At 39.2% G+C, this 144,179-nt stretch overlaps 1 pseudogene; it reads left to right on the forward strand.

Annotated features, from left to right (window-relative positions):
• The first annotated feature begins 34,173 nt into the window (after positions 1 to 34,173).
• Positions 34,174 to 97,989, forward strand: LOC149280956 (teashirt homolog 2 pseudogene; annotated as a pseudogene).
• The last annotated feature ends 46,190 nt before the right edge of the window (positions 97,990 to 144,179 follow it).

Genomic DNA, 144,179 nt, shown 5'->3' on the forward strand with positions numbered 1-144,179 from the left:
TTAATAGTCAATGCCAGGTTTGTAGAAATTCAAGCCCGGGGGCTTTTCGGTTACTTTCCAGACAGCAAAATATAAATAAATATATAAATACAAAGGAACCTTTCAACGATTATTTATGATTTAATTCTGAAGCTCCCTCTTCTCCCCCTGAGCAGGTTTAAAGGGGAGATATTGCCAAATAAATAAAAAGTTCTTTGAGAAAAGAATATAATTACTGGTAGAATGTTGTTGCTTTAAGAAGCTACCTTTAGAAGGACCAGAGATGTAGTCTAATGCCAGGGTCACAGCAACCTATGGGTCACCTAATGGTCCTTCCCAACCTTTACATCTCTCAATGGATAGACCAAGTTTTCTGGCCAATTGGTCCCACTGTCCCACAGGTGGGACCAGTGGGGATCACCAGGCGCAGACTTGCCATCTTGCATGCAGGGCAATTTCCCGGTATGCCGTTGGCCATCGGCACCCTATATTTACCTGACCTTCTGCTCCAGGCTGGATATGCCCAGCCCATGCTACATGAGCATAAAAACATAGCGTGGGGCCACATATACCCAGCTGTCGGCCGCCCTTACGTCATTGCGCTCGCCAGTCCAGCCCTGGGAACCATGGACCAGTTGGGGAGCTCCTCTGAACGGCCCAAGGAGCTCTAAAATTCATGGATCACAGCCCTATAGGGTCAACACATGACTTTCTGAAGCTAAGCGCTGCATGGTGGCTCTTTGGGTAAGGTAGGTGGGCAGAGAAACATTCAAGGTGTTATTTTGGTGGATATTTCAAACAGAAATGTTAAAAAAAGAGGATGCAAATTCTTGGGGTTAAGTCAACCAAATTGTAGGCAATGGAGTCACCAAAAGCGGGGGAGGGTAAAATGTCATCATATTGACAAACAGGAAGAAAAAAATGTGCTAAAGAACTGCAGAGAGGAGACCTATTGACCGGCAAAGAAAGTTTTTAGATTAAAAGAATCCAAAAACCCAAAACGAAATACTTACACATCCCAAAGATGCTCATTTGACATCTACATATTCTAGGGGTAAATAGAGAGCAGGTGTAATGTTCCTTTAAGTCAGAGGTGCAGCCATCGCAAATGCCAAACTGCCCCTAACCCTCTAAGGGATTTGAGCTAAGTCTGTGACGGAAAGCGAGATGCTAAATAAAACCACAGAAAAAGATGTTTTAATAAGATGAAAATCCAAATGTTAAAATAATGAGCCATCTGCATGGGTGGCCCTCTCATGAGATGTGCCAAGAGCTTCACCATCTGTGAAACATTTACCAGCTGTTCCTTCCCTTTTTCTGAGATTCTAAGAAATCATCACAGTCAGTAATTTTTACTGAAGCATTTTATCAAAGAAACAGTTCGTCTTAAAGGCCTTGACGAAATCTCATCGGGGATAATGGGTCGGGAAAATTAACCTGATCACTTCCTGTGTCACGGTGGCAAGTATTAATTTGAAGGCCCTTTATCGCAGATCTGCTAAGCAGATAGAATAACATGGCTAAATTAGATAATGAACACGCAACGTGCAAACAGATTAAGAATCATTAGCCGGTGGAATAGAGCGTCTAGGCTACCTGGTGAGAGGTGAACATTCCGCAGGGTTGAGTGGTCCTGAGTATCTAAGGGGCAGTCAACTAACTATTAGGATTGGGGAAAAAGTGGAAAAATGGTCCCGCAGAAATGACCAAGAAAAACATGACACCGGCCTCTAACAATTAAATTTGCTACAGCGTCCCTACCTCTCTGCGTAGGATCAGATGAAGATACCCCTTGGGGTCACCAGTGGTCTGAGGGACCTCATTATAAGATGAGAGGAAGGCATCTTTTTGCACCGAATCTCCGGGTCAACACCTGAATCTTCCAGGTCGCAGGAGCAGGGTCTGGACACGCCCTGCTCCCCGCCCATTTGCCCTTTAAATAGGGGTGCTTCCCACTGACATCAGTGGGTAGTCCTGGCCGCGTCCTGTAAGGGTAGGCTCCGGGTAGCCGGAGTGACGAAGTTCCCAGGTATGTGCATGGGGCGGGGCTAGTCTGGCATAGGGTGGGGCTATCCCCTGACTTCTGTAAGTGGGCAGGGAGTAGGCAGGGAATGGGTGTGGTCAAACCCATAGAGCTCCCAGGCATGTCAATTAGTACATGTAAATGTACACGCTTATCACGTGCAGTTCTGTATTAAATATGATTAATTATACAAACGTGTATGTTATATATGGACCTAAAAATGGAGCTATTGGGTAAAAGATCTTTTTTTTTTTTAAAAAAAAGGAAATCCTTGATTTTATGCATTTCTTAAAATAAAATCAGATACATAAATCTGTAAATTTGAATCCTTTCCTGATTGTCAGAATAACTTTTCATATAACTGCTTAAAATGGAGAAAGCCATCAGTACCAGTCCAAATATTTCCAAGACTGTCTATCTTTTTTCCCCTCGTCTTAGATCCCTGTTTCACAAATCTGCCAGTCTGTCCCGTTCGCCCGCTGCGTTCTGCTGACAAGCAGCTGTATCCACAGCGTTTTAGCTACGGACAGGCTTAGAAACCGACCAAAGGTTGCGGAAAAAAATGAAAAAAACCTAATCCAACAGAACATTTAAAGAGCCGAACTAGCGGTAAAAAGCAGCATTGTGCCTTCTGCTCTCAGGAGGAAGAGATCTGCCCCAGAAATGGGGAATATATAAAGTAGAGAGATTTTTAATAATTTTTTTAAAAAATGTTTTACATTTTTTAAAAGAATTTTTAATTAATTGTGATTTTGTTTGTTTTATGGATATAAAATATTTTATTTACTATATTTATTTACTATATTTTATTTACTAAGTTCAGGTCCGACTTTGAACTAAAAAGAAACATGAATTCTGATACACACTTTAGATCACTGTAAAGTTAGAGGTCATTAATATGAATATAATAGAAGTTCTTCTAATAATAGAAGTTTTTCCGTCTTTGTGGTGAGTAAATAAACAATCCCGCTTTGTTTTATCGAATCTCCCCATGCAAAATCCTTTTTTTTTTTTTTTTTGAGATGTCATATTTATTTGGTTCAATGTGAGTTCAGCAATCCATATGTCTTTTTACTGAACAGAGAGGGACTGAGTCCAGATGGAGTCTTCACAAGATAACCGAGAAAAGAATGACAGGTATTGAGTTTAAGACGGCATGACGAGAAACGAGAATGTATAACATACTGATTTATTTTTTTACAAATAAAAAGTTTTGAAAAGTATACACTCAGACTTTTATATATATATATATATATATATATATATATATATATATATTTATTTATTTATTTATTCCCTTCCATCTTAAATTGTCTTTTTAATATAATGGATATAATGAATATATATATATATATATATATATATATATATATATCTGCATGCAGCACATAGACATATATACATACCGTAGATATACATACATATATAGATAAAAAAAATTATATAGAATATAAGAATATGGCATCTAACAAACAATTGCAGATAATTTGGAGACATTGTGATTGACATATTTTAATTCAAATTAAATATGAATAATAATTTGGATGGATAATATTAAATTGTAACGATATTATTGAATATTGGTTTATTTTATAAATATTTTTAAATATATAAATCTGTCTGAAATATTTGCATTAAATAATAAAATATATTTATTATCTAGAATAAATGATAAAGTTCTACAGATCGTGATTTGTTTTAGTTTAATAAGATCATTCATTGTGACAACGCATTTCACATGTCCTATGTTGCCTCTGTGGCTTTGGCACCCCCACCCATAGGGCGCATGCTTGTTTTATTTAGGTAGGGCTTTTCTCTACAGTATCCTGTTATAGTTATTCTTTGTCATCTCAAAAACACAGAGCACAGATGGTGTTTTAAAAATTGAATATTAATAATGCACTGGTAGGGCCCATGAATGCACAGTGCTCATCGGCGCCACCTACTGGTGACTTTATGCACCTGTACTTTCATACGTACGGCTTGGAGGAAAAAAAAGAGCCAGAGGGGATGCGATAAAAATATCTAAAAACATAAAAAATTATTTAAGAAAGGACAAAAGGGAAGTTTACTTTCAAGAAGGAGAAATGTTAGAACAAGAGGCCATAATCTAACACTAGAAGGTCAGAGGATTAGATGTAAACTGTGAGGCTGGTAGAGGGTAATACCAAGTTAAACATGCATGGGATAGACATATGGCTCCTGAATCTAAGATGAGGCCACCGACTGATTAAGGTCCAGACTAAGTGCTTGTGCCACGCTGGTTCTATGGGTTCAGAGAACCCCAAAGCATGAGTTGGCCCATTCAACAGAAAGCCAGGTATCAGATCGCCCATCCTGTCTTTGTAAGAGAAGGCTTCATCCATCCATTATCAATCTACTCTTGGCTTTGACGTAGAGGGACTTGGTAAACAGCCGTGCCATCTGCTCTGGGATGTGTGCTGCGGGCACCCTCCTGGCACCTCATTTAAAGCGAGGCTGTCAGCAGGTACTTAGGACAAGATGCACACTGTGGAATAGGCGTGTAATCGCAGGCATGTGCTAGCAGCCCCCCTAGAACACCGCGCTAATTAGCGAGAGGTTCCATCCTTCACCCACCGAGCCAAGAGACAGATAATAAACTTTCTATGCCGAGACTCTCGCTGCGATGAATTTGATGTATCTCCGGGAAACGGGGACGCAAACAACGTGGAAACCTGTAAACATGAGAGGAACATGGAACCCAACGGCGACCACGTTTTACCTGCCTTGGCTACACTGTAACATAACCAGGTTTTTAACGATTCTGTGACATTTTATTAAAAAAAAAAGTGATAGCCTGATCCCAGAAACAAAGCCAATATGAGATCCTTAAACAAGTAATCCTGATATAGCATTGTGAACTTGCCGACTGTCCCTGAGTTTAAGAGACAGTTCTTTGTTTTAAGAATCTGGCAGTATTCTGCCCTATAGATGGGCTGTGAACTGTCCCCAAAGAGAGACTGGCCTTCCTCAACAGGGACACTTGGCACATATGCCGCTCTTGGTGGCACAAGGGGGCTGATAGTTAAGTATACATTGACTATAACTATGGGATATGATTAAAAAAGACGCACATAAATACTTTACATGCCCAGGTTGGAGCCGCACGCCTGCCCTGGCGGTGAAGAGTTCACATGTCACGATAATAACACGTTATCTACCTGCGGATCATTAATAAACCGAAAACAAATCAGGACAAAATGATTAAAGTGGTTATTCCGTTTGGCTGAACGGACAGGCAGGGAAGTGTGAGTGACAGACTAAAGTTTAGAGCCGGCTGAATTGTCACTTTGATTTTGCGTGAGATTGACAGCCCCGGCGCTAACTAAGAAAGCGGATGGTTCTTTGGAATTCCTTTTTTTGCTGTCGGATGATTGACAGGTCACGGGGGGGAGCGCGCCCTACGTGCGGATACACGGCGGATCATCTGTGTTGCAATGGGGTCCAGGATATGAGAGGTTAACCCTTGCTTATCTGCGAACTAAGCTATGAGTGGCAGATTGGGAACTGCAGTGTGCGGCCACTGGCTGGATTTGCCCGGCCATGAGCATAAAAACATAGCGACGTAGCGGGTGGCCTGTTATCTTCAGCCATCAGCCGCGCCTACGTCGTAGGCAGAACCTGCACAAAAAAGAACCCAACGACTTGCCTTAAGGAGAAGCTGCAGCTCCAGGGTCTTTTGTGGGCCAATGTTTTCAGCCACTGAAAACCCCTCCAATTTAAATCAGTGGAGCGCTTTGTAAGCATGCGCATAATGGAGTCTCTTTAGATCTGCAAACGCATATGGGGGATTCAGACGCATTTCCAAGGGGGGCACCATGAAAATTTAAAGGGACCTCTAATCTATCATATGCATTAAAGGGGAACCATTTTTCACCCTATTAAAGGGTTAAGCTCCTCAACACTTTGGTTGTAATCCAGTCGGATCCTTCTGTGCTTTCTGCATAAATCCCTTCCCGTTAAAAATCCCTGAGCTTTGTTCATTGAAACGATCGCTGCATGTGTAAACCAGCCGTTCATTTATCTTTTCCTGACAGTTTAGCAGAAAACTGCACGGCTGGGCGGGTGACACGGATTTTGCTACAAGTGGCAAAGTACAAATTTCACATTCCTGAACCATTTAAATCATTCACCTTCAAATAACCAAAACCCCGGCTAAGGAAGCCTTCTGGAAGCGGTTTTATATGAACTCCTCGAGTCCAGCTCATAATACGATGTGCATCTATAGATATACTTGATTTTTGCATCAGATCAATGCTTTTATTTTTTACATTTCACTGATAAGCGTACATTTATCTAACACATACACACAGATGGAGCCATGCTTCCATACATTCACGCTCACACACACACACACTGACACACACACACTCCATATATATATATATATATATATATATATATAAATAATATATCATGCTCACATACAGTTCCGGGTATGTATATATTAATAAGATCTCGTTATATGTACGAGTATATAATATGAAATCTCTAGGGTTGACCCGGAGTCTCCCGGTGAAGCCATGCTGCTCCCGGTCAATTCCTTCTTTCTCCGAGCAGTGGAGCTGCATCAGGCCACGCCCATTCCCACACATAATCACTGCCCACATACCGCCCATGCCGCACCCATTAAAGTATGTCTGGGGCTGCCCCTTCCCCTATGTGTGGCTGGCTCCGCCCCTGCGCAAGGCTATTCCTAGTCGCTATGTGAAGCCACGCCCACAAAATAGAGGTGGCCTAAACTGGGAAGTTCTTAATTAAAATATATGCATGAATATATATATATATATATATATTTATATTTATATAACTGAAGATTTTTTTTATTTATTAAAGACAGATACCCCATACGGCAGAGTATATCCCTGAGGTTTGTACAGCCCCCTTTTCCACATGCTCCGCCCAGTTCTGGTGCATCTTTTCCCCACTTTTCATTTCTTTTTTTTTTTTTCTTTTAGACCATGAGAGGGCGCCAGTAAGCTTTGTGCCTGGGCATAAATTCAAGTGACTTTAATCCTTGTACTACCACTAACCCCAGCTGCAGCTCAGGTGCATAATATCCAACTCCCATCAGTCCGATTCCTGGAATGCATATAAATCTACCATGTAAAATATTCAGCATCCGTATGGGAAAACTACGCAGCCACCAAAAAGCGGAGCCACCATGATTATCTCCCATGTTAGCTCCAGGCCAGGTAAAAGTTTCACCCGTATCCTCATAACGGCAGAAAGAAATCATGGTTTTTCAACTTTTTTTTAAAGCAATGTTCATATAAAAATTACAAATTGGAATAAATAGATTCTTCTTCTGTTAAATCACACACATAGCTATCAACAGGCCACAAGCTCACATAAAAGTCCCTCCCCTGGCCACCCCTCTAATGACGCCCCATAAAGCAAAACATGTCAGATCTTTGCTTGGAATTTTTTTGGTTCCGTGTACCTATGACTTATCTTCACACATTGTGCATTCATTCGCGCTAATATGTTGCATTCATTCACATGGACGGTATAAATAATTGCAAATGTTTTTCCCAAAATATATACAAAAATAACAGTTTTATAACAGTTTGCACTGAACGTGAAAAAATCAATACATGAAAAAAGGGCCAAATAGCAAAAGAAAATTGTCATATTTTTTGCATCTTGTGTTGTTTTAGTGCCTCCGCTGGCCAATCAGAATACTTGTTTCCTCCTTTCAACGGCAGCCTAAAAAAATATATATATATTTAAATGAAATAATTAACATTTCAGGCTATATTGCAGCAGTAGCTATGTTAATTGCTATGATACTCAACCATATATATATATATATATATATATATATATATATATATATATATAGTTGAGTATTTATATATATATATATATATATATATACCGTATATACTGTATATACTCACACGTGGAGAGGGGGGGGTGAGGAAAATATGTAAATAAGGGACGGGAGTTTATTTCAAAGGAGGTGAAATGTTAAAACCAGAGACGAGAATCTAACACTAGAGGGTCAGAGGTTTAGATCTGATGTAAAGAAGTTTTAATTTGCGGAGAGGGTTGTAGATAAGTGGAACAGACTCCCAGCAGAAGAGGCAGAGGTTAATACAGTTTGGGGATTTACACATGCATGGGATAGGCGTACGGCTCCTGAATCTAAGACAAGACCAACGACTGATTAAGGTTTGAGTCTTTACAGCAAGAGAAACGGGCGACCAGACGGGGCCAAATGGGGCCAATCTGCGGGCAGATTCTGTGTTTCTATATATATATATATATATATATATATATACAATTCCAGTCTTTCTGAAGCTAAGGGTAAAGCCGGTGTTGGAGAATTATTAGTATTGATGTCTGTATGGTGCTCTGTCTGGCTGAGGATGATGGGAGCTTCAATACAAGCCCGCAGGGGTGGCAGAGTGTGTCTGTCCCAGCAGTGCTGACACTTCTCTTTGCACTAAACGGCTGGCTAAGAATGATGGGAGCTGTAGCCTTCAGCATCTGCAAGGACAAGAAAACAAGTTGCACAGGACTGTCACATGTCCACTGGGCATGATGAGAGTTGCAATCCACCCAATAGAGAGTCTACCTGCATTTACCAGATGTGTATGATGGGAATGGTAGTCTATGGCAGCTGGGGTGGTAGAGGATGGGGGGGGGGGGAAGTTCCCTGGGCGATGATTTTTTTTTTTTGCGAGAGGGGGGGTCTCCAGATCCCACCTCTGGCTGCCCTGGGCTGGGGAGTTATGTGGGTGCAGGGCGATGCAGTGGATGGGGGGGAGAGCAGCTCCCCTGTCCCGGCCCCAGCTGCTCCCCTCGCACTCCCTGACACTCAGAGGCTGCTATCTGCCTGGAGTCATTTCTCCTGCCATCAGGTCGGGGAGGAGGAGTTTGTTAATGTTCAGTTTGCTGGCATAGCCTCTCCCTGCCCGTGGATGCATGTGTGTGTGTGATTGAAGAGACTCCTCCACCATCCACAGCCTTCTCCTCTCCCTGGCCAGGCTCACTCCCATCAGGCTGCCATCTGACACAAGGAGCAGTCCTGCCACCCCCACCCTCCCCTTTGCACTGCACCCAAGGAGTGGGGGGATCACACTGAGCAGCACCCTCCTGCCCCTACCTCCTCTAATCTCTCTCCCCCCCTCATCTCTTTTCTCTCTCCATTTGATCTCTCTCTCTTTTTTTTTTCTTTCTCCTTCTTATTTTTACCTACCACCCCCTTTTTGATCTTGGATGGCAAATACAGGAAATTAGGAGAGCTTTGCAGATCCATTCAAGAAGAAAAAAAAAACAAAAACAGAACGAGAGAGAAATCAAAAGACAAGGAGGGAGCACAAGCCAAAAGGAGGGGAAAAGAGGAAGAGAGACACTGGAAGAATATAGCAAGACAATTCTTGTTTGCTGGTGATTGTGGGTTTTTTGTGTTTTGTTTTTTTTTTGGTGTGATCTGGGTTGAAGAGGAGAAACCCAGGAAGGAGAGGCAGAAGACATGCCTAGGAGGAAACAGCAGGCTCCAAAAAGGGCTGCAGGTAAGAGGTGTGACTCCCATGACCCCCAGGTCCCTTATCTCCTTTTTTCCTCCCCCCTCTTTCACTATCTTCCTCCTTGAACCATTATACCATCTCCTTTTCCAAATCTCATGTGTGGGCAAACTTTGTAACTTCTTGACTCTTCTAGGACTTTGTAACAGCCTTTTTTTTTTTTTTTTTTGCTTATTAAGCAAGGGGCAAGTAGGGGCAGAAGTGTGGGGAGGTGGCATAGTAACCCCTGCCCTTTCATGGTAGACCCCCTCTGGAGCAGAAAGGGTTAACTCACCCGCCTGTCTGAACTTTTTCCACCTTATGGTATATGTCTGGTTGATTCGCTCTTCCCCTTTAAACTGTTCTATTATGATTATTATTATTTTGTTACATTGATTTATAGGGAAACCTTGTTTTCCACCCTCATTATGTAATCTTGGGGAGGAAAAAAAAAAAAAATAGTAATAAAAAAGCGGATAGATGTGTGTTTCTTCAGGAAATCCCTTAAAATAACAGCTCCTAATACTTCCTAAGACTTTACGTGAATGTCAGTTACTAGGGGGTAAAACATCTAAACTGCGGAGAGGAGACCGTCTTGGAGTTTAAATCCTTTTACGAGTTGGCTTTTAAGCCACTTAATTACCGTACTAAGAATATAACGTGTTGTTTTTCCCGTAATCTGCTACAAGTTACATATATATATATATATATATATATTATATATATATATCTATATTATATGTTTGCACACACATTTATGCGCACACACACGTATTTATACACACACATACGTATATATATATTCTGCCAACCGTGCTTGAAAATAAGCTTTCCAGATGATTGCCAGCTTTGATTTGACATATGATTGATCACCTGTCACATGATGGCTTTTGATCTCTTCATCCCTGATTGGTATCAATAAGTCATTTGCCATGGTAACCCAAAGCCCGTGACGCAAGCGGTGCCCTCTGCGTTCTCTCACCCAGACTGACACAATTATTATGTTGTGTACTTACAATGTGGGTGTCTTCTTTCTTCTTTCTTTTTTTTTTTTTTTTTTTTTTTTTTTTGTTCTTTGTACACTTGAAATGCAGCCTTGTTTTCCGCCTTGGAAAACGTTTTGAACATTTCTAATTCCTTCTGTCCTATTGGCACGGATATATATATATATAAATATTTTTTTTGTTAACTTTTAACTGCTGGAACATTATGTGGTAATGCCTGGGCACTGAAGACCTTACTCGGCATCTATAGGGTTATTTCCGTAAAATAAAAGTGAAGTTTATATATCAGACGTTATAATGTTTTTAACCTATTAATGCCACTGTTTCTTACAATAACGCATTAATACCTCTTTTTAGTGCTATACGAGTTCTGAACAAGAGGCCTTTCCATTAGGTTGTATTTAAAGAGAATTGATCCCCTATATTAAACCTATATATATATATATATATATATACCTAAAAAAAATAATTTATTCTAAATAAATTAATTCTACTGATTTTCTGCAATAAACAAGCAACATAACCCCGAATATATATATATATATATATATATATATAGATATATAGATATATATATAAATAATTAATCATGCTGTAGACCAGCATAAAAGTTCTCTTGCAAATATTCTTGATTAACCCTGCGAAACCCAAAGCCCCTATCTTATGGATCTTTCATCAGATTTTTTTTTTACTGCACAATAATTCAGAAGCACTTTCCTATTTGTCTACGACAGACACGTAATGAAACCTCCCTTCTTAATTTATTACAAAACAAAAGACGGAATTCATGATTTGTCTTCTTTTTATTGTCCTTTATTTAATATAATAGTACGTTCCTGATGCCAGGTATCCGACCTCTAGATTGTAAGCTCTTTTGCGCAGGGTCTTCCTTACCTTTTTTTGTTTCTTGTAAGCCCCGGGTAGTTGTTGTGTCCGGTCTACCCCTTTGTACAGCGCTGCGGACTATGGCGGCGCTATATAAACACATCGCAATGAGATGTGTGCAACGTGAGCTCGTTTCTTGGCTCGGAACGCTCTTATTTAGTTCTTGATCTCCTTTTTTTTAAAATTTTTTATTTCCTCTTGTATGGTATTTAGAGTTTCAAAGACAATGTTGCAAACACAGAATTGATTGTTTACAAACAGAAGTGAAACATTCCGGTAAATAAAACAAACACAGCTTTAGCTGACAGCATTTTAGGTTAATAAGCAAAAAGTTGCAAGAAACGGGGTTTAAGAAAATGAACATCGTTAACTTGTAAGCTCCTTTGAGACGGGCCCTCCTTACTCTTTTGTTTCTCTAAGTCCAAATTGTTATGTGATGCACTGCTTGCCATGTCCTGTTTACCCATGATACAGCGCCACGGAATATGGCGCCGCTATGCAGATCAATAAATTATAATAATAACTTGGTTATGGATTAAATCCCAAGCTTTACTGCTTAGGAGTTAGTGTGTATCAAGAGGCAAGCCTGGCAATTAGCGAGTAATCTACAGGTCTGTAAAAGCAAGACGGGAAATGTGTATTTTGTTGTTAAAAACGTGTACGGTAGAAGTGAGATTTTTTTTTCTTTTGGCACTTACGTGGCGTTAGAAGAAACGCAAGGTTTTGCCCGATAATTAGGTCTTGTGGTTTTAATTATAATGGCGGCGTATTTTGCATACAAAGGAGAAGACATCTTAACTTGCTTTAGGTAGTGTGATGATCTTGTTTTCTATATGCAGCAGCTTGGCGGCCAGGCTGTGATAAATAAAAAAAAAAATAGAAGAAAAATCATCATTTTATTCAATAGGTTAATATTAAATGTCCCCCCCCCCACCCCAACCGCACAGCTGCTACCTTTCGAAGCACGAAGCGATTCCAGTTTGTAATGACGTAGGGAAAACCTGAAGCCTATAATTTCAGGATTAAACAAACACATGCAAATATATTCACGCGCTGGGCTAGTTTTTATTCCTCGGAAGTAAATTGATGCAAACACCACGCAGCTAAAATCATGGAGTACACGCTGTGAATATTTCATTGTGCACTTCCAAATAAAAAAAAAAATAAAACCCCAACTTTTTACGGTCCCTGGGAATGTTACCTTTTAACCCTTCCCTGTCCTTGGTGGCGGGGGTGGTGGGGAAATAATCTCCGGTCCTTCCTTCCAAAAAAAAAAATAAAAAAAATCTTAGCTCTAATAATACTTGTTTCCCTTCTCTTATTTCCCCAGCGGAGTTGACAGGCGCGCAACATAAGATAATTAAGCATCTGCATTACCTGTAATATATTCTTGATGGGGAGTATGCACAATTCCTTGTCTTCACAAGCAGAGGCACATCATAATTAACAAGCGTTCGTTAGAGCTTAGAATATGCCGGTATAGATTCATGCCCTGGGTGGTAACGAACTGGCAGGGAGATAGTAAAACTGGAACAATCATTGAACACATTGTATCTCCTAATCTAATTATATACCTAGCTATTCCTAATATATATATATGGATATACGGTATATATATATATATATATATATATATATATATATATATACACATGGATATACGGTATATATATATGGATATACGGTATATATATATATATATATAGTCTCACCTATCTGTATTCCTCAATATGTATACTGATAAACATAAGTTCATATATGTCTACAATATAATATCATATTTACGATGGTATAATATAGTTATAATAATATTATTATTATTATTATTATTATTATACCTTTTATTATTATTAAGGTCATACATGCTGAAGAGTTAAGTTTACATTTTTTTCAGGATTATTTCCATCTTAACTCTCTATAAGCATCACTGATGTTCTTTGCCTTCCGAATCCTCACGGGTAAAGAGAGCAAAATAATTTGGAATTTTTAAGAAAATAAAAAGGCTCAGGTTTATACCCAAGTTTGTATTTTTTTTTATGGTTTCATGTAGGAAGAGGAAAAATCTTGGATTTATTGATAATGGGACCATGGGATTTTTTTTTTCTGTTCCATGTAGTTTTCTAAAGCTCTTGGTGGAAGCACTTGATGGGGGGGGGGTCAGATATGTCATTAATAACCTCTTGGTTGTATCATATGTATTCATTAGCTGTATATAGAAATATGCTTTCTGTGTTTATTCCAACAGTTGTCATACCCCCCACTAACTTGGGTTCTCATGCCATGTCAGAGGTGTCTTCTGCAGGCTTTGGGGGGGGGGGCACAACTAGGTATGATACTTTGGTATCAGCAGGGGCATTAGAGAAGAGGGTCCAAGCCCAACATGATTCCAATCTTCTGCGTAAAATAGGTTTTTTAAATGTAATTTACAAAAATTCAAAAAGCTTTGGGTTTGAGGACACAATAGGCTATCTTATGAGTTAAAGTTTTTTTATCAGAAATGGGGAGTGCCAAAAGGTTTTTTGTGTCCGCCTTTATAATTAGTGTTCTTGCGTTTGCATTTCTTGCTTATTTTTGGAGCTAAATTAGATATAACCTACTGTGATCTCTAGGGACATTCCCGTTGGTTTCCATAGTGATTGCTCCGCATTTAGAACTCTGCCCACGAATTGGTCTTAACACATACCGCCTTATATATATTGAAAAAGTCAGGGAAATAGGTTTGTCTAAGATAATAAGAAAAAATGTGAGCAAGGCATCATATGTATAATTGGCCGCGCTGCCTTCATTAAAGGAGACGCAACAGAGGAATGGAGGCTTGACCAAAGTTACGAGGCCCTCGTAGACTCAATTCTATGTCTGTAGTTATGATGGGTCGACGTTTATAAAGGTCCCCATACAGTTAGGCCTTGTTGCCATAATTTAACAAAGCAGATCTTGGTGGGCTTTCCAACCTTTGTAATGGAATTCACACCTTAGGCCAAAGTAAATTGTCTGCTGTCCCTATCAGTGGTTGTTATTACATAGAAACATAGAATTTAACGGCAGATCGGACCCATTGGGCCCACCTAGTCTGCCAGTTTTTCCTACTGTAAGGAGACCTTAATAAGTCATTGGTCGCGTCTTAGATTCAGGAACAGTGAGAATAACACATAATGAAACCCATTAAAGGACTCTATACTAAGTCCTAAAGGAATTATGGAGGTCAATGATCAAGTAGGACCTCTGCGATCCAGAAAAATCCAGAAGCCAACACATTCTGTTGACTTTGGTTCATGGGATCTCCTTCTTGGCTTCTAAGACATCTCTTGAGGGTATAATGATGTGACCAGCGATGTGATGTTTTGAAGGCACCATCCAGAATACCTATAATGGTCCAGAACCTTTTTGAAGTACATTGCTTAAAGACTTCAGTAATGCTTGATCTGAATCTCCTTCCATAGAGTAACCGGGGGAACATTTCCAAATAAATATTCTGGATAGCCAGCTCGCATTTAAATTGTAATCAGAAGTCAAGTGGCTAAATCATTTCTCTGAGACCGGCGATTGAATGGGACAGCTCAAAAGCAAATTTGTTTTAAGTCAACTATTGATTTTTTTTTTTTTTATCTTTGAGTATCAAGAGCAGTGTATTAACCCTCTTAGTAAGATTATGAATTGTAAGACCGAACACTTTAGTGAAACAAGACCACTTACGATGGATTAAGAAATGATAGATCTCCCTAACTATTCTCCCGAGACACTACAATTCCTCAACGATCTTTAGACCAACGCACACGTGCATTCCCCCAACCATTATTTAAATTTCCGATCGTATCGCACCACTGTTGAAGAAAATAATTCTATAATTATAATGTAACAGCTTTAGAACAATGCCACAAAAAAAGATCTAGGATGGATATAATACTAATTTCTAAATTACTTTTTTTTAAATATTCTGTTGGAATTGTTTATGGAATCAACCAAATCCTATTTTATTTTATTTTTTATGTATTTTTTGGTATTTTGATTTTTTTTTTGGGACACCCTACTGTCTATATTTACTTTCGGTGTGTTCTTTTATTAGCTTCTTGTGCTGTTCTGTCCCGCAGTTATTCATTTTTGAAAGACCGTAAAAGAAAATGAGCAATTAGCAACTTTTACGAAGCAAACCCAACCAATATTTTAGGAACGCAAACGCACTCCTTTGAACAGGTGAAAATATATTGACGCACTGCTTTTACGTGTAGCGTTGCAAAGTCCCAGCTCACTCAATAGTATATTCTGTGATCAAGCTGATAATTCTCTAGTAGTTATAAAAGAACCTTGCAGAATACAGCAATTACATCAATTTCATAAAATATATTTTGTGTCGAAATCAATACGCCGATAGAGTTTTAAATCCGGGATCTTAGGTGCAATAAGTATGTGTTCCATGTTATCTATATGTTACATGTTAGGTGAAAAGTGACAACATAGTATATATATTATATATATATATTATATTTAGACTTATATTATATATATATACAGTATAAATATATAAATGTGTAAATGTGTGAGATATACGTATATATTATATTGTTTATTTTTATAAACAACAATTATTTAGCAAATTATTTAAAAAACATTTAGTATTTTGTAAGATCATGTACACATTAATGCACATTTCTAAAGAAATCTGTACCTACGGACACATATGGACCTATATACATGGCCGCACACATACATATAATTACACGTCGGAGTTATCTATCTATCTATCTATCTATCTATCTATCTATCTATCTATCTATCTGTCTATCTATCTATCCATCTATCTATTTATCTATTTATCTATCTGTCTATCTATCTATCTATCTATCTATCTATCTATCTATCTATCCATCTATCCGTCTATCTATCCATCTATCCATCTATCTATCTATCTATTTATCTATCTGTTTGTCTATCTATCTATCTATCTATCTATCTATCTATCTATCTATCTATTTATCTATCTATCTATCTATCTATCTATCTATCTATTTATCTATCTGTTTGTCTATCTATCTATCTATCTATCCATCTATCTATCTATTTATCTATCTGTCTATCTATCTATCTATCTATCTATCTATCTATCTATCTATCTATCTATCTATCTATCTATCCACCCATCTATCTATCTATCTATCTATCTATCTATCTATCTATCCACCCATCTATCTGTCTATCTATCTATCTATCTATCTATCCTCTACAAATCTATTGATCCATGTAGAACACAAGAAAGCACACAAATTAACCCCTTGTCTGCCGGACCTATATGATGCTCACTGCTGTCCGACCTTTTCCCGAATACCATTTAAAAAAAAAAAACCCATCCTTTGAAAGCGTTATTTATTTATTTAACTGCTCCAAAGTATATAGTGAAGGATTGTTTCCTCGCTTGGATCTCGGCCCAGCCTTACACTGGCATCGCACAGGAGCGAACCGCCGCAGAATGAGGGGAAAACTTAAATAAAGGACGCGAGAAGATATATTTCTTGAGTTCAAGAATAACTTCGGCTGTCGCTGCTAATAGCTTTTCCTCCGCGACTTGCGCGGCTTTATATTAATTTATGCTGAGTTTGTTTGCAGTCTAACCTTGGTGTTTAGAGTCGGTTTTAAATTTTCCACATGAAAGGACTGATGGGGCGTAGGAAATTTTGTGTGTTGGAAGATAACAGATTTATGACAGAATTTGTTTCAGAAAGTAACAATTTAGCCCATCAGCCAGCGGGATTATATGTTTATAATCGGAAAAGAAAATCACTCAGATATATATATATAGATATATATATATGTGTGCATTACTGCATAACAACCTATAACGTAACACAAAAATAATTACAATTTATTATTTTTATACACAAATAAAACCTTTTTTATACTGGAAGCTGAAATGAATATGGTTAGGAGAACTGTGTGAAGGTTTGGAGATATTCTGTAACCTGGAATGTTCAGATTTGTTGAAAATTAGGAGATCTTGGCACCGTTTCTTTATTTATTTTTATTTATGCATAATACCTTCTTTTAGAACTAAAATACGGCTTGGTTTAATTCCGAGAGCTGAGAGGGAGTAGTGTATTTTTTTTTTGATGCGGAGGGGAACGAGGGTCAGGCTTAGACTCTTGAAGGCCACATCTGGCATACCTTTCTCCAAATGGACAGGCCTTCTGTAAGTCAATGGCTTTTGGCTCTCTCTTGCTACTAATTTTGTAACAGTTTAATTGAACCATAGTTACACATTTAATTATTTGAGAGTTTTTTTACACTGGCATATTAGCCTAGGATGAACCCAGGCTACCGTCTAGAGCCCCCGAAATTGTGGAGGACTATGCAACAGGCCACAGAAAATCTTATGAGACTTGGAATAGTCAAAGTAGGTTACTGTTATTGAGTGTATACTTGTACAGCACTGTGGAATACAATACAATAAATCGATAAATAATATAAAAATCGATAAAAAAAACTAGAGGTCGTCTAATTTGTATACATGGAAGCTTAGCTGACCCGGAGTCTCCTGGTAAAGTTCTTCTTTGCACGAGTCATTTTTAGAGTCTCTGCCCAGTGGAGCGGCCGTTGGCTCCGCCCACTCCCTGCCCACTAAAGTCTAATTTGGGCTGGCTCCACCCTACACACAGTTAGCCCAACCCCCCAAATGAAGCCACACCACCAGAAGACGAGGAGCTCCTGGTGATCAACTCTGGGAAGCTCCCATGTATGCTGATCTCATACCATTCCATACCAGGGGCCCCACAGAGTCCTAATCTCAGGGTGGGCTTTCAGTTTTACCTACAGGGGCAGATTATTAGGATCGCTCGGTACACCGTTACATCATTTTTCATTCATCCCATTTAAAGTTTTTACAAGTTTCTTTTATGTATTTAAGCTTCTATTCATTATCACGTGATATCAAAGTTTCACAAGTATGAAACTATTCAAAAAAGTTTTAAAAATGTTTTAAAACTGCTAAATCAGGAAAAAAATCAGGTGCCTGATGGGAAATTCGTTAGTCCTCTCGAAACGTTGGTAAAAAAAAGTTGGTAAACTAGTACTTTTGGGGTTTTGCGGAAAATTGCGGAAATTGTACGTCATGTTTCTGCATCTAACTGATTATATCTGACTGTAAAGATACAGAATAAAGTGATTAAAAATGAGTAGTTAAATGACATATGATTAGCTTGTTTTTAGTGTTTTTTTATGTTCTTTAAGGAAAGCCGTGCCTAGCGTGAGTACCTTGCATGTTCAATAAAACAGAAGTGTGGAGATATTTGGGGAAGGTTACTTTTTTTTTTTTTTTAGGTTGACTAGAGTGTGAGCAACTGGCACAATATTCTTTATTTCTTTTGAGATGTTTAGTTAGTTTGTGTTTTTAAGAATCCGCTGTCAGAATATGGATTTTATATCTCTTTGGTGGCAAAGGGGTTAATGATCAGTGAATACCAGAGATTTATCCTAAGTAATGTTATGTGGATACAGGGGCTTATAGTGCATTTAGTTTGGTATACAGAGGATATAATTAAATACCCAGTGAGACTATATAGAGGACACCACCCTTTTATCAAACATGCAGACCTGATCCCAAAATGCAAATGTAAACAGATTTCTATCAGTGCTCGTGACGTCTGCTTTCATGTCAGAATAGGGAGTTTCAAGGGTCCCATGGAAAAAAAACTTTCTGCTTGATCACAAACCCTGCTGCTGTATACAGTAATAACCTCCGGCACTGTATACAGTAATAGCCCACAGCGCTGTATACAGTAATAACTAATAACCCCCAGTGCTGTATACAGTAATAACCCCAACGCTGTATACAGTAATAACCCCCCAGAGCTGTATACAGTAATAACCCCCCAGCACTGTATACAGTAATATAACCCCCAGTGCTGTATACAGTAATATAACCCCCAGCACTGTATACAGTAAAATAACCCCCAGCGCTGTATACAGTAATAACCCCCCCAGCACTGTATACAGTAACAACCCCCAGCGCTGGATACAGTAATATAACCCCCAGCACTGTATACAGTAATATAACCCCCAGCACTGTATACAGTAATATAACCCCCCAGCACTGTATAAAGTAATAACCCCCCAGCACTGTATACAGTAACAACCCCCAGCGCTGTATACAGTAATATAACCCCCAGCGCTGTATATAGTAATGTCAGTCAATATTGACATAAACCTGGTTTTATCTCATTTTATTCCAATAAACTCCCTTTATCTGCAGACCTGGAGCCGCTGTTGCTGTCAGTCGTGTGATATTTTGGATGACTTTCCCAGCTCAAACACCACACTGAGCTGACGCTTTATGGCGATGCTAATGAAGTCCCTTCCTCAATAGGCTTTCACTATCCAGCCATTCAGACTGAGTCATTCCGTTGTTTCCCAGAGGCAGTATAATAAGGAGTCAGGGTGTTTGTTTAGTGATCGAGCACAATATTCTTTTTTTTAGTATTTAGAGGATTTTCTAAATTTTTTAACTCTTCTGACTCTATGAAGCATAACATTTTAAAGGAAAATGCGAGATTTATTGTGTATTTAGGTCCATGTGTATTTATATATTTAGCTTATTTAGGAAAAGTCTGTTATATATTATTTAAAAAAAAATCCTACTTCCATCTATTTTTTGGCTATTTTTATCTTGGACCTTTAGCCTGCTTTCTTTTTTTTTTTTTTTTTTTTTACTTTCCATCTATCCTTTTTTTCCTTTCTATCTTCCCCTCTTCCTCCAAAATGTTTTATGTTGCCCTTTTTATTGTCTGTAAAATTGCCCGGCGCCTATGTTTCTATTTTTCGTGACTTTTATTTAACCAAAGACGATAAGCGTGGAATTTATAGTAAGACGCAAAAGTGGTATATTTACCTTACAATCCCCCAAATTGCTCAAACTTTCCATTTATTTTCTTCCGATATTCGTTCTTTTGTACGTAATCCTTTTATACTGTGAGATAATGGAAAATTAATTAGAACATACAATTGAAATATAGTTGCTCTGCTCTATACAGTTATATACTTTTTTTTTTTTTTGCAATAGCTGTTTTTTTTTTTGTGACTTTTGTATTTTTTTTTAGGTTACTTAGAAAACTTTGTGATTAAATATTACTCACGTGATTTATGGGTTTCTATGGCGAACTGTTATGTCCATTCATTGTATTCACTTCCTGCAAGTTCTATATGTATAGCCACCCCTGCCTCCAACCTCTTGGCAGATAAGGGGTTAATTACTCAACAGGAAGCATCAAATGTCACTTAATTACCTGCAATTTCTTACATGGAAATTGTGTGAAGCTAAATTTAATAGCGTACAGGGCAAAAAAAAGAAAGAGAGAAAAAAAATCTGTTTCTATTTTTCCAAATAGAGGTGGTTTTTAATGAAAAAGAATACTGTATTATGTTTTTTTTTTTCCTTTCCCTGAGTGCATGTTTCCTACTGGCAAATATTTTTACGGCGCTCGAGAGACATTGAAAATTACAAGGAGTATTTTGGCTCTGAAAACTGCTTTCCCTAAAGGCCCATTTAATAGGAAAGTGCATTTCTTTAAGATTTGGCTTGTGTGCGAGAAAAAAAAAGGTGTGATATTCTTATAAAACATTTTATTCTTAAATAATTAGGTATGTTAAAATACCATAGCACTGACATTGTTCTTTAAGACTCTATAGGGTACAAATATATATATATATATATATATACCGGTATATATATATATTTATATATATATATAATGTTCAATTGTTCATTTTGTTCCTTTAGTTTTCATTTTAAAACATACATATTGTATATATATATATATATATATTATTATTATTATTATCTTTTATTTCTATAGCGCCAACAGTTTACGCAGCGCTTAATACAATATATAAATTCAAGGGGTATGACAAGACAAGAATTGACAGACTAAGACAAACCAATACATTAGGTGGAGAGAGAGAGCTCATAAGATATACATATATAATATATAGTTATCTTATATATATATATATATATATATATGTTGTTTTTTTACTAATGTTTTTTATATACAAAATGCAATGTTGAAACAAAACAAAAGTCTGCTCCTAATTCAATATTTTTTAGAACACCATATGGTTATATTTACGTACATCGCTATATTATGTTATCTCACCTGTTATATAAGAAATACAAATGTTGGGGTTTTTTGGACAGTAAGAATTATTTATTCTAAATGACTACTATTTGTTACTATTGTTATTTTATTAAATTATGATGCTGGACCAAACTTGTCACAGTGACCCCTGCAGTTCGGAATCTCTATACCACCAAAAAGTATTAATTTACATTTTTTTATTAAATATTTTTTTATTATCACACATTTACTACTATTATTATTAATTTTTTTTTATATATATATATATATATATATACATATATTTGTAGTACCAACAATTTCCGCACCTGCTTCTTACAGGCCATAAATTCAAAGGGTCTGACAGATCTAGAACCGTCAGACTAAGACGACCCGATATATTAGGTAAAGAGAGCCCGGCTCGCAAGCTTACATTCTAGCGGATAATGGGAATTTGTCGATCCTTGCCGGTTGTATATGTAATACATATGTTTTATAAATAAGGCTTATTATTTACACTTCATGAAATGTATACTTTTAAGCCCATAATGCATTTCATAATGAACTGTGCTGCGAAATCAGAGGACTGTATAACTATTTCAATTTATAAAATTCGTATGGATTTCCCCTCGACATTTTGGGGATACCCGAAGCGTACTCCGCATCCTGCTAAGAGCCTACATATTTTTTCAGATTGAGCAGAAGGAATTACAATTGGGATCCCTCCCTGTTTGTGAACTTTGGCACAAGCCAGCGTGTATCATAAGCATCGCTCTGACTATAATTGCAATAGGATTAGGATACATTGCCAAGAATTTGAGTTAGAGACGTGATGTAACATTCTGTAACGCGTCTTCTTATCGGATCGGATACAGTTCGGTATCGCTTTATGTAAACAGAACTAGGGTTATTTTTCCACTTTTACCTAAAATTGGGTGTTTCAGATTTTTTTTTTATCTAAACACAGCCTAAACTATTTCTTCAATGGATGTTTTCTCTTTAATGTATCATAATGAGCAATCTTTCCATGCTACTGTGGACAGTACTTGCCTCTACACCCAGCGGATGCGTACCTAGGCCTGACCCATGGAAGTGCCCCCAGCTGCCCCCACCGCAGCCAACAATACGATGTGACATACAGGTACCCCATGTCTTAAAGGCATGTGGCACCTTGTAATCCATTCCATGAAGGGTGTGTGGACTTGGCATAGTCCTCCATAATGAGCCAAGTGGGGAGATCAGAGTACGTCCAACAATAATTTATAATCTCCAAACTCTCCTTTACATCGTTGCAAAACAATGGAGGGTATTTTTTTTGACGACCACCAACAAAATATTACTTATTTTGAGAACACCTTATTCTAGTAACCAATGTCAGAATTCTGAATCGATCCCTAATTAAAAAAACAAAAGAGAAACCCTCGACCCCGTTCTTTTATCTTCTAAATTGCTTTAGAAGCAAAGTACTTATTATTGTGAGGGACATAGAATTCGCAGAGACCTCCAACCTTACGTGGTCCCTTAGCCTCGTCGGACGTTCAGCATCACTTTATGACTGTCCCATGCGTATTTAAGCTCCATCACCGCAAAAAACGTAAGCTAAAGTATGTGTTCGGATAGACGTTAACTCTGCCTCTGATGTTTGGATATGTTTTAGAAGGTTTTACTGTTTCTTTAACAGAATTGATCAAAAATGGTATGTTGGGTGGCTAACACAATTCACAAAGACTCCAGATCAATTCTAATTAAAAAGGGGTGCGCCACCCATTATGCAATGTGAGGTTCATAAACATAGGTGTGAAAACACCTCACCTTTTAATTATTTTGATTTACCAAAACAATTTTAGTCCTAAAGAAGTAGGTGATAATGTTGAGCCGACCAACATTTGTTGAGAACCTAGAACCACATGAGCATCGAAGACTTCAGCGGTTCCTTCTTTCTAGAACATACGTTTCGACCATAGTTTTTTAATAATTCATTTAATAGCGTGCGGCCTTTCAACCGTATCGTGTTGCATTGAACAACAAAGATTTAAAATATTTCAGATCTCACAAATATTTACAGCAAACTTGAGAAAATTGAAAATTGTATCACGGGAATTCTTTTTCTTTGGTGTTTTTGGCCTCGGAGAATTTGGACGTTCATAGCTTAGCCATTAAAAAAACATACTGAATACTTATATTAATCTAAAGATGGAATAATTAGCCAAGTCTAAAGTAGACTTATGGGTTTAATTTGTATATTCTTAAAAACTAAAGGAAGCATTTGCAGGAGATTTGTGTTTCAGCTCTTTGACTTCATTATACACCATGAAGTTCCAACCCCAGTGAGCTTCTGCCGCACCCTGTGTAATGTATAGTTCAATGAGTGAGATTTCTCTAAAGTCTCCTCATCCATTGAACTATAAACTCAGACCTTGTTGCTGAAGAAATCTGCTAGTGTTGGCCCTTCATAATGAATAGTGAGAGCTGAAACCACTTTTATCCTCCCTTTAGTGAGTAGACCTCCTGTTGTCTTCTCAAAGCACATCCGTTGACCTGGTGTTCCCGATGAGCGCCATTATTACTATCCTCTTCCCGTAGGGCTTGCTCCACCATTCTAATTAATATAAAGCAAGAATAGTAAAAAAAGAAGGAAAAAGAACCACCGAGGCATGTTATTCATCCATTGCCTGACTTTCGACATAAATCACACAGTTGGAACTGTTTCTTTAAGGGAAAAAAATCCCTGGTTTATGGGTGTGACGGATTCATCTCTGAAGACAGAGAACTATTTGGCTTAGTGTCCATCTGGGATATATCAGGAGAAATATCCCCGTCTACCCCTTTGTCTCGTATACATTTGACACGTTGATAGTGATGAATCATAGGCAGCCTGCGTTTTTTTGAGTCAATAACATACAGTATAACTCTTTGCGTGCCCAAGGGTTTTCCAAGTTGTACTTTTATGTTGTGCTTCTTAAATATAATTCAACTCCTTTCTAAGATTTATTTTAATGGATGTTTCCCTTTTAGGATCTTTACCCAACTCAAAAGTACTTTTTGTAGAATTTTGTTCCCTAAAATCCTCATATTTTGAAACTTTTTTTTAATGTAATCTTCTTAAGGTCTAGAACGCTAATGAAGCATTTTTTATTTCAAATTAATATTTTCAATGGCGGACCGCTTAATTCTGTGTCTGAGTTTTGAACGCGAGTGATATTTTTACTTCATTCGATAAGTTACGCCTTAAATTACAAGACAGTATGAAAAATGTAGACATACAAAAATTCACAACATTTTCATAGAAAGAACCTAAGTGGGACCCTATAAAAAAAACCCCAAAAAACAAAACAAAAAACCTTTGTATTATTAGATTTCAATTTAACTTATTTGTTATTAATTGTATTCCCCTTCTAAATCCCCCAAATTGACAAGGATTACCCTTCTAATATTTAGGATGAAAAAACATTTTAAAATTTGAATTTAGGGTTGAATCTTTTTGAATTTTCAAATTGTAACAAGGGGTTAACTTAACAAGCTATGGTAAGCATTACATTAACAGACGTCATCCGTAACAGTCATCCTTATGGCATTACATATATATAATTAGCTGCAAATATCCATAATTTTTATATATTTTTTGCTCAATATATTCCCCAGAGTAACATAATATTCTAACCCATGTTCATAGTTTTATGGTCAGTTATTAAAATGTAACATAATCCAACATTTTCTTTTAAAGAATGAAAAAAGAAACAGGCTAAACTGTAGAAACACACACTCAATTCAACATTATAAATCCTGTGACATAAAAAAAAGTTATAAAAAAGTTGCAAACCTGTGTTTTATTAATTTCCAAAATTGCCTGATTTATTTTTCATAGGAACCTGCTATTGATCAGAGATCTTTGGGTCTGTTCAGTAGACACTGAGGTTCAGCTGGCCACAAAGGTCCAGCCATCTTGTGTAGGCCAAAGTTTTATTGGGTATTGGTGAGTTTTGAACTCGGCGGTAAATTTAAAAAGAAGAAAAAAAAATCCCATATCTCTCTGTTGTCCTCAAATTTATATTTTTATCTTGTGGACCACCTGAAGGTTCTCATGTCCGATTTAAAATGGTTTCAGGTGGCAAGAGAGTGGAAACAAGCTTTCTTTGACCAGTACACAGCGCATTTGGGTTGCATGTCACTCAAACAATAGAAACTTTGTAAAACTTCTTAAAGACATAAGAGAACATTGTGATTATACTCTGGTTTGAGATTTGTTTTTGGGTCTAACAGTCTAGTGACAGTTGCGTTATTTTGTGCTTTGAATTGACATGATGATACTTGATCGTTCAAGAGTTATCGTCAAGTATGGCCTAGTTTGAAATTACTGCTTGGACACAGGTGACTCAAGGGCTTCACGAAGCCTGCATAAGTTAGGTTAGGAACTAGTGAGGAAGCCATTTTGAAACAGTAGCAGCTGTATAAATTATATCTCACATGCCGGTAAATGCAGGGGCCTACTTACCTTCGGCGCTGCCCTGAGTTAGATGGCATCCTTCGCGCCACCATCCTTACTGGTGGGCATCAGAATATGACATCATATACCAGCGATCCCCTTTTTAAGGAAGTGCTGTGATTGGCAGACGGAAACAATGGAGGCTCTGCCAACTCAGCACGGCTCTCCACAGTGTTAATGGTCTGGTTAGAAAGATTAGTAATCTCATTTTTAACTGGCTTGTTGAGCAGTGGTACTATAAAGAGTCCATTATGAGGCAGAAGGGTTGCTACCCCTGTCACCCTAGTCAGCCTAGGCCAGAAAATGCCTCTAGTAAAGTGGCTTATAATATGATTGGATGTTTCTATAATCCATTCTTTTATCTTTATTTATTTCCCCAAAATGTGGGGTGTTATAATAAACCACTGATTCGCGTCTTGGAACATTTGCTACCCCTGGCAAGTCACTTTTGGCCGATGTCACTGAGAGCTCATCAAACACTCTGTTGAATTGACAGAGCTTTCTTATCTTTCATGGCTTCTTGATAAGTGTTAGCATCACCGTTTATTTTTTTTCCGGTTCTAAGAAAGTATCGTACTCTGTGGGACTTGACACCTTTTTACTGAATCATGTTATCAGCTCAGCATTAATGTTTTGCTGTTAAGAACTTTCATAGCCTCCCGTGTGTGGCATTAAACAGCAGTTGTATAGACACGTTAGAAGGATGATATTTCATCAGAGCCAACCTGTCTGTAATTTGGCAAAATATTAAAATTATTTTTTTTTAGCCTGTAAATTATTATACATGCAGCTGACACATAAAAAAAATAAATAGATACAAATTCAGATTTGGCACTTTAACATTTTATTTTAATTTTGATGTTGAAATAAAGCAAATTAGTAGATGTATAGAACTCCTTTACGTAACAAGAGTCAACCTATAAAATTCACCCATTATGGACTTGCGGGGAAGAGGTGCACAGGACCGGATTGGCCATTGGGCAAACTGGACAAATGCATGGTTGGCTGGTGTCGGATGGTACTTCCAACGTTCCATCTTTGAGTTTCTTCCAGCACATCCCACCGCAAACCTGTAATAGAGTAGCGTACGACTGCTACTGACCTTAAAGTGCCAAGGCCAATTTTAGTCCCGGTTTGGGCAACTGTGTGCAAGCCAGAGCTAAAGCCACCAAGCGGGGCTTACCTGTCAGAAACTTCATGTCCTTACAAGCCACCAAACAGATACACATGAGGACAGGAAAACTGAATAGAAGGAGGCGTTTGATTCAGCTAAGCTCCGACTTCCCCATTCACCATGAGCAAGCCCTAAGCCATTGGGTCCAAGCGTTTGTATATTTTTAATGTCCAAGACTTGACGTTTTCTAGCATTAAATAAAATACAGGAGATGTTATCTTTGATGTAATATTTTGACTGACAAAGCTTTATTTTTCCCCCGCCCCTAAATTTAAAAGCCCCTTAAATAAGCTTGTCACTAATTTCCAAAATAAAGAAAGCACGGAATTTGCAATTAGCACCGTTACATTTAATTAAGAATGAATGTTAAGCTGTCACGTTTAATACACGACCGTGGCTTTTGACGGGATTGTTAGAATAAACCAGGTGTGTTCCGGAGCAGTTACAAAGAAAACAACTTTTTATAGTAAAATTAAAAAAAGCTCTATACAATTTTAATATTAAGGTATTTGGATATTTTGGAAGTTGTATCTTTTTTTGATGAATTTAAGTTATAAAATAATTCTAAAAGAAATAAATACATGACTCCGTTGTAAGACGCCAGCTGATGGAGTTTCTCAGTCCAAGAACTACTGGGTGTTTTCGCCCGCGACAATACTCTGTAGGTGATCACGAGAGGTGTTATCTGAGCAGATATCTCCACTGGGATCTTCTACCTTGGGAGAGAGGACGGGATCGGTAGAAAACAAAAGAATATGTCTTCGCATTACAGCAGATCTCCCGAGAGAAGAAAGTCTATGGTGCAATCATTCAAGAATCTGTGATCACATCAGAAAAAACGTTTCGATTTAATGGAAGCTTTGACCATTTTTTTAAATTAATATTATAATAATTTATTTTCAAAAATAGTGTGCTGTTTTAATTTTTAAAACAGTTCTAGTTTTTGTATAAAATTAAGGAAATTAGGGAAATGGAAGCAATGGAAGGAAAGAAGGAAGAAAAAAAGGGCTAAAAGTCCAAGATAAAGGTACACGAGATATTGTTTCAGTAATAAGCTTGCGAAGGAGTAAACCATTAACGTCAACAATAGAAGCTCCACACTCAAAAATATTTATTTGGCCACATTACAACCTTTGACCCTATATAACGAGGGAGTCTTAAGGGGAACAAGACCCTTAATTCTAAATAGTCAATTTCACAGGTAACTGACACTTTCAGTTATCATCTTGTCTGTACCGGTATTATGTAGGAAGTAGGATTTAGTAGGAACCTAAATATATTAATATTAATTTATTAAAAATATAACAATGGAGCAAAAATACCTAATAAATCTTAATTTGTTTTTATAATTTTTTTTATTAATTTCTTTTATTATTACTAGCATCAGATTAAAATACTAGTCCTGAATTACATTTTAAATTAAATAATTATTTTTTTAAATAGTTGAATCTGTTTTGTTTTTTTTATTTTATTTTATTTTGGTGTGAGTGGAGGGACTATTTGGCAAAATAATTTTTTGGGATTTTGGATTGGTTGGTTTAACATACTTCTATCATATACCATTTCTTTGTGGAAAATAGACGGCTTATAATGATGATTACCATATGGTTTGATGAGACGTTACAGCTGCCACCTTATTAACTATGGTGTTTGCCTGAAATCATTACTCCGTGTTGCTACTCAGACAGATGGTTGAATGATCTTTGCTTGGCAATGGGAAGGTGACCAGGAGACTGGCTGATTAATGGAACAATGGGCAAAAAAGGTGTTCCCATACGCAGATCAAAAGGAGTTAGGTAGCCGCAATATGTCAGGTACTTGGCAAAAGAAAAAAAAAAAGCATGAGAATTGTAAAATAAATGAAATTTATATCCATTCTAAATTGATACAATTCATAAAAAGTTATGTATAGTTGTAACCGCTGATTGTGTTCCATCTGCCGCGGAATATTTGCAGTTTCTTCTGGTGTGTTGTGTTAGCGAGGGATAATTGTGTTGATTCAATAGGTTTAAAATACTGGGTGACGTGTAGTAAATGAAGATGTGACCTGGTATGATTATAAAACATGGCGGAACTATGTTTTAGAGGTCGTATTGTATGGATCCAATGTTAGAATCTAGTCCTTGCACAGTAGTTGCCTGCACAGTCTTGGGGAAGTGCGAGATGATGTATAAGCCTTATCTATATATAGGGTAATTACGTATTTTTATGTTAAAAGAACGTATGTTGCTACTAAGTGTCTGTAGTAAGTGCATTTTTCGTGTCCAATGTATTTGTCCCACATCGGCTCTGCATCGGAGATGATAATGTGGTCTACTCCTGTGTTGTGAAAGGGTTAAGAACGTTTGTAACATCAGGATTCAATGGATTTAATACCACAATCTGGATCATCATGATCTGCCGTGGGTAACTTAAAGGTTTTTTTTTTATTATTTTACTTTAAAATAAAACAGTGTTTGACTCATGCTAGGTTTGATGCATATCTTGTGGCTGACCTGCTGCGTTTCAGGTCAAACTCACAATGACATACTGCATCACATCAGAAAATTGGATTGGAAAAACCGAAGTCCCTCGATTTGAGGACAGCACCGGCTTTCTCAGACTAGCTGGAACGAGTGAGAAAACTCAGCCCAAAGTACAGCAGGGAGGTGGTTAAAAAAATAACTCCATAGTGTATACACGTCTCCTTGAGTTTATCTACTAAAGTGGAGTTTGTTGACTCCGGTAGAAGGGTTTAAAGCAGTGCTCATCTTAAAACTTTAATTGAATGATTTATTTTTGGATAGTTACCTTTTGAAATTAACCCCTTAATGACAAAGCCCATACATGTACGGGCTCTAAATGCATTGTTTTCAATGGGTTTAGGGACCGCCCATTGTCCTTAAGGGGTTAAAATTGCTTCTACTAAATGTACTGTTTTTCTACAAAAATGCTTGCTTGGGATAACCTGAAACATGAGGACACAAGAAGCGCCTGCATAAGATAAAACTAGTTAGCAATTAGACAGATCTGATTAGCCATGCATGGTCATGCTATGTCAGCTCTACGCGTAGGAAGCCACAGGGTCATCGAGGTCACCACCAGCTCAAGGGTTCATCTGAGTTTCCTTGGATCATCAAATGGAAGGAACCTTGGAGCATTAAAATTATTCTTTAACATTCTAACCATAAGTAATCTTCAACTCCAATGTTCCAAAGCCCCCAAAGAGTTGCAGTTTGTTGCAGATGGAGATACACTTATTGGGTCTGGTCTGGCAAAGAGTTTGTCGATCCTTCTTAACAGCCAAGAAGCTAAAACTCGACTGGCCAGCTTATACCAGGGTCATTAGTTCTGCGGGGAATGAGTATTAACAAATAAGATTTATTGGAAAAACACATGACAAAAAAAAAAAAAAAAACGAGGAATAAAGTGGGGTGACAGGCTAAAAAAAATGCCCAGGAGTGATGGTCGATAACCTCACCTCTGGAAATGACTCACGATGACGTTGAGTGTTTTCAATATGCTTAAAGTGTCTCACCACTATAAATCCCACCAAAATGAGAGCTTGCCAATAAACAGATCGACTGGTAATTTGGTTCCCGTCGTCAGTCTGCGTGTGTAATGCAGTCTCAGGGCTGCCTTCTGTGTCCATCTTTACTTTGTACAGAAACCGAAAATAAATCTCTTACTGAGGTCGTTGTGTCTGGGTCACAAGAAGAAGAGGAACAAAAAACAGACATTGGGTCTTGTGTATCGAGGCCGGTGGCTCTACGCATCTGTATGTATCTCGGGGTATTTTTATACAAGGTACTTCTGTCTGCAGTGGCCCATAAAGTGTTTTCTTTCAAAGCCCAGGGACGTATGTGTGTCGGCTTTATATAAAGCGATATCATCCATAAAGGGATATCCATAAAGCAGCCGAGGCTAGTAAAGTCTCAGGTGGGGCTAGTATTTTCTGTTCTTTTAAGCAAAGAAGAATGAAAGGGTTAAGTTATTTAGTATGTATGTATGTGTGTGTATATACATTCACACATATAAATATGCGTGCGTGTGTATACATCTTTATGTATACACACACGCACACACGCACACACACACTAACACACATTAAATTACATTTACCAGCTGCTTCTAGCTTCACTTAAAATGTGTTTGACTCAGCAGAATGCCAGCTGTAAGAGACAGTGTCAGGTAGATAAATGTATTATCTGATATAGCCTCCGCAAGCTAAACGGAGGAATAAAACATGCGCCAGACTTCCCCTAAGCTCTGTAACATTGTCACATTCTGCTCCAGCATTGTCTTGATAAAAAAGGCCGGCTGTTTCTTTTCCGAGCCAATGCGAGGAGCAGAGCACGCGTGAAGGAAAGATGACACGGAGGAGATTCACACGTCGGAAATTATTACCGTGGCTTCAGGAGAGTCAGACCAGGCTGAGTACAAAGATTAACCCTTGTACGGTCGGCGTGCAGGCAGCAGAAACAGTTTGCAGATGTATGCTGTGCCGCCAGATAACTCCAATGCCTATGGATGTTCAAGCTTAATGGGACGCTCCAGCCATCGTATGCCATTTAATGCATAGCTGAGTGTGATCTTTCTCTCCCAGTTCAAATGCATGAAATGCGGGAATCTATATAGGGTACACAATATATGCATATAGGGGGGGGTCATCAGCCTGCCAGTTCCGGTGCTGGCTTACGTGAGATTTCTCCAGGGAGTCTCATGAGACGCTGCCGGCAGATCGGCCCCATTTCGGCCCCCGTCTAGTCGGCCCGTTTCTCCTGCTGTAAAAACTCAAACCTTAATCAGTCGTTGGTCTCGTCTTAGATTCAGGAGCCGTATGCCTGTCCCATGCATGTTTAATCCACTTACTGTGTTACCCTCTACCACTTCTGCTAGGAGGCTGTTCCACTTATCTACCACCCTCTCAGTAAAGTTAAACTTCTTTACATGAAATCTAACGTCGAATAGATCGAAATATCGATAGAGTCTCATATTCTGGTCGTGTGCTCTCGTCCCCAGCGCTGGGAGGATAAGCCGGTGCCCTCTCTTGTTCGGGGTGATAGTCCCCCGTTGGCTCCGTGTACATTAGACAGGGAACTATGAGCTATCTGGGGAAAAAAAAGCTTTCTGCATTTACTGTGACTCGGATGAACTTTTGAGAAGATTCCTCACTGATCGGCTTACACGCTTTCAACCGGGCTCGTCTGTAATCTGGTAAAATGTGTCAGCCCTATGGAGGAATAAGCCTTCCAGAAGACTTTCTTCATTGTTGAGGTAATTGTCTTCTCCCTGACAGGCACATTCATCAGTGGCTTAATGGTCAATCAAAAGTTGGCAGGCAGAGTGTTTTCATTCTTTCCTATCCACTACATTAGGCATACTTAATCAAAATGTCTCAGCATAATGGCTGTGAGGAGTTCATGAGTGACTGATCCGTTGTCTGTGCTGATAGAAAATTAACAGCTCAGTGCTGGAAAGATCTGAGGCCGCAGATAAACAAATTGTACATTAATATTTCATCTCAGGGACCTGGGATGTGCTATCAATGGCAAAATATATCCTGGCTTCACGAGCATTCTTTTTTTTTTTTCCTTTTACAGGAGACTTGAACACGCATGCAGCATATATAAGTCATAATCCAATGATATATGTGTTTACACAGATATAGACAGAGTCCATAAAAGATTCAATTCCATCTTTTTTCTCGCTATGCTTTCTGGCACGTCTGAGAGTAATGAACACAGCAGGGCGGTTGGACGCAACAAAGCGTTCTTCTCTTAAGTATCTTCACCTGTGTGTTACATCTGTATCCGTCCTTTTTTACGGAATTCTCACAACGCGGTCATTCTAGGTGTGCGGTGTTGGGCGTCCAAAGCTCGTAGGTCAACCCTGTTCCCTTGTAAGTTAACATTCTTGGAGTGTTAATGATTTTAGCCCAAGATATGCGTGTGTGTGTGTTTTTTTTTAGTAAGAACGTGTTTTATATTCAACTGAGTAGAACAGGACCCTCCAAGCCATTCGTCGACTGATGGAGATTGATGGCGTTGCCTTTAATCGTCTTAAAGCAGAGCCGTTATAGACTACCTGGATTTCCAACTAGGGCTAAAATCAATCTCATAGTTTAAGCTCGGGTTTCAGATATTTACTTCCGTTCTTCAGATGTCAGAGTGAATGGGAGGATTCGTAGGATTTCTCCACCAAGAGGTCCACTGTCGGTGGTCCATACAGATTTGATGACAATAGAGCTTCTCGACTAGGTGACTCAATTATGTGTCCTAGCCATGTCTCCATGAGGACTGTTTGAAGACCTGAGCTTTGAAAGAAAAAATTCTGTTATGCTGGCTATTTGGAATGAACTATTTGAATGTTAAATTTGCAAAGGGTGTCTCCTATACAGTTAAGAGGTAAGAAATGAGTTGTATTTGGCTGTTAACGTCCAAAATCACTCATTATCGAAAGCAAGCTGTTAAAGCCTGAGATAATTTGGAGAAGACATGTCCTTTTTAACATACAGCAAATTACCTTCAGATATTACTTATGCATGGAGTAGTCTTTGTGTGTTGTGATGGACCATTCATGGATGGGGATCCAAAAACAAATACTCTCAACAAGACTCATGAAAAAGAGTCCTGGAGTTATTTCTGAAATGAGGCATTCTAAGGTTTCTGAACAAGGATAAGTAACTTTGTGGAATTCTTAATCTTTTTTTTTACCCATGTCACTCATCCACAATCATTTAAGAGATGTGACGAGATACATTTATGGGATTGTCACAGTGAGGGCACCTCTTTTTCCAGCTGAAGGCATCCTCGTTCTTATGTCATCATATCATGGTTAAACATATCAGGCTCAAAGAATACTGAGCAGAAGAACGAAATCGAACCGTCTGCTCATTACATGAAGATCATTTTAGTGACTGGTTTCTTGCCAGGAAGTTAGAACTCGGAGTTTGCCCAGAGTTTTGTTAATACGACTCCAATAACAAACAGAAAATGGGAAGCTGGGAAGAAGATGCGGCTGAGTTCATCTCATAAGGATGTTGAAGGTCAGGTCCTAGAGCTCATGTCAATAAATAATGAGATGTATACTTCCCACTCCCAACCAATGAACATCATCTCAGCCAACTCCTTAACCGGAGACAAGCTTCGACCATCTTTGAAAACAGTGGAAAGTTCTCAGCCCGCAGAAATTCCCACGGAAAAACCTGTTTCAGAGGCCATTTGCATCAAAGGTTGTAACAATTGTATCAGGTGGTCACGGGTGACATCTCAATGAACGTAGCTACTGTCCACTTTCACTCTCATCTGTGCACCCACAGGCGTTAAGGTTTCCATGGTAACATATATATATATATATATATATATATATATCGTTAACTTTTGCTCCTGCTCTGTCCCTCACCTCATGCGCAGCAACAGCTATTCAGCCCATTCCGGTCCATTGTTGTTCCTATCTAACACCCCTGTCCAGTAGCCTACTATTAGGCTCCTCTTGTTTTTTAAAGGGCCAATGTTTTTTTTCCTGTGGTTTTTGGGCCCTGCGTGATTAGAAATGATGAAATTCTGCATATAATCAAACTGCGCTCCCCAATGCGCAAGTATCTGACAGTTCTCCTGGGATGGAAACACGTGTGATACAAAGAACATGATTGACAAACTTAAAGTAAGCATGTCACCTTAGAAGAAATAAACATTTATGTGCAGCGCATAAAAAAACCCCTACATTTTATATCTTGTAACTGGTGCAGGACTCGGTAAGACAATTACACATGCCCTCATTTTTACACTGCTGTATTCTGATGAACTCATATCTAATATGGATTGTATATAGTAAACCAGAGCAAAAAACCCCAGGGGGGTTATGATACATGTATAACCAGTGATCGTGGTCACTGTCTGATAATATAGAAGCACAGAATTTGCAGGCAGATCGGCCCCCGTCTAGTCTGCCCGTTTCTCCTGCTGTAAAGACTCAAACCTTAATCATTCATTGATCTCGTCTTAGATTCAGGAGCCCTATGCCTATACCATGCATGTTTCAATTCCGTCACTGTATCAGCCTCCTTGTAAGAACGTTATACTTTACTGAGATAGTGGTGGATAAGTGGAAGAGCCTCCCAGCAGAAGCAGTGGAGGCTAATACAGCGAGGAAATGTAAACATGCACGGCATAGGCATATGGCTCCAGGCAAGACCAACGACTGATTAAAATTCTGTATTCTTGAGATTATCCCTTTAATGCCTCTCATTTCTAAAATTTGTAGCACCCCTCTGATGCTTAAAGGGTCAACGTACATTATTAATAAACAAAGACGGACGTTCAGCCAGTGTAAAATAGAACAGCTTGTTTCCAGCAAATATTATTCTTTTCGCGGCCTGTTTGTGTCAGTTACCGCCGCTGAGTGTTTTTTTTGGGGGGGGGGTCGGGCTGGAAATTTCTATTTCGATTTTTTTCAGGTGTTTCTTCTTTTTTTTTTTTTAAAAGCGGATACGAATCGCCAAGTGATTTATAAAACACCAGATGTTACGAGAAATACAGACGGAGCTCTTTGCTATCAGACCTGACCTGCTTTTGTAACATGACTCTGTGAACAGAACATTTTGCACGTCGCAGACACAAACGCTTTTGTTTCTTTGTGTATTATTATGTTGCGGCTCCCAGAGATTCAGACGGAGAAAAAAAAAAAGTCCATGAATAACAAAAAAAAAAAAAACACGAGATGCAAGTCTAGGCTTCCTTTATTCACCTTAATTGTTTAGCCGGCGCTCTCGCAGACTTAAGAAAGGGGTGAAATGGTCTTACATGCAGCTTTAAAACGGGTACCAACAATGCTTTCTATCACAGCTTGCTCCTTGGGTAATTTTATTAAATGAGGCTGTTAGACCTTTTAACTGTTTGGTGTCCTCCGAGCTTGGAAAATCAGCTGTGTGATTACTAATGCGTCAACGGTTTGAGTGCCCGTGACTACCAAAGGTTATACAGGTTTCCATTTGCAGAAGTAAATCTTCTACTGAAGTGCAACCTGGCTCTTGCTGAACTTTGTGCTGTGCGGCGTCCTGCCAGTTTTGTGTGCTGCCTCCTTCCACCTACAGGGCCTAGTGCCATATCTCTTCTCTCTGCAGAGCCTTGTGCTGTCTTTTTGCAGAGCCTTGTGCTGTCTGTCTCCTATGTGCAGAACCTTTGCTGGTCTCTCTTCTTATTGCATTGCCTCTCTGTGGAGTCTTGTGCTGTCCCTCTCACTACTAAAATCCCATTTGCCACCCATTCACTCGAGTAGAGCCATATGTTCATCTTCCTCCTCACAGACGTCCACTACCTTCTCCACCCCTGCAGAGCTCTGTGCCCTCAGGGCCATCATGTTGTGATCAGGAAGAGTTCCCTTCATCCGTCTCACTGTGTGGCTCTAGGTGTTGGAGAATATGATTTACTCCTCTGTTGCTCTCAGTAGTAGTAGTGCGAGGACCAACCATACAGGGTGGCCCATAAGTCTGGAACCATAGAAGAACGTTGTATAGAAGATGATTCCTGCATGTCCCCACCATCAAAATAACTTGTCCCTACTTACTCAGCTCCTTGGTTCCCAGTAAAAGAACATCAGCATAAGTCCTATGGTTCCTGAGTTATGGGACACCCCAAAGAACAGAGAAAGCCATCAGGGGCACTGAGAGTGGAAAGGAACTCCGATGCGTCTTACTTTACAGGGAATTTAGGAGGTCTAGACCCATAGACCAATCAAACCTTTCTTCCACGCTTTTCGGCCTATGGGCAATGGCACCGTTATCAGTAAGAGCGACCACCCAGGTACCTTAGGGTTATAAGAGACTGGTGCTGACAGCCCACAATGCCCTGCATTTTCTAAGTGAGTGTCCTGATGGAGACCATAAGGCCAGACCTAACATATGTTAATGCATATGGGGGCATTGATGTTACGTCCTGTGCTCGGCGGTGTTTTAGATGCCCCATGTTACCAGGTTAGATAAATTTTAGGCTCATAACTGCCCTTGTCCCTTTTTCCAGCTAGTCCTATTTCACCATCCAAATTTCAAAGATGATTGTTAATTCAGATTTCTTAATAATTCCTTTTGTGCGGAATAAATAAGTACAGTATATGTTGGCTTATCAACTATAAAAGATGGCTAATGCCAACGGTGATGCGAAACGCGCTTCCTTTGCTTATGACAACTAGGTGAAAAAATACAGCTGAATAACTGTAACAAATGCTCCATTATTATTTCAATAGAGCATTCTGCATAATGGTCCTACCTTTTTTGCAAAAGTCCTTCAAAAAAAAGAAATAAAGCCTTTTTTTTGTATCAATAAAAAATTCCCTGAGCTCTTAACCCAATGGGTACCTTTTGCGATGCGCATGAGTGGGTTGGAATGAGCTTCAAACTCTGCCGGCACTCAGAGAGTTAAAACTGTCACTTTTAAAATTCGTATAGCCGTATTCTACCTGCTTATATTCTGACAACACCGTATTAAAGGAATATGAAGAAACGGGGGAGCTTAGGTGCAGGCGTGTTATTAATATGTGATTGTCATATGATAAGTAAAGCTGTGCTTGTACGGGGCTTTCGGTTAGCTCAGTACATATAATTATAGTGTGGGATTGCCTGTATTGTATAGTCAAGTATACAACATGTGTAATTGGAAAATTCTGCATTTTCCACCTGCGAGGATCAAAACCAGAGTGAATCGTGCAAGTTTGTGCTAGCCGGTGATGTGTATTTCAAATATTTTATGCAGAGAGAAGCAGATTTAATGACACGGTAAATAATAATGCGCTATCTAGAACATTAAAGGCTATCACTGTCTTCCCGCTACGCGATGGAATCCGGTGTAATACGTAAATCCTTTAAATGACACTGAAAAATTGCAAAGAAAAATAGAGAAAAAAAAAACCCCTGAAAACATCATATCGTTCTTCTTTCTCCCCACCCATAAAAAAATTAAAATTCCAAAAAAATAATAATAATAATAATAATAAAAAAAATAAAAATATATATATATATTTTTTTTTTATTATTATAATTTTTTTTGTAATTTGCACTGGGGAAAAAAATGATATATAATACAAATGTAAGCAATGGGCAAAGTATTATTTATTACAATAAAAAATATTTGACATCAGCAGTATAAAAAAAGATTAGATTCTACAGTCAATATAAAAGATTGAAAAAAAACATTAAAGGCTCATTTTCTAAATATTTTTTTATCATATACATTTACCTATATACATACATAAATAACAATAGTTTTTTTTATTGTAATTTTAAATACAAGCTGGAAATATGTAGTATAATTTATTTTTTTCCTGTCCCTCAGGACATATCTATATCTATATCCTCTAGATAAGTGAGTGACCCCAAGCTGTATATACACTGATAAGCATCTAAATATCTATATAAAATGTAGACAGGCTGTATCTCCACGTATGTGTTCTAAATTAAGTAATTTGCAGCCAATGAGATCATCATTCTGAGTTTTTTTACCCCATGGTTAATACTTTTTCAGCAAGCTTTAACTGATAAAATTCTAGATTAGAATCTTTACAATCAAATAATATAAGTTCAGTTTGATCGTGTTAAAGGAATCATGCTATACTTAATATCCTTTGTAAAACAGCGAGACAAGATTTGCCCTAGTTGCTGGAGGAAATAGAATTTATCTTATATATCTAGTAGATTACAGATAACACAATATCGAAAGTAGATTTAAGTGTGTTTACTCTACAAACGGGAAGGCTGGTTATCAGCCAATCAGAAAAGATGCCTCATGAGAGGTCTACAACAAAAGCAAGATGGCTGCCTCCTTTATTATCGTAAGTTTGCCGTGATCTACGTACCTATTAAAATACTTTTAAGGATAATTAACACCCACTGGGGTAAAATTTCCTTAAAACATACTAAAAGACCGGGAATGAAAAGGGTTGGACATCTGATCCCTCTTACCGCTTTACACAACAATTAGTCAATACAAACGAAAACGGATATTTGAATTACAAATCAATCAGATTCCGATTACAGTCACTGTGACGCCCCTCTGTTTCACCCGAGTGCGGCCATGCCCGGAAAGGGTTAGCAGATTTTCATTAGAGTGACCGAGAATGTCTGTCATTTTTCATGTCAAGGGAGAGGAGTGACTGTAAGGGACATCATTTTGAATATCGATTTTTTTTTTTTCTCCCTAAGTAAGACGTACCATTATTGTATCATTCATGACTTTTTACAACGTTCTGCTATTATCTGAAAAAGACTCAACTCTCTCGTCTTATTCTGTGATGTCGGTGAAACCTCTCTCATTATGACTAGGATAATTCTGACGGAACCACGTCGGAAAAACAGTTTCGAGTCTGAACCCCTAAATCTCATCCGTGTCCTTACATCTTGACAACTATGATGGGATTAAGGAATGAAGAGAAAAAAAACCACAAAGCAAATTGCATCTTTATCTGACTTAAGTCCGTTGAATGTCAAATTCTGAGCTGCATTACTTTGTGTCTCTATTTAACATTAAAGCTGATGGCTTCTTGACAGGTTTATAGTCGACAGCTTCTATAGTCAGTCATGCAGCAAAATTATGTTTCAGCTAATTTGATGAATCAACTTGATGTTCTTTAGTCCCTGTTGGCTTTTATAACGTATGTGCTCAATTTTCTGCTGGAGGTCAAAAATAAGCTTTAAAATTTGGCTAATTGTATTACATCCTCATAACACGCCTTGCTCAACAGTCTTTGGACCTCCATCATGGACTGATGCCAAGCAGAGAGGAGACACAATTTAGAGGTGAAATATAATAAACCTAGACAGTTTTGCCTCTGATATTTTTATATTCTTACATAGAAACGTACATTTATTCTGCTGATAGGTGGATACATGGTACAATAATACTACCATGAGAGGTACTCAACTTCATTTATCCAACGTGGTCAAGTTGACCTCAGTGGACCTTTGAGGTTTTGATTACATGAAAAAGATTGTTTTGAGAAGTCTATTGAGGGAAGTCCAGCTTAGCTCCACTCTGCTAAATCCTGTTTGTCCTTTGGCTTGTAGCATGATGAATGGCTAACGTGTGTGTAGATACCATAAGTAAAAGATGTCACCACCAGCTCGGCCACCATATTTTCCAGCTCTATTTTCAGGATTTAGTCCACATTGAAATCTGTGAGGAGCGACTTCAGTTGAATATAGAATCATTTTCAAACCATGGAGTCACACGTGTCCTCATTTTCAGCTGTGTAACTAGGTAACTAAAACCCAAGGTCGATAAAGCAGGGCCTACTAGCACTTAAAAACATTTGGATAAACTTGTTGGTTGTACTAATGTTTCACTTGGCTACAGTTCCCTGAATTAAGAGACCCAACTCCGCACAATGTCACGATGTGGCTTTGCCCACATTATGGCCAACATAATGTCCCCATACAGCCACTTCTGGTCATGCTGATTGAGCATTGTTCATGTGTGGTTCGTTGAATCTGGACATTGGTTGGGATTCAAGAAATACGAACCACTATTAGGACTTCTGGCAACCAAAAAAAACCCAAGTGTCATACACCCATACCTGTCTTTAATCAATTCAGAATTTGACATTTTTTTTTCAAGGAATGTAAAATAACAAACAGGCACTGATAGGTTGTTGCCATAGAAACCATAATACGGTTCTGTGTTGATTTTTTGTATTTAAACCTTAAGATAAAATAATAAAACTACTTAAAATGCCCATCTTCCATTGGCTGAAGCATTCTAATTTGGAACACCAGGTTTAAGTATATCTGTAAATTTGTGGTGTCCTCCAGGCAACGTTGAATGACTTGCAATCAAGTATATCACTGGTTCGATGGGGCTTGTACTTGTATATACACAAATGTGTAGTGCTCTCTTATAAAGCACTACACACAAATCTGGCATGGGATTCTGCGCTCTATAGGAATATTTAGAATTAATAGCTCTACCTTAGGCCTGGACTTTGTATCTGTCAGAAGAATCAGGGAGGGGTAAAGAAGCCAGAATCCAAGGCAGGCATGGGAATCTCAAGTTGATGGAAACCTAAGCTTGAACTCCTCAAGACACAAGTCTTGAAATTCTAACAGTTCCATGGATAACCGGCGTAATCATGTAGTCTCTCCTCCATCCCCGAAAAGCTAATACCATACGATGGTAACAATTTTCAGGTTTTTTCCTAATGTTTTAAATGGCCAAAGAAAGTAGACTGTTTTAAAGGGACACTCCAGCCATCATATGTACTTTAATGCATATAGCTGAGAGGTCCCTTTCCATTTTTATGGTGCCTTACTGGCAGACTATACCTGTGGACATAAGGGAAAACATAGCTGAAATGATATTGTTGTAATTGCATTTCAAATTATTTTGTTTTTGTACAAATAGAACCCAGAGAGGCATAGGAAAGGGTTAAGGACATTAAGAAGTGAAAGAGCGATTTCGGGTGAGGAATTTCTGGATGGCGTCCAGAGTGTGCTCTGCAAGTTTAGACTTCCTACGGTGCCACTTTATAACATGCGCTGGCAGACGGCTCTGACTCTGGGTTAGTTGCAGTTTTGGAGACCAGGAACTCATCAGAAGATATCCCAAATCTGGCAGGAATCCTACAGAAACACAAAATGCGCTGGTTAATTATTCATCTCTCCAGCTTTTCTTTGTTCATGCAGATACCGCTTCTTTTTAATCTGCTGCTCTTGTAGTCCTTTTGTTGGTAAGAAATGTATAGAGTTGTCTCCAGGGTACAGTACAGTATGGCGGCCATAGTAAGCTTGCAGAGTACACGCTGGAATGATTTCATATGACTTCTAGCTAATATGTCTACAAATATCAGGACTGTTTTTGACACTGTATACGGTAGTTTCACTTCTCCACCATTGGGGCTATTCCTTTTTGGGGCAGGAGCTAATCCCAAACAGCCTAGTGGGCAGCAAAGTTGGCAGGTACTTGATGTGGTCAAAAAGCACCCTCCTAGGTAGAGAAAGAAGAAGCTGGCCCATAGACCTGGGGAAGCAGAGCTTTACCTGCAAACTCCGGGTCAAACCTTGCATGTGCAGATAGGCTTCAAGGGTGGTTGGCATGGCTGTTGGCTGACACACCTCTGCAGTTGAAGCCGTGCCAGAGACCCCACATCCATGAATCCTGGTTGACACCTCTGGGAAGCAGGTTGTAAGATACACCGACAACTTAAGGGCTTTCTAGGACCTCCATCTACATTCACGCCATGGCAGGAGGGAGATAAACCTGTTGAGCAATTTTAGATCTGAGATGCTTCCTTTCAGGACAATTAATAGTTTTGATGCTTTGAATTATTACACACAGAAAAGAACTGGGGGTCTACAGTCCTGCCAGCAATGAGACACCAACAAATAACATTATGAAAACTGTAAATAGGGGGGCTTCAGTGGGGTCTAGTATGTTGTGTGTAGCTGGGGTATGGACTGGCTTCTGAGTGCCTAGCACAATCCGATCGTTCAATGCTTTTACTGCAGTAATTTTTGGGAAACTGCATGAAAATTAGCCCTTAATTAATCACCTTTTGCTCGCTGTCCTCAACACAAATCCCGTAAGAATATGGACTTTTTCTTTCAAAGGTTTTAAGTCACCATCGGGGAATTCTGCTTGATGATAGCAATTCGCAAACATCAAGCGTGTCCAAGAGGGACTCATCAGTGGGAAACTGATATCGCTATCATTCTCCTAGCCATTTCTCGTAAACAGATGTATTCGTTGATAATATTAGGCTTTCTTACTATTCATTGCAAATGTTTATGGTGGGAGTCAAAAACAATCAGGGTTATTGGGCAGATTCTTACAGTCATGTAGCCTGGAGCAGACTCCATATTTCATTTATACTTAGAAATATCCGAGCATCCCAACAGATATGTATTCTGCTTGAATACAGGTGATTTAATTCGGAATATCTTTACGTCGTGACGAGTCACGGCATTCATACGGACCATTAGTAAAATCATTTGGTTGCCATCATTACTGGAACACTACAGTAGAATAGAAACAGAATTTGACGGCAGATAAGAACCAACAAATCTGTCCATGACTCTTCATGGTAGGCTAATAAAGAGTTAAAATTTAAGGAGTTTCAGGGTCATCCCATTTAGAAAGTTGCCCAGTGTGATTACAATAACCAGATATTCTCTGCTCAGTGATATAACACCGTATTAATTAACTCTGTCTAGTAGTGTGAGAAGACAAAATCAATATTAATTATATACTTTAGTACACAATACAAAATCAAATATGTTTCGGGGGCAGACGGGGTAGGGGATGAGGTTATACACTGTACATTTGGATGGCGGTATCTTTTGACTAATTTTTCCCTGCTTACAGATACTAGATGCAAAAGAATTGCACATTTTACTAGACAATACTGCATTCCAAAGCAAAACAGCAGAGAGATTTATTGCACTTGATACACTGTGTATAAATAATAGATGTTGTTCAAAGAATAATTATATAGACATTTAATGTAAAGTAGATTTTTTTTAAAAGCTAAATGTTGATTTATTTATTTTTTATTTCCATTTTTCAAAATGGACTATTAAATAAAAAATAAAATTTTAATAAAATATTTATTTATGGTAAGCAAATGTTTTTGGTTCATCCTTTGCCCCTGGCTTCCTGTCCCTGGCACCGTAAGCAGGTTTGCTTTGTCTGGCATATATTTTGATATCAATAAGTTGTTTGAACCACAAAGCGCCAATGCCGCACAGCAGAAAGTAATTGGTTTTGTATGCAGATGTCGTGCGATACCGGGAGCTGCTGCGTAAGTGCGTTTATATCACATGCTTTGATATTTTATACTGCACAGAGCTATTGGTGACAAAGAAATTAAATAGGTCAAGATTTCACCTCGCCTGTCTGCTAATGTGTTCCAAAGCTAATGAGATCTTCAGAGATAACCACGTTTACAATTGCAGGAGGTTGCTAGGGAGAACATACATTCTCATTAGACGACGCTTGTTACAGTTTGTGAAGTTCAGTTGTTAGCACGCTGGGAGAATAGTTGGTTGCTAAAATATGGACAGTTTACAGGGATCATATTCCTTTAAAAGCATTTGAAGGAGGACCCATAAACTAGAATTCGGAGTTCTCCATGTTCCATTGGATCAGATGAGAATAGAATTATATATAATGATCGTTAGAGATTTTATATTTAGTGGTTTGGATTTTATCACTTCTAGGTTGTTGGGTCAGCCGTCAGGCAGAATGTGGGATATGGCGGATCTCCAGGTTTGACCTGGAGTCTATGGGTAGGTTGCCCAGGAAATTTCCCCGATATGGGAATGGGGCACATGGTCAGACCTGTCCTGACGTGTTTTGTTAAGAATTTGTGTTGGTAACGCAGGAAAGTAGAAGAAGGTGCCATGAATCCAAGGCTATATACAGTAAATGCCCATATCGTTGAAAATATTGTTGAAAAAATACTGTTTTATTTCTTCTTAGTATCCAAATATAAAGTTATTGGTGGTCTTCAAAACCCTATTGAGAATTTTTTGATTCATTAAGTTCTGTAGCCACCTGCCATAAGCTTTTGAATTCTCCTAAAATGCAAAAATGATTTTACAACAATGTTCTCTTCGGACTTGAGGAATTACGTTCCTTTTAGTTGTTCTTCAGATGATGGTGCTGAGTCACGTATCAGTGAAACTAACCTTGAAATGCCGAAGGAGCTAGTAGTCAGGCACAAAGCACAATCCTCTGGCCTGAATGAAGAAATGAACCAAAGCCATGTAAATTATACATAAACACAATGATTAAATATGTAAATGTTTTCTTGTGTGGCAATGTAATTGCAAATATTTAAAGGTATGTCGGGGGATAAATAGCTATACATATGGGGGGGTGTCTGTGTAGTAGGAATGAATACACGGAATATTAGTTTTAAGGAACCTTCTAATTTCTTTACATTTCCTTAATTTCTATAATGGTTCTTACTTAATATGCTGACACAAAACAAGATACCACTTGAGATGTAATTTTCAGTTGTCTTATTTGGGATCTGCTATATAGTTTAGTTTTGATATTGCTCAACTGTGATTTTCTATCTTACAATCCTTCTGAGAAGTCCAATGTTGGGGGCTTATATGGTTTTGTGCCCACCTGTATATTGTTGAAGAATGCAGGCTTCTAATTTTCTTCTGATTTCTGCCACCCTTGGGCACCTCATAATTGCCATCTCGCTAGGCCATAGCTCCAGGGTCAAGCCTGGCCCAATGGGTTTTTTCAAGGCATGGTCTCTAGGTTTAATGGTTTTCCCCACTCAATTTTGCATCATGCTAGGCTTTGAGCAGGCTCAGGAACTCTAGGCGCGAATCCGCTTGAGATGTTGGGGTGCTTCTTAACATTCTAGAACAGTTCCAAGAAACATCTACAACATTTGGTCAACCTGTCTTCCCGAAATGCTTACTAATATGAATTTCTGGACCAAAGTCTCTTAGTGGCCATTACTCGTTTACAATGAATATCGTCTTAATTGTCCTCATTTACATGGAAGTAACAGAAGACATCCGGTTTGACTTAGAAAAAAAAATACTATTTCTTTTTTTTTTCCGCAACAGTTTTGACATCAAAGTTTAAGATCCCCCCCCCGGGGCAAAATTAATATACCGCATTCTTTTATAACTCAATCTGGTCTTAATATTCAAGATCCAACAAAAACATTAAAATTTGGTCCCACAACACCCTTGTACATTATTTGACTTTAATAAAAGAATGGGAAGAACAATATGCCATCTGCTTAAAAGGGTTTTTTTTTTTCTTCTTAACACTTTAATACAGTGTTTAGCTGGAGAAGTTCTTTTCTGTTGCTGGGAAAAAAAAAAAACTCCAGCCACCCTCATCAATCATAATTGAACAGGCAGTGTTCTTTTTTAAATGCCATATGGGGTATGAACATATACCATCATAAAGGAGGATAAATGTGTTATTTCATACTTTTGTTTGCTTGGCTTAGAATATGTAATGGTTTGGAATGGAACAGCACATCCGTTATTGTCACATGTGACGGATAAGGCACTTATGATCGATGACTGGGCACCGTTGAGTGATTTATGAAATCTTACCCCTTCCGTCTGTGCTGGGGGGTTGGACTAAAGATGAGTGGAAGACGGATAGGATTTGGAACGTCGTAGGCATCCCATCTGGCGGGGAAGATGCTATTTAAGCAGTGATTTGTTTTATGATTAAAAATATACGTCAACTGTATATCAAGAAAGGAGCTGATGGTTGTTCTCCTTGCCAGAGTTTGCGTTGTGCTGTGATACAGTCGGATTAAAACGAGTGAAATACTTCATTTTATAACTCCGGTGCGAAAATGGTTAACATGGAAGATTTAGGGCAATTAAGACACCGGTTTTACTCACTAGTTAGTGAGTTTGGTTTGCCATCATGAACTATATATAGCATAAGGGCCAAAGATTTAAAGTAAGTTATCAGCAACTCACTGCTTAGTGAATAAGCGCCCATGTCTTCTGATCTTAATAAAGTTAATGCGTTAATATTTTCTCCAGTATTTGACACTTAAAGGAACTCTCACACTTGTCATGTAAAAAAATAGCTTAGGATGTGAGTGGCGCCTAAACCACATTATGCAGCGTGGGCTGAGCGTGACATGCTGGCACAGGTCCACCTTCATCAGAAAAAGCCCAAATTCAGTTCTCTGTCCAGAATTTTTTTTTTTTCTGTTGTATACCTTATATATTGCGATCTATGTACTCGCCATCCATAGGATTTTTGGGGAGCTTTCAGGTCACATTATTGGACCACAGAGATCCAGATACGTGGCGTCAGTCCTTGAGGACTGCAGACCATCAGGTTTCTCCACTAATCCAAACCATGCAACTTATTGATATACGTAGCTAATTCGTACATTAAATATCCTACCGATTCCAGCCCTTGGGGACCCAAATTGCTTTCTTTAATCTGCTCCAAACTGAAGAATTAGAGAAAATAATTCTAATATTATGTTATATATAAAATATATCTCTGTAACCTTTCATGTGTAGTATGGGGTCACCTACACACTACAAAGTCCCTGCGCCCCCCCCCCCCTCCCCGGGACTTAAATGGTTAAAGGTCTAATCTTTCTCCCGTAATTATCCTTTATTCTATATGTCCTCAACAGCCCCAGGTCGCTTGCACAAAAGGCACAATGTAGTTTCTACAATCTCCTCCCTCGTTCTTTTTTGCCGTGCAGGTGTACTCCCCCCCCCCCACCGCCACCCTCGGTTAATGGGTCTCAAAAACATTAAGGTCTCGCCGCTTGCAAAGAATGAAACTCACACTGTTTACTCAAGTTGAGAACAAAAAGATACAGAGGAAGCTTCCTGTAATTAACACGTGGGTGTGTTTTCCAACTGACGGGAAGGCGATGAGTCTGAGAATTAATTTTTTTCCTGGTGTTGCTGACACAACTTGCATGTTACTACCCTCTTACGTTTGTGACTGATTATTAGAAAATACGGTAAAGACAGCACATTGTTTTTGGTTATTTGGTAAGATCGGCGTGGGAGTTTCCTGTTATAATGCAAGTGAATTTATTTTGGTATTATTGATTCATTTACTGAAATCTGACTCAGTTTCGTTGTGTCTTAATATTTTTCTGCAGAACCTTGATAAGGGAAGATATTAGGTGACTTCTTGATGCCACCAAATGGGTTGTGGATTTAGGAAGACAAACCCCCCCAAAAAAGTGTCTTGAATGAGCTGTTTTAGATTTAATCAGTTGTTTAATGTTGTAGAAATTGTTTAACATGCAAAGGCAGTCGAGGGTGTTTGAGGAACTTGAGTGTAGGGCACATGTAGATGTTACCCAGGACTCCATCAGTTAAGGTCAACCATGATGAAACTGTAGGGGTTTGTTGTCCAAAGAGGACCTTATTGAGGGTTCCATTAACAAATGTCACAGCCTTGTATGAACCCATGTAGAGTAATGGTTATGTTATCCTTCCTGTGATTCCCGTTGTCCGTCACAGAATATATAATCAATGGTCTAAATAGCGTTGTTATCTTTTAAGAATTATCCTATTCTAGTAAGGGATGATCTGCCTCAACAGGCTCAGGAAAGCCCTCTCTTTCTCCTGCTATGAACCTCTTTTGGCTCTTTGTCATAGGATAACCAGGTAATTTCCAATGTCAACAATAAAAGCCTCCACTTATTATAAGATGGAATTAGCCACTCCTCAAACACATTGCACAATTCTTGTGAAATATCCTCTGTCTTTTTTTTATGGGCAAAACATAAAATATTGGGTAAATCTTCCAGATTTTATCTTCTAGATTATAGACCAGGCTGTTAGTGATTTACAGTCAGTTCCACAATAGGGCAAATTAGATTGTCGGTGTCTCTGATCTCTTCTCCCTTGGTGAGTGAATGAGGGCAGGACATTGTCCTTTAGATGGACAGGACTTGGTTATTGAGTGTGAACTGGCAAATTATAGGTTGATCTTGACCAGGACAATGGTTGTTTGGGTTCGATAGCGATGGAAAGTTTGCATGATTCGGTCAACTGGAGGGGGTCATTGGATAGGACTTGGCATATTGTTTAAGGTGGATCCGGTAACCTTTACGCCCCTCTTTCCTTCCCTAACTTTCCTCTTTTCTAGGAGCTTGGAATGTTTGCTGGGTATGAGGGTATCATGGGGTTCTACAGCCCTAAAAGCCCCAATAATGTATATAGAAACAGCAGAGATTGTGTCTCTACATATAATCCCTCTTTAGTAAAATTAATGAAACCATCAAGAAGTCGCGTTCAAAGTTTTAATAAAGCTCCACCCCTAGCCACACCTTTAACCGCCACCCCTTAAAGAAAAAGCGTCCGTCTTTCCTAATTTCAAATATTGAGAGGTATATACTAAATACAGTATAATTAAAGATGAAAAATGAAAACTTATGGTACTTTAAATTTTATAACATTCAAATATAGCTGTGCTATATGTATTCTCACCAAATGTTATTAACATGTCAAGCAACTGCCAATCACACCCCAACATCTTTATGGCGTCTCAAGTGACTTTTTTTTTTAATAATTGTTAAAATTCTAGACTCCAGCAGTACTTTTTTATTTATTCTGCTTTTTTCCCCCTCCTTTTTCTTAAATTGCCTTCAAAAGACCTTAAACACGCATAAACATTTCATCTATCGCCAGCAGTGTCCAATTGTACAGAATCGAATATTTCCATTGCCAGATATATGAAGGGTAATTAGTCAAATTGAAAAGCTGAGTAGAAAATGTATTTATCCTCTTTTATTCTATAAAAGCAATAAAATCCCACATAAAAATGCTCGGCACACTTTGCCATTGGCCAAATGTAATAAATACATACACAAAAGAAAAGAAATATTTTGTTATACAAGTAAATTATTGATAAAATGTCTGATTTATTCAAATTTAAATGCTTGATTTATTCTATGTAAATTCTGAAATGTTCTGAATCTGAATTGTTCTGTGTGCAAAAGTAACAATTATTAACTGTTTTTTGTCAGCTGTGCATTTGAGTTTTAGGGGAGGGGCTAACTGTAAGTGGGTTGGGAATGGGGTGGAGCCATAAAGGCAGTTTGGGAGCAGGAGATTAAAAGACTCCAACCCTCCAAGACCAGCAATCAAGCACCATGTATAGCAATTACCATGTAGAGCCTTGACAAAAATGACAAGTTAAAAAAATACATTTTTTGCTTTGATTTTCAGAAAATAAACTTTATATTAAAGGCCCCTTCGATGTCCCAGGCAGCCCCTGAACAATCAACCCATACACACATACTTTGTAAGAAAATACTCGCCTTAAGGAAAAGCTGCAGCTCCAGAGTAGAACGTCCCCTCCGTAGTATCATTTTTCATGCCTTTCATTGGTTGCTCAGAGCAACCAATCAGTGGCATTGAAATAAATGAGTGCTTTCTGTGCATGTGGGGGTCTTTTTAGACTCCCCCTGGGGTCCCTGGCAGTAAGTACCATTAAATCACATATCAGGAGTTGTCGTCCAAACACATCTCATGTGTGGCAAATACCCTGGGGGTCATGGAAAGGGGCAAATGTGTATGAGGGGATTCTGTAGTATCTCTCCATGTGTTAGCTAAAGAGACAACACAACATTTAAAGGGACCATGCAGGTATCTTATGTGTTAAAGTGTATATGATAGTTGGAGTGTCCCTTTAAATACATTTTTATATCTGGATCCGACGCATTACGCTGACACTCTTCTAAATCAGAAAGCGCATAGTTATAGTGTACAAATTACCATCCGAACCAACGTCCCCAGGTTGGATTTGAATTTGATTAATTTTGCATAGACGGTCTTGCTTATAACCATCAAGTCTTTGGCTAATAGAAGTTTAATCAAAAAACATGGTCAATACTATTTTTATTGTTTGTAATTATTGTGTGCAGTCATTTCCAGAAACCCGTCATTAATATTGCATAATAATGCATATTGAATTCAAATTAAGAACACCGAACATTTGCTGTAATCCTATTGCTTCAAATTTTTTTCACCCAGTAATTAATTCTGCTCTCTTCACAAGAACATCTATCACACGGAGCAATGTATTCGCAACGTGGAATGAATTCGTGGCAATTATTATCATTAATAATGTCTGTATATTTTGCTGAGGCTGTGTACTGACAACGCCAACAGAGCTTGCAATTTCATCCAGCCGCAATGAAAATTAATGATGATTATTCACAAAAAGGAAAATGAATGTGCGTTTTTATTTAACATTATACAACATGGGGGTTAATAGAACTTGTAGGTAAATTATTATGAGATTACTGTATACATCGCTGGGGGTTGTTACTGTACACAGTGCTTGGTGGTTATGACGGTATACAGCGCTGGGGGTTGTTACTGTCCACAGTGCTGGGCATTATTACTGAATACATCTTTGGGGTTTATGCTCAAATAGAGTAAGATTTCTGTGGACTTCTCTTTTAAAAATTCTTAGCATAAAAATTCCTACAGAGAATAAACATTTTGTTTATTACGGGGTTATTTTCGCTGAGAATCTTATCATCTAATGGATCAGTGACATCACAAGTGCAAAAAACAATACCTTTCCTTACCCCGGAGATTAAAAAGCTTGTAGCCACACTAGGCAGTAAAAAACCCCAAAACATTTTAACCAATAATATAAAAAGTTTAACTCATTGTGAACATCAGCTCAATGTTATACGTTTTAGGAACAGATGCCAAATAGTTTTATGCCAATTTTACAATATAGAGATCAAAAACACAATTTTTTATCTCATGCTTAGCATAGACTCAAATGCTTTGGTCTGGAGATGGTTTTCCAAGTGATCTTAATTAAGAATTAAAATTAAAAGAAAATGATCATCCATAGTGTGGATATACAAAACAACATATTCAATAATTTTTTACTTTTTTACATTTTTTTAAACTTTTAATAATACATATTATTCAACATATTGTAAGAATGCGAATCAGAGTCACTTGACATATAAACTACCTTTTGAAACTTAGATCACTACTGAAGATATTCCCCAAAGTGTCGGATTCAGGGATTCAGATTATACTCAAATCATTTTAAACTCCCCTCCGATCATTGTTATCTAACGTTCGTAGAATTTTCTAGCATCTGAAATTGCCCTTTAATGTAAAAACGTGTGATAAATGCACTAATCTTAAAACAATTACACCATAGTTCAAAAGGCAGATAGCAGATCTTTTTCTCGTGTTACTTGTTGACACTGACATGAGCGGAGAGAGTATTAGTGTTGTTAGCCTGTTGTCTCGCAGGAGAGCGTCAGAGAGAAACGAGAACTTTAGGGAATTCTGCAGGTGGGAGTTAGGAATAAATTAGACTTCTGAATAACACATAAAAATATCTGCTTAAAATGTTGATCTCTGTCATTCGAAAACAAATGGAAATTGTTATATTATTACTTTTTTTTTACCACTTTAGTGCCTGGATGAGACAGTAATTGAGTTCATTGATCAGTCTGGCATTTAAAAAAAAAAAAGTTATTGTCATGGAAATATGCTCCTTGGCCACCAGTAAGAGGGCCGGACTGGCAATGACAAGGTGGCTCTGGCACTTTAAGGCCAGTAGCCTCCTGATGACATAATAGCGGCTCTCGGCTGGATATGCGCGTCCGTACGCCAAGTTTTTTATGTTTATGAAACGGAACAGACCCTTTCTCGGTCTACTTTACTGCACCTTGTAGAAGGCTGCTCTTCTTTGACTTCTCCTTTAATAAACCTTGTTGTAATGAAAGATCTATAGGATGATATGACTCCAGCTTCCTCCAGCCTGTATGCCGGAAGAAAAGAACCCCACACTTGCAGCATCTGATAGAAAGGGAGACTTGTGTCTCTGGGCCATACCAATACATTTTGTGTAGGGGGGAGACAATTGTAGGGGGGGAGAATGAAGTGTAGCAGTCGTACCTAAGAACCCTTCTAAGAAACCGTGTAAATCTCCGACCTCTTTAACTCTCTCCATTCGGTAAGCCACAAAAGAGCTGTTACAGCATTTTACTGGTTAATTAACTCTTTAGATTTCAGATGGTCAATTCCATTCAGCAGTGCAGTGAGATTGGTATGCTCTGTGGAACTGAACTGTGTAATATGCTGGCACTCTAAAAATTAAATTCCCCTTGAAATAATATTTTCCAAGGGAAAACACTAATTTTTAATGTGTTTTTGTAGGCGTACTTTGCCTCTATGATGGTAATTGGAGAGCTCCCTCGAGTGCATCTATTTTAATAGCAGGACAGTATTATTTCCTTCTTAGCTGAGCCTCTGGCTGGCTTAGCATTCTGAGAGTTACAGTATGTAACAGCTAGAATGGGTTGCTTTTTGCTGTTTTCTCTAACTTTAGATGCTTGAAGATGCAGCGCACGTCGTTATCATACCAGGGACTGCCTTTCTCGCGCCTCCACGATCTACCAGCTGAGGGTGATGGGAGCTTAAGCGCCTATTGGATTGGAGGGTGATGGGGGTTCCACGCCTATTGGAAATTCACATACATTAAAATTTAAATTGCGTTTTAATGACTGATTTGTTTTTAGGAAGCCAATTATTGCACATGAGCACATTAAACAAAAATATAATTTGCTGGATATGGGAGATAGCCTTTTTTTAACCTCTTATCTGCCCAGACACATGTGCTTTGATGAACGCTACGTAGGACCTTTACATTCCATCCTTTTTTTTCTTATTTGCGGTCGGAATGCTTTGATATTTTGCTGCTGGAAACGGCAATTAATGGCGTTCAGTATTTGTGAAAATGTAACGAGCTAATTTTACTACCCTGCTTAGCAAAAAGATTTTCTCTACATATACCCAGGACCTCTCGGGGGGCTTTTTTTTTTACATTCTGCCCTAAATCTGCCCATGTAAGGCAGTATGGATTGTGTCGGCTCTAATTGCCCTAAGGATCTATGTATTCATGTTCCAGACTGTTTATGAAGTGTTGCCTTACAAAAGAAGGATTGCTTAATCTGTCGTAGGAATGACTGATTTCTGCCAGTCAAGCATTCCTGCAATTTTGCCTTTTTTTTTTTTCTTCTTTTAGCCTCAATAATAAGTACGTTCTTCACAAGTCCCAGCTCAGCTTATAAAAGAGCGGCATTCATTAATAGCCAAGCAGCAAGGACTTGAAGGCAGAATTTGATGGGCACAATGAAACATTTTAATACATACAGGCTTTTATTGTTAAGCTGGAAATCCTGTTTCTTTATGATTCAACATGCTTTCTGTACAGAAAATATATCATCTGAATATGTGTATGTATGTGCAAACACACGCGACATACATGCAGAGGGCTGGCTCCGGGAATTAAAAGGATATTAATGAGATTACGTTGCATTAACCCCTTCACGACAAAGCCTGTATATTTACCAACTCGCAATACATTGTCCTTAATGGGTTTAAGGACAACCCGTTGTCCTTAAGGGGTTAATGCTGTTGGTCTTCCCCCACTTGATCATTGCACTCATGACTAGGAGGGGGGTATGTGCCAGTAGGGTGCCAGGTATATGGACCCCATGGGTGCTCTTAAACATCTACCAGGTTTATAGGTTTTCTTGGTCGCAATAAGTTGCCGGTAAGGGTACATTTGGAAGCCAGTACCCGATAATAAGTTACTTGGCTACAAATAAAAATTCCAATAATACTGTCCAGGACCAAAAAATACTTACATCTCCATTAGACCTTTTTATTACCCTGCATATAAAAAAAAATATCTTGATATAATCACAGCAGCTGGAACGGCTCACGGCAATCCGGTTTGACTTGTTCTCTCTGTCGCTTCCCAACTGCCGGTGGAGGAGTCGTGGAAAAGAGCAGTCAGGCCAATGACACGATACGGTTTTCTGTACCTTTCTATTGTCTGAAATTGCTCGAAATAGATCCAGCAAATTGTGAAGCATTATACAATATCTTCAAAGGGTTCCATCAAGTTGAAGATGAAGCAATTGAACAAAAAGAGAAAAAAAAAGCTTGAAAAGTTAATATTTTTGGAACGTTGTATTTTTCATGTCGTGGAAGAAAAAAAAAAAAAGAGTTGTATTTTGACACGAAGCCCTTATATGGTTTGAGGGAAAAAAGACCAAAAATATATACAAAAAAAGCCATTCCGACCTTCCTAAGCAACACAGAACCCTTGAAGAACAGAGTGGATTTACAAAAGACATAAAAGTTGAAGATCATAGATCAGGGCACGCTTGGCTCTCTACCTGGTAATTGCTGTTTTTTTTTTTTTCTTCCATTCTTTTGTGTCTGGGAAAGGAAATGTTGTGCCTCATTCACAAGAGGAAAAAAAAAATGCTATTCAGTAAAAAAATTTAAAGTTTGCCTCCTTGAGCAGAAACAGTACGGGTTACTTATAAAAAAGCATAATGGTTTCCATTCATGGGTGCCGTGTGGCTGCCGTTAAGATTTCTTTGTAGCATTGATTACAGTCGTAGCTAAACAAATTGCTCTACGGAAAAATAATACCTGTCAGGAGAAAGTGGATAAGAGTTTAGATCTGTCTCAATTTTTACTTAAGGCTGTACGGCGGAAGCCACCTGTACGGTTTCAGTTCTACTCGCTCTGAGCCCAGTATCATCTCCTATAACAACGTTTTTGCTTGACCGGATAAGGCTAGAATACTATTCGGAATGGTCTACTTTGCGCGCTTTTAATTGTTAAAAAATAAGATTACATTAACAAAAAGAAAACCTAGTAGGGAAATTGCTCCTTCGGAGAAATATGTTCTTCGTTGGGTTCCTTGTTACCCTGTGGACCACCGTGGAATGTTCTGAAGATAAAGTGTGGGTGTTGAGACCACGGTTTGATAACCACTGTCTTATAACATACGTGAGACGTAGAAGATAGGTCAACGTTTCAGTCGAATGTGGAAAAAGCTTACTTCTACATTTCCACCAATCCACTATTATATACATATATATGTTTACATTATTTTATGTAAGCTTTTAGGACCTCCGAGGTCTCTTTCTTAGCATCCACTGGCCATCAAGTTGGGTGTACCAACTGACTTAGACACATTGCTCCTCTTGCAAGGCAAAGTGGTTCCTCTGTCCCTTATCTTGGTTTCTCGTCCTGTTGACATATTTTGCCTGCGTACCCATAAATCTACCGAAAATGATGAGAGAGACAGATTTCCAGCATGGTAGACATCATATTACATTTATAGAGCACCAGCAGATCTTGTAGCGCTATTACAATAGGGGGACAGTGAAAGGTAATGATAACATTTAAACTGACAATATACATCTTGACAATAAGAGTCAACATGTTAAGATATACCGGCACACAAGGAGAAGAGGGTCCTGTTCTTGCAAGCTTGAAATCTTTTAGGTGGGAATGATAGTGAAGGTAAGGGACTTCTTGGCCGGGCATGATTTGACTTTGGCAACGGGGATGTAGAGAAGTTGCCTGGAGAACTGGACGGTGGGGACGATGGATGGTTTCCTCAGGGTGCAGGCTGGGGGTATTAGAAGGATAGGTTGTAGCCTACCTTGGAAGGTTACCAGGTATGATATGGAGGAGGTGAAAAATGTCACAGGTGGCCACAAAATCTGAAGGTTGGAATGTGCTTTTGAGATACAGAGATCATGGCTAATACTGTACATTATGACTTAAATACTGTGAAAACTGGTTTTGCGAGAAAAAAGGAGATCCCGTTATTCTTAAGACCGGCCATCTTGAATACCTATGTGGATTTCAGCGTGTGCTTTATGTTGAAAAGAATACTGGATAAGATCAAAAATGTACTCGTGTCGAAGCAGTCCTGTTCAGCTCCAAGATGTCAAAAATATAAATAGGAAGTCTTAATATTCTCTGTGGTGTCTGCAAAGGATGTTGTCCGCTACAGATTAGAACCAATACAAAGCTTGACATCTGCAGAGAGCAGAATAAGAGGGGTATTTACTAACACAACCACCCACCGCTTAGCGTATGGGACAAATGTGAATATTAAAAAAAAAAAAAGAATGAGGATAAATTGGTTATTAATTAAAAAATGATAGAAATGGGTGTGATTTGCCTAATTTATCATTGGGGCGGAAAAAAAATTTAAGTTAATTAGCTACACCCAATCCATGAGAAACTGCAATAACCAATATATAACGACTTTATAAAATAATTCTGAATTTCTTTTTAGGGAAAAAATATCCAGCATTATTGAGTAAGATAATTTATCAAACAATGTGTGTTTCATTAAGAAACGTTTAGTAGCGTGGGGGGGTTAGGATAGATTATTTCATGTGACGTTAAATTGGATAATTTTGATAAATTAACTTTACATTCCTTACGCATATATATTATTTTTATTCAAGCAAAAGAGTCAAAAATTAGCTTTTACCATTAAGACTGCATGTTCCCCTTTTGGGTGAACGTTAGCTATATGGGACTCTCCACAATCCTACTTTTCCTTCCCTTTTCTCTACCCTAGTATTCCGAATCCGGAATGAATTTTTAAAATAATAATAAAATAATAATTAATATCCATATTAATTATTAATATACCAGGACCGTAAACTGAATTTTTTTTTTTTTTTTAAATAAAGATTTTAAACTTAATGTTAATCCAGAAAAATAAATTACTCTTAAACATAGAAATTTACACCAGATTGGCCCCATTCGGCCCCCGTCTAGTTGTGGTTTCTCCTGCTGTAAAGACTCAAGCCTTAATCAGTCGTTGGTCTCGTCTTAGATTTAAGAGCCATACGTCTATCCCATGCATGTTTAATACCCTCACTGTATTACCCTCTACCACTTCTGCGAGAAGTCTGTTCCACGTATCTACCACCCTTTCAGTAAATGTTTTCCCAATCTTTTTAATCTTTTATACTGACCAAAGTAAAGTTCTGAACCTACTTGGGTTTCTCACTGTCAGTCATGTTGAACATTATTCTACATAGGGCGTTTATTAATATTTTTATATATTTTTTTTACGTACCAGTTACGCCTGAAATTTTTTTTTTTTTTAAAGTTAATTTCCCATGCGCTACGATTCGAACATATTATAAAATAATGATAAGTATCACCATATCTGCACTGCTGACTGATTATGTGTATGTTGAAATTCTCCACGAAAGCCTATTAAAATACCTTTTGAAATTGTGAAAATGGCAAAAAAAAAATAGTACTATTTCTGAAAAATAGTTTTGACAGATGTACCCGCCTTCAATATAATGTTTCTCAAATGAACGGATAATAGAACGATGTTTAACTGTGCGGGTTGTAGCTAGATAATATATTCAGTATAGATTTTATGTATATATACACTGGCATGTAAATGTCAATCATCCAACTTGTATTTAACAAAAAAAAAGTTGATTTAGATAAAAAAATTCTTATGCCGGTATATCGGCATTTGCGGAGCTGCTTTGTTACAGAAAAGATTAAATGTAATCGAAATGTCTTTCTTTTTAAGCTCTCATTAAAAAGTATTTTGGGTTTTACATGGGGTGGGGAGGAATAAAGATGTAGACAAATTACCATGCCATAAGTACTCAGTAACCCACCAGGAACTGACGAAGACAACAGAATATTATATGTCATTTTGTAACACAAAGGAAAAAAAAGAGCTGAAATTTTTAAAAAAATGGCATTACTGTGAAATTTCCGACGCAGATACTCCATTAGACAAAAAAGAATAAAATTGCACCTTGTAACAAAGTAAAGGTGTTTTCTGTATTTAAAGGTAATTTTGTAATACTGCGACGATTACTTACATTATTTTCTCTTTTAAATATCTAAAGACAAGGACCCCCCAGCGATATTTCCAGCGCGATAACGAGAGAGAGAGAGCAACAATTTGAATTACATTGAAATACATTTATATTTGCCGAGTGCTTTTGCTGGTAACAGTTGCATAATTTTCTCAGTAAGTGAAATAGATACTTTGATTTCTGAACATTCTTCACTCCGCAGAGTGCCTTAGAACTGACAGTAACGTAATTTAAGGAGGAAAAAAAAAAATACCAAATTGTCACGATACGCTTATTTTCTCATATTTGAAAAATGAATTTTCTATTATTATTATTATTTTTTTTTTTTATACGTCCAAGACTTCTAATCCATCGAGTTTAAAAGATGCCATCAACGTGGCTGTTAATAAAGCCCATGAAGGGCACTTTCTTTACATTTCCAGAAAACTGCTAATGTACGCCAATTTTTAGATGTAAAATTGAATTACATTTTTCAACCAAAATTTTTTTTTTTTAATTAATTGTAAAACAAAAATAGAAATTTGGAAACTTAATACTTGGTTGTCTGTGTGGCACTATAATATAATACTTTATTTTTGTAAAATATTTAAAAATGATACATGATTATGAATATATTTCTGGGGAGTTTGGGCATTCAATGGCACTAGGAATTATGGTTTTAATGCTATATTTTGTCTACAAAATCTTTAAATTTAATGTACTAATCAAAAGTATATATATATATATAACATACATGTAATATTACTGGTATATATATATATATATTTTTTTTTTATATATATATATATATATATTTATATATATATTTATATATATATATATATATATATATATATATATATATATATATATATATATATATATGGGATAAGAAGGAGAACACTTCAAACCAGTAATTTGCCAACTATGGTCCTCTAATGATCCCTAAAACTTTTCTATTTCATAATGTTTTTGTTTTTTTTGAAGAATAAGTGGGTTCACTCATGAACACTTTCTCAACATGCATTTTTAGATTATTAAATATATTCATTTGGCTTAAAATTGAACATCATGCTCTGATTCCATTTCTATTTAATCTGCAAACGTCCAAAAAAGTATTTATTTATTTTTCTTAACAAATTTCAATATTTTTCTGTCGTCTCTCTTATTTTTATGCAATCATTTGCAATTTCCTAAAAATAATTCCTTTCCCTTGTCATTTTATTCATCGTTCCGGCATTCTCTTTAGAAACAACGGTCTTTGTTGTGTGTGAGAAGGAAAAGGCAGGCTCGGTAGTTATCTCTTGCCAAGGGAGCAGTTTTTCATACATGATGACATCAGAGTTTACTAGGGATTTTAAATATAACCCCTGCCTGTTTAGAATACATACCCTTGGATTTGTCGACAAACACGTTCATAGACTTGGATGTAGTTTTGTGGAATAAAAACAGGTTTGGCAATATTGTCCCTGTTAGCCTTCATTGTTTTCAGTGAGACTTAACAAGAGATAAGTACCTAACTTGCCTTTCCTTCATAGACACAACAAAGACCATCGTTTCTAAAGAGAATATCGGAAGAATGCATAAAATGACAGGAGGAAAGAAATCAAGGAATTATTTTTGAACACGGTTTAGTGGAACAATACTGCTAAATAATGCATGCCGAAAATGTGATCATGTTTATTAAGAAGCAACAGCCTTGTCATCTTCATTTTCTTCTTCAGTGACTTAATACCCCGTGGGTTTACCCATTTGGGAACTGTTTCAGTTTAGCCTCAGGCGATCTTTTCACTCGGCGCTCAATGCAAAATGTTCTTCTTGATAAAATGTTTGAAAAGAAGGAACATTATCTATATGGAAGAATATATTGAGTACTGAGCGAGTGGCTCGGCTCAAATGGTGTTAGAAGAATACAGAAAGCCTTCAAAGTGTTTTACAGGCAAGTAGGATCCATGTTGCTACAGTATTTAGAATGGACCTGTCACCAAAAAATAACCTTGGTGTTACTCGATAGACTGTATGTTGGATTAAGATTCCTTAACACCTCGTATGGTTGTAACCACCCAATGACTGTAGCCTATAGCCGTTGACATCTGAAGACGGCAGCCATGCCAAGGTGCAAAAGAGGTTAATTAGTAATTCTAATTGTTGGTTTTTAGTAGGAGGTCTCAGTGGAATTAGCCTTGACCAGAAATGTCCTAACCAGTCTTGGAGGACCATAATCCCTGTATCATTTTTTGGATTTCTCTTAGAATGATCCACTTAACTTTGTGTATTATTTACCAAGTGGTACCCTGGTATGTACTGCCCTGTCATTGGAGAGTTCTGGGGGTCTTTTCCTTTATTTGCACCTTATGTTTACATTTTTGGATCATTAACACCATCGCAGCAGGGTTCCACCTTTATATAAAGTATACCATGATCATTTTCCTTTGTACAGTAATATGACTTAACATACATACAGGAAACAGGATATCAAAACTCAATTATATATACAGTTATATATACAATTTTTCCATGGTCTCCAGTGGTGAATTTATAGGGGCCCCTGCCACAAACTTGATCCAGACAGAGCGCCACGAGCTGCCCAAACCCCAGGTCCTACCTTATGACATGAAGGACATGCGGAGGAAGAGATACTATAGACAGAGATCTTCTCAACTGCCCCATCGAGCAGAGGAGCACCCTAAACCCCACACATAGTCTCTACAACATTTTAAGCCTTTATTGGTGCCAAAAAACACTGTTTCATACTAATGGTTTTGCTAAGCAGGATATAAATTGGCTGTCTCTGCATGTTTTCATGCTTTTAATGAACTCAAAAAAAAAAAGAAAAATTCTAAAGACGGTATTTCACTTACGATTTGCCATAGGGCACTCCAAGCTCTTCTCAATGTGTTGTAGTTTCCATAGTATATCAAGTACCATTTGTTTTGTTTAATTACGGTTAATAAATCTGTTATTGTAATCACCCGTTAAAGTCTTAGGAGTGAGATATAATAGCTGTTATGGCTATATATATAATATGCTATAAGGGAATGAGAAATGCCACTCACAGCTGGCCCGGCAGATGGTTTGGTGGGTGTACGTGCTTATAAAGACTTCTTTTCAATTGCTGCTTCAGGAGAACTTCCTTTAGAATAGATCTTTTATATTTTTCAATCAGCTTGTTTGGTAACATTACAGGACATCATGGCCCGATTCAGACATACCTGCCTTAACCCTTTAGGGGGAAAAAAATACCAAAAAAAATGCCTTTATTTTAACTTGTAAATTACAAACGCCATAACCGGGGTAATTCAGGTGTTGAGTTGTGCCGTGTTAGCCTTTGAAAGAAAATAAGCAAATTTGCAAAATAATGCAATTCAATTAACCATTAAAGGAATTTGCTTATTTTCTTTCAACAACTAACACGATATAACGCTGTACCTAAATTAACTATATTATGGCGTTTACAATTTACAAATAAAAAAAAGAAACCCAGCTTGCGTGGGAGCAGACACTTCCTGTTTTCAGCATCTGCATGATTATTGCTCCCCATTAAGCTGTTTCTCCCTCTTTTTTTGTTTTTTTTTTTGTTAAAGTACCGCTTCTCATCTTTATCAAACTTCCTTGTTACGGTTAATTTAAAAATAGAAACAAGCGATGCGCTACCGGCCAGAGACCCGCTGTCGCCGGTGATCTCTGGATCAACGAAGGAGATTCCCAATTAAGCCTCGTGCTTTCCGTAGAAATATTTTCATTGGCTAGAGGGTGGCGTAAATAGTTTATTACATTTAAAATATATATATGTATGTTTTTAAACTATAGTTTTGATTTAGTATGACAAGGTAGAACCCGTGAAGGTTGCTCACTGAAGCCAAACAATTCTTAAGAAAGAGGAGTATCTCTCGCCCTCCTCTTACTGCCGAGCCTGAAGGATCATTAGTAGACTCCCATCAGTCCCTCATTAGTTCTTAGATAGTGTTTTAATGACAACTTGAAAGTCTCCCCATCCTGCCCTTGTACTATTTATGATCCTAACAACACTAATGTACACTTAATGAGAAATTCCTGTCTTGCTTATAAATCCTGTAGCCAACATTCAATTTATTGACAGATGTTTGCTTGGGCCTCTTTAAAATTACTTCATAAATCTTCCAGGATAAAAAGCCTCAAGTTTGGTTATATTAAGACAGGCCTTTTGTTGACAGTTTCATATTTAACTGTTTAGAGCTCCGACTTCCTTCCTGCTAAATATGTCCTCGGTACGAGGCTCTCAGCCCCCACGTCGCGTGAGAAGGGCTTGTTCCGTGATTTATATCTGTTAATAAATAAATATATGTGCGTATTGGATTTGCAATAAAGCAGAATGTCTTATAGGCTGCATGTCAATTGCTTACTCTGCAGTTTCGTTTTTCTTTTTTTTTTTAAATTAAAAGGAGTCGGAGTAGCATTTGAACGGGAACGATCACATTCGCAGCTTTTAAGGGTAACCAAATTAATTTATAAAAATAGAAACAGCATATTATATAGCTTATTAATTGACAGCAATTAATTTCCTGTTTTCTCCATTCTAAACCTTCTTACAATGTACCAATAAGGGAGAGATAAGCCAAGGGGGGGGTAATAATCATACCTGAGAGCTCTCCTGGTTTGACCCGGAGTCTCCAAAGCCCTACTTACCTGGGTCTCCAGCTCAGTTTCTTCATTTTCTGGGAAGGGGAGCCATGCCTGCTCCCTGACCCTCATTCTACCAACTCCCCATCCGCTTTCCCTTTATCCTTCCTGGGGAAGGGCTGGCATCATCTGGTTTGGAGGAAAACCATCCAGGAGGCCCATTTACACAGGAGATTGGACTATATTAGGGATGTAATATAAAGCCATCAAAAGGTATCAAGATTAGATTAGGGATCCCATGATAGGAACATCGAAAGGATCCAGAAATAGTGTAAACACTGCATAGAATCGTTCTGTGTTGAACTATAAAAAAAAAGTAAAGAAAAACACAAAAAAGCTTCTCGTAGTGGCCCAGAATGTTCAAATGGGTGCAGCCCACGGGGCAAATGCCAGTCCCCGCCCATAGAAGGTGCACTGGGTCTAGCCCTGTCCCCACAAGAGAGAGCCTTGGGTAGCGTAGGAAGGTTCCCGAGTATCCTAACAGGAAGTTTAGATGACTGCTCTCATAGTCTGCACATGGTCACCATGTCCCTGTATCTACTGAACACTAGTTCTTCCAAAGGGGAAAGTCAGAGTGTAAGAATAATATAAAATATGGAAATATAGTTTAAAAAATAAATGTTATATTAAAATAGCAGCCCTAATCCAGAACTCCGGCTATCCTCCCCCATATTCTAAAAACAGCAAAAAATCCACTTTTTGCACCACCAAAACTTTTAGACTCGAGGAAACTCTTCCTGCAGCCGGTTACATCACGACCCACACCTGACCTTAGGAAGTAAATAATCACCATGTACGTTACAACTGCCAGCAAGTGGATATCAAGTGCCCCTTTACTTCCCGAGATCGTTGACGTTCCCACAGGGTCTTTTGGCAAATTATGCGAATATTCCAGTGGGAACAAATTGGGACTTTTCGGCCAAAACATGCGCGGAGACCAAACTATCAAATGGGAGAAGACATTATACTTGGGAATTTGGCTGGAACTTGCTATACATTAGCCAGCATGATGCATATTCATGCAAATCAAGGTCTATACTACTTTAACTAAGCGTTTAATGATTGTAATGGGATCCGTCTGATCTGTCCTAGCTGCCCCGTCTAATCCTTTTAGTTAACTTCTCGGTGACCTCATTGCGCTCTGCACTTATTCCGAGTATCACTGTGTCAAGCCTGATAAAGTGTTGATGCTGATAGGAGCTGAGAGAGGATGTCTATTGCTACAGAATACTATATGTTATTCTGATAAGAGCTGAGAGCCAGAATAGAGAGTCTCGCCAAAACCCAGCGGAGATTACGATGCAAGCCCCGCTATCCCTGTCTCAATCTGATCTCTTTGTGTCGTAGGACGAAACCTCCTCTCGTTTTATCCTCTTTCATTCTTTTAAGGAACCCTTTAAGCCAACAAGAAAATGTCCACCTTCTCAAATCTTTAAGGTTATGATTCTAAATAAAGTATTTCTAAACATATTGCAATGGAGTGGTCACTGTAGGACTTTATCTGACGTTGGGTATGGGACTCATCCCAATTCTATAGATAGCGTTGCCGTACTCTAACCCTGGCTATGGAGAGGACCTAAAAGCCGGCTCTAGACTGTTGACGCTTGTATGTATGTCACATCACATTGCGTGCAAGTGTGTAACATGGGCTTGTGTTGTTCCAAAGCTCCCGGATCAATGTCCATCTGATATTTCAGGAAGAGATGACATTAAATCAGAGCCCGTGCACTTTGTCAGCATGTGTCACTTTAAAATGTAAACGTGACAGTGGATTGAAGCTGCTTGGCTCATCCAATTATTATTATTTCTATTTTTTACTTATTAAGCTGTACAATTTAAATACGGGTTGTTTAACCAATGCGGTATTACAGAAAAATGAGGGGTAAAAAGACTTACCTTCCCCACCCCATCAGCAGAGAATTAAAAGGTTGAACAGTAAGCTCCCTTCGGTGAATTAACCTCTACCACTTCTACTGGAAGGCTGTTCCACTTAGCAGCCACTCGCTCAGTCTATATATTTATTATGTTATGTTTGTTTTCAAAATTAGGCTTTCTAGTTGCCTGGCGCCATTTTTGTTCTTAATGACTCTAATGTTTGTAGAGGCCCGATGGAGCCTTAACGCAGATCCGTTTACTGTGCCCTGTATAGCCTGGATCATGTTATCTCTTACGTTACATTAAAAATAAATTAAAAATCAGAAGAATGAGTCGGTTTTTCGCTCACAGGGTTAAATCAGATCGAAGTTTAGAAGAAACTGTTTCACTATTAACTGTAGGTGCCCTTATTTCCATGGGAGGCCACAAGCATCCCCCTGCCCAAACATACATCTGCCTGCTCCCATCAGCTTGCCTGGAAGCCGCCCGATCATATCGGCCCTAATCAGAAGGCATTGCCGCTGTCAGGCAGAATGATCACTCAGCTTTTAAATAAATGTGGGTCGCGGGGAAGCCAGCCTGAGATGTATAATACATAACAATGTGTAGCAGCAGCGGCTGATCTGTTGTGGAGAGGACCTATTAGTCACAGGGAACGAGTCGGGATATTTCACGCAATATATTTCTGTAGAGGCTTACAAAAAAAACAAAAAACGACAAGCCTACCAGTGAAGGCTGTAAAACAAGATGCACAGGAAAGCGACGTGGCCATTAAGTCGCGGCTCGGTGGTGGAATACAAGCCGGGGCTACTATTCTGAGCTGACTGTGCATGGGGGGGAATTGTAGTCTGCTCCAGCTAAGCATATGCTAAATAAAAGGTCTGTTATTAAGCATTGGTAATTTATATATTATATTTTTAAAACTTAGTTAGCGCTATGGGTTTTAGGAAAAGGGTGGAGGGACTGTTAGCGTAAACTATTATAGGAAAATGCTTTGGGGTTTGATAAGGAGAGGCTGTAGGGACTGTTGGCGGGAGGGGTTATAAGGAGAGGCTGTAGGGACTGTTGGCGGGAGTGGTTATAAGGAGAGGCTGTAGGGACTGTTAGTGGGAGGGGTTATGAAGAGAGGCTGTAGGGACTGTTAGTGGGAGGGGTTATAAGGAGAGGCTGTAGGGACTGTTGGTGGGAGTGGTTATAAGGAGAGGCTGTAGGGACTGTTAGTGGAAGGGGTTATGAGGAGAGGCTGTAGGGACTGTTGGTGGGAGGGGTTATAAGGAGAGCCTGTAGGGACTGTTGGTGGGAGGGGTTATAAGGAGAGGCTGTAGGGACTGTTAGTGGGAGGGGTTATCAGGAGAGGCTGTAGGGACTGTTGGTGGGAGTGGTTATAAGGAGAGGCTGTAGGGACTGTTAGTGGGAGGGGTTATGAGGAGAGGCTGTAGGGACTGTTGGTGGGAGGGGTTATAAGGAGACGCTGTAGGGACTGTTAGTGGGAGGGGTTATAAGGAGAGGCTGTAAGGAATGTTAGCGGGAGGGTTGATAAGGAGAGGCTGTAGGGACTGTTAGGGGATGGGGTTATAGACTGTGAGTGATGGGACTGTTAGCGGGAGGGGATAAGTAATATCTTTCAGGCTGTGCACCTCTGGCCAACAACATAGCCTGACACATAGCCTGACGTGTTGAATTGTTCAAGGGAGTCATAGATAGAGGGGCTAAGTTATTAAAAGGGTGTGGGTTGTTGGACCGGTTGGCATTGGGCATTTCCAGGTTTTAGGATGAGCTATTTTTCATTTGTATTAACCTTCTGAATTCCAAAGGGGTCATCCTTTTATACTCAACTGTATAAAGAAGCATCCCCAATAACTGCAGTTCTCTAAAAAAACCCAGCAGATTTCCTCCCATATTACTCTCATGGGTTAAACGACACATCAGAAGATAAATTACTTGAATTCTTATGATCAATGTTGTTCCGCTAAAATTCCTCAAGACATGACTCACATTTCTTGTGTTCTGAGCATGATAATCCCCCCCATTCTTTTTTTTCTGTATTGTACATATAAATATATATATTTTTTTCTCCTTCAAACTGTCTTAGTGCTGGCTCTTGAAAATGTCTTGGTCAGTCCTAACTCCTGATGTGCTTTGAAAAAAAAAAACAAAAAAAAAATCAAGACTAGGTCTGATTTCCTTTTGTGCTGAGCTATATATCACTGATGTCCCATCTGTGCCATTTTTCTGTGACAGAATGACAGGTGTCATTTATCACTCAGGCTGGAGGAAACTGTGGGAAGAAGGATGGAATTTTTTTTGGAAACAGTCAGTGTCTGCGGGCTCCTAGATCATTAAAAAGGGGGGTTTCAGAAGAAATCCGTGTGCAACGGGATAACATTTACTGTCAACAGCAGAGTAAAATCAAGCATAACAATGTATCACCACTGGGCTTTCGTAACGAATGTCTCCTCAGGAAGCTTTAATGTCTAAAGTGTTGGGAGGCGACGGGGTGGCCAGACTCAACTCCACCGAGTGAATTGCGTCTGAAGAAGAAGGAAATAGTTTTATACTAACTTCCATTTTTGAAATCTTGCTTCATATTTCTCAAGACCAGTATTATATTAAATTTTTTTATCCCATCAAGGAAAGTATATTCAATTTGATTCTGGGGCAAAGTGTGAAAAAGGGAATTGTCTAATCAGCAGGAACATTCCATTGGTTGCTATGACAATTACACTACTTTTGAAATTATTTTTTTTATGCTTAATTTCCATTGTATGATCATATAAATGACCCATAATTTATATTTAGTATTTTCCTGTTTCCTCCAAATCAAAAGAGTGACAAAATCTTACATTTTAATTATTATTCTAGGAGAGTTTCTAATTTAAGCCGTTATAATAATTTATTTATACGCAAGGAGGGGGGTTCTAAACTTTCATCCCTTCAATGTGTGTGTGCAACACATATGCACCTAAAGAGCATAGAAAGGGCCCAGTAAGGGTATCAAAATGCTTATCCCTTTACTTACCCCTAGTGGCTATATGTGGAATTACAAGCAAGGCAGCTCTCCTCAGTTTAGAATTTCGCAACAATACTACTACAGGGTTTCTCCGTGAGAAAAATATAAAAGACAATTCATTTAATGCTTGAAAGAGCTTATAATCTGATATCGCTGTTAACGAACCACTAAAGGAGGTGATATAAGGTCACTGCAATTTAGAGCAGCCACAATTTCTGATGTACGGAACTTCCATTAGGAAGTCTGGTTTCCTGTGATTTTAGGTAGTTTTAGATTTTTTTCTACTTCCTGTCATCCCGGCATATGAACAATGCAGCACATTGCTGGCTAGGGGGTATCCCAATCAATGATATCATCAATGTCGTATGTGGTCATTGATACCCTTAATTCTATGTATTGCATCTTCTGCGCTGAATCACTTTCCCGTGACAGTTTCTGATGCGATTTCCATCACGAGCATTGCGATATGTATGTCATAGGAAATATTACATTTGTTATGATGTCAGAAGGAAGACACACGCAGGATTTTTTCTTTACCTTTTCACCCAACTTGATCCAATTTATGAGTCTACCTAAAAAATGCTGAAATGGCAACGTCCATTACAATGCCTTACCAGTGGCTACCATTGAGCTATTTGACTTTTCCCACGCATGTTGTTTATTGTGTTATTTTAGGTGATGGGATTCTGGACCAAAAGACGCAGGAAAAAAAAAAAACAAAAAAAACCCCAAAACATCTTGCTATGTTTGGTTGACGTGGCTACTCAAGCCACTGGGATCATTCCGGATTTCTGTACGATGACTCCTGGGCAGTAGAGGCAGTTAAGAGAAGAACAGGATGTACCCATTTGGAAAGGATCTTGAGTGTTGTAATAAATCAGAGGAGAGAGCCAGACAACAAGTCTTGATTTTACCGCAGAGGCCCCAAAGGAAGAACAGTATTCTCTCAGCAAGCAGACATTCAGGAAAGGTTTCAGTATCGCATGTTATGTTCCAGTACATCTGATTGTCTTTGATTTGGTTTCCTTATATAGGAAAGATTGCGTCGTGCAAATGGACACAAAAGAGAAGTCCCCAGCTGTCCCAGGGGCAAGCCTGATGTCACTGAAGGTCAAAGTTTCAACACCTTGAACAGTGTCCGTTATCTGGCAATAGTAGTGATGCTTATTGCTGATCAGGACTGGTTAAGGATAATTGGAGTTCCAATCCCATAACATCTACTATGACCCATGCCACTTACAGAATGTCCCCTGTATGTATTTACCCATTTACTCATAAAGTGCTTTAATGTGCATTCTTTTTAGTAGAGCTGCTTGGGACACCATACTGTCTATTTAAGCGAGTACAGTTTTGGGCACGGTATTTTTGGCCATATAGATAGAGACACAATAACGATGGCAGAGAAAGGGAGAGGATCCTGGTATTTGTGGTTCCAAATCTATCACGGTTGCAATTCCCAAAGGGAAGTTTTGTTTTTTTAATCATTGTTATGTTCTTCCGATGAATATTTTTTCTCCCCCAATAATATCTGCTGCTGGTTGTAACTTTTCTTGCAAGAGTGATTTCAGATCCCGTTTTCCGTCCCCTGATTTTGCTTTAAGGGAAGTCTGTGTCATTTTCGGCTGTGTTGTATTTGAGAGCGGCCCTCTTGCTGTTGTATATCATTTCATATAGCTCTCTGCCTTTGGATCGTCATGTTATATGACTTCTAAACAAGCTACAGTGCCAGAGGATCTTAGATGATCTGTGAAACCAATGCACACAGAGCACAGGAAGTGAGCTACAACTTCCTGTTTGAACAGAGGAAAGATTCCAAGGCAGTCTTCACTGAGGAATTATAGGGGATGGCGAGGACATTTGCATGAAATGCCCTGGTTGTGTTATGAAGCCAGAGCTGACATTATAAACCTAATTGAGTTTAAATAATACCAATAACACTAATAACAAGACTAATAATAATTAGACGTGGGCGATGGCGGAAAATTCGTGTTAATTTTCAGGGAAATGTCTTCGTATTTGACGAAAATAGACCGTCTCTGTCTTCTGTTTGTTCAACATTTTCGTTTTCTGAAATCCCATTCGTCCAAACGGTTGCCATGGAAATAAGAAATAAATGCGTAGAAGAAGTTGAAGTAAGATGGCGAGAACCCCCTCCTCTTAGTATAGTTAAAATGGTGGCCACGGCACCGAATGAATGAACGAACGAAGATTTTGGTGTTGCGCACATTCGTTTTTAATTTCTTTCGCCCAATTTTGCATTCGTTCATTCGTTCGTTTGTTATTCGGACTAACGGACAAAACGGTAATATTCGGCATGAAAACGCATTTCTACGAAGACGAATGTGCAAGTCTAATAATAATAATAATAATATAAGCAATGCACCAGACTGAATCTGAAATTTACCATCTTCCCTGACGATAAAGTTTGCGTTCTTCAGAAAACAAACTAGCCTTTTCTAAGAGGTTCTTGAAATGGAATTGTATAAGTTCATGTTGCCTGTACCTGATTATTTTAGCCCCCGCTAATTGTTCTTCCAAGGGGTTTACCAAGTCTCGATATTGTCAAGCAAATGGATTTTGTTGCCAATTAACAATGTCAATGCGAGAATGTTTAGCCCCACTCTACGTTGCAGAGCTCCGGGGCCGCGGACAGTTCCCCTGCCGTGCTAAATGATTATGACCCAGCCATGTATATTGCTAGTGGAAAATCAACACTCGCGGAAATTATATAAATTATAGTAATGTAATAATAACTTAACTTCAGGCTATACTCTGGCTCAGAGAAGGTTGTTATGTAGCTGTCTGTAGCTGCAGGGGTCAGCATTAAAGGAAAATGTCACATCCCCAGTGCAAAATAGACATTACTTTTTACAGTCTCTGCAGGCTGCAATCAGGTTGTAAAATTAAACCCAAAGTACAGTTTTGTTGACATTTCTTCCTTTGTATAACACAATAAGTCTTCGTACAATTTCCAAACGACATCTTTATGTCTGCCGTCAAACTAGAATGTATTAAAATTCATATATATATATATATAAAAGCAGACTGGGGTTTGTCGGTATACCGAAGAAGGGTGATAGAAAACATGGAAAGGAATTAACAAGTTATGTCAACTTATGTCCTCCTCACTACAAATTTTCCATCTTAAGATGAACAGCCCAGCATGGAAAGAGTTGGAAACGCAAGCCCTGGCGCCAAAATGATGCAGTGCACAGAGGATGTGTTTTTCTTCTACATAATACACCATCTCCTAATGATTTTAGTGAGGATCATTCAATTAGAGACACAAATAACATATTTCATGATGATGGCATCACTCTAGTCTACAGATTGACAAGGGGTGCTAGATGGAGCTTAGATGGAATGGTATGCATAATAAGGAAACAGGTGGAAATTGGAATTCCAGTCCAGAGGTGTGGTCTTGGAAACCATTCATTGTATTAACCCGAGGCTCTGATGGGCCACCATGTATGAAGTTCTCTTGATGGCTATGGATGAAAACCAAGTTCTAAGTTAAAACTGCCATGACTGCTATCAGAACATTGAAGAAAGATTATCTTCCCTGTTTACGTCTCATGCCACAGATATGGTATGGAAGTATGTAGGGATGCATAAATAAGTATCTTATGTAAAGCCACTGTTAAAACATTCATTGGAAACCTTTTATAGACTGAAGAAATAGTTTATCTATTCTTGTGTAGTGTCCATCTTCCAATATAAGAACATTTTAGATCTAAGTTTGCGATCCATCTACTTCTCAAGAAGATAACGGTCTGTGGATATCAAACCCAAGCCCGTCCAAGCGGAGGTCCTAGGTTTGCCTGTGACCCAATGGACTGAAGACCACCGGCCTTAATATCAACATGTGGTTTGAAATTGGTGTGAAGGACTTTCATGTAAAACAACTCACAGCATCGTCAAACTTCATAACGGCTAATTGGTTGCAGTCTATCTTCAAGAGCCACGTAACAAATTAATACACAAAGTAGGGATCTTTTATGGAGACTCTCTACAGTCTTCTAAATCGCTGTTTAGACATCTTCACTCTAAAGGTAAAAGTGTGTAGTCACATAGCATGAACATCTGCCATTTCAGTTAAACAGTGGCCGTATCAGGTAATAAACAAAAGGCAATGACTCATAAGTGACACTTATTTTTTTTCACCCCCAAGAAAACGATTAAGCAAACCGGCAGTGTCCATGATGCGGTGTTGGATCCTCAATGTTAGAAGCGAGGATCTGGTAAGATCGGCTTGGCGGAATGCCAAGTAATACACTTATTAAAGATAATGATTGTGCAAACCTTAGTTTTCATATAAGTAAGGCTTGCTCAAGGGTAAAAAATAAAGTTTAATGTCACTTTAAGTACTCTTCTGCAGACGGAGTTAAATTTTACATCTGCAACCCGCGGGCTGACATCACTAAATTCTTTTGATATGTTTTTTTTTTTATTATTTTTTGCCAGATATGGGAATAGCGGTTTATCCTCTACCAGGAAGCCATAAGTCATTTACAGCTAGGTGCAATAACTTAAATATAATTAGCAGGTTTCGCATTTGGCTTTAGAAATAAAATGCAGGTCAGCATGAAGGGAGGAGGAAACCTTGTGGTTACAGAATGAAAACAAGCCTTTCTGGTTTTTTTCAACACGTCTAATTTTTCTGGACGGGATATTAATTTTAGATATTAATGGTGCCCGGTGAGACTCATGCATTGATATAGTACTGTAAGGTTGATTCTTTTAAGCAGTCAAACAACAACAGGCTATTAAGGATGATCTCTGGTATGTTGCATGGAGCAGAGCAAGCCATATTTTATACCAAGTAGTTAATGTCAACATAGGAGAACTGCTAAAATTACAAAGCGGCATTTGCTACCGGATATGTGCCGTGTGATTCAGAGATTTCGCAGAGCACAAGAATGTTTGTTAAAAACATATATTTTATTAGAATTTAAAAAACGTGAACCCCCTGCCCCCATAAAAACCCTCTGCAAAGCAGCTAGGCTGCTACCGAATGTTCTTCCTTGGCACTCCAAGGTTTTCTAGCAGGCATTTGTGTCAGTGATTCGGACAAGGTGCCCCTAGGCACTAGGGGGACATAGCATGACTGGCGCTCCTAGCAGACAGAATGTCTTGAGCTATGTACCAGGCATACCTGGGAACTCACTGGCTCCGGCTACCTGGAGCCCCCCTTGGGAGAGGCAGGTACGAGGTCCCCACTGACAGTTGACCAGAGACCTGGAGAAGCGGCGCTCCAGGTGAAACCCGGAGAGTTTCCTGGTATGGCACTAGGTAGACACCAAACCACCAAGAAACTGGGCCAAGAATAAGACATGATCACAGATGCACGCTGGAACCTCATAAAATGGTGGTTTGGGATATAAATATTCCACAAAAATATTATAAGGAACTGTGTACAAAAAAGAACTCCGTGGTTAGGGGACCTATTTTTTAACTTGTCTTTGGCTTCCTCAGTATTCATACTTGATGCAGAAGTCCATTCTGTGGTGATGCATCTGGAGTAAGTGTGGAACTGCATGGCACATACTGGCTTCATCTTGAGTCTCCACTATGAAGGTGCTGAGATATGATGTCATATCCCAGTCCCATTAATATTTACTTCTTGAAAGAGGTACTAAATAAGTTTTCTTATTGGAAGGTTAGTGGACCAGCATTAATAGAGTCAAATGTAGAGTCACATAAACTAGGAAGACCTCAGTGGTCTCTGATTCAGATTTTTGAGGTCTGGTATAGGGCTCCATCTATGTGAAGTTTAATCCCCTAAAAAGCTATCACAAACACATTTGAACTATATTCTCTAGAACCATTACAGCAATATCATCTTATTTTCCAAACATTTCCGAGCCGTCGACTCTGTTTATGTAAGACGCACATTTTTTTTTTAATCCTTTTCTGAGAAACAAAGAAAAAAAAAATAGGCAATATTTTCTCAGCAACTATAAGGTTAATAAAAAAAAAAATTCTGAGCGTCTCAAGGACAATAAACTTCTGTGCTTGCATGTCGCCAGAGAAGGCTTTTTTTTTTTTGACAGCATGGGGTTTCCAAAAGAACATTATACACCATTTAAGATGTTATGGAAATACTGTTTTTCCTTGCATTCCTGCGCTTTTGTTTGACCTAAGCTTTGAGATAAGAGAGATTTTTTTCTTAGAAAATACATCATAAATCAAAAAGCTAAACATACCGCTGTATTTTTTTTTTTTTAAAGTGGGGCTTTGCAGGGAACAGAATAATTTACGGAACTCAAATAAATGATGGGACTCTGTAATGCTAGATCTGTTGTCTTTTTGGTTGCAAAAAGAAAGATATTGTATAATTATGTCTTCAGAGTCAATAAGGCCATGCGTCATACACTGGAATTTCTTACATTTGGCAAAAGGATCAAAGAAGGGTCTTCTTTTTAATCTACCAACGCTAAAATATGGTACCCCGTCGCTATCATATATATATATTTATGGGCTGCCATTCCGATACAGGGAGATGGAATTCTATCATTATGGATAACAGTCTATAGAGAGAAAAAACTGGAAGTTTAACCCTTTGAGTTTATATTTCTGATCCAATATGATTGTGACATTCTGTGTTTACCTGTGGTCTGTTTACTGAATTCATTAAATTAAGGCTGCAAAAAATTAGAATTAGAATTCATAAAAACTAATCCCGGTTGCATTTGTGTTTTGATACGTTTTTTAAGTGAGATGTGAACCAAAGAAGTATATGATTTTTTATTTTTTTTGTTTTTTATTTCAGTGACTTATTGGTTTGTAGAGTACATGGTAGAAAGGTTAATCTATTTAGAAACAAAGTGAATCTGTTTAGTGGCCCCTCTGCCACAAAAAGGGAAGCCATCTTGGGCGATCAAAGCTCCTTGTTCGCCGGGGCAATTAAAAAGGGAGATCAATGATTTCCCCAACCGACCCAACACTATGGAGGGCAAAGCCGCCATGGTTCAGATCTGCCTGGAGCAGCATGTCCGTAAAAGATGTCATATCCTGGCGCTCCGCAGTAAGGAAGGCAACGAGGAAGTGGCGGGTGGTGACACTCCCCCCTTCAATGTCTATAATAATTAGGAAAGTTTAAAAAAAAAAAACAATAAAAAAAAAAAAGCTTATATGCAAATTAACTGATATCTGTAGCGGTTCATTTGCATGTAAGGTCAGTCTAATAATACCCCAAACTGAGATCGGCCATCAGATGTTAAACCCAATAATCTCCTGCTGTAAACATTTGCTATCATTTCTTCTAGACTTTTTTTCTTTCTTCTTTTATGTTCCGCGCATTTTAAACTTAAAATATGCCTTCTTATTTTTTTTTATATTCTAATCAAATTGTCTCCATCCAGAGAAAATGAAGGGACTCGTCTACTAGAGAATCCTTATTTATTTCCCGAAACAAATACATCTGTCTGTTTAGAATTGCAAATAGAAAAGTTAGAGCTCATTTGAAGATATATCGCCCGCACTTTAATATTACAAAACACTTCCATTTCGGAACGTGGGTATGTAGTAAATATGTCTGTCTTTTCTTTTTTCTTTTCTTTTTTTTTTTGTGGGGGGGGGAAGCACTTACCTCTGTCACGGAGTGAATTGCAGTGATTTGTATGTGTTGTATTTTTTTATTTTTTTTTTACATGGACAAAAATTACCCAAAAAGGTCTGTACTGTTATTTTAGAAAAAAGCTTTAATCTTAACTGTTCCAGCGAGATGAGCTTTAAATTACGGCTTAGAGGAAAGATAAAAGCTAATGTAAAAGAAGCATTAAAGTCTTTCAGCTTTTAGCATGTGAATATTAAGGGTGTTGGAGGAAAGGAAAAGGATGTAAGAGGAATTCGGAGGAAAAGGTAATGAGTCTTTTTCAGCGGGGATGATGTTTGTTCTTTAAGTTTAGTCCTGAAGAACCAAATTTAGACGAATTTAGAATCTACTAAGACTAACAACGTAGTGTTTGATCAAGATGGGGTCCTTCTTTGAAGGCCCTGGGCAAAGTTCTGCTGGACGACCCACCTCGATAACTTGTTTCAAGCATTCTGGAGGAGACAGTAGGGTTGAAGGCAAGTTGAGTTATGGTTCCTCAAACATTTACCAAGATTACCTTGTATAAACAGCAGCAATTCTTATATGTTTTGTTACCTGAACCACAGGGTGTCTGAAGGTAGGATAAGCCTTGAGCGTTGAGCACCGGCGCGTGGCTGGATCCGGGGCAGTTACCCCATCTAGACAATAGAAAAGGCTTCAAAGGAACAAGGAACTTGGGCTGTTCGCTAACACCAGGCCTGTGTCCCTTTCCAGGCTTGGTTCCTTAATTCATTAAAATTTTACGGGAAGCACAATTGTCATGTGACACGAAAGCAGGAACTGCTTGCTGGTTACTTTACAGGGAAAGCATTAGCCTGAGTTCACTTCGCTTCCATTCAGACCGAACTAACTTAGGTGACTATAACCCACCTTTTGTGAAGAAACCTTTTATGGACCTAGGTATTTTTTATTTTTTTTTACATTTTGCACAAATTTTCACTTTGTATTTAATCTTAAAACCCACTGAGAAACCCTGTAGCTCCAGAAGTCACAGTATGCTGATCTTAGATAATTGATTGTGGTGAAAAGGCAATTATACACCCCAAAATGTTAGTCTTAATTATTTTTGTCACCCAGTGATGCTAATTTAATTGATCAAGGCGGGCATTTAAATAGTTAAATGCATTTATTTTACTATAAATCATTCATAGAAAATTATTTGATAAAAAAGTGCAATACGTGGGATGTAATATTGGGATTTTTATTAGTTAAAATTGTATCATGATCACAAGCACCCCCTCCACATATCTTAGGCTGGCCATGCTAATATTTGTAACGTAATGATCAAAAAGGGTGGGGATGGCCAAGCACGATGGGAGTCCGAATTTGCATTCGAACAACCTTGTTCTGAATACTGTTTCACACCATTCCAAAAAAATAAAAAAATGGGGGAAAAAATGCAAGAATCATTGAACTTGAATTCAATGCTGGCATTTTAAATCCATCAAAATTGCATTTTAGGCAAAAAGCAATTTTCTTGCAATAAAAAAATACAATGTTCCTTCTCAATTCTTTTTTTTTTTTCATATAGTTTGCTATTAAAAAAAATCCCCCCAAAAACGATATTGCTTTGTGTGATATTATAATGTATCGCACTCACTTTTCAAGCAATTTTGCCGTATTGTACTTAAATATTTGCTTGTATTTCTTTAAGAGGGAGCCCGAAACTTGGATTTTTCATAAATTTTATAGCTCTAAAAGGGACAGCACCCTGTAAACTCGTTTTACAAAAATTACCTGTAGCGAGAAATGCTTTTGGCGCATGTCTCCTTTAAGACGCCGGCAAATTAAATGTTCCCGTATGTGAATTTTATTTTTTTTACACAACATTTGCTTTATAGCTACAATTAAGTTCGATGTACCGATAACAATGTCTGCTTTCCATTTCAAATTGTGCGTTTCAGACACTGCAAATTCTTTTTATTATCAAATCCACATGCTTTTAATTGCAATTATGGTCCCTTATGAGTCCCCTGGGAGGGCATGATTGCAATTAAAAATGTAATTTAAATGTTAATTAATTACATTCATTTTCTAAACTGGGAAAATTCATTTATTATTTCATGTGAGGTGCACTTATCCTAAATGCATTACCTTCCAAATGTTTTTTTTTTTCCCCTTACAAATTAAGTGTTATGTTTATAAAACAGCGAGTTTAATACCCTTTTAACATTTCGCCGGAACGTTTATACAAATTATGTCTTAAAAATTAATTGGTTTGAGCCGAGCTTGTCATGTGGAACAAGGCAGGAAGGAGATGAGGGTATTTCCTGTTGATATCGGGTTTTAAAAATGTCCGCCAAGCGGGGTTTTCCAGTAAAGCTGGGACTGCGGCTGCATTGGGCTATATCGTCGGAATATTCTGCTCTTAATGGGATGAGCATTGTGGGAGTTGTAGTTGTCCACCCCTGGATTGTCAGAGTTGAGGCTAGTGGGCAAGGTCTACCAAGACTTTGTGACCTTCGGCCATACAGTAGACTCGGAGACTCTGGGTGAAGCGCCGGGTCACCGAAGAGAAACTATAGGTTGCGGGAGCCGGTTTGAGGTATTCCCTACTTCCTGCCCACTTCCCCTCCATCCATGATGTTTTCCTGTGTGGACCGTCCACTGATTCCGCCCAAGATGTCAGCGAGACCACCTACCCGCATCATGAAAAGAGACCGCTCCGGGTAGCCGGAATGTTCTCTTGTATGCCTGCTGCCCATTTTTCCTATTGTAAAAACTCAAACCTTAATCAGTCGTTGGTCTCGTCTACGAGTCAGGAGCCGTATGTCTATCCCACGCATGTTTCCTTCCCTTAGCATTGTGGGGGTTGTAGTTCACCACCCCTGACTTGTCAGATGTGTGGCTAGTGGGCAAGGCTTTGTGACCTACCGCTAGCTGTTTATATAGCGGGATAGAGTGTTTAGAAGGACAATGTGTATTATTTATGCAATTTAATTTAAAAACACCTTCGCTGTGGTTGTTATACATATCTGGGAAGGAAAGACATGGAAACATTATATATGAAGATATCACGCTAAAGCACGAATGTAAGGTCTTGTATTCAAAGTTAAAAAAATAAAGCTCATGGATATTCCCTTGTTAGACAGGGTGAATAATCCCCAATTTTTTAGGCGGATCTCACAGCTCATGGAATATTGCCGTTAGCGCATGGGAATATACCGCTCTGCAGCTCATACTATAAACGGCTCAGTCTGGATGGCTTAACCAAGCGGAAACGTGGCTGTATATCACAGGGATGCTGTTTGTCTTGGCCTCTTGGCTATTGGAACAATAAAACAGAGTGACATTAATGTGTTATTAGCCTCCAAAGTACTGGAGGGCTGGGCTGGAAAAGAAACGGAGAGAAAAGCAGAGCTAAGCAGCTATTATAGGCTATAAACTCCCATCAACTATACTCTCTAATCTGGCTGAGCATACTGCCGATACATGGAACTGCCCCCCAGCAGAAGTGGTAGAGGCTAAAACAGTGGGGGAATTTACACATGCACGGGATAGGCATAGGGCTCCTGAATCTAATTCAAGGATTGAGACTTTACAGAAACGGGAAGATTAGACGGGCCGCACGGGGCTGATCTGACGGCAGATTCTAGTCTAACCACGTCCTCAACCACCAAAATCTCTGACCGTTCGCAAAATTGGGAAGTAAAATTTTATTTATTCAAGAACATGGTAAGATGCTAAAAGATTCCAAAAGATCCAAAAATGTTTTTGTTTATTTTTTATTAATTCTTCCCCCTCCTTAAAGGTTTTCCCAGACGCCAGTGTTCAGTCAAAAAAAAAAAAAAAAAAAAGCCAATTAAAAAAAATAATTATAAAAATATATATTTGTTTTAAATATCCTTCAAAGGCATCAATGGGGATGTTTGCTCCCTTCCTACACCCCTCTCTAAACCTGCATCTCCGTGAATATCTCAGCAGTCCCCTCGAGGGCCATAAGAAAGATATTACAGTTTGCAAACGAATCTCTCTCCTTTCTGTCAATATCCTCCAGATGCCTCTTAGTTGTATTGATTGCCCCCGGGATAGAGAAGCAATGCTTACATTCGTCATTTAGAATATTATTGGGTGTTATCGCTTCCGAGCTTCACTAACAGGAGAGAGGTTGGAGTTTAAAGCAAACCAGTTGTCGTAAGTTTTGATAAATGACTTGATGGTCCTTTGTTTTCACGGCAGTGAGTAATTGGCCGCTATTTGGTTCACCTTTTATCCAAGAATAACAGCAAAGATGGGATCTGGAAGCGAATGCTATCATTTTGTCATATGTTGTTCCGAGCAAGCTGGGTGGTCTTCTACGAACTGCGGAGGGATTTGAACACCCGACAGGATGTTAGCACTTGTAACGGAATAATACAAAAATACACACGCTTGAAAAAATTCCCAGCGTACTTTCATGTTGAGTTTGTAACTTTAAATTATAATACACTTTTTTTTTTTTTCCTAAACCAGGAAAATTATATTTTTTCATAAAACAAATCGCTGTATAGAATATTTTGCAGAATTTAAGGGAACGCGTTGACGAGCCATGATCTTAGTGACATGGGGTAAAAGGCAGGCTGTAACTCCACGGTGGTCCCCTCTAGAGAGAATACACACCTCGTCTTGTTCTGTAGGATAGCCCCAAATTCAACCCCCGGGTTCAGTTCAGACTATGGTCAGGTCTTCCCAGGGAGTCCCGCTATTAAGTCTAGTTTGTTTAGTTTCTGGGCTTCCTGTTAATTATACTGTAAGTGAAATGTCATCTAAGAGTTACGGGGTAACGATATCCGCTGGTGACCCATGTGAGTTTTTACCCAGGCATATGGGGATAATTTGTTCTCATAAATATTTATTTCAGGCCATTGTATTGCATTGTATTGGTTTTTAGGCCTTTTCCTTAGAGATGCAAGTCACCTTCCTTTTAAATGAAACATATATATACACTCTTTAATATTTTTATATTTTAACCATTATATACATATAAATCATATATATATATATATATATATATATATATATCTCACCAAAACAGGCCTGCATAGAAACAAAACCTAATAGAGAGCACAGAAAGGATCCAATATGGTTGGCATTGCAACAGCACACCCTGTGGACAAATGTGAAATTACATGTAAAAAAAAAAAAAAAAAAAAATTGATTCTTGAAATCAGGGAGCATTTCCCCCAGACGTTTAGCTCTCTTATCCTGATAAAGGGGGCACCCGCCATATATGTTATCACTAGTATCAGATTAGAGATACATTTTCAAAAATATTTAGCTGTTTTGTCGTCAGGCAGCTGCATATTAGCCATTTGTATGAGTTCACACTCTGTTATCTGACCCCAATTTACTAGACACCCCGACTCCTTATCATACTGCCTGTGGGAAACAATGGAATGTCTCAGTCTCAATCACCCAGTCAGATACTGGTTAATGGAAGTCTATGAAGGAACGGTTTTAATTAGTATTGCCATTAAGCATCAGCTCAGTGTGGTGTTTGAGCACCAGGTCTGCAGATAAAGGGAGTTTATTGGTACAAAATGAGATATTATTGCTGTATACAGCGCTGGGGGGTTATATTACTGTATACAGCGCTGGGGGGTATTACTGTATACAGCGGTGGGGGTTATATTACTGTATACAGAGCTGGAGGTTATTACTGTATACCGCGCTGGGGGTTATATTACTGTATACAGCACTGGGGGGGTTATATTACTGTATACCGCGCTGGGAGTTATATTACTGTATACAGCGCTGGGGGTTATATTACCGTATACAGAACTCGGGGTTATATTACCGTATACAGCGCTGGGGGTTATATCACTGTATACAGCGCTGGGGGGGTTATATTACTGTATACAGCGCTGGGGGTTATATCACTGTATACAGCGCTGGGGGGTTATATTACTGTATACAGCACTGGGGGTTATTACTGTATACAGTGCTGGGGGGTTATATTACTGTATACAGCGCTGGGAGTTATATTACTGTATACAGCGCTGGGGGTGGAAGGAGAAAAAATATTTTTGTCCGTAGGACTCCCCCTTTAAGGTGATAAAAGGTATAATGTCAGTGGAGGAGGGGTAAAATGGAATATGTCTGTTTAAAAAGCAATCCTATTTAAAAGGCAACAATTTTCGGAAGATGATGTCTATAATGAGGGTCACATATATCTCACTTGGGAAAACAAAGTAGGAACGATTCCTCTTTCTCAACTGAAATGCACGATATGTATCAAGTCAATAGCTTACGTGTAATTTGATCAATCCGACAGAGAACCTTTTTACTAGTGCGTGACCCGTGTAATATGGAGATAGCCGCAATTTACCGCGTTCCCTTGTGAATATGGCACTGGTTAGAAAGCACTGGATGTATAATGAGTCTGTGGTATGGAACTTCTGCCTGAATCCTGCCTCTTGGAGGTATTAGGATGTTAGAGGGGGCACTTAAGCCGGCATTTCATTCATCCTGTCAGAACAAATATCATAATCTCTCTTCTGAATACAGGGTTTAAGATCATGAAACGCTCCGTCATTCCGTAGATCCCCAATCTCATCACTAAATTTCTCATTCATGCAGTTTTTGTGTACAGATTTTTTTTCTTCCTCATACCGTAGATTTTTAAATCACCGCAGTGTGTGTAACAAAATGTAAAACTACAATTATGCCCTAAATAAATTGGGTTTGCCTACCATGAAAACAAATGTATAAGGTCTTCCTTTGACCACTAGTTTTCGTTATTTCGTTGACATCTTGTATCTTTTCTCCATGATGGCTTTAGTAAAAGAAGACATACAGGGGGCGGCCATTTTTCTTTTTGTGATCCCTCCCATGAGGTTGTTTCAGGATGACGTACAAGGAAATGGAAGCTACAATGTAGCAGGCCAAGATAATCATCAGGGCAAACTTGTATAAAGACCTGAGGGGTGTTAGAAGGCTCACCATCTTGGATCATGGCTCACCATCTTGGATCATGGCTCGTTGCTAGTTGTGAAGCCTCAAATATGAAATGTAAAGCAGATCAGACCTAAGGCTCAAACTCTTTGTCATTCATTGGTTTCGTCTTAGGAGCCATTCCATGCATGCTTAAAAACTTCCTTACATTACTACCTTACTTTTCATATTTTATTAATGTGCTCATTTTCTCTGAATTATCTCATTCTTATTTGGAACTATAACTGCCTGTTATTCTATACAATAGTCCATTTAAAAAAAAAGAAATCAGATTTCTAGTAAGAATGCAGATTAGATGGGCCTAGTGGTTCCGATCTGCTGCTGATACCACGTTTCTATGGTTTTATGATTGTCCTTATGGAATGCTTTGATCATTTTAGTTGAATACAGACTTGAAGAGGCTAAAGAATGGCCAAAAAGTGTGATACGCCATTTCCGATGACAAAAGAACATAACATAACATTTTGGCAAAGGAGACAAGGTGGAGACAATAAGGCAAACACATCTGCTCACTTTTGACGTCATGTGGGCCCTTTGAATGCTTTGCTCCAAAACAAACACCATGGTCCACAAAACACACACCTCATTGTCTTTACGGAGTTCTCGGACTCTAAGGCTTTCGTCAAGACGTTGGTGTCTCATTGTCACACAAGGACACCTTTTGATTCCAGGGTCATTGCGCGTTCTTGCGGAATGTCTGTCTCTCTTATCACTGCAAGATTTCCAAGCCCAGTGTAATTAGTATTGTTGTGATCCCTCACCCGCCAAGCTGTGTTGCTTTATCTGAAGTTCAGCAGCCTGTAGTTACTCCCTCCCTGCTGTGTTCCTACACTCCCCTTGGGATACTAAGATTTTGCAGTCTTTTGGCAGATTTTTGCGGCCTCAGGTAACCCCTTCGCTGCCTGAAGACTGTTTTCCGATGATAGGTGAGCCATGCAATAATATAACACATCTTGCATCAGATGTATTCCAGTGTGTGTTTGAATTTAAATAGAACCTAAGCAACATTTGATAATGTAAATCCGCAACAGTTATACCAATGGGTCCTTGTGACACCTTATTTCTAACCATTGGGCTTTAATGGGAATGATTTTTCATTGGATATTACCGTCAACCAATATGGAGTAAGATACATTGCGTATATATATACCCCATATGTACACAACATTTTCCATAAGATAATTAATTAATTAACAAACACCAATAAACTCAGCGTCTATAAAATTCCAATTTGAAAAACTTTCGACCCAAAGGTTCGCTTGCCTCTTTGTAAAAATAAAAATAATTTCTTGCTTATTTTGAACGTATGATTTTTAAGTTCTTGGCATGAAGATGCTTCTGGAGGACATATCTTCTCCGGGGAGCGTGTGCCAACACAGTATGCTGAAAACGGCAAAACACTCTGCCAACTTCAACCTAAAGTTGGGCATTGCACACGATAGAAAGCGCTGTCTGTCAATTAAATAATTTTTTAATGCAGTGCGGATGTTTCTTTTCATGCATTTAGTTAAATTATGTTTGAAGTCTAGACAAAACTTATCGTCGTAACGCTACGGTTCTTATCTGTCATCAGACTCTTTGTTTCTATGTTTCGTTGCTGATACGTCGCTCTGGAATTGCACGAAGTTACCCTTGATATGCGTTCCTAATGTCTTCTCCATCTCCAACCTACCTAGATGCTTCTACTTAGTGCAAATTCTTATATGAATGTCTTGTGTGAGCAAACCATGGTTTTAAACCAGTTCCATAGAGTAATCAATTATTGGGCAAATATTAGATCACCTTGCTCACTGTTTTCATTTTTGCTCTCCATTCTTAATTTTCAGCAGGGTCGTTCCAAACCTTTTTTTTTGGAAATACCCCTAGGGCCTTTGCTTGGCGGGTGAGGGATCACAGTGGAAAACCTAATCTCTGTAGGTCGCCATTGATTAGGATACAGAGAAGCAGGTGGAAAGCAGTGATGGTAGAGTCCTCTACTCTGACCTTCATCTGGAACCTCCAAACAGAGTCAGATGTTTGTACCCTGGTTAGTTATAAAGTGATGGCACGCAATGCATTTGTGAAGAGTTCTAAATATAACTTGAAGGAGAGAGAAACCATAGTCTCAGAGGACCAAACGTGCAAGATAAAACCCTTGCTAGTTCTGGGGCCATGATCAAACATCGAGAGACATTGTACGCTAAGCTTTTTTTTAAGAACAAAAAAATAATTAGAGGTCCTGACATCTGTATGAATGTCATTTACAGGTAGAGTAACTGGATCTAAAGAAAAAAAAAAGGAAAATCCTTCCTAGTTTTGCCTTTTTTTAATTAAGGTTCTGTATTGTAGGTTGTCAATGCACATTATTGGGAGAATGGATGTCAATGACAAAGCTTCTGCTTCTTCTCCTTTATCTTTGTCAATGATCCAAAGACATGATTTATGGTTAGTCTCAGACTTTTGGGATCATCCATCAAGCAGTCGTTTCACGATGGGGCTCCTGGTTGTAAATCATATGGAAGGGTTGCCACTCACCGCTCTTAACTCTTTTTATGCTGTGTCGCAGGAACGCTTGTTATGGTATAGAACTACCTTTTCAAAAAAAATGGCATACGGTGGCATAATCTGTCGATTATGTTTTTATAAATATATTTCGGTAAGCACGCAAATTAATTCAAAAAAAAAGTATTGTCCACTTCTAAGGTCCCCCTATGAAGCCCCAACATAGTGTTATAAGTGAGGTTGATGATAGTGTCATACAGATTTAAGTCACAATGATGTATTTTAAAACTATCGAAAAATATAACACATACATTATTTTCGATAGTTTTTCTATAATTAAAGCCAGTGTATGTGATAGAGACAAAGCCCTGATTTGCAAAGTAATATATTAGCCCTATGATTAATTAAAATGTGTACAGCTAATGTTTTCATTGGTTGTCAAATCCTTATATTTCCCAAATTTCTCTGATGGCAGAGGATTTTTTGCCTAATGCATGGGCTTCAAATATTTTTGGTTCATTTGCAGAAGCTCCTTCTTTCCCCACATGTAAATTCACAACTATGAGGTCTATGATCCCTGGAACTCTTAGGTGAAAAAATATTTTTGGGATCCAGGGTCTGGTTGAAGGTACACCCAGTGACGTATTCTGGCCTGGGTCAATTAGACCTAGGGTACCATTTCCAGATCGTACTGTTGAGTGATCCAGATCAATCAGCGCGCCATTACTCCATGGGCTGGTTGGGGAGGTCACCCGATCTCCCTTGTAACTAACCTTTCCAGCACAGGCATCATTATATTCTTACTCCATAACATCATAACCTGGCGCTCAGCGTAGATGATGGTGGTGGTGGAGGTAAGTGGTGGGGTTGGCTGGGGCACTGCCCAGGGTCAGGCAAAAGGCAACGCTCAGCCAAAATACGCCACTAGGTACTCCCATTGTCATTCTTCTAGCTCTTCTGTTAGCTACCATCCACCATATTTAAAAAAAAGCTCCGGTACCAAACATACCAACAGAATTGTAACTATTAGAAATACAAGTGCTGGAACCAAATGTGGTTAAACCACTTAGCAGTAAATTGACATACAGCTGTGCAGAATTTTATGAGCAAGCGATTCCACATGTATCAAAAATCTGTCCTGAAAATTGGAAACAGCACCTGGAAGCTTCTCCCCAATATGGTCGGCTTTTTAACGATTATCCAGTTAAACTATAGGTTAAAAAAAACGATAAAAAGATATTCTATTTTAAAACATTTTAACATAGTATATTGTAACAATATGTTAAAAGAATTTATGTAACACTTTGTGGCATTGTGAGTTAAATTATTCTATGTCTTGCCTTGTCTAGGGGTAAAGCAGGGATATACAATAATACGGGTTTATAAATATATAGATTTATTTTATTTTTATAATTTTGTAGAAATTGTAGATAAGTATTTCCAGATCGTAGGCATGTATTTCTCCCTCAAAAACAGGATAAAGCTTTTTTTCTTTTTATATGTGTTAATATTTCTTCAGCGGGATTGTCCAAAAATATTTTGCAGAACAAGGTTTATTCTGTCATTCTTGCGGCAGAGAGATTAATGATACACTCTACTCTCTTGCACCTGTCATCCCCTTAGCCCTGAACTTCCCTATAGTATAGAGATCTATACATAGCACTCGGCTCTGGCACAAAGGAAGATTTGCATAGGCCAGGAGAGACCCAGACTTAATGATTACTTGCCAGGCATGCGTACAATGACCCCAAAAAAGGGAAAAAACAATACAAGATCTGAAATGTAATATTTACTGAATAGAAACATAAAAAATCGTATTGTAGCTCCATGTATCAAAAAAGTCGAAAGTAGATGATCCATCCAATTTCAGTATGAATATCTTCATCAAGAGATGGATCCTTCTTTGTTAGTGCTTTTGTCTATAAAAAAAAAAAGACCGCAACCATTTTTCTTTTGATTGATATCTTTGTGATCTGCATGTAAAACAACATTTTTATATAAATACAGAGCAAAGAAAACCATATACTGAGATGCAGCAACAAGATGGGCGCTCCCGTGTATAAATGTTTTTATTTTTTATTTTTATGTGAACTTTTTAACTTATTTTCGTCACTAAGAAGTCCAGGGGTCAGTTGAGTTAAGGGTCAACTCGATTGACTCCAGTCACTAGCCCTCACCGACTAACACACCCAAAACAACTTGGTGAGTTGTTTGTGAGGGCATGCGACTTTCACCTTTGAGAGTCTCAGGCAATGGTCACCTTTGAGAGTCTCAGGCAATGGCATGTAAGTGCGATGACTGTTAAGTATTGTAGGGGATGTCATGGATGTTCCTATAGGTAAAAGAACGTCGTTTTATGGCATAATGTGCTGAGCTTGGTGCGAGGTGAGCTCATGGACTGCCTTTCACATTCTTAATATTCATTACAGGAACAAACATGTCCTTTCCTAGTGATGTTCCAGTTCCGCTATGCCATTGTGGGCAAAATTCTTGGACACATACAAGGTCCTCTCTCTCTTTCTTTATCCATGGATCATTATTATCTGCTTATTAACATATCGTTTAGAATGTTAGATTTTTTCCCTTTTTCTAGAACCAACAGATCATTTAATCTTATTACTACCTGTATACAAATAAAATAAAGATTTTCATGTTTTAATAATTTACTGTTTCTTATTAACCCCTTGAAAATACTGCAGAGTATACTTTAGGACAACCTAGGATGAGGGAGCAGTCCTTCTTCTATAACGCATCTAATACTCTCTACGTTTTGACTTTACTTGGAGGTTAGTAGATAAGCGGAACAGCCTATTAGCAGAAATGGTAGAGGCTGATACAGTTAGGGAAGAGAAATATGCATGGGAAAGACATATGACTCCTGAATCTAAGAGGAGATTAAGGACTGATTAAGGAAAAATGGACGACTAGATTGGCCGAATGGGTCTGATCTCCCTTCAGATTCTCTGTTTCTCCTCCAGGACGGGTGCGTACAGACTGAGAAATCTAAAAATGAGTGCAGAAAACCTAGAATTATTAGCATTTCTAGAACGGAAAAGCATTTTTTTTTCTCATCCTTGTTTACTTACTGTTTTCATTGCCATCATCCATCACATGATCTTAGATTTTGCCGGCGAGCCCCCTCCTCCGATGTATCAATGACATTAAACCGTCAGCTTTACTCATAGCCGCTAAGTGCTGGGACCGTAGTCTGTTTACCTGATCTGTGTTTCCAATCACTGCAGAAGGTTTACTAAACCGCTGCATTACTGATTTATTTATGATGTAAATTTAGATAGCAAATACAGTGCTGTCAGCAGTTCAGGGATAACTGGTTCTGACAGGCATTAATAACGCAAGGAGGACGAGTGGAGAAGACGCCAAGGCATAAACCTGCATTTATGGATTGTACTTAAAGATGTGTGTTGGACTGAGAGGGATATCATTTAAAAATGTTAGTTGGTATTCTGAAATAATTGAATGATGCACCAACTTATGATGTAGTAGCCGGTGAAAACTATGTATAGCGGTCAGTAACTGGATGAAAAATGTCAGAAAGTAACTCAAAACATTGAATCTCTTGCGTAAGAAACCATGCTTCGATGGCCTTATGCACTATGAGCATGGGGAGGGATGGCATCATCTGGCTTGGGGTGCCCAACCGGGATGCCCATTAACTCATAAGATTGGACTATATTAGGGATGCAACATAAGAGTTTCAAAAAGGGGCTACCTAGAATAGGCATCCCATAATAGAACCATAGAAAGAATCTAGAAATGGTGTAAACACCACATAAAATGTGTGTTAGTATAGACACTTTTGTGTTGAACTATGAGTAAATAACACTAGAATGGGTAAAAGGCTTCTGGTAGTGGCCCAGGATGTTCAAATGACTGCAGCCCAGGAGGGAATTGCCCCCAGACCCCCTTGCAAGTCCTCCCCTCGTCATGAGTATCACGGCATTTTTGTTATGTGACTTTACAACGCACAGAATGGTCAAGGAAAGTGAGTGAATATATAAAAGGTTTCCGTAATTTCAGAAAGTTCACTATTAGACCTGTGTTTGGATGTAGCCAGGTTGCTTACAGATGTATAGGCCAAAACATTAATTGCTACAGAAACAAATTGTTCTTACCCCCATCTGCTGGTGGTAATATGCAAGCTATACTTGGGCATAACCTAGTGAAATACATACCCCCCGCCCCCAACATATCAGATGTCTCTGGACAACACTGTTGGGTATTTATAGCTAGTGGGGAGTAGGCAGGATCGGAGGCCAATGTAAGTGGGGTCAGAGGCATTGTCTCTTGCTTCCCTATCTTACCCAAATAGCCATCTTGCAACTCTCTCCTCCAGAGCACCACAAGGAGGCCACGTGAGAGCTGCAATGGAGGTCTTTATTGATTTTACAGCTCCCTGGGCCTCTCAAGGAAGACGATCTCTGAACTGGCCCATAGTCAACCACGAAACTTAGGACTGTCCATCGAAATCAGGGCACTGATTCTCCTCTATTCTACTTCTACTCTCTAAGCAGGCATTGGCCAACTGGTATCCCATTTCAGTTCCATATGTTATTCACCCCCGATGCACTCCAATTTACCAAAATATTATTTAAAAAAATCCGTTTTATCATTAAGTAACTGAATGTTTCTAAGGGCATAAATTAGTTCAACCATTTGTGCGAATTAAAAATATTTTACCGTAAACCTAAGCGATGACATCATACAGTCACTCCGCGGCACATTGAGCAATGGTAAAAAAAAACACTGATGAAGGTCAGCGTGCCATGGCTTCCTTTCTCATTTCATCTGCGCGATTGTGATCTGGAAGTCGCACACAGTTTAAAGAGATGGATATGATTCTTTGTGAGTAATTTGGATTGGCCCTTGCGCTAACCCGGTAAGGTATTAGAATTTTAAATGTGCCCAGAAAAATAATTGAAATTCCAGTTTAGCTTCATCACAATGCAAAGCGCTCAGATGCATTTAACAGCTGACCAGCTTCCAGTGCATATTGCTTTACAAATGAGGTCATATTGTTTTTTAAAGAAATTATATTCCTATCAAACACGTTTAGAAAGGAGAAAAACAAGACATAATGGTCTCACCTTTGTGTCGCTTTTCATCTACTCGCTGGTAATGGTTAACCCTTTAATTCCTATACGAATAAGCTGCATTATGCTGGGTTAAAAAGAGAGTCTTCTGTATTTTAAGGTGCTGGGAAAAAAATAAAATAATACAAAGCATATATTTAGTAGGATGCCAGCACGTTTTTTTATATGTTATACTTTGCGTTTATACTTAAATATGATTGTCGGTAGACATGGAAGGTTGTCACTATTAAAACATTTGGTCGGAATTTAAATCGCTGTTACACCTAGGGACAATAGATTAGGTTATCCTATAAGGACAGGTAGTGGGTCAAAATGGCGTATGGTCAAAACGTACAGGAAATGCTAAAAATGGGTGGAGGTGGGGGTAGAGCTTTATAAAGTAGCTATAAAGAAGATAGGGAAAATCGATAGCTGCTTCTTTTAAAAGGGGTCATTATAAAAGACGGGGAGGCAGTTTTCACAAGGGATCATCTAATTTCATATCTTGGTCCATAATGGCCATACAACGTTGTCAGGGACACAGATCTCATTGAATCCTTGACAATAGAACCAAAGAGAATGATGATCCCCCAACACCATCAAAAAAAGATATTTAAACATGGCAAAATGGGAGCCACTAAAAACACAGGCGGCCCGCTGCTTTCTTTCCCTACTACCAAGGCCTAGAACTGTCCCATTCCCAATTCCTAGAATCTATATTTTGGTACATTAAGTAAACCTATGTAATGATGGTTACACGATACAGTAATAACTATGTGTGAGCGTGTGTGTGTGTGTGTGTGTTAACTATCAATCGTATGTGTCTACCATAGGAGCAGCTTATTTAACTTCATGTTCTCTGAATCTGGATAATTATCTCTCTCCATTAACATATTACCTCTGTTGTTGACATTTTCCTTCTCTGTGGTCAAAGCTTTGGCAGTCTTTGTAAGACTTGGGCAAAAAGGAAGAATTGAGCTTTAGCAATAAAAAAAATATTCCCTTTTTTTTAACCAAGTATCTACAAAACAATTAAGTTTATTGAAGATACAAACTAAAGGTAATAATGAGAAATTAATCTATTGATGCAAAAAGCTGTGGTGGTGGCAGGTCTCCATTAAGACACCCTTAAGAGCAAAGCAGTTGTTGAGGATAAAAAAGACTAAGACAACTGTATTATGACGAGATTGCGGGAGAGGTAAAAAGGAGCAAGAACGCTCAATGAGAGGAGCAATAGTCTAGATGGGAAGGCGTGGACTTTATAGAAGAGTGTTCTTAGAACCATTCATTTAGATCATTCTGTCAGTGTCTATTACACCCACAACATCTCATAAAATTATTATATTTTTCAAAACCTATAGAGAAGTCCTTGAAGTAACCTACTACCTCCCCCCCAACCTCATTGTTGGTTCAATGCTCGTGTAAAAATGGAGACCCAGTGTGGATAAAAAGCAAGACTTTGTTGATGCAGATGTTAACCGTGTACTCTCCCGTAAAAATGATGTCGAAGGCTGAATTTGAGCTCGGTGAGGTGTACCCCTTTAAGGTAGTGGCATTTAGGATGGATCTATAATGACCACCTGACAATGATGCCTCTCTGTCATTGCAACTTCGTCAAGGAATCTTTGTTCTACATCATTCCATCCTTTCTTTTCTGGGCAAAGATGGGAAAGGTCAGATCATCTCCCTTGAAGATACCGGCACGTGCACACTGTAATTGTAGACTAGTTTCTGACAGTCAATAATTCAGCCTTAGACACACAATGTAAGAAAGCCAGCGAGTGTAATTTTTTACTCTGTGGCAGAAAATAACAATTCATTCCTGTAGAGGAAGCAAGACTTTTTCTACAGGGTGATTTTGCTACATGATCGTAGAACAAAAGAGTGATGAGGAAACGTCATTCATTAATCACCGACATAATTTGTAATGAGTTCCTACTAATGCCAAGCAGGGCTGTACCTGCATTTGAATGAGATCCGGCTGGGGTGAATATTCCATACAATTAATTCAACAGTCTCACTAGTTCCTAAAACAAGAGGAATGGCATGAAGGGCTTTACTTTGCACCCATAGACAAGACAAAATCTTTTAAGGGACCCATTTCATATACATGCGTCAGTGTTGATCCATACGATCCAGAGAGCGCCAGAGAGCGATCATTATTGTGCAGAATCAGAAGTAATGTCAATCAATGTTTGTTGATGGCCCTGCCCTGGCAGAAGGGAACCTACAACCTCAAATTTACATTACATATTTTAATTAATGCTTTAGTATTTCGATGACTGTGCATAGTATTTCTTCAAGAGACACTTCCAAACTATCGTTTCATCACCGGGACCCACTTGTTCTACACCTGCATGGAGGGCTGTAATATTTACAAGGTTGGCCATGAAATCCAGCCATTGTTTTACAAAGTCGAATCAGATTAATTCCTGTTGTGTAGTTCAGACTTGCAGTCAGGTTTTTAAGATAAATAAAATAATTTATGGTAGTGTCTGTCCTTGAAGAAAGTTAGTATTCATAGCAGGTGGTGTTTGTCTAAGCATCAGGTTTTAACAGTTTTGTTCCACCGTATTCCAACATCTCGCTACTCTGCAAATCACCACTAATTGTAATCAGAGGCACCATATTGGGGTTATTAATTCCTTTGGTGTTTGACCAGTAACCTGCTACTAGGAATCTTTATTAGAACTGCTTGGCGTAGAGAGACACTGATGTGCACCTTCTGGATAATCTTCCCGAGGCTGTCTTTTTTGGGGCTTTTGGGTTGTAGTCTGCGGTTCTTAAAGAGAGGGACACAAGGTAGGAAAGCGGGTTGTAAGTACCCAGAATTACATAGAAATCATTGGTTACAGCCCGAACCAGTTAGTTCCATCTTGGAAAGAAAAAATATATATTCTTGGCCATGTCAATCATATTACTCGCGGATCCTGAGCTCGTCTTTTTCTCTATCTCCTCTTTCTCAATTTCGATATCCTGTATTCATATCTGGGAACTCTCCGGGTGTGACCTGGGTCTCTGTGTCACTTTCCACTTTCTCAGGGCAGAGGAGCACCTGATCGATATTTGATCGCTCTCACTCTTCACCCACTTAAGACTTTGTGGCCCCACCCAACAAGTAGCTAAGTCCCGCCTCCACACATGCCTGGCACCACCCCTTTAAGCCATTCTCCCAAAAGAAGGAGCTCGCTGGGTAGCCTACCCTGGAAAGTTACTTTGTAGACATGTAATAAACAACACGGGTAATTTTAATATGGAAGCATGATTACGTAGGCTTATTCATGGTTCAAGAAACGGAAACATCCAAAGTCGTTTTAAAAAAAACGATAAACTTGTGTTTTTAAGATATTTCCAGAAAAAAAACTATTGAAAGATCGGCAAGTAGGTTCAAATCTTTTATTATAAAAAATAATCATTGATTATCTTTAAAAAATTGGCATATGCTACATTAAAATTTTAATATGACATTTAGATATTTGTATTTTCCTGAAATATTTTTTTTGGGGCAAATATGATTTCCAATTCTTGTACGGTATTTTTTTTGACTGTCCCTCAAAATCATTATTATTATAAAGTCTGAGGTTACTTTATAATAATAGTTTAAGACAATAAATGAATAATACAGTATATTATAGCTACAGCTCTTTTGTTCTTTAAATCACTAAGACAAAAGCCCTGGCGCGTTAAGAATGGTTAAAGATATTGTTATATGAAATGAAAGCCAGTTCAAATGTTCTAAAGATTACGACGCGTATATTTGTCCTCATCAGCACGAGATAGCATCCGACCAAAAATTGTAGCCAGGAGAAATATATTTCACAATTTCAGCTGCAACAAATTCCTCCAAAAACATGTTTAATAATTCATTCCACTGAAGTATATTTATGTTACTTTTGTTAAATGTTAATCTTTATTTTTGTATCGGAAAAAAAAAAAAAATCAAGAAAAAAATCCTACCTATTATAAAGTGACCTATGAGAATGATGTAGATAAATGGCGGTGGTTTTTTAATTGTTTCCCCATCTGTACTTTTATGCCATTGCTATCAAACTGAATGGTAATTTTTTTTTTTTCTAGCTGCTTATTTTAAATGTACAAAACCCTAGTGTGTGATTCCATTAGCTGCCCTACAGCACCGCAATCTACAATTTCCCCAAGGCTGTTTTGAAATATTGATGAAAACCATGCTTTTGTGGCTTTCTCTGATACACAAAACATTTGTCTGATATAAGATGAACATGAATGGATCTTTTCAGAGAAATATAAGTAATAACTTCAAAGGCAGCATAAAAGATTATTATTTCCCAAAATATTTAAAGCTTTGTCACATTGTATGCTGAAAATTCAACACATTTCTGAACTCTATACCTATATATCTTAGTAACGTTAGGTATATTGTGGTAAACATTATATAATTATTTTAATGAACTATTATTATTAGTATTATTGTTATGATTGCTATAATTAATCATTATTATTATTACTAAATAATTTAATACATAATTAAGTTATTGATTTTATCTAATTAATTATAACTAAGGAGAAAAAAAGGCAGATATTTTTTTCTCATTAAAAAAATAACATGATTTAGAAAAAAAAAAGGATAGAAAGGGTTTAAAAGAAGAGGGTGAGCACAGAAATTAAAAGACAACATTTTGGAAATCAGTCAAATGTATTAAAGTTGACCTTTTGAATAAATTTGTATTAAATAACATAATTTCAGATAAAATATTGGGTTTGCTATTGAGGTTGGGTATTTCTGTATAGATTTTTTTTAATTTTTTTTTATATTTTCACATGGTAAAAATAATGCCTAGTGTAAAGTATTTAAAAGCTAGCTAGTGATCAGGAAAGAGAATATGTGTGCTCCTATGTCACTTTTAAGTTATTTGTTTGTAAATTGATATATTCTGACTTTATATTTTGCATGTCTCAATTCTTTAGGTTATTTTCAAGAAGAGGAAGATTTAAAAGGTGAAGATGTGAAGGAGGACGAAGAGGAAGATGATGACAGCAGCTCCACAGCTCAACTCCAAGATAGCACGTACTCACCCACTGAAGAAGAGCAAGAAACAGCCGGGGAAGCCAAAAAGTGCTATAGTTACCAGAATTCCCCAGCAAGTCATCTATGCAACCAAGATGGGGAAAATGAATCTCTGCTCAGTGATGTCAGCGACCAGATGGGAGATGTCAAAGGCACATCTTCTTCTTCTAGAGATGCTCAGGACCTTAAAGCAAGCCCTATACCCAAGCTTCAAATTGAGGCACAAGATTGCATAGATAAAATGAAGACCGCCTATGCCAACATACTGTCTGATTCGTACTGGACAAGCCTGGGACTAAGTCTTAAAGCGCCTCCGTCAGAGAGAAAAAGGTGTGAAAGCCGTAACGGAGGCAACAAAAGTGAATTTGATTGGCACCAAGATGCGCTTTCAAAAAGTTTACAGCAAAATTTACCTTCCAAACCAATATCCAAAGCAAACCTCTTCAGTTCAGTCCAACTGTATCGTCAAAATTCCAAGATGTATGGAACTGTTTTTACAGGGGCAAGTAGGTTCCGTTGCAGGCAATGCAGTGCAGCTTACGACACTTTGGTAGAGTTGACCGTGCACATGAATGAAACTGGACATTATCAAGATGATAACCACAAGAAAGACAAGCACAGGCCTCCGGATTACTCAAAACCAAGAAAAAGAGCATTTCAGGATATGGACAAGGAGGATGCCCAGAAAGTCTTAAAATGCATGTTCTGTGGGGACTCATTTGACTCTCTCCAGGATCTAAGCGTCCATATGATAAAAACAAAACATTACCAAAAAGTGCCTTTGAAGGAACCCATACCAACTATTTCTTCAAAAATGGCCACTCCATCAAAGAAGCGTATTTTTGAAGTCAACAGGCCCTGCTCGCCAGACTCGACCACCGGTTCATTTCTCGATCATGGTTCCGCACAGAAGAACACAAACACGCAGCTCTCCTCAAACAACCGTTATGGATACCAGAATGGTGCCAGTTACACCTGGCAATTTGAAGCATGTAAATCTCAGATTTTAAAGTGTATGGAATGTGGAAGTTCACATGATACTTTACAGCAGCTTACTACACACATGATGGTTACTGGACATTTCTTGAAAGTTACAAATTCAGCATCTAAGAAAGGAAAACAGCTTGTTTTGGATCCCCTGGCAGTAGAGAAGATGCAGTCACTTTCAGAGTCACCGTCTAGTGACACTCAGACAAAAACAACTAGTTCTCCTTCTGCTTTATCCACATCGGATTCAAAATCAACTAAAGAGGGTAGTGTGGATAACGCAGATGAAGTACACAAGGATGAAAAAGAAGACACTAGCGATGAACGTCAAGATACTTTTGAAAAACCCTTAGATCCTACCCTAAAATATCAGTACCTACGAGAGGAAGATTTGGAAGATGGTTCAAAGGAAGGTGGAGACATTCTGAAGTCCCTGGAAAACACAGTAACCTCGGCAATCAACAAGGCCCAAAATGGAACCCCTAGTTGGAGTGCCTACCCCAGCATCCATGCTGCTTACCAAATCTCAGAGGCCATGAAACCGTCAGTGTCCCTGGGGTCACAAGTAATGCAAATGAGGCCCACTTTTTCCAACAAGTTCAGGCCTATTGCCCCCAAGTCCAAATCTTTCTCTCTCACTCCAAATACTCCACATCAGTCTCCACCTACACAGGTGAAGGATGAAGCTGATGATACAGAAACCTCGACAGAAACAACAAAAGAAATTATACAATCAGAAATTATAGGGAAAGATGAAGAGTCCACTATACCCGAGACTTTTTCTGAGTCGACAAGGAAAGACTTAATCTCCCCTAAAAGAGAGGAGAATGCTAAAAAGATCTCTGAGAATGAGCAAGTAAAAATAAATGATCCCATTGACCAATCCCTTAGCAATAATGATTGTTCTCCTTTGCGCAGCTCAGCAAATCAGTCTCCGGATTTACCTTGTGTGAATCCACTTAGTGCTCTACAGTCTGTTTTAAATAACCATTTGGGTAAAGCTTCAGAGTCTTTAAGGTCTCCAGCTAGTGCAAACTCTAGCATAATTAATATGTTTCAGAAACATACTTCAAACAGAATTGAGAAGCCAGTTGCATGTTTAACACCTCCACGTCCCAAAAGCCATTATATGTTTGACAACACTGACCAACCAATTGATCTTACCAAATCCAAGTCTAAGAAGGTAGAGTCCGCCAAGGCACAGTCTTGCACGTCACCCCCTCAGAAGCATGCTCTATCGGACATAGCTGACATGGTTAAAATTCTTCCGAAAGCTACTACCCCAAAGCATGTTTCTCCAAGATTGGCATCCATAAAGATGGAGATAGACTCCAAACGTTTTGAAGATGTCTCAACAGAAGTGTCTTCATTGCATAAAAGAAAGGGAAGACAATCCAACTGGAACCCTCAACATCTCCTCATTCTACAAGCCCAATTTGCTTCAAGCCTCTTTCAAACATCAGAAGGAAAATATTTGTTGTCAGACCTCGGCCCTCAAGAGCGCATGCAGATTTCTAAATTCACAGGACTTTCCATGACTACTATTAGCCACTGGTTGGCTAACGTAAAGTACCAGCTCCGAAAGACAGGAGGGACTAAATTTCTGAAAAACATGGACAAAGGACACCCCATATTTTATTGCAGTGACTGTGCATCTCAGTTTAGAACACCTTCTAGCTACATAGGCCACTTAGAAACACATCTAGGCTTCCAGATGAAGGATATGAATAAGTTGGCAGTCGCACAGCATACCAAGGTTGAAAAGGAGGTTTCAAGGGTAGCTGTTCAAAAGTCACCCCAACCCACGGCAGGTGAAGAGGAAACAGACTGTAAGTTTAAATGCAAGTTGTGCTGTCGGACATTTGCAAGCAAGCACGCCGTTAAACTCCATTTAAGCAAAACTCACAGCAAATCACCAGAACACCATTCACAATTTGTTACAGAAGCAGACGAGGAATAATTTGTAAATTATGCATTTAATCTTAGTTTGACTTTTTGTTTTTTCTCTCTGTACAGTTTATGAAACCAAGAAAATGGGCTTGTATGCTTTCATAGTAGTAGCAAACCTAATGAAATGTAAGGTGTCTGTCGATGTATATATTGGTCAAATTTGCATTAAATAGGGAGGATTAATCTCCCATTATGCATTCAAATATAATTTCCATTGGTTTTGCCAACGCTGCTATTAACCATTTCTCTGGTTGTGGGATTTTAATACCCTTTGCTATATTTTTTAGTACCAAGGGCCTCTTTATAGTTGATAAGGTTCTCGGGCACTTAAAAATCTCAATCCACGTCATTCAAACAACTCCAAACAACAAAATGTACAATGATTTCTCCATTTTATGATGATCTCCAAAGAAACAATAAAGACTTGACTTTGTTCTGGGTCATCCGCATTTCCATGTTACTTTCAATTTAAAAGGTTTTTTTTTGGTTAAGGTAAATTAACCCTTGAGAACCACATCAAAAGAAGAATGTCCTTAATGACGACCTGTCAATGTGTAAGAATACTAAGGATAGATGATATCTGATTTTTTTAAAGAAAATATGAGTGTACACCTTCAAGAAACACTTTCTTAAAATGGGTTATGCCATAAGACATTAAAAATATTTGCATATGCACATCTATCTTAATGCAGTTTTGGTAAGCCTTCAACATCATACAAGTTAGGTTTATAGACAAACACTCCGTCTTTACTCTCCAATTTAATACTAAAAGACCTTTTGAATAAAGAGTTCAGGGTATTAAGCCATCAAACGTGCTTTTTTTAAAATGGTAATAATTAAAATGAATAACGCCCTATTGGTCCAAGATAGGGTGGAGTGTCTAGCCACAAGTGATGAAGATAGAAAAATTATGTACTTCCGGGACGTCATTGATCATCTCTTGAGATGGAATTCCAAAGCTTGAAAGCTTTTGTGGGTCTACAACCTTTGCTTCTTTAAAAGACATCGTAAAAAATATACTCCTTTGCGGCGTCTTATCTAGCGTTAAGTCTAAGTTAGTCTTCAGATGATGATGGGCATGGTTTAAAAGATATCATGAGATATCAAAAGGTATCTGATATGTATTTGTTAAAGGTCCATATCAATGCTTATTGCATCAATATAGAGCCTAAGTAAAAACAACTTAATTGTGTAAGTATCATGGACACAAAAGTTTCAGCTGGTGAGTTTCCTCAACTATGAGAATGAAAAGATACTCTGATACCGGTGATTCGTTCTATATTATAGCTTCCAGTAGTCTCAAATGTTCAAGGATAAGTCTCACAACCGACCCTATATCCTGACTGACGGCTTTCCCAGCTAGTGTTGATGGGACTGCCGGCAGCTTTGGATGGACATTGCACCATTTGGGCACCATTTGGGCATTGCATATTCGAAGAAAGTAGCAGAGATTAGGTATTGCATGGGTTTGAACTATGCGTGATGACACGTCACCACCAACATAACGGAGACGTAACGCGGGTTCAACAAGTGAAGTCACTTGCCCTCAGCTGGCCGACATATACATATACTTCCAATATTTGGCTTGGAATCTTTTGATTGAAAAATCATCCTGTAGTATTTGGTTAGCTCAATTAGGGTGAATAATCCCCTGGTTAATTATATTGACAGTGATTTAAATAATTATAAAAAATAAGTATATTGAAATGATGTCAAATATGGCTGTTACAATCATGTGAAAGATACACTCAGTAACGTCAGATATTACATTACTGACTGTACACTATTGACTATTTTTTCCTTCTTATTTGGTGAAAATAAGAATAAAAAAAGAAAATCAATGTGAAATATTCAGGGATTGAAAACATTTGTTTATGTTTCATTTGGCTATATGTGTCATAAAATGATCTACATATGGACAGTGGAGGTCTGGGGTTGCATTTTTGCAAAAGGGAAAATTTCTACAGTTTCCCACGGTAAAAATAATGCTAATTAAGCTTTACCATTTTCTAGTTAATATACAATTGTGGATGCCTACAAATTCCAATGTTGGGAATCACTCCTAATTTTATCAGCCTTTCATAACTAAAAAAATACAACATTCCCACAGATGGTGGTTTGCTAGTTCCTTGTCCACCTTAAAAGCAAAATGCGAAGGATTATCTGGGTCAGTCAGTCCACGATGGTCCAGCATGAACCACTGGGATAGGTGCGTTCACCAGCATGGACTTCAACGACATAATTTTTGAGATAAGTAAATCTGGTTCTCCTTCTAGAGACTGATCCTAGTCACTACTCAGTTTCTATTTCTGAGAAGCTGGAAATAAATCAAGTGGACAAGAGATGAGACAGACCGACAGCCACCCAACGCACTGCTCCACTCTGTGAAAGCTGGATAGAGTCAACATGGCCTCCACAGAGATGAACTCTATCTTTTAAACATGGATATTCCTTTATCTGATTGTTGACCTCTGTATTTAATGCCAAAGCATAATATAAATATATTTAACATAGCCTTTATACTTGCTAGGGTCAATGCAATGCGTGTATAATACATTATAAGGTTTATTCTTCTTACATTATTCTTCTTCAGTACAACTTTTGGACCTAGAGAGGCTTACAATGCATTGATTTGGATGTCATTTGTTTTGTCCAGCAAAAGGGTTAATATGCTTATTGTGTATATATATATATATATATATATATATATAAAACAATTTTTTTTTTTTGCAACGGTGCAAAAGCACAAAAAGAGGACCTTTTACATGCCTTGATTGTTTATGATAATGTTAACACGGGAAGCCGGAAAGTTCATATTTTATACGTGATGTTAACTTGCGGGAAAATGTATAAATGATTTGCAAATATAACTTAAAAAAATATGTTATTTGGGACGGATACTTAATCCGTTACGTTTGTAACATGTAAATGCTGTAACAAATCATATTTAAGCAGGTTATAAGGATTCTGAAAATGAATATTACTGTTCAACTAATTAAACTGTTATTATTTTTTAATGACGAGAAATTGAATGTCCATTTATTCATTATTAAAGTGCGTGTAGAAAAAAGTTGCCAGCCTGAAGCCAGGAACTGATACTCCTATGATGGCTGTACACCGGGGAAGCTATTTCCACCTGTATTTTTTACTTCCTGTTTAATACAGGAAGTGTTCAAGTGTTCACTTTTAATAAAAAAAAACAAAACAGATTCATTTAAATAAAGTTACAATTTGTTAATAATGCTTTAGGTAGGGCAATACGTAAGTCATTATCTGCTTTAAATGGTTAATATATTTCTATATAAATATATATTTAAACATGTATTTTATAGTACCTCTTGCCTAAGGTTGTGGAAATTGTAGTTCAAAAGGTTACAGAATGATTATAACAGTTTGAGCTGGTATTTTATTTGCCATTTAATGTATTTTAAAAATTATCCAGGTGACTTTTTGCCTTTTTTGCAATTTTTTTGCAAATTTTTATTTGTATTCCTGAATTAATCATGATTTAAAGCACAAATCCTTAAAGAGTTTAAAAGAGTAAAAAAAATAATAATAATAAAAAAAATAATAATAATAAAATGGATATATATATATATATATATATATACATATTTTTCAATTAGGGGAAGCCAACGCTTTTTATTTTATGTGTTCATATTGTCCCTCTGGGTAAATACTAGACTTGGGCACCAGGGGGCTCTTCGTGTTCGTCTTCGTGCTCGTCTTCGGGGGAAAAAAAATCTTCGTATTCCGCGAATATTCGCCCGTTCCTGTCTTCTCTTCGGGCGAATATTCGCGGACATTCTTCGTGCTCGTTTAATCTTCGTTTTCCTCCTGGTTGCCTAGCAGGGGTTAATACGGGGTTAATAACACATCACAGCAGCAGCAGCTGCCGTGAAGGTACGTGTGTGCAGCTCTATTGGTCGTTTCGGCAGGGGGCTGGTCTGGCATCAACGAGTGAATTGCAGAACTGCAGAATGCACTTCATTCGTTGATGGCAGGCGAGCCCCCTGCCGAAACGACCAATAGAGTTGCACACACATACCGAGGTGTACTGTCCATAGATGTTTAATAAAAGAATAGGGAATATTTTACATTTTTAAATTGATTTTGGACCACTTTACATGCCTAACATTTGCTACCTATTTACAATGGCATACTTTGCAACAACCCAACTTACTTATTGGACAGGACTGGAAAATAGCAGGACTGTCCACCAAAATCTTGGGTGTGTTGGCAGGTATGCTGATGGAAAAATGTTGGACAAGAACTAAAAAATAGCTTAGGGTTAATGTACGGTTATGTTTAAGATTAGTAGCAGTGCACTGGTTTGGTTAAAGATGGATTATGTCTAAATAATAATAATTTAATTTTAATGTTTTTTTTTTAAAAAAAATAGGGGTTTATTTAAATGTATTTTAAAGTTAGATTTATTATTTAGTACTTGATTATATTTATTAAATGTTTATAGTAGCGTTACCTACCGAGCTATAACTACCTATGTGTATTTGCATTTTGCATACCTAGTTTAGCTAAATTAGATGGGACAGGACTGGAAAAAAGCAGGACTGTCCCTGAAAAAGTTGGGTCTGTTGGCAGGTATGTGGATGGAAAAATGTTATAGGGTGAAGTGTGAGTTATAGTGTTAATGTAATGCTATTAGTGAGTGAAGGCCAGGGCAAATAACAAGGAAAAGGTCCTTGTGTTTTGTGCATTGTAAGTGTGTGTGTATGTGTGTTATGTGTGATGTCACTGTGTGTTATATGTGTTATATGTGTTATTGTGTGTGTTATGTTTGGTTGGTTGTGTATCAGAAGGAAAATAATGAAATGGAAAAGGAAATGGGAAAGGCAAATGAGTGGGCAATTGGCGACCCGCTCACCTGTTTCACCCCAGGGCAAAGCACCCAAACACTGTCAGTCTTAGACGTTTGGCAGCAGACTTCCAGAGCTCAGACACAAGGCCCTAGCGTAAGCTGGCCACTCCGGCGGAGGTAGCAGGCGTTGCCACACCGCAAACAGAGGCAGCCAGGGGGGAGAAACTGCCCTTACCATTAGGGACATTTTGGGCATGACTCTAGCCAGGAAGCGAACTGGCAGAGAAGAGATGCTGGCACCACCACCAGCAGCAGCATTGAAAAGGCGAATGAGTGGGCAATTGGCGACCCACTCACCTGTTTCACCCCAGGGCAAAGCACCCAAACACTGTCAGTCTTAGACGTTTGGCAGCAGACTTCCAGAGCTCAGACACAAGGCCCTAGCGTAAGCTGGCCACTCCGGCGGAGGTAGCAGGCGTTGCCACACCGCAAACAGACGCAGCCAGAGGGGAGAAACTGCCCTTACCACTAGGGACATTTTGGGCATGACTCTAGCCAGGAAGCGAACTGGCAGAGAAGAGATGCTGGCACCACCACCACCACCACCACCACCAGCAGCATTGAAAAATTGGAAAGGCGAATGAGAGGGCAATTGGTGACCCGCTCACCTGTTTCACCCCAGGGCAAAGCACCCAAACACTGTCAGTCTTAGACGTTTGGCAGCAGACTTCCAGAGCTCAGACACAAGGCCCTAGCGTAAGCTGGCCACTCCGGCGGAGGTAGCAGGCGTTGCCACACCGCAGACAGAGGCAGCCAGGGGGGAGAAACTGCCCTTACCATTAGGGACATTTGATTCATGACACTAGCCAGGAAGCGAACTGGCATCGAAGAGACACTGGCACCACCACCAGCAGCAGCAGCAGCAGAATTGGGAAAGGCGAATGAGTGGGCAATTGGCGACCCACTCACCTGTTTCACCCCAGAGCAAAGCATCCAAACACTGTCAGTCCTTGGCGTTTGGGAGCGGACTTCCAGAGCTCAGACACAAGGCCCTAGCGTAAGCTGGCTACATTGGCGGAGGTAGCAGGCGTTGCCACACCGCAGCAAGTGCAACCAGGGGGGAGAAACTGCCCTTACCATAAGGGACATTTGAGGCATGACACTAGCCAGGAAGCGAACTGGCAGAGAAGAGACACTGGCACCACCACCAGCAGCAGCAGCATTGGAAAAGGCGAATGAGTGGGCAATTGACGACCCGCTCACCTGTTTCACCCCAGGGCAAAGCATCCAAAAACTGTCAGTCCTTGGCGTTTGGGAGCGGACTTCCAGAACTCAGACACAAGGCCCTAGCGTAAGCTGGCTACACCGGCGGAGGTAGCAGGCGTTGCCACACCGCAACAAGTGCAACCAGGGGGGAGAAACTACCCTTACCATCAGGGACATTCGAGGCATGACACTAGCCAGGAAGCGAACTGGCATTGAAGAGAGACACTGGCACCACCACCAGCAGCAGCAGAATTGGGAAAGGCGAATGAGTGGGCAATTGACGACCCGCTCACCTGTTTCACCCCAGGGCAAAGCATCCAAGCACTGTCAGTCCTTGGCGTTTGGGAGCAGACCTACAGAACTCAGACACAAGGCCCTAGCGTAAGCTGGCTACACCGGCGGAGGTAGCAGGCGTTGCCACACCGCAGCAAGTGCAACCAGGGGGGAGAAACTACCCTTACCATCAGGGACATTCGAGGCATGACACTAGCCAGGAAGCGAACTGGCATTGAAGAGAGACACTGGCACCACCACCAGCAGCAGCAGAATTGGGAAAGGCGAATGAGTGGGCAATTGACGACCCGCTCACCTGTTTCACCCCAGGGCAAAGCATCCAAGCACTGTCAGTCCTTGGCGTTTGGGAGCAGACCTACAGAACTCAGACACAAGGCCCTAGCATAAGCTAGCTACACCGGCGGAGGTAGCAGGCGTTGCCACACCGCAGCAAGTGCAACCAGGGGGGAGAAACTACCCTTTCCATTAGGGACATCTGAGGCATGATTTCAGCCAGGAAGCGAACTGGCAAAAGATACTGGCACCACCACCAGCAGCAGCGTTGGAAACGGAAAAAGGTGAATGAGTGGGCAATTGACGACCCACTCACCTGTTTCACCCCAGGGCAAAGCATCCAAAGACTGTCAGTCCTAGGCGTTTGGGAGCGGACTTACAGAGCTCAGACACTAGGCCCTAGCGTAAATTGGCTACACCAGCGGAGGTAGCAGGCATTGCCACACCGCAGCAAGTGCAACCAGGGGGAGAAACTACCTTAAACATTAGAGAGAAAAAATTTAACTTTCCAAGCTAAGAGCTGGGTAACCCAATTTGGGCAGATTGAATTTAAGAAAGGCAATCTGCTCCATCAGATGAGGTGCCATGCGTGAGCGCTGTGGACTCAGTATGTTTCCAGTCATAGAAAACACGCGCTCACTTTGAACAGTGGTTGGCGGACATGATAGAAGCTGCTGCGCAACCCATGAGAGTGCAGGCCACACACTCTTCTTTTCATCCCAGTAGCTAAGAGGATCAACATTAGGAGCAGAAGGAACTTCACAGAGGTAAAGTTTGACCATTTCAGCAGCACTACTCTCCTTTCTGCTGCTAGCTCTGTCAGATGGTCCAACTATACTGCCAAGTGCCTCTTCCCAAAACGCAGCTGCTCCACTCAGCTGTGTTGTGCTGCTTGTGGCACTGCTGCTGATGCTGCTGCTAGGGGTAGCAGACCACATCATCTCTTCCTCCTCCTGCACCTCACCCTCCTCGGACAGCATTCCCATTTTACGCTGCCAGTCACGCACCTTGTTGACCAATTGCTCCCGGTAGCTACTGAGAACATTGAATTTCAAAGCTAGCTTTCCCTTAATTCTTGGATCACAAAGGCACGCTAGCATCATTTCGGGACTCTCTTCCATTCGCTTGCGAAGGTGTACTTTTAGCAGATCCTTCAGCTTCCTGACTATGGCTGCTACGTCAGGATGTAGAGTGCCACCTTGAACAGCCTCACGGTTTCCAAGGAACACATCCATCTTGCTGCCTAGATGGGAGAACACTGGGATTACCTGGGCCAGACTGGCAGTGTTTGAGCTTAAATTTTCTGTGGCATCCCTGAATGGTTTAAGGACTGCCACTAGCTGGGCGATCACTGTCCAATCCTCCCTATTCAATGGAGAGGTAATCCCAATATTGTGCTCTGAGGCAAGATTATGGATTGCCCTCTGCTACTCCAAAATCCTCTCTAGCATGTCTAACGTGGAGTTCCACCGTGTACTGACATCCTGACGTAGGCAGTGTACGGGAAGACCTGACCTCTCTTGCTCTTCCCTCAAAAGTTGGCTAGCCTTAACACTATGGTGAAAGTGCCCAGCGATCTTTCTGCAGCGGGACAGAACTACTGCTGCCACATTAGTTCCTTATGACATTGCTGCCTTCACTACAAGATGGATGATGTGGGCTGCACAGCGCACACCAACAATATGACCATCTCGCAGCGCTTTCACCATATTGGCACCTCCGTCAGTTACCACAAAACCAACTTCAACATTGGTGCCGCCTCTGCTCCCACCCAAAGGCTAAATATTTTCCTAATCGCATGCAGAATATTTTGGGAAGTGTGCTTTTCATCCATCACTTCTGCATGGAGAAGGAATGATCGGTAGCCTGCTGCAGCAACTTCCTTAGACACACCGGGCTGCCACCAGTGTGCTGTCAAAGAAAGAAAGGCATGCTGGGCGCTAGGTGCACTCCACAAATCTGTAGTGAAATGAACACACTGACCAGCAGCCTTGGAAAGCTCCTCTTTCACTGCTGCAACACAGGACCGATACAGCGAGGGGACAATGTTCCTGCTGAAAGTGGAACGTGACGGAGCTGTGTATTGTGGAGCCACAGCCGCCATCAATTGTTTGAAAGGCTCCCCTTCAATCATGGAGAAGGATGCCCCTCCAACAGCAATGAACTGACCAATAAGTCGCGTTACTTTATTGGCCTGCTGTTTGGGCATCGTTCTCTTGGAGTGGAATGCCCCAAATTCTTCCAGGGTGGGCTGGGCATGCAGTGCTCCAACCTGCCTTGGTCTCTGGCTGCCAGCACTAGTTGCTGCTGCTGCTGCTGCTGCTGCTATTGGCTCAGAAGAAGAAGCTGTTGGGGTTTTTCCACGGCCACCAGCTATGCTGCCTGCACTAAGTTTTACCTCTGCATCTTTCCCCAATAGCACAGCGTTGTGTTGAGTGCTGAGGTGATGCTTCATGCTAGCACTGGTAAAATGGCCAGACACTTTCCCTCTGCTTATTAGCTTCCCACAATGTTTGCACTTTCCATAGCGCCCTTCTTCAACATTTTCAAAGTGCTCCCAAATTGGGGCGCGCATAGCCTTGGAGTGTGCCTTGGGTGCTGCTCTTACTGCTCGGGGTGGATGAACAGAGGCAGAACTAGTGGTGGTGGGACTGGTGGTAACAGTACTGGCCATAGTGGGACTGCTAATTGCTTTAGATTTGATAGGTTTTGCTGCTGCTGCTGCTGGTGGTGATGGTGATGATTGTAGCGGAGAAGGTGGAGGCTCAGGGGAAAATTGTGCACTAGTCATTTGGACACTGCTCCCTGAGGAATCTGATTCCTGACCACTCATCTCCTCTACTTCCTCTGGCTCATAGTCTAGCTCTTCATTAGCCAGATCGAATGGAATTCCTGCTAGGCTGGAGCTAAGACTGATATCGTCGTGAGACTCGTGACTAGTAGTAGTGCGAGCAGGAAGAATAGACTCTGCACTTGGCCTCTCAGTCTCAGGCTCCTCTGCTACCTCGCTAGGTGGAGTTCCACTATGTGTAGCCCTCTCTCTAACTGTCTTTACAAAAATTTTGTAAGGACTTGGTGGCTTGCTAGAGGTACTAGGAGGACATGGCGTGGCGGTACCAGTGGGAACAGTAGGTGCAGCACTAGTGGTGGTAGAGGCGGGGGTGGTGGTGGTGGTGGTTTTCCCTACAAAGGAATGAGATCGCTTTGGTTTGGGACCCCTCTGAGTCTTGCTGCTAATTTGGCTCTGCTTGGTACCTTGCATGCTGCTGGTGGATGGGGAAGATGCTGCTTGGGGCAAAAGGCACTTCTTTTTAGTCACTGGGCTGGTACTACTTGTGCTACCCTTTAACTTTGAACGTGCTTCTGGTGCTTTAGGCTTTCCGTAAAAAACCATAGAGCTTGTGGGCCTAGCCGCACTACTACTGCCTGCTTTTGGTGCCTTTCCTTTACTTGATGATCCTTCAAGCAATGCTTCCCCAAATGATAAGCGAGAGCTTGGCCTACTTGGCCGACTAGACTGACGCAAAGGCTGCATCTTAGAGCTGGTGGTGGTGCTGGTGGTGGTGCTGGTGGTGGTGGTGGTGGTGGTAGATGGAGCTTGTCCCTCCTTAGTCCCAAAAGGAGGATCCATTTCAAATTTTGTGTTGTGTGTGTAGTGTAGTGTAGTGTAGTGTAGTGTAGTGTTTAAAAAACTATAAAAAAAAAAATAAAAAAATAAAAATAAAAAAAAGGAAAAACGAATTAAAGACAAAAAAATTAGAGGAAGTTCTCTTCAGTGCTACTGCTTAAAAAGTAAAACTATGCACTACTGCACTGTGCTGTGTGCAATCTGCCAAAATCCTAAAGTTATTGAAATTATTAACTCAAGATTAACTATTTAATAACTAGCAGTATTTTATTTTTAATTTGAATTTACACGGGCCTAAGAGCTTAGCCTACCACTATGCTAGCCTAAAGCTATATTTCCTTACTATAAGTCTACCTCTAGGCAGACGCTCTCAAACCCACTAAGCTAAAGTGAGGTTAAATCAGATTCAGTATATGATTTATTAATTAATATTAAGTTATATAATATTAATAGATTAGAACTAATTTACTTATATATTATGTATTATAGATAGAAGAATATAGATTATGAATTAGAATTTAGAATTAGAATTACTTATATTATAGATTATGAATTAGAATATTATTATTTATAATATATTATAGATTAAGATTAAAGAAGATTAGAATTATTTTAGTACTACAGCTAGTAGCTTGAAGCTTTGCTTAGTACAGCTCGTCACAGTCAATTTTTCTTGAAAAGAATTAGAAATAAAATAAAATGTCACAGCAAAACAGTTATCTTCACTGCTTGCTGCACTCACTAGCCCAACAAGTTCACTTCACTGATGGACTGAGGTGAGAAAAACACTAAGGGTACTTTTAATAAAATTGAAATAAAATGTAAAATAAATGAGAAAATCTTTGCAAAACAGTTAACGTCACTGCTTGCTGATCAAAAAAAAACACAGCACTTATGCGGCTGCACTCACTAGCCCAACAAGTTCACTTCACTGATGGACTGAGGTGAGCAAAACAAATGAAATAAAATGAAAGATTAATTAAGAAAAATTGACTTGGTCTCTTACTGTTGCTAAAACAAAGCACAAACTATAGAGCTGCAGCACCAGTACTAATAAGATTAGCTGAACTATACGCTAGTAGTAATTAATTAATATTATTACTTTTATTTATAGCTAATTTAATTAACTATTAAGATAAGAAAGAATTAGAGAATTATTGATATTACTGATTTTAGATTAGACACTAGTAGATGTTCTGAATGTCTACAGTACACTCTACACTAGTATACTATTACTAACTATAACTGACAAATATATATATAATTTTATAATGAATTCAATTATTAATTATATTAATTAATATTACTGATTTTAAATTAGACACTAGTAGATGAATGTCTACAGTACACTCTACACTAGTATACTATAGTATATATATATATATGACTGACAAATATATATATATATATATAATATTATAATGAACTATTAAATTATAGATTCTATTAAATTGTAATTTATAAATTCTATTTAATTTATTTAAGCAGGACAGGCAATAGGCACTAGTGCCAGCCCAGGGCAAGGGCACCCCAGTGCCACTGAGGCACTGGGTGCACTGTCAACTCAACAGCACTTACACTAAAGTTGATGACAAATTAATTTTAAAAAAATTAAATTAATCAAATTATTATTATTAAATATATTAATTAAGTAGCACTGAAGTGAGGATGAAGTACACAGTGAGAAATGGCAGGCTAAGGCTTACCAGTCTCACACAGAACAGAACAATCTCTCTCTGTAACGCTCGGATGCAGCACAGCAGTGTTGCCAAAGCAGTCACAGCGAAAAATGAATGGATCTCTCAGGCAAGCTCTGGTCTTATAAAGGCGCCTTCAGAATTCAAAAAACAGCAGCACAGGCATTGGACGAGACCCTTAGCGTTACGTCACAAGAGTGAGCTGATTGGACAGACGAGGATCAGCTCACTCCTGTTTGAAATTTTGGCGGTTGCGCGGCAAAAACGAAGACGATCACGAAGAATCTTCGATTCTTCGTGATTGTGAGTCTTCGTCTTCGCCTACGGTTTGCCGGCACTGTATTCTGTTCTACGTTCCTTCGGAACGAACAAAAAAACGGCCTCTTCGTGCTCGTTTTCATGTTCGCCCGAAGACGAATGCACAAGTCTAGTAAATACTTCCTATCATTATTTTCTTACCTTTATATGGTGTAGCGATGTCATATCAACCTCCGCCCACATTAGATGAGATCGTTGGGACAGCTTTTCTGCTCACTCTTGAAGGTATAATACAGAGTATCCCCCCTCCCTTTGAGTATTCAGTAAGTGTAAATCATCATTTGAAGTCTGGTATGGTATGTCAGGGTTTCAAAGTCACCGAAGGGTTAAGACATTAAGAAATTCCTAAATAATAACGTGTTTATAGAACTTAAAATGTTACCGTCCAGTCTTTCATCAAACCAATCCATTTCCTCTTTTTGCGTCGAATAGTTTAGTACTGGTTGAGGTAATGAGAGCTGTTTCCAAAACGTGATAGATCTTAATGCCAGTCTGTACGGGTGTCTCCGAATGTTAGCGCTTTATCTTTTAACAAGTCCGTATGGAAACATCTGGCCTCTGTTGTGTCTTTTCCTTTCTCAGCCCTTGAACTATCAATCTTCGCTTTCTTATTTTTCTAAGAGCTTTTCACGGTACAGATGTTGGCGTTGGCCGGTGTTATTTGAGATCTTAGGGTGTTTGCTAAAAAAAAAAAGGTTCCTGGGTTTTCACAAAACATCCACTAATATACAAAAAAAATACCCAAGTCAATTGTGCAACAGTAGTGTAGGTGTAATAGTCCATCTTAAAACCAATACCCATAGGACTTGAATACACAGGTTGTGGGACAGACGCTCGAAGGATAAACTGAATTTGGGAATATGGTCTACCAATAATTTTGCCCTGCGGTTTCACGTGTAAACATATAAACATAGGAACATGGAATGTGATGGCAGATAAGACCCATTCTGCCTGTTTTTCCTAATGTAAAGACTCAATCATTTATCAGTGCTTGGTAGATTGAGGATAGCCATATGCCTATCCCGTGCATGTTTAAAATCCCTTACTGTGTTAACCTCTACCACATCTGCTGGGAGGTTGTTCTACTTATCTACCACCTTTCATTAAATTAAGACACCCTTACATTACATCTAAGCCTCTGACACACTGTGCCCAATTAATGCATTTTAGATACGATAAAAATTCCGTTCCGCGCCTCCTCGACGATAAGTTCTGTTGCTCCTTTTAATGTATGTATGCGGCTCTTTCAGAAAAGCGACACCAGACCTACGTTCCAAGTGACCATAGGCCCAACTCTGTAGCCCTCAATCACTCACAAACTGGTTTTGTTTGATTTTTGAAATCTCTCCTGTTACAGAAGTTTCTGGAAGGTCTTCCAGTGCAATGGACTAAAATCTTTCAAAGTTGAAAAAGACGCTCCAAACATTGATTTTTGCATTCGGGTCTAGTGCTAGGAGTGGATTTAACCTTGACCCTTGACCAACATCTCATGGTAACCATGTTTATCTGTGACAATAAGTAAGCCTGCTACCTTGCAAAGTTATATCTAATATCAAACCTACTCAATGCGGCCATTTTGAACTCCATAAAAAACTCAAAAGCTGGTCTTCCACCATGTGTATGGCTAAGCATTTGCAAAATTATATTTTCTTCTCCCAGAAACGGACATGTCGGACCTAACCCTGACACAAATAGAAATCCTGGCTGCTGGTCCACTTCTGATACAGATTGCAAGCTGGTTAGACCAGCCAGATTTGACTTAAATCAGACTGCAAGCTGCCTTTTGGGTTTTTTTCTTGCACTTTTCATATTCCAGCGTGACATTATATCTTTTTTTTTTCTTTCCATTGGGCAACAAGGAAGCTGTGTACCCTTTTAGGTGGCTTCTCCCATGGACAGCTACCCCCACCCTGTGATAAACCAGTTTATACTCCGCGTTCGTGTCTCTTCCCGTAGGTTCACGTCTTCCACCCAGCTTTATTATTCTTTCCAGGAGACAATAACTGACATTTTCATGGTAAATGGAAAAGAGAGCAAAGAAGGGAAGGGGGGAAAAAACTCTAATGCATTGACACTAACTTGCCCTCCATTGTTGAAAATGAGCAGGCAAATCATGATTGTTCATCAAATGGCTCCTAATGCAGTTAGAGTATTCAGCTATAATTTCTCCTTGCATTTATAATTACTGTCACAGGCTGCACACCTCGGTGAGCAGATTAAAGATTTAAATTATTTAGCCTGAGTTTAAGATGAGGAATTTGATTTGTCTGGCAGGAGTTATTTGTTACAAAGCTCGACACCTCACATAAAAATGACTCAACTTGATAAAGAACAAAAGCCGTTTTAGCAATACAGCGATTTTAAATCCGTCTTCGACGCCACGCCTCGCGCTGATGGGAAATTGATTTGTTAAATGAAATATATATATGGGCTTTGCAGACAAAGCCCACGTTATCTGAATTAAGAGAAGGTGGAGTTTTTTTTTTTTGTGGGTGGGAGAAGAAATATTTGTATTCATATGTAAGAAAACATTTTTGCAACAATTTTTTTTATTGTTTCTGTCTAAAATGCTAAAACTAGGACAATCTGCAAAGATGGAAATCATCGGGATCATCGAGATAAAAATATATATTTTAATTAGTTAAAATTTCTTTTTTTTCCCCAGTTATTAAAATATTTTTGTTGACGGTCACAACACAGCTATTGGTTTAGTAAAAGGAGAAGGAATACCAAAAGAGTCAAGTCCTTCTGAATTAAAACAAATTATAAAAAAAGGTTATTACAAAATGTTATTATTTTTATTTTTCTAAGAAAACTAAACGTTAAGGGTGGGCAAGTGTGGAGGGATAATTTGCATATGATTCAGAGTATTTGGAAAATCATGCTAACTTATTAGCGTAGTGCCCACAGGAGACATATTGGAATCTATACATTTTTTATATTAGGAAGCACTTCCATCCGGACTGAATCCATATTGTGCTCTCTCCCTAGGCTTAGTGCGTTTTGGGCAGGTGGTCCCCATCCTTACATTTAATGAGAGCTACTTATGCTTCATGAATAATTTTGAGATGTATTGTAAGAATATAATGAAAATTTTTATTTGCAATATATGATCATGATATATTGACCATGATAAGTAATATACTAAAAATGATTAGGAGTATTTGCTTTTTGTGCAGTGTCTTCTAATTTTAAAACCCGGGAGAAATGTAGGCCATGGAGTTAAAATTGGCAATTATCACTAAACATCTAAAATGATCCAGGTACAATTTTTCCATGAAAGGTAAAAAAGAAGACTTCTATGTCATTTTAGTTCATTGGTGAAAGAACAGCTGAAATATTTAGATATTTCTAAATGCAGCAACTTCTGGAAGTTACGTTACCCATCTTATGCTGTATTAAACTTAAAGGAAGGACTTAAAGGTTGACTCACTACCAACAGGGCAACCAGAAGCCATGGTTTGCATTCAAATATCATTCTAAGTGAATTGTTACCGTGATTGACCTCGAAAACCTTACCCGTTTGCTCTTGAGTATTAAACATGGAGACACCATGTAGGGACCTTTGTACAGAGCCGTACAGGTTATGCTATGGTGGCTGTAAGGTGGGCACCACGTCAGACCACCAGACTGGACACGGGACTTTCTGTATCCTATGCCAGCATTTTGTGTAACCGACATCCTGCGATGTCACATGACCACCCATGCATGCCCTTATTAAATCATTTGATAGTGACTTCAGATGGTCATGGTTATGTTCCCCAATGCCGTGTCCATGCAAACGATGCCACTTAACAGCAAAGATGCTGATGTTATTGGACGATTATTATGAACTATATTCCCATCTTTTCATTAAATAGCATTGTGGAAACTTTTGAAGAAAAAAACTTTTTTATTTCACTTACATCACGAACACCATGACCTTTACATCACGTCACGCAAGAAGATATTACAAATTATTATCAGCTGTGATATAGCAGAGAGAAAAGCACCAGTTGGGATGCTCAGATTTCATTAAACCGGAGTAGAATATGAAGGAGTCGGCTCCAGACGGTGTGACCCTGAGAATCTGCCCATTCCCCCCCGAGACCAAGAAATTGGGGTAAATGTTCTGAGACTCAGGGACAAACCATGTCAGTTCTCATCTATGTTTTTGACAGTTTCAGCATTTAGTGAACTAATCACTTCGGAATTAGAAACGTAAATCTTAAATAGTAGGAAACATCACAAAAAATTTAAGCTTGTGAGCAGGGCCCCTCTTTACAAAATGCATTGGTTCATCTTTGTCCAACCCTTTGAATGTATGGACTGTAACAAGTGTGGTGGAATTCGTTGGCGCTATATAAATAATAGATAATAATAATAACAACAACAACAAAAGAATGTTCATTATTGTTGCTAAAATGAATGCTCTATAGAGCTGCCCTCTAGTGGAGGAGACTGTGTAGCGCAAGTGCATTGACATAACAATTGTAGCGAATGTTTGGATCTGCTTCCATATTTTTATTAAACAGATAATAAAACTATTTCTGATTCCGCACTTGATCCAGAGCTCAGTGTGAAAGCTCTTTAATACAATAACTTTAGGAAAATAATGACATATGTTTCAATATTCTATCCAAGCGCTATATAATTTAAATAGTTTGGTAGCGGATAATTGGAAGTACTTCTGTTACCATAGAGCTGGAATTACTGTGATGCGTGTTTATGTGCAGACAATCTACCTAAATTCCAAATTAAAGTGATACACACCTATATCAGGGCTCCTTTTTTAGACCAGATCTTGAGTTACATCATAATAACTTCTCCTTATTGCTAGACGTAATATTATTAACCACTTAAAAACTACACATATTGCACGGATATAATACAACTAACTGGCGTGGTTAGCAGTTTCGACACTGGAGTAAAGGACGGGGAGGACCCTTCGCGAATACATTACAGCCGTGTGGATTTTCAGGCGTCTTTAACCCCTTAAGGACAATGGGCGGTCCCTAAACCCATTGAAAACAATGCATTTTGAGCCCGTACATGTACAGGCTTTGTCATTAAGGGGTTAAACTGCGTGACATGTAACGAGTCCACTGGCAAAGCTCGATAAAATTGGCAAAGGAGGAACGTTTGTGCATGAAAAGCAACGTGATTTAAGTTGAGGACTGGTACCATGGTGGCCAAAAGAATTTAGAAATGTAGCTGGCTACTTTGGCTGTTCATTAATCAATGTTCTTTTTTGAAAACAATGAAAGTAATTCAAATTTATAGTATTTTAAACTGCACAGTCTTTGGGCCTGTGAAAGACGGACCGAAGGTCCCAGCTTACACATTGTACCAATTGAAGTAGAAAATGATAATTGAAGTATATTTATTTTTTTCAAAAAACTTATATTTTACAGTTTTACGCAATAAATTATCCTGCGTAATGATGTTTACAGATATATACAGTATAAATATATATTGGGAGCAGCCATCTTAACGTCCTGATCCTCAAGACCAGACAGTCTACACTTCCTCGATGGGTAGCATGGGAGGTAAGGGGGCAAAAAATAATCCGAATACCACCTCCCCACCTCTGACTGGCCTACGTGGGGCAAAATGAGTTGGACCAGTGAATCATTCAACCCTCCCAATTTTGCAAAGCGTCCTGCAGATGTCCATGTCCAGAAGAAGACCTATTCTTCAAATGGTTAAAAATATACACTGAATCCCTTACATAAGCCCACAAATATCCGGATCTCCAAATCAACTAGATTTGCTCGAATCCAGTATTCATGTTTCATTATTTCGCTTTACAGGCACATTTCTTGGCATGTCTTTATCTGCAGCAGGAATACCAGGATAATATAGTAGCAGCCTGTCAGGGCCGCATGAATAAAGCGTAATCCTGGAACAGTTCCGTTTTTAATGTCGTTACTAAGTAAAGAATTCTTAAGTGCACTTTTATGATACTAGAAAATCATTCTGTAGTATCAACTTCAAGCAATTTACAGATTAGGCACTATTTATTCCTTGGAACATAGAACATTTTGTTTAGAATCCGTGCCACGCTCTCCTGCGACACAAACAGACTCTCTTGCACTAACATGCGCAGTGTCGGTGTATGGCATGTCATGGACATAAGATAAGTGAATATAATGTTTTTTTATGAGATCGCATACCTAACAACTTTTGGGTTCTACCTCTATCAGAAATCAATGGAAACTCCAAAGGACAAAAGATAGTTTTCTGTTTAGTATCCACCGCCATTTACATTGCGTTGACCTCTCCATGCGTCTTGGCTCTCTCCATGGGTCTTACCGCAGAAGGTGGGGGCAAACTATGTTTTCCACCAATTCCCTGGAGGATTTTTGCACCCCTCTGGGGCTTTTAAATTCTTGGCCATTGTTTCTGGATTTCCTTTCTTCTATACCAACGCATCGTCTTACCATATCAGACGATCTCTTAGAGATAGGACATGGTTATGGTGACCACAGTCTTATTGCAGTCTTGATCTTGATAAACACTCAGATCGGGATTTCAAAATCCATAGAAAATGGTTCTTGGCTAGGAAACAATCAAGAACAAAAGGATGTAGCTAATGAGATGTAAGAAGAATGGAATGTGTATCGTTCTTCTTAAATATATGTGGGTTTCTCTGAAATATAGCTGTGTCGAAATACGTGATATAAGAGGAAGTTGGAATCAATCTGATGACTCTTTGGTCCTTTGACTTTATAGGAGATTGAAAGGACACATGCCGAAGGGATTAGTTACTACCATATGTTGAGTGATATTACTAGAAATTCCTCAACGTAGACAGGAAAGAGCGAACATGGTTCTTAATTCTCCATTATAATAAAGATACTTTATAAAGCAGCTTGACCCGGAGTACAATTCATTCTGTACCGGCTGCTGACGTCGCCCCAACAGATAAATCATAAGAACTCCATGCGAACCAAGATACTTGAGCAAATCTTAAAGAATAAGGGTAACATGAGCCATCTTTAGTCCTCCATTCATATCTTTCATAGCCAATATTACAGAATAGAGCCGGGTCAAAGCAGACATCGTTGGTCGCTGATGCGTAAAATGTTCTGTTTGTCATCCAAACATTCCGAAATCAGAATTGACATTGTATACTTCTCTAAATTATGGATTTTTTTCAATATTTATTAGAAACAACAATGGAACAATTCAGCTAAGTTTGGAGCAACTGCTGAGAATATCCTTTTTGGTTTCTATAACAACTCCTCCAAATTCATGACCATGCACCAGAATTGTTCAATTTGTTTCCATTATAAATAGTCAAAATTGTAAACCTGATACCTAATATGATACCTTCATCGGGGATAGAACCTTTCCTGTATTACAGACAGGGACCTATACCATCTCCCTATATATATGCACGCTTGGGATGGGCATATGGGTCCTGAAACTAAGACGAGACCAACGACTGATTAAGGTTTGAGTCTTTACAGCAGGAGAAACGGGTGGCTAGACGGGGGCCGAGAATGGGGCCGATCTGCCGACAAATTCTTTGTTTCTAATTATTGAGTCTTTGTCAGTGGATTTGATTGACACGCGCGGAAGTAACACTGATTTTCACACTGACGGGTTTTTGCTCACCAGAAGCAACACATCGTAACAGCCTCCCGTGAAATCAGAGCCCGTGTGTACAACCACGGCCCATCAAACTCCCCGCGCGTCTCTTCCCTTCCCTCCGTGAACTTGCTTAACTGACTGTTGAATTACTGTCAATAAGCGAGGGAAAATGGCAGGGGGGAGGATGGGGGGGGGTTTATTAGACGGAAGCAAATAAATAAATAAATCCCGGATCTGCATGAAGGACCTACAGAGAACATGAAATGTATTAGCTCGGTTTGTTTGCGAGGCTTCGTGTTTGTAAAGCTCAGCCTCTTTGATCCTATTTTACTTCCGACTCAATCTCTGTCATCAATGCCCTCCTCTCTCAATCTAATGAACTCAAAGCATCAGCGCGTTTTAGGTTTTTCACGGCTGTCTGTTCTTGCATAGTTAATATTAAAAATGTACTAACTGCAAGCCCGGAAAAAAAAAAAAAATCAAATTATGCACATAAATATGCTGGCATAGCAAAGGAGGCGGCAGAAGCTGAAGTTAGCAACATTGATGCCAGTTCACATTTGCAAATCCTCCGTCAATATGTCATTAAACATGTTATCAAATGATGATAAGTGTATGCCTCTTGCTTACATTGGTAAGCGCACTACTGGTGTTGATGTGCATTAATGGGATAATGCACATTAACGTTGCAATGCTCGGATGAACAGAAAACATTTTCTATCTGTCTCACTTTGTTTCCCCTTGTGGCCTCGAATAAGTGTTTTGTGTTATCAGATTGCCACAAAATGGGAAAAAACACATTATTTTTAATTATCGGCCCTCTGACTTTATTCTTTTCCCATGTGTCTCTCTTGTGCTTTGTTCCCTGTAAGATATCTAAAAATATATATATATATATATATATCCACGTATACGTTTTACTGTCTCCTTAACTAAAACATTGATTAATGTCAGAAATGTGAATGTTAACAATTAATGTGTATCTCTCTCTCGATGGTCTGGCCTTTTCTGCTCCCAACATTTGCTCGTGACAGCAGATGTTACTTCAATTCGGTGATATGAACGGCACAGACAGAAAGATCGGAACGTATTAGTAGATGTAGGGTATGGCTGTCCCCTGATTCTCTGACAGAGAGAATAGAATGGAGTTGTCCATGAACAGATTGCTGGACAAAGTACGGAATGGAGTAAACAATTATGCTTGGAAAGGAAATCTTTTTTCTTTGCCCTCCAGAGATTTTGCTCCTTAGAGGTGGCCACAGTAACCTTCATTGGTGAAGGTACTCCAGTTGGACTTGATGAAGCTCTTTTATCCAAATACTCCCCTAAACGTCCCGTTCTTTCTGTCCATGGCTTGTATTTCTCACCAACTATTACTACTTTTTCGTAGTCACATAGATCTTCCGGTCACTGACATGTCTATATCACCCTCGCGACAATCAAACCATCCACAATAAAGCAGTCTTGTTCTTCCCTCTCGGTCCTCCTCAACCTCCTAGTAGAGGTTTGGGTTTGGACCCCAGTTGCAGGTGAATTCTGATCAGGTGAAGGATTTTAGATCCATGTATGGAGAAAAGTGGTTGGCTTTACACAAAGTGTGATTAACGATGTGAGATGTTTTAGTTGTCTGCATCTTACCTTACAATTCACCTTCCCGTCTTCCATTGGTTCCATTTAAAACACAATCGTTATTTAAAAGTTTCTGTCCTGAACGTGCTGACCATTTGATGTTTAAGTTGCGAGGACATGTTGGAAAAGCTGCATTTAGCATTCCCTAGGTGCCCCCGCTGTGGCATGAGCAATCACAATCAATAAAATGTTTCAAACCGTTGGATCACCCAGTGTCCAATGGCCAGCAGACATTAGCACTTAAACCCTTGTAAAACAGTGGGTGTTCTTCCCTGGTCGTGCCTATGTTTGTTACTTTTTGACCTCATCCACGATACCTCATGACACAATGTGATTATGGGGTTAAGTCAACAAATGGGTCTGAGCCGGTTAATATTTGTCTTCCCGAATTCTGTTTCTGGCATGGAAAGTTTAAAAATGTCTTGCCGGCACATGAATTTCACTTAAGATGAACACTTCACACTAGCCAAATCACTTCATTGGGCTGATTGCCTCAACCCACTCTGTTGGCTGGAAGAAGCTATTCCGTTCTTTCTGTTTAATACTTTGCCTTTTTATTACTCTGAAAATACTTAGAGTAAATCTGTATTTTGCTGTTTTTTTGGCTTCAAGCGGCTTGTTATCATCCCAAAGATCAGAACATAATGGTGTGCTTTTTTCCATCTTTTGGATTTCAGTCTCATATATTCCAAATCTAATTGTAATTGCACATTCTGATTCCAAACTAACTCCTCCACTTTATTTTTTTTTATAGGACTGGCTTTTATGTAAGAATGTTTAGTATTTTTTTACTTTAGTGCTGAGATTTTTTAAGTGTTCTCTGTATTCCTATATTTAATGCAATAAATCCAATAATCATCTGCCCCTTGCTACTCTACCAATTTCAGGGTAGAAAAATCACAGAACTGCTAATTGTTAAAACTGAAATATCTATATATCCCCAGCATTGCGTCATAGCTATAAATCTGTAGTTCCAGAAAAAAATATTTTAATAAGCTCTCAGGCCTAGACATTCCATGTGGCACCCTGGGAAAATGCCAACCAATGGGCCCTTCCATGAACCCTTCCTGATGCCTGATGCTGGCCCCCTTAATGTTAGGCCACCAACAATATATACATGACCAGAGTCTGCCAAAGGGGTTAGTGTGTAGTATGACGCCATGTGTATTCACCAGGTGGCCAACCACATGTTATTTATTTGCCATTGGCCTTAAAGTGCCGGGGTCGATTAACCAAGGTACCTACTGCACCATGGCTGAGCATGCATACTGGTCCTCTTTCACATAGACAAAGTGAGTGATGTTTGGATGTCATGTGAAGAGACCCAGAGTTGACACCAGATCTGGACCCATAGGCCTTTCTGTTTCTTAAGTGTAGTGTATCAGATTTGGAAGGCGAACATTGTGGTCTTCGAGAGAACCCTCTTCAATTTTAATGTGTCCATGGACAAGTCAGTCCTCCATCAGTCCAGTGCTGACCATAGAAGTCTCGTAGTCAAGACTGTTCCTCCAAATTTGAGACTGTTGACAAACATACAACTGATTTCACACTTAACTGGAGATACAAGAATGCTATTGTTAGCCCATGATGCCACACAATATGTGCTTTTATTCCCCTTAATAGATTCTCACTCGATTCCACAAGTATGCCCTAAGGTTCGGATATTATCCCTGAGCTAAATGTAGGGGTTCATTAAAATACATTATTTTCTAGCCAATAAGGCTCTCCAAGCAAGCCCTTGAGCTATGGTGAGGAGAAAGCCACCCATTTCTAAAAGTCTTAATAGAATTTGAAAACAGTCACAGGATTGGCAAAAGTCAGCAAAGAGTTAATGGTTTTATACTTTACAAAGAAAAGTCAAGACACTCTTGCAATTCTTGATGTTAATGAAGGTGTCACATATTGTCTATAGAAAGTTGTGCCTGGCAATCTTCTTTTTTGCGGCTGCCTAAACCAGTGACATTTCATCTCACATTCAAAGAGCACTACCTTAATGAAATTCATAATTAACATATTCTAATTGTGCCGAACACTGTGATGATTTTGACAGAACTCACTTTCCATGTCTAATTTGATGCTAATTTAATCTGTTTCTCTCCCGCCGACATGACCTTTCTTGATTGAGTTTCGCTAAGGAAATTTTTTGATGGATTGATTTATCAGCAATTGCAAAAAAAAAAACGAAGAAAAAAAAAAAAAAACAATGGCTCAGAGTGTGTACGTGAAACTAGAAAAGGATTAGATATGGACCTCAAAGCCACAACGTCCTGAATCCTCTGTTTGTAAAACCTCGGATGCAAGGCATGTTTGGATCTATGCTCTGAATGTTGTGTTCCTGGGTAATTCAAAAACTCAGGGGAAACATGGTGGGTGTCATGGGATGGATGTCTCTAACAAATCCACCATCCTAAGAGGTTTCAGAAACTCAATGCAACTTAAACTTAGCTTTTTGTCCAAGTTGGGAAACTCAAGGTCCCGCAAAGCAATTACAACTGTGGGTCTCTGAACAAACTCGCTAAGAGAGCAATCTTACTTTTTATAAGTAGAATTCTCTTGAAAGCGAGAAGACCTTAATATTCATCATTCACTTGAAAATATAGGAGCTGAGTCTGATGATCACTGTATACATTTCTCTCAGAGGAGCGCTGATTCGCTGGGTCACTTGGAACTACCCCGTAGAAGCAGCAACCCCTATGACTACTGAAATTATTGTTCATTTTCCTGCTTACCTCAGCATACTTGGGATTTCTATATCTGATTGACGTCTGAAGGAACCATGTTGGCCAACTGTTGGTCTGCCATCCAAGTACTGCTATGTTCTCGAAGAAGGATCATGGAGTAGTCTGTAGTTCCTTCCAGGATACTTTTTATCCTTAATACCTATTTCCTGTGCATTTCTATCTATGGTCTATCACAGTCCTACTAACCTAGATCAAGAGTAGACCTACATCAGTAAAAAAGGGGAAAGCGAAGGTCAACCCACCATGTATGTCCCTCATTCCCAACTCCCAAAGCCAATATCACACAGTATGATTTGAGCATCTTATATAACAAGTGCGATTCTTGCAAAATTGTGTAGCCAATTTCTTTTTCTCTTAAAGGTCATCCAAAAACTTCCAGCACAATACTGACTGGGTAACTGTTCTTACCTTAGTCTAAATCAATTTCTTGTGTTGTTCCTGTTTTTCGGATTACTTGTCCTTTTTCTCTCTCCATCTCTCTAATCACTTCCTTAAACAGAATCATTTCGCACTGACATCATTTTCTGCTTTCACAGAGTTTCCAAGTTACCTTTGCCGAGCTGCCAAAATTTCTGTGGCCATCACCATGGAGATAAGATGTGTTGGACGTGGATTCCTAGGTGAACTGTTTTAATAAAATGTTGGCACCTTTGTCAGAGACTTATGGAAGCCGTCTACCAATTCCTATTGATGCATAATTCCTGTAAAGATTCTAGAAGTTATCAATGTAGGAAAAAACAGTGTTGCATATCTTAATGAACATTTGAAGATGTTGAGGTCTAATTGTTGATTGGCGTGAACATATGGTTGAAGGACCTGCTGGATCAGATATGGAAAGTTCCTCTTGTCCGGAAGGAGGTGACAACCCAAATAAAGAAGAGGAAGATAATTTAGCTCACTTGGCTCCAACACTCACTTCCCCTTCTTTTCCAACAAGCTGGGCCAAACCAGCCGTTGGACTTGAGCCCATGCGGAATTACCAAGATGTAAACATTAATAATCAACCATTCTCAGGTGGCTTAGTCTTTTTTTTTTTGATGGCATTGGAAAAAAAATTGCTTGCATGTTTCTGAAAGTGGACGAGGATCCAAACATGAATGAGGAGATTTTTTATTTGGCTCGGCTACAGCTCTCGCTTCCACCTGGTTGAGATGAGCTAGGCCAAGCAAGGCTTTAGACTTGAAACCATGTAGAAGTGCTCGCCTGTAAACATAAGCTATCAGCCATTCTCTGTTTGCAATTTTTTTTTATTTTTTTATTGCATTGGATAAACATTTGCTTGGACGTGTCCAGAAGTGGACCCAAAAATGGAAGAAATTGAAGAATTATAGCTGGCTTGGCACCTGCTCTCACTTTCCAATTTTGATGATCTGGGCCAAGCCATGTTTTGAACTTGAGTTCACATGGAGTTGCCCAGCTATAAACAGCCATTCTTAATTTAGTAATTTTTTTCTTTTTCTTATTTCTGATAAAAATGTAAGCATTTGACGTTATAATTATGTGACAGGTTGGTTATTAAGTACATTTTGTTAGCTTGCCTGGGCCAATTATGTTGTGGTAGAACTCAAGGCCCACATCCACTCCAACTCCTTGATACAGGAAGGGTTCAGCTGTTGGCTGTCCAGGGAAAAATCTTTTTTTATTGGTATTTCAGCAGCGTAGCGTCCGAAGAATGAAGCTGGTCCTGTGCATGACGGAAAAATGTGAGGAGAACAGGGGTTTTCTGTAATAGACATTAAAAATGGGAGTATGCAATATTAGTGTAACGTTTGTAGGAGATTAAAGACAAGTTAATGCTCGTGTTTTGACCCAGAGATTAAGGGTACATAGAGGAATAGGCCGGTTACCCTAAATTTTGTCAACCCAGTCCATGCACCCTAAAATTCATATAAAATGGATGTGGCGTTCCCTCGAAACAACCCAAAATGCAAACACCTCACTTAACGTACATTACAGACCTGCATTGACTGCCTATTGCCCTGTATAAATTGTAGATCTCTCATTTTAGTCATTCCTCTGAAGGATTAACCCGCATAAAAACAGCTCGGTTCCTTTTCTGTTTCTATGGCAACGACCATGCCTGCTTTTTGTGTCACATGGTAATTAAGGGTTCCCAGAAAAATGTATGAATAATACAAAAATTTTTACACGATCGGAGAATTATTTCTGGGAAGCGCTTGGGAATTTAATCGTAGTAGGAATGATGCGTCTAATGCCGCATTTAGTTACAAATATGTTTAATTTCAAAGAGGGGGGGCAGATTCGTCAGTTCCTCTAAGAATTAGAACAAAAGATGACTTTAAAGAAAACGTCTTTTTTTAACTCTGTAATCTACCCACACTGACCTGGCAGGAATAATTCTCGTTATTTTATTGTGATATATATAAATATCGCAAGTGGCGCTCCGCGATACTTTCTTTTCCAGTAACCGTTGGCAAGAAGCCCCATCTGTTACCATAATTATGACTCAATATCTGTAAGGTCCAGGTCTGTCTTCTTTATTTCTGGGTAAAACATTCAATTCATTTATTATGTTGTATTAAGAAAGCAATTCTGTACGGGATAACACAGTGAAAATTCTTATTAAAAAGCATCGATTGCAAAATGCCAAAGAAACACTTAAAGAGGGCAGAAGAAGTTCAACAATTAGATGTTAGTTCCTTTCATAAGAACATTTGGCTTTTAATAAGGTGTGATATGTCTCGAGGGTATATAAGAATAATTGTTCTGTTTAGTTATATATGAGCTTCTTGCTGCCAAAGTAACCTGGTGTAGGGGTGGTGGGGGGGGAGGGAGCAAAGATAAATTGGATAAATTATTTTAATTCTTTAAAATAAAGCGGTTGATTAAAATTTTTGCTCTGTGCTCCCATGACGCCATGTTTTAAAAACGTACATTTCTGAGAAATTCAATCTTTTGTTCCGAAAAAAAAAATTCTTAAATTTCACGTAATTTACGTGGGGAAAAGGAATATTTTATTAATTAAAATGGGAGTTTGAAGGGTGAGTTGCAAATCCACCCTGCATAAAATACGGTTCAATCGAGATATCTTTCTTGGGGTTTCTCCAGGGGCGGACTGGCCTACCGGGAAACCGGGAGGTCTACTGGTGGGGTTTGGTGGAGCAGCAGTGGTGGAGCACCAATGTCTATGCGGTCGCGATGGCTGCCTAATGTTATTAATGCGGGCCCCCGGTGGTGTAAAAACCATGGTCGGAGGGGTCTAAACTGCCACTGGGCCCTCCACTCTAGAAGAGGGAGAGCTCCATGTAGCCTAGTATGGTTACTGGCAAATTACTGATGAATAGTGAAGTGGTGGTTGAACTTTTTTGACTCATCACAACTCAATGCCCCTCTCCCAGTCTACTAGCAATTCACTTTTCTCTCTCTCCCCCTCTCTCTCTCCCCATCTCTCTCTCTCTCCCTTTCTCCCTCCCCCTCTCTCTCTCCCATTATTATTATTATCATCTTTTATTTATATAGCGCCAACAATTTACGCAGAGCTTCTTACAATATATATATATTCAAGGGATATGACAAGAACTGACAGACTAAGACAAACCGGTACATTAGGTGGAGAGAACCCGGCCTACAATCTTGATGTATATATAGTCTTATCTCGGACAGGGCACCGGCGTAAAAGAGTTAAAGGAGTTTTGATGTGGTCATTTATCTCACCGCTTATTCCCAACGTAAAGCAGATTAGCGTTCCTTTGCCGCATCTTCAAATCGCTACACATGACAAAACATGTGTCCTAATTGCAGCCAGTATTCCCGGCTCTGTCACCATGACAATTACTGCATCGAGGGCTCGATATCTGCGGCACACGTTAAAGAATTATTGCAACTGTAGCTGAAAATGTTCAATAGCCCCCCGGAGAAATCCCCGGGACTGATAGGTGGGGACTGTTTTTGCTGACAGAGTTCAAAAGTTTGAAGACGGTGAAGACGATAAGTTCAAAGCCGAGGATACTCGCAAGAAGGAATGTTAATTCGTAGGACTGTTGATGACGGGGAAGCCCTGGCGCTTTAGAGCCACCGGCCGCCTGATGATGTAAGTGTGGCCGACGGCTGGAAATGTGCCGGCTCATGGTACATTTTTATGATGGTGCGGTAAACCGTGTGAGCGGCCCAACAACCATTCGCCCAATGTGCCCGACGGCCAGTCCGAGCCTGTGAGTTGATAACCTGATGCTAAAACAGTAACAAGGTCTTTCTTTAGGAATCATAATGTGTGTTGGTCCTGCAGCCATCACAGGGGTGAACGTTAACGAGCAGACGCAGGAACTGAAGCTGCAGCTGCAGGGCTGCAGTTGCTTCCTCAGGTATGCCCCCCCTTTTTTAAGAAACCCAGCTGAGGTTCAGGTTACTCACAGAATACCTTAATATGCTATATTATAATTTTTCTATAGCGGGGCTGTCAGAGACATTAAACTGCCCCTTTAAGGCACGCTCACATTTCTTTCACTTTTTTCTTATAATTTTCCATTGTTAAATTTGGTTCACCGTATCCAAAAAGCACACACGCTATCTTTTTCCCACGTTTGTATCAAACAAGACATTGATTTACTTACTAACCAAAGCTAAAAGCTCAAAATAAGGACATTATTTACTTAAAGCTTTATAAGAGACAGTAAGAAGAGCCTCACTAAATCCACATGGGTTTTACCGGCCTTTGGAAAGGATCAATAAAGTCAACCCTGAAACTGACTTGAGAAAGTAAACCCGGCCATTCGTTATAACTCTTCCTAAAACTGGAGTTTTACCAGAATTTTATTTCAAGGGAAAGTTACGGTCATACCTGGGAACTCTGAGTCTCGGGGTTTTTGGCCCAGGGTCTCGGGGTAAATTCTCGGGATAACACAGTCTTCAGACCCATCTACTCACGTGCGGAAAGCCGAGAGTGCTTTCCTGCTGCTGATTCGCTACTTTAAGCAGCCACTCAGTTCCATCATTTACAGGGGGGGGGGGGTAGCTACAGGGGGTGAAATTGTGATCTCTTGCAGCAGGGCCGGATTGAGGCTGACTAAGCGGACATGGCACCTTAAGGCCAGCCAGTGGCCACACACTGCAGGACCCAATCTGATAAGTATGCAGCCCCTACCTGGGTTACTTTCTGGCTCTGTCTGCCTGGAGCCCCCCTTGCGGGATATAGGTAGAAGGTCAGTCGGATGTCAGTGGGCGGTCGCGCTGATGTCAGTGGGTGGTCCCGCTGATGTCAGTGGGCAGTCCCACTGACATCACAGGACACGTGCCATTGTTGGAAGGGAAGGGTACAGTTTCCCTGTACCGACCGGGAGACCCAGAGAAGGAGCGCTTCACCCGGAGCCTCCAGGCAAACCCCCGATGAAGCCTTATTGGTTTCAAAATCTTACTTATCTACCAACCATTACTAGAATCCAGTACGTAAGCCCCCCCCCCACCATGACAACGTTAAAAAAGGTCAATTTCACCATTATGTTTTTTTAGGGATTTATTTTAATTTCTTTTGTACTGTTTTGTTTTTTTTCTTAAACCGGTCAGGAAGATGAATTGAAAAGTATGGAAATCAAAATGTAAAAAAAAAACCTCGAGCAGACGAACTTTCCTTGGGGAAATCCTGTGTATGTTCTTTTCAATCTTCCGACTCCGCGAAATGACTGTCAGTCATTAAAGAAGCCGCCATGCGCGCGTAGCGCGGTAATTGAACTCCGACGGACCCTCCCCGATTTGCATATCGCAGTTTTTTTTCCTTTTTTTTTTTTTGAGTGGCAGCTATAAATGAAATGCCAGATCAGTTGAAAGTATGTTGTGAGCCGGTACTAATGATCCTTTGGCTCGGGGGAAACCTGCCAATTTGGCTATCAGGCATAAAAAGAAATAATTCTTAGTGCCAAATATGCGAAACTGAATAAATGTTTCAATGCTTCTTGGTTGCCAGGGGTGACACATCTGAGTTACTATAAAACGGAGGCTCTGTTTCCTTTTGGGGGCCGTTGGGGAGGAGGAGGGGGGGTATCGTACCTGCGCAGGTTTCTATAAAACATTCATACGAGAGATTTGCTACAATGTAGTACTCGTAGTTACGGCCATATTCCCGGGAGACGGGAAAATGTTTACAACTAATGACTGCTTGAAAGGATGTTTTCTACCTTCTGTAATGACAGGCGGAATCCGATTTGCCTTCCTTCAGATGGAGAATAATGGAAATGTTAACTCTCCGTTTTCCGTTTTTATTTATTTATTTGTAAATACGGAGCTTTTAAGGTTTGGTGGATTTCCGTGGAAAAAGGCGTCTTGCTGTTCTTTTGAGGAGCAGAGGCTTCTTGCCGAATGCACTCGGTATGAAGACGCTTGATGGGGTCGCTGCGGTCGTGTTGATTATTACAGGATTGGTTGCTGAAGTCTTAACCCTTTGGCGGCCAGAGCTGACTTTAGGGCCACATGCTTACCAATACTGGAGTGTGAGTGCTGAGTGGGTATAAACATACACTTGGGATGTATTCTACACACAGGGCTCGACTAAGGATGACGAGGTGGTCCTGGCACTTTAAGGCCAGCAGCCAGGGGCACCTAATCATCCCCACTCCGGATTTGCTTGTAGTATACATTCCAAGTGTCCCTGCTTTGGAAGCACAGTCCCTCCTTTAGTCCATATTTCCTCCCCTGATGCCCCTCTTTTTCCAGGAGCTCGGAATGTTTGCTGGGTATGAGGGTATCGCAGGGTTCTACAGCCCTAAAAGCCCCGATAATGTGTATAGAAACAGCAGGGAAAAGAAAAGCCCTGGAATTAAGCATTAATGAAACAACTCATTCTAGAAAAGCCCTGGTAGTGGCTGCTTTACGTAACAGTAATGGCATACAGAGTACAGGGTTTAGGTTATCTCTAGATTGTAAGCTCCTTTGGGCAGGGACCTCCTCACCTGTTGTTTCTGAAAGTCGAATTGTTATGTTATATACTACTTTTTATGCCCTGTCTACCCATTGTACAGCGCTACGGGATATGATGGTGCTATATAAAACAATAAATAATAATAATTTAAGACTAGATAAGAATTCTCATTATCGTGGGGGGGTAGTTACATATTCAATAACAGACCTGGCAATAAGTATTGAAAAGCATTGATACTTTACTGAGTACAGAAAAGCCTTTATCATACAGAATACAGGTTGGGGTTCTTTAAATTTGGGATGAGTGACATGTGAGGGGGCGGAGCTTGTAAGTGAGGTCAGTCTAGACCAGGGGTAGGCAATCCTCGGCTCTCCTGATGTTGTGGACTACATCTCCCATAATGCTCTTACAGTCATAATGCCGGCAAAGCCTCAAGGGAAATATAGTTCACAACATCTGGAGATTCGAAGATTGCCTACCAATGGTCTAGACTATAAAAGGAAGCACTGGGAAGGAATTGTTTGCCTCCGTACCCCCCCCTCTCTCTTTCTGGGGGTAATCTAAGTTGTGGCCCTTGACATCTGATGTCAGTGCGCAGGGACAGCTAACTTGTGTGGCCCTAGCGAGGTAGCTAAGTGCAGGACTCTCCGTGGATCAGGACCTTGCGGGTAGCAATATGGCTACCATGCTGGGGGGGGTCATGGCGATACCACCCAGCAAGATTTATATTACGCAGCCAATGTCAGAGCTCTCAAGGACCGCATATCACCTTTTATAAGGAATATACTGAGTTAGCCAGTTCGGACTTTTAAATACACAATAAAATAAAATTGTAAATAAAATATAAAAATATAAAAATAAAATACAGCATGGCTCTGTGTCTTTATTATAGATGGGTTAATGGCATTTGGCTATTGTGTTTTATAGATGAAATTGTTCATATTAAAAGCATTATTCTTCATCTGGATGCCTTAATTACAAAAATAGGTCAACACTTCATATAAAAAAGTCTTTGTGAAGCCCTGGTTATGCCTCTAACCATGTAACTATGAAATAGGTAGCAATTAAAAGCGTTCTCTGCCAAGAAGCCCAACTTCAATGTATTGTGTAATCCCGTCTGCGTTTAGATCCCCGGCTATGATATTTACTTTAATGGAACTTTATGTATCCAAGGATTCCAATATAAATTTTAATAGGTTTTATGGTGTTTACAGAGGTGTGGCTGATTTACAAATCCTTACCTCGATATTACATTTTGTTCCAACCATTCATTAATTTGCGACGTCTGTGCATCGCAATTATGTTGAAAACATTTAACCTACATACACATACCTCCCAAGTGTCCCTCTTTAGGAGGACCAGTCCTGTCATAGGACCCAAATCCCCATGTCCCCCTCTCCTCCCTCTTTTCTAGGAAATGTTTGCTGGGTAGGAGGATATCACAAGTTTGTATAGCACTAAAAGACTTAATAATGTGCATAGAAACAGCAGATAATAATAATGTAAATTCAATTCTGTAAATAAAATAATGTATTCTTCTGCATTATGTTACATAAATAGGTCACAAAGTTACATAAAAAGTTAGGTAGAGCCCCGCTACCCAGTGAGGACGCCACGATACAAAAGTGTAGAAGCATAGCATGTGCCCGCCCATGCACAATTTTTTTTTGCCCCCTGGACTTAAAGTTCCAGAGGATTTTAATCGTTTTGATGATATTCATTCAATGGGAACAAGAGATGTATCAGCCATGAAGTTTTTGTCCCCACCTAGTTATAACACCTTTTCAAAGGCATGCACATCGGATCCGTGACAGCAGGACAAATTAAGTGCTGCCCTCTGCTGGCCAAGAGCACAAATTATCACATTTTTGTTCTGTGCTACATTTTTGGCAAAAATCTTCGTATTATAGGAAATTATTTATATTGTGTTATAGTATGGTTATTCTTTGCTTGCATAACCAAATGAAAACCAGAACCTATTTGACCTATCAGGAACCCCCCAAAAATCTGTTCAATTGAAAAAATGTTTTTATTATATTTAATACAATTTGACAGTATTTTAGATAAATGCACAATGTTGTCTAAAGAAATTAATATAGTTCACTTTTAGAATATAATTATATATATATACCGTATTGGCTCGGTTATAGGCCGCACCCGATTATAGGCCGCACCCTAAAAGTTAGGTCCTTTTTCAAAGAAAAAAAATTTTCAGTAAAAAAACCCACCACTTACTGGAACAGATATGCTGCCACTCTGCCCCCGCAAGATATGCTGCCACTCTGCCCTCCCCAGATATGCTGCCACTCTGCCCCCCGAGATATGTTGCCACTCTGTCCCCCCCCTGAGATATGCACTCTGCCCCCGAGATGTGCCCCCCCCGAGATATGCTGCCACTCTGCCCCCAAGAGGCCCCCCCCCAGACTTACCGGTGCAGACTCCCCGGGGTCTTGCAGGGCCGGCGGAAAGTGCTGGCAGGGGAGGCTGTCTGAGCGTATCGGAGAGTAGGATACGGGTCCCCTTCACCGCTGCGGGGGATCTGTATCCTAACCCCGCTGCCTGTCCGGCGCCCGGAACTGCATGTCCCGGGCGTCGGGCGCTAGACCCCGAATATAGGCCGCACCCCCACTTTAAAGACTTAAAGTGGGGGGAAAAAGTGCGGCCTATATTCGAGCCAATACGATATATATATATATATATATATATATATATATATATATAATTGCAAAGAAAAATATAATTAAATCAAAACAGCCACTCTACATTCAAATAAAAACAAATAACACTATTAGCACGAGGGAGCAGGAATCGACACCGATATTATTATTTTTTCACTTATTTTGAGTATACTCCAGGGGCGTACCTAGTGTATTTGGCACCTGGGGCGGATCCTGTATGTGGCACCCCCCCACACACACTTTAAAACTGCATAGCTTCTACCGTTATATACCGGCGCAGACACTGAAGGTGGTACAGCATAACACTTATCACTATATACTGAGGCAGAAATTGACGGTGGTACAGCATAACACCTATCACTATATACTGAGGCAGACATTGACGGTTGTACAGCATAACACCTACCACTATATACTGAGGCAGACAATGACGGTGATACAACATAACACCTATCACTATATACTGAGGCACACATTGACGGTGGTACAGCGTAATCCCTATCACTATACATTGAGCCAGACATTGACAATAGTGCAGCATAACTCCTATCACTATATACTAAGCCAAACATTGATGTGGTGTAGGCCTACCACTTCATTAGTAGTAGGGATGCACCGAAACGAATTCTGGACTGAAACCAAAAATGCAGCATTTACCTGGCCGAAACCGAATATGGGCCCCCCCACACCATAAAAAAAAATCTAACACTTTTATTTCAAGTAAGTAACACACCAAAATAGGACAAAACAATTAAATAACAATATTAATATACATATACATATATATATATATATATATATATATATATATATGATTGTTAACAGCAATCACATTTCTATCATGCCCAGGCATACCCAGATTCCAGGATGTACTCGCAGACTTGGCATGATAGGAGTATGATTGCCCTATCTACCCCTTCTCACTCCCTTTTGTCCTACCTACCCCTTCTCACTCCCTTCTCCCTATCTACCCCCTATCCCCCTGTCTCACTCCCTTCTCCCTATCTACCCCCTCCTAACTATCTACCCTCTCCCACTTTGAAGTTCACTTACCTTTCAGGAGTCCTGCGGTGGGGGTGCAAGGCCTCTGCCTCCCAGCTCTGCCACTGTATGGAACAGTATAGAGTGATGGGAGTTATGATGTACTAGAGCATAATTATATAATGAAAAATACATTGGAAATGGTACAGCATAACACCCATCACTCTCACACACTTACCAATCCGCACATATACCAATCCACACACATACCAATCCACACACATACCAATCCACACACACACCAATCCACACATACACCAGTGCAGACATACACCAATCCACACACACACCAATCCACACATACCAATCCACACATATACCAATCCACACATATACCAATCCACATATATAGCAATCCACACATATACCAATCCACACATATACCAATCCACACACATATACTAATCCACACACATATACTAATCCACACATACCAATCCACACATACCAATCCACACATACCAATCAACTCTCCCTCACTGAATGCTTTCCTACCTTTCCTCTTTTCTCCTTACAGCTTCTTTTCCTCCTCTTCTTCAGTTCTTCTGTCTTCTTCTTCCGGGTCAGAGGGCACGGACGGCAGTGGGCGCGGCTTCAGTGTTGTGCGCCGGGATCTGACAACAAATCCCGGCGCACAGCAGCTGTTGTCGCGCGGATCGCAAGGGAGCGATATCGGAGGTCTTTAACAGACCTCCGTCTCCCTTGAGTGGTTTTAAGCTGGGTTCAAGGGTTGAACCCGGCTTAAAATCACTCAAGGGAGCCGGAGGTCTACTAAAGACCTCCGATACCGCTCCCTTGCGAGCCTACTCCTCCAGCGGCGGACATTGCTGTCCGTCTCTGGAGGGGTGCCGGCAAGTTGGCACCCCCCTGATGAGCGGCACCCGGTGCGGACCGCCCCCCCCCGCCCCCCGCTAGGTACGCTACTGGTATACTCATGATGTCCTTGCAACCCAAGGAAGTACAAAGAGTGTCAAAGAGTGTTTTGAACAAAATACTGGCAGGTAGAAAGTTTGTGGGTTATGAGAGGGTGGCAAGAAAGGAGGTTTAGTTAGGTAGGAATTATGGTTTCCTCCCGTTGGATTATTTTAGAACAATTAGTGGTTTTTCCTCTTTCCATGGATACCAATATCTGGATGCAAAGCATCTGTTAACCTTTATTGCATAAATGTCACGACGCAGGTGATGTAACTGGAGTAGAAACTCTTGGTGGAACTGAACTACGCAGAAACACCTTTCCCACCTTGACCAGAAATTAATGAACATCTGATCATCCAGGAATATCGGTGGGGTTGGGGTATTCTCCAAGGGCATAAGCACCAAGTGTAAGGAACTGACCTTATCCTACAATACCCACAGTAATATCTAAACTTTACGGCTTTGGGTTGACCTTTCTTTTGCGGAAGTTCAAAGGTTAAACCCAGAGTCGCATCATAGTCAAGAATCTTTAGTTTTTAAGGTTGCCATTGAATCATTAATAGAAGTTTGAAGTGTTCAGACCCTTAGAATTAATTCTTTTTTTCCAGTACAATTTTGTTTCATTCATAATTTTGGCTGGGAATGTATGAACATCATGTGACACAGGAGCGGGCACTGATAGGTTGTTGCCACAGTATCTGAAGAAGCTTCTTAAAAATTTGTTCTTATGCGATTAAACCTTCGGACGAATGGATAAGATGTCAGACTGGCTGGAGGTTTATTTGCCTAACATGCTAAGGGTTCAAGTAACATCTTGTCTGAGTGGGACAGCAGCTTTAAGATTCATACCCCGGGGACTTTTATTAACCGTTTTGGATTTCATTTTACCCCAAGTCGCAAATTAACAATTATAGGTTAGATCGAGGGTCACTGAATATTAGCTTCTGGGCTTTTTTTTCAAACTCGAACTGTAAAGTGCCTCGAATAATCAAACCCTTCTTCAAATCCGAGATGGTGCATTGAATGTGAACGCGTCCTAATATAAGCAGTCACATTGTGTTTATAGTATCGTATTGCTGCGAGCTGACTGCATGCCAAATGGTATCACAGAAGGAAACAAATAAAACCCAGAACGATGACACTAATAGGGATATTAAAAAAGCACCAACAAATGTCATTTGTGTTAAATCAATAATGCTCTGATTGTATTTGGTTTTTTTGTTTTTTTTAATATTCAAATTGTCTTCTGGAAAAAAAAAAATTTTATTCTTTTTTTTTTTTTTTTTTTTTTTAAAAAGCATAATTAAAAACATGTTGTGGCGTCTACTTAAGACATTAACTTTCCCAAGGCTGTCCTGTCCACTGCACTTTTGAACAAAGACACTTGTTTTGGCGTGGTGCCTTTAATTAATCATCGGAGACTCTATTGCCGCATGATAAAAAAAATAATAATAAAAAAAAAAAGTCTTTGTTTTTAACGATTCATCACCATCCCGATTCCTACAAGCTGCAATCAGCTGCGTGACTAACATTTCAGATAATGCGAAACACAGCAAGGGGGACCGGTTTGGCCACTTTGAGATATGAAGACTATTTATATGAATTGGTACTTTCACTAGTTGTTTTGTATATTAGTTAAAAGCGTAATAATATTTTATTCCGCGCGCGTTCTTATATTACCAAAAGCCACATGGTATTGTAGACTTGATGATGAACTGCCTGATATCTAGCAGGTCTAATAGTCTTTTTTTCCTTTTTTATTGGTCACTTGGCGGTCCATGAATTACTGCAATTTTTAAAGACATTATTTTTTACTAATTTTATGTTGGAGAATTTTATTGGGAGACGCCAGATATTCCAAGTTCTGACGGAGAACTTGACACCTACTCTTAGATGTTCTGGTTCCATAAATAGAGAAGCTGTGATGAGTTCTCCATGCTTTCTTATTGACTTGTTGGGTACCCAAGGGACTGAACAATGCCATTTTTGCAATTTAATTGGGACCAAGTAAATAATTAATGGCTTTCTGTCCAAGAGTCAGAGCGGCTATTAGGGGGTATAATCAGTAGCTGTGTATGGGGCCCAAGCCACTCTGATCTGTCATAGGCCCCCATAGCCTGCTACACGGGGCTAAACCCTTGCAGCCCACTACGTAGGACAGGACACTTTGTTGACTCTGGTGGCCCCATTCTGGGGTTGAGACCTAAATTCCTGAATTCGGGGCCTGGTGACTCCATTGCAAGCATGGGGCAGGGGGACCCCGTCTTTAGGTTTATACCGGTCCCCAAAATCTCTTTTAGTGGCTCTGCCAAGAACTATACACATACCTGTCAAGTTCTGGGCTCTGGCCAGGACTGCCCACTGACATCCGTTGGTCAGCCCCGCATACTTTGGTTGGCGTTTCAGTGGTGTTCCCGCTGACATTGTGGGAAACACCCCAAAATAAAGGAGAAATGGGCAACCTGGAGAATTCAAGTGTTGACCCGGAGAGTTCCCAGGTATGATTATACATCTTGGTTTAACTTAAGGTTGAACCCCAAAGACTTCTAGGACACCCCAAAGCATCTATAGTACCTCTTTGGCGATGTCGGTGAAACATCAACTATTATCGACTTTTACGGTATTGTTTATTACGAAAAAAGTCCCATTCGAAAAAGTTTGAAATTTGGGGAAGTTGTTTTCCATCTGTAGTAGACGTTGAATGCTCCGAGTTAGTGATTGAGATATATTCCCTTATAAAGCAAAAGGCGCTTTCGGAACGCCAAAGGCACAGCTGGATATTAGAAATTTTGAGAGAAGATATGAATAGCCTTCCTTCAAAATGACATAATTTGTTGGTGCTGATTTGTAATTTTAAATAAAGCAATCAACATATCGAAATGCTAATTCCTCGCGTACACCGGGAGCCCAGAGATTTCTCTAAATTTTATGATTAAACATTAGAAAGTTAAAACTAAGAGTCATCATACTGGAAATATAAATAAAACCCAGGTTTTAATGTTGAGAAGCCTTCTAGGTAATGTTTATTTAAAAGGTGAAAGCTACAAGAAACATAAAACAGTTTATAGCAGGAAGTTAGCGTTTTGGATTAACACTTTGAGAACTTGGTCGGTGTGCTGCTTATTATCGTAAAATAACTACACGTGAAATAGACTTTACGTGTGACATATATATAATCAAACCTGGAACTCTGAGAGACTCACCTAATGACTTAAAGCTAACAAGAAGACCACACTGTCTGAAACATTGAATTTGCCAACAGATAAGACCCATTTAGCCCATCTAGTCTGCATGTTTTTCCTGCTGTAAAGACTCAAATCTTAATGAGTCCATGGTCCTGTCTTAGGTTCAGGAGCCATATGCCTATCCCACCTGGAGGTGAGTCCTTCATGTTCTGTAGCAGCAATATATGACCATTGGAACTTCTGTTGTTTGGAATTAGAATACTCAGACGTTGGCTCGTTGAGTAGCTGGCAAAGCATTGTGGGAATTTCGGCAATGACAGCTAGGTGGGAGGTACAACCATAATTCACTTTGAACCTCGTAAATATTTGGCCTGGTTCTGCTGGCTTCTTTCTTCTTTCTTTTCTTTTCTTGCACTTATCCCTTTCCACTTTTGCTATTGATGAATCTGAGCCGACAAATCACTTTGTTTTATTAATGTGTCTCAAGACCGTTGTTTATCACATATCTACATATTACTTCTCTTCTTGTTCCTGGCTATCATTGCACCTGGTCCTATATCGCATATAGCTCGCTCCTTCATATTCTACCCTGATTTAACGATCGTGGCTTTCATGAGGACTCTTATTAGAACCATCTGTTTGCGAGTCACATCAGTAGAATGTTGTGATGGGCTATTAGTAGATTAATTAAATTAATAATAGGTCTCAGGGTCATCTTAATTAGAAAGAAAGGATGAGTATACGCTTCCTCTCTTTGGAAATGACCAAGCTTACATTTTGTCGCAATACAAAAAACACTAATTTCATGTTGTCTACAATGGGAAAAAAATTATTAAAACAGTCCACTACTGCTAAAATCAGGAATTATCCATAATGAGGGCAAATGTATGTAGTCTCACGCTCCCCTTTTTCACCAGATCAGGCCCAAAAAGATGCTTTACAGTAGAATCCTGCCAGGAAAATCCTCAGGAAAGACAATAAATAAAAACATTTTGAAAAAAAAAGCATCAAAAATGGATAAATGTATACCCGTTTGTGAATATTTGAAGAATAGAAGTGTTTAATGGGTGGACGGCATTATACATTGTGACAATATCTTTAAACCTGTCCGGGCCTTTATGATGACATCATTATGATGACATCATCATTTGTAGAAATTCCTCCTCGTGGCACACCACCAAGATTGTTTTGAGAGCTATACCTGGACGTTTACAATTTCTGCGTGCATTTCTCACCATTTCCGCAGAGATATAACATAATACTCTTGGATGCACTAGACAGTAAAAACATTTGTCTTCGTGACCTGTGGGTGACCCTCAGCTTGAAAACAATGTGTTGTTCGTTTTCGTTAAATCCAGTGTCAGAACAAGGTAATCCTTTAAACGGTAATGATAAATGAAGTTCAGCTGTAATGTTTTTAAAGCCAAGGGGAATTTTTTTCGCTCTCTCTCTCCCATATATACTACTTTGTAGAATGTCAGAAGAATTCACGGAACCACATCCTGCAAGGTCAGTATCAAACATTATCACCAAAGTCAATACTAATATTTGGGAGTATTTAGGATTTATATTTCAATCTGACGCTGACAAACTGGAAGAGGAAAATGTCAATTTGGTAATAGTTTTGAAAGAAGAAGATAGATTCGAAAGAACTGGCAACACCAAAGTTTATGAATGACATCGTAAATTTCTAAGTAAATAATGTCTTCCCCCTGCCCAGAGTAATGTCTCTGTGGTGAAGACTATTTGGGGCTGTTAACCCATTGGCAACGCATTGAAATGTAAGCTCTATATATGTGTAGGACGCATACATTTGTTACTACATACTCAACCCAACCTCGGTAGGTTGGCGAACATCTTCACCTATTTCTAAAAAGAAGGACTTGAAATAGCACCTCTCCCTCTGTGAAATTCCCTAAGAATTGTTTCTTCTCAGAATTTTTGTAGCGATTTGCGTCACATGCGTCATGATGTTAGTGAGGTCTTGTTCAAGTTGATAGCAAAGTGTAAGATGTTTAATGGAACAACTGGAGCAAAATCTACCCAATTTATGGCATTATAACATATCGCAATGCTAAGTAAGATTGGCACCTTGACTTGCAGCTTCTAGACTTCACCCAACTGATTAAATTAACATTAATTATAATTATGGGGTAGAGGGCTGGAATCTTTACACATTTGGAGGCCCTACAGTCTGTCCATCACCTCTCTTCCCATTGCATTTAAACAACTACTTCATAAATCCTGATGCTGATACCTAATGATCAGGACTGGCACCATGATATAGGCAACACAGGCAGCTGGTATGTGGAGTCACCATCAGGAACAGACCTGCTTGAATGGTGAGATCCATTCCTCTATTGGCTAAGATCTCATGTCACTTGATGGTTCACATGACATCACACTCTAGTGAGAACTAGTAAGGTCTTCCTGATTCCGCCCTGGACTGGGCCATAGGCTACCTGATGGCAATATCTGTTAACAAAAAGGAGATTACATTTATTTGTCCATCAGCGGAATCCTTCTTTTGTCTGAAGGTCATACTCAAGCCATCTTAGTTTATGTTCCATCAGGGGTCAAATTCACTTACCAAGAGCCCATATAGACTAAAACTAGAGGGTCCCTACCAGAAAGACAATTTCTTAAATTTTCTACAGAATCTAGGGGTATTTTGTCTAATTTTTCTGATTTACAAAACGTGCGTTACCTATGTAATCTGCACCATGAATCAGAATAAAATGCAGTTTCTGTAACTTGGACGTATTTGTGTATGTAAAATATCTTCAGCTGTCACCTCTGGGGTCTGTCTTTCTTTTTTTTTTAGCTTCTTCACGACCTGACTTGGGAAAATCAGAAGTATAATTAATTGAAAACAGCTAGGGGCCTTTGAATGCACTGCTTCCTTGATACAATACTGCAGAATACTCATATGTCATCTTACATTTTGAGCACAAGCCTATTTATAATTGGTATCTTAGGAGTGGGAAAAAATATACATAGAATATATGTTTTTCAATGTTAACAGGTATATTTGTCAGTTTCTACAACAGCAACCCTAATTTCGCATCTGTAATGCATGTTATGGAAGCATTACAGAATATTTAATAAAAATCAATATTTATTAAAAAAATTACACAATGAAGAACTGTATGCTTAATAAATTTCATAGGTAAGTCTTTCCTACTATTGGTAAAAATCGGTTGATTTGTTGGATCATCGTCATTATTATATGCGGGAATACCGATGGAGGCAAGAGGTTGATGGATCAAAAGATGGAGCTGGAGAATAAAATGGAGAGATTTAGACGGTTTAGTGGTGGGAATTGATAAAAGAAGGCAGGGAAACCAGAATTGGTGGCCAGTAGGGTCAAAAGCTCTGCTTAAACTTTACCTGTCAAACTCATAGCCTCCAGAACAAATCCAAAATGTAGGATTATTATCATTATTAATATTTGTAGGTATTACCTTTATTGATTTAATTGTTGAGAGTGTAGTAGGAGAGGCAGCTCGGTCCTGTCCTCTGCGTTGCCTTGGGTCCATGTTGTGCCAAGTGCACAAGTTTGGTGCCATTCCTCCCAGAATGTTCCCATTCATTAGTCCGTTCTGAACGGAAAGCGAAGGATTGAATCCTAGGGGCAATCATTTGCTTCTTTAAGGCCATGTTGGGTCATCTCTTATTCCCAATAGTCCCTGGAAGACATATGCACATTAAAAGCCATTATGTGTGGCATATGTGGACACACATCAGTCGGGATAGCGCACTAAGAACCAACTACTCTTTTTCTACTTACAGGTAGTGCCCTGCTTGTGTTGTATGTGTGATTACCTAAGCACATGTAATGGTAATTATAAAATAACATGGATAGTTTCTATTTTCTTTCCCGTGCTGATAAACATTTCAAATTAGCATAATCCAGGCCTGTTTTGCAGATTAATTTGCATAGAGTTAAAAGCATTGTTACCAACGTGTGTGCAATGGGATTCAATAGATAAGAAGAATATGGTTAATAAATTGTAACTGATGAATAAAGAAAGATAATTGTGCTACCCCATAGATTTTTGTTAGCACACAGTGCTAATCAAAAGTGATGGTCTATCCCTACAGACCTTCATCAGGGCTAATTATGTTGAAACAGCGATCAGACGCCCGAAAGAATTTACGTGTTTGTGTAAGATGCAGAAAGCTAAATATTATCCATTAGCTTTAACCCAGCGAAGTCCAGAGGTGCCAGCAATATGTTGCTAAACAGCAACATGGGATGCTCGTTTCTGCAGCGTTCTAAGGGTTAATTATAGCTTCCGATCACCCAGGTAACCTCTGCAACTCGAGAACCCCCCCCGTTATACCGTTAGAGGGAGTGTGGCTAGAGGCGGAAAGGGGGACATGGCGAAACCTAGCAGGGCCACCCGTCCACCATACCTAATGAGCCATTTCCAACGTGAGGAGGCCATGTGGGAGCTCGACTGATTTTAGAGCTCCCTAGGCAAGTCAGAGGATCTCATCAGCCAGCCCATGATCCACATTGGCCCCAAATCCCCAAGAACGTGACTCTTGGGAGGTATGCCATGCACCTGCTGGGAGTTACTCATAAGGACCTATGGTCCTCCAGCTGCCTCCTAAGAAGTCAGCTGAACATATCCTACTACAATCCTATAGAACAATGCTAGGAGTCGTTGTCTATGTCTGATGGGTTTAGTATAAAACTCTCCTGCTGAATTTTCCTGCAACAAATTTCACCCTCATCTTTGATAAATACTTTCTTAAGCGGTTTAGCTTGAAAGTGGTATTTTTCGAAGAGTTATTGTGATCCGACTCTTACAAAAGCTTTTTTTTTTTTTCTTCTAAAGCTCATTGGGAAGGTCGTAGCTCTTAAGATTATTTAAGAGAACTTGACGATGGATTACTGGCAAAGACAAATGATAATTTTTGTTTTGCCACTGCCTTAGCCATGGCAATCCGCCATTAATAAAGAAAACTTGACACAGAACTGTAAGTTATTCCACAAACGGCTTTTTCTGCTGAGATCAACACAGAATTGAGAAAGCACACACTTCCTTTTCACTAAGAAAGAACACATTAAAATGTTTACACCTTTAGTTTTCATCTCACTTGGTAAATATATTTGGTTTCAAGGAGAGCTATAGCTGAAATGTTGTTTTTTTCTAAAAGGAACTTTTTTGAGACTTTGTGTATAGTAGATGTATGTATAACGGCTACAACTTAGAACTGTGGATATTTAAATTTTCAGAAGCAATAATTATCAGCACCATTATTTTTCTGTTGGCTCTTTACCAATGTGGTGTTCTCGTTAATGTTTCACAAAGTGCAAGTGAGGAAAAGCACCATCAATGGTCCTGAGTGAACCTGGAACAAGAAGCCATGGGAATGCCTAGGAACTTTCTGAGTTTGAACCAGGGTCCCCGAGTGGAGTTCCGCTTCTTCTCGTTACTCTCCTTTTTTCTCTGGGACAGGGAAGGGGCATTCTGTCACGCCCACTCCCCACCCATGCCCCACCCACTTTTCCACGGGTCCCTGTCTGGTTCCTTCGCACGTCTATGGGGATGGAGATTTACAAGGCGTTGCCATGGGTGGTACTGACAAAGTAATTTAGTACACTAAAAGCATAAATCTCCTTTCTCACAAGACCACCACTGATGGACCTCAATAGAAGATATGTCACCATTGATTCCCGATGGACCACTATGGGGGTGGGTAGCAAGGAGCTGCTATTCCATTTAAGACTGATACTTGAATCCTGTAACATTGTATATATATCTACTGGTCACAGATAAACCTCTGATTGATCAGTCACCTGTAGTGAAGCAGGAATTTCAGCTGTGATGAAAAGCACCAGTCGAGATGCTCAGAGATCTTTAAATCAGATTAGATTATGAAGGCCAGACTGCGTGAACCATGACAGTTCCCAGACCTCAATATTAAGGCTTTTCTTTCATAGAGTTTACTTAAAATGCTATAAATGCTATAAAAACTGAAAAAATATAATTGAATAGGAACTGAAAGAAACAAACCTTGATAACACGGAATGTATAATAATAAATCCTTTTGCGGCATATTCCGTGGGAATAATAGAACTCTAACATAACAAAATAGTCCTTGGCGTCCATACGGACGTTAACAACCGTCGCGTCTCTATTTATCTTTATAAAGTGCCAGTCTTTGTTGCATTTTCAAAAACACGCTTTATACAAATTTTCACATCGTATATTATATAGTTGACAAAATAAAAGATTTCATTTATTTTTATTATGTCCTGGGGCAACAGGAATGGAATGCATCATCGGCAATGTACATATATACCTATAGATTATATTATATATAGAAATATGAGTTCACTTTACAGCAAAGGGAAGAATGGACTGAGTTCCTGAGAGAAGAGATCAGTGGAATTGTCACTTGATTATTTCTGCTTGATTAGCATTTATAAGAGGCCTGTGATACATTATTTGCATTCCTATTTAGTCGTGATTTTTGTGGGGCAGCGATGATTAAACTTGTCATCGGGGCTGATTGACGGGGTCAGATCTTCACTTTCTACTCTTTTGAAATTAAAAACAAATGTGTCAGCTCCTCCAGATACTCGGGCACTATGCATCTCGCCTGCCTTGTCATCACAGATAGGTCAGGAATGTTTTAATTTTAGGGATGGATTTTTGCTTGTCAAGCGCACGGTGATGCCGTGTAGTTGTGGAGATGAGATGTGAAGGGTGTAAAACAAAGAATGGGAAGAACAAAGACAAAGACATTCACATTATTAGACAGATTTAATTAGTCTGAATGGATATTATACCGGATGAAGCAGTGAGCTGTTAAATTAACCCTTGATTAGTGTGAGACTGGTTCTGCAGTAGATCTTGGCATACTATCCCTTTCTGATTTAGAACGTCTTTGAAGAGCGGCCACAAGGGGCTAAGTCAATTTGAAGCAATGCTGCCCTTAAAGTAGAGATGATTCAAAGAATTTGAGTGTGTGGTCATAAAATGATGATGTCATCGCAACGCAAATGAACTTATTGCTTATGTGGCGTTCCTGTTTGGAGAAGATATTGGCCAATGTTTGGAAAATGGACAGTCGCACCATGAGGGCCTTCCATTTCCATGAGCCTTCAGCCATGACAGAGGCGTACTTTCCAAATTACAAAACACACGCAGAACATAACCATTTGCGCTTTTGTACAATGGCCGACCTGCCTTAGGTTAAGTTATGTGCAAGGTGTCTCTGGGTAAAGAAACTAACAATGGCCTTTCCTCAT

The sequence above is a fragment of the Sceloporus occidentalis genome, unplaced genomic scaffold (assembly GCF_023333645.1).
Source record: "Sceloporus occidentalis isolate IW3139 unplaced genomic scaffold, rSceOcc1.0.p SCAF_143, whole genome shotgun sequence".
Taxonomy (NCBI): domain Eukaryota; kingdom Metazoa; phylum Chordata; class Lepidosauria; order Squamata; family Phrynosomatidae; genus Sceloporus; species Sceloporus occidentalis.